We start from the raw sequence: 103,607 nt of genomic DNA on the forward strand, positions 1-103,607 counted from the left end.
GATTTTCAACTTTAGTATTGCTTTTTCGTTTAGATAAACAGGGCACTTTTTGTCAGCAGGGCTATGTTCACCCTCGCAATTGCAACAAAATTTGGGTAGAGAACAGGTTTCGTTATTCCCGTTTTCGTGCGTCTTGGAGCAGTTTAGGCAGATCGGTGATGTATTACAGGATTTTCGCGAGTGGCCGTATTTCGCACAGCCGTAGCACAGCAGGGGTGAGGGATAATACTTTCTAATAGGCAACCGAACAAGCCCGTAAAATATATATGCTGGCAGATTGGGACTGAAAGTTAGAACAACGAGTGGTGTATTTTTAATGGTATCTCCAACGCGTTTGGTTATTCGGCGGGCGTTAATTACCTGCTGATCGGCGAGATTTTCGAGTAGGGTCTTTGTGTCAAGATTGATTGTATCTACATCATATACAACACCTTCGGAGAAATTTAGTGTTGGATGGGGGATTATTTCGATAGGTGTGCCGTCAATGAGATGTGTAATGGTACATAATTTGTTGAATGCACTTTTGGATGTTGTTCGAAGTACGTAGCGTGTCCCACGAGCTTCTTTGGTTGCGGTGACTAGTTTTCGAGCGACGCAGTTCAAAGCCGAATCAATAGATTTGTTTATGAGTTTTCTTAGTTTTCTCTGTTTTCTGACTTTACAGTTTTGATAGTTTTCTCTGTTTTCTGACTTTCCTATTTTCTCTGTTTTCTGACTTTCCTGTTTTCTCAATTTTTTCAGTTTTCTGACTTTCCTGTTTTCTTAGTTTTCTATGTTCTCCGACTTTCCAGTTTTGTCAGTTTTCTCTGTTTTCTGACTTTCATGTTTCTCTGTTTTCTGACTTTCCTGTTTTCTCTGTTTTCTGACATTCCTGTTTTCTCAGTTTTCTGATTTTCCAGTTTTCTCAGTTTTCTCTGTTCTCTGACTTTCCTGTTTTCTCAGTTTTCTCTGTTTTCTGACTTTCCTGATTTCTCAGTTTTCTCTGTTTTCTGACTTTTCTGATTCCTATGTTTTCTGACTTTACTGTTTTATCAGTTTTCTCTGTTTTCTGACTTTCCTATTTTCTCTGTTTTCTGACTTTCATGTTTTCCCAGTTTTCTCTGTTTTCTGACTTTCCAGTTTTGTCAGTTTTCTGACTTTCCTGTTTTCTCTGTTTTCTGACTTTCATGTTTTCTCTGTTTTCTGACTTTCATGTTTTCTCAGTTTTCTCTATTTTCTGACTTTCCTGATTTCTCAGTTTTCTCTGTTTTCTGACTGTTTTCTCAGTTTTCTCTGTTTTGTGACTTTCCTGTTTTCTCAGTTTTTTCTGTTTTCTGACTTTCCTGTTCTCTCAGTTTTCTCTGTTTTCTGACTTTCCTGATTTCTCAGTTTTCTCTGTTTTCTGACTTTACTGTTTTGTCAGTTTTCTCTGTTTTGTGACTTTCCTATTTTCTCTGTTTTCTGACTTTCCTGTTTTCTCAGTTTTCTCTGTTTTCTGACTTTCGTGTTTCCTCAGTTTTCTGTCATTCCTGTTTTCTCAGTATTCCCAGTACTCTGACTTTCCTGTTATTTTAGTTTTCTCTGTTTTAGGACTTTCCAGTTTTGTCAGTTTTTTCTGTTTTCCGACTTTCCTGTTTTCTCTGTTTTCTGACTTTCATGTTTTCTCTGTTTTCTGACTTTCCTGTTTTCTCAGTTTTCTCTGTTTTCTGACTTTCCTGCTTTATCATTTTTTTCTGTTTTCTGACTTTCCTATTTTATCAGTTTTCTCTGTTTTCTGACTTTCCTGCTTTATCAGTTTTTTCTGTTTTCTGACTTTCCTCTTTTCTCAGTTTTCTCTGTTTTCTGATTTTCCTGTTTTATCAGATTTCTCTGTTTTCTGACTTTCCTGTTTTCTCAATTTACTGGCTCTCATGTTTTCTCAGTTTTCTAACTTTCCTGTTTTCACTGTTTTCTGACTTTCCTGTTTTCTCAGTTTTCTCTGTTTTCTGACTTTCCTGTTTTTTCAGTTTGCTGACTTTCCTGTTTTCTCAGTTTTCTCTGTTTTCTGACTTTCTGATTTCATTGTTTTCTGACTTTCATGTTTTCTCAGTTTTCTGACTTTCCTGGTTTCTCTGTTTTCTAACTTTCCTGTTTTCAGACTTTCCTTTTTTCTGACTTTCCTTTTTTCTCTGTTTTCAACTTTCCTGTTTTCTCTGTTTTCTGAATTTCTTGTTTACTCATTTTGGTATGTTTTCTGAGTTTCCTGCTTTTTCCGTATTTTAACTTTCCTGTTTTCTGGCTTCCCTGTTTTGTGACTTTCATGTTTTTTCTGTTTTCTGACTTTCCTGTTTTCTGACTACCTTGTTTTCTTTGTTTTCTGCCTTTCCTGTTTTCTCTTTTTTTTGACTTTCTGTCTTGTAACTTTCCTGTTTTCTGACTTTCCTGTTTTTTTAGTTTACTATGTGTTCTGACGTTCCTATTTTCTCTGTTTTGTGGCTTTCTTGTTTTCTGAATTTTCTCCTTTCCTGTGGTCTCAGTTTTCTGTTTTCTGAGTTTTTTTTTCTGTTTTCTGACTTTTTCGTTTTCTCAGTTCTCTATGTTTTCTGATTTTCGTGTTTTCTAGTTTTCTATGCTCTCTGACTTTTCTGTTTTCTCCATTTGCTGTCTTTTCTGTTTTCTCTGTTTTATGACTTTGCTGTTTTCTCAGTTTTCTCTGTTGCCTGACATTCCTGTTTTCTCTGTTTTCCGACTTTCCTGTTTTCTCAGTTTTCTCTGTTTTCTTACTTTCATGTTTATTCTGTTTTATGACTTTCCTGTTTTTCAGTTTTCAGACTTTCTTGTTTTCTCGTTTTTCTCTGTTTACTTAGTTTTCTAACTTTCCTATTTCTCAGTTTTTCTGTTTTCTGACTTTCCTGTTTTCTAAGCGTGCAGGGCGTTATATCTCTGCAAATTAGCGTTGGTAAGAGGAAATGCTTATCGATTTAGGGACTATATTGGCTCGTTGCATTATCCCTGACTTTTATTTTCAGGTAGGGTTTATTTCTAATTCCCGTCGTAGTAAGTAAAGCCATTCTAATTTTCATCATTTGTTGGATGGATTTAATGAATACTCCAAAAGTTCTTGTGCTGATTTAACTAAAACACACTTACCTTCCGTTCCGCGAACTTTGAAATCACTGAAAAGCGATTATTAAAGCATATTATCTTTATCTCTGCATACTGTCTTTATCTCTAAAATTCGTCGCACCGTTTTAAAATCCGTCCATCAAAATTTTTCATCGTCTGAACTAAAAATCACAACAATGTTTACGAAGCCAACGCGAATGTATTTGTGTAGGACGGCATGACAAATGTTATTCTGCAAAATTTCTGCAGGTCATTTTCTTCTTCGTCTCAAGAAAAAACGTAGGAAATTTGGCTGATATGATTTCTTTAATGATAAAAAGCGTTTAAATAGATCTCAGCTCACTTTGATTGATCGCGTATGATAGACAACTAACTCAAATATTAAGGAATAACTAATATTTTTAATTATTTGTGTTGGATAGGACGGGTATAGGCAATTACGACGAAGCAGCAATATATCCTATAATAAGTTCAAGTTGTCGCGTAGTTTTCGAGCCGTAAATCTCGCATGTGCATAGTATCTTTCGATATTGATTAAATTAGGGTTGTATATGAGCACCATTGGCATTGTATTAAATTTGCTAAAAAGGTATTTTTTATATCTTAATTTTCGTAATTACTACAAGAAAATTTTTGAATATCCAGGTTAGTCTCATATAACTAGTGCTTACATAATTACATTATCCATCTAGCTCCCCCCATCTATTAACAACAATTCCTTTCCCGAAATACTTGTGAAGATGCGGAGGATTCCCTGGTCTTTAGTAGCAACAAGTATTGAACTAACATTCTTGCCCATCCCACCAGGACCCGCATTCGGACGTGGCCGGCATCGTTATTGATCAGCATGCAGGGACCTGACATGGTTGCACAATGAGGAATAGCGTGCTGTCCCAAGTATGCTTTTTCCAGCCATCATTTTGCAATTTTCATCGGTCCTGGTCAATAACGGAGTAGCAGCACACGGGCGGTATCCTATGCTTATGCTTTCTGACTTACCTGTTTTCTCAGTTTTCTGACTTTCCTGTTTTCTCAGTTTTTTGACTTTCATGTTTTCTCAGTTTTCTCTGTGTTTTGACTTTCCTGTTTTCTGTGTTTTCTTTGTTTTCTGACTTTCCTGTTTTCTGGTTTTCCTGTTTTGTGACTTTCCTGTTTTCTCTGTTTTCTGGCTTCTCTGTTTTGTAACTTTCCTGTTTTCTCTGTTTTCTGACTTCCGTGTTTTCTCACTTTCTTGTTTTCTCTATTTTCTGAATGCGTTGTTTTCTGACATTCCTGTTTTCTTTGTTTTCTGACTTTCTGAAGTTGGTTACAGATCGAGTGCCGAACCCTGTATAGATCTGTGTGGTTCAAACTGCGGTCCTTTGAAGTGTTTCATTGAACGGGTTCTTCACCATTAAAAATAAAGCATTTATATAGCGCATTTTTATTTACAAATATAAAGAATTACAGTTGTCAGCTTCAGCTTATAATTTGATTTCGATTGCATACCTATAAATATTAACGTTTGTTTGCACTTTGTAGTGAGGAAAGCAATGCGAATTTACATGTTGTTAGAAATATTCGAAAAAATTTCTGTGAATGCATTTATCGTACCGTACAGTAATCCGTCGTATACCGGTAGCTATTTTTAAGAGTATTGATTGTTTTGATCGATTATTGAGGCTAGTTCAAAAATATTTGTGTGTGCATCGATATTAAAATTGCAGGTGTACGTTTGTTTGCTGCGGCAAATGATTTTGAGGTTGAAAGACATTTGTCAAGGCTTGGGTGGTTTTCATGCACATAGTGACCATTATGAGAGACCGGTACTATGATGTATGGAGTAAAAACTAAACTGATTCCTATAATTTGTGCTGTCGGTTAAAGCATTTCACTAGTATTGCGAATAGTATAAGTGAATATTTCCGGCGATTTTATTGGTAGTAGTCAGCTTTAAAGCTTGCTTTCCGTGCCTTATGCTAAGGTACACTTATGCTTTAAGTATATAGTTCAAACGGTTTAATTGAAACAGGCTCTTCAATCGTATTGATTCGATACAGATATTTGCTTTTAGCGCTTTATCCTGTACGACTTCTGATATTTTTTGTTTTGAGTTTTATTGACAGTCATTCAACAACCGTAAGTCTTCATAGGAAGCTTACCTTTTTTATTAGTAGGTAGAATTTAAGCGTAAAATACTCAGTAACTCTATAGATATTCACTGCACAATACCAGTTTAATGGAGAGTTTAGTTTCTTTCCTAAAAGCATTCTGCACTGTAACTTAAAAATATTTTTGACACTGATAAATCATCAATAGAAAATAATACAATCAATATTCAACGAACCTAAAAGCTACACTTTGTCTGAATTAGCTCGCTCTAAAAAAGACATAAAAAATCTAAAATAAATAATCTACATTTCGAACTGCTTCACTGATAGTTCGAGTATATTTTGGTACCAATTTTGGGAGCTACTATATTTTTACACGAATAATCGCTTTTTCGCGTTCTAATTGAAAAATATTATATCGCTCAACGGTGTCTTAGCTGGCGTTTAGTATCTAAAGTGACCTTTCCTGCCGCGGTAGTTGTGATAAATTCGGAGGGGTTGATAATTTCCGTTGGAAGATTGCAATGGTTGTGTCTGAGGTGCTGTTTGACGGCCATTGGCTTCCGGAGCAGTAATGTTCAGTGCAGACGAGGATGGCACAGTATTGAGTCGGGCGGCACAGCGAGGAGCCAGGACTAGGTGGTACAATAGGAAGTAAACTACTGCTACGACACAGGCAGTGATGGCTAAAGCTTGGAAAGTAACGATCAGACAGTCTAACTTTATCCATGTTCCAATCAGTGCACCAATGAATCGACCTAGACAAAAATGGAAAATAACGGGAAGAGCTTGGCCCGTGGTAATAATACGTCGAGGAATTATGTGACGCATATAAAACACGATCGTGAGCCAGGTCAATCCAAGGGTAACTGCATATAGAAAGTCTATAACCACACGCCACCAAGTGACATCTAGACAAGCAAGTAAAGAAAATCGGAAGATAAAGGTCGTAATAGCGGCGATTAAGATGTTTGAATGGCCACAGTAATCCACGATGTGCTCGGCGTACCACAAAATAGGAATGACCAGGATAGCACCCAAAATAACAAACACACTCCACGTCGTTCCGTAGTATTCTTCAGAGTATGGGAGAACATCAAAGTTTTTCACGAAGACTCCCTCATAGTTATCTAAGACACTCCAAAACGTTCCCAAGATTAGTGTAACAAAGCACAATCCAGCAGCTTCCGGGACGTAGCGTCGGATTGCAGACATAGGAACGGCTACCATTCCGCATTTTGTGTGCCACCACATTTCCGGAGGAGAAAGAGGCATTCCGGAAGAGCATAGTAAAACAATAGCGGCCAAAGCCACCAATGCAATGTAAACGTAGTAGGTTTCAAATACCCAAGAAAGAACAAAATAGAAGAGGGCCCATCCGATGGCACCCCAGACAATCTGCCGGCCAAAGTCACCCCGTCCAGTTGAGGTCTCTCTAGTGGCAATAATCGTTGCAGCATTCAGCAGGACAATAACTGCCAACGGAAAAGCATCCGCAAAGGAGCGAAGTAGTAAATACGACCAAAAGGTGGTTTCCGGGTCTCCAACGATCTGAAATGAAAACAAACTTTAAAAATCCAATTCTAACCTAAAACAGAAGCCAATTACTTTCATGCAAACACTCTCAGCCAGCACACTTTCCTCATTGTCGTACGGGTTATGAACTTCGCACTCGATCTTCGGGGTACAATTGGACGAATTGATTAGCAATTTCATCCAGATGACCTGCTTCTCCGGAATATTACACGAGAAACCGTCTAACGGGTAGCGGCACCATTCGGCACTGTGCGTTTCGTTTTCTTCGTTAACCGCACTCCTTAATACAGTCTCGAATTTCAGTGATTCGGTGGCTTTCGTATAGGCATGGCAGATTTCGTTTTCCGGTCCGCCATGTCGCTCGCAGATATGTGGCACCGGAATGGGAGTGTTGTCCACCTCTGGTCGGGGTATTTCCAGATTGGCCGGCGCAATGTCCGTATCGTCATCTATCAGATCGTATTCGTCGTCCTCGATGGAGCTTTCCGTCGAGGGTGCAATCGTTACACCTTTGGTGTACGGATGGTTTAGGTTCTCGAATTCGACCGGTTTCTGGCAGGTGTATGAGCAGTTTGTGAGCGTTAGGTGACCAATCTGAAATAAATTAAGAAATATTTTTATTAGATAATGGTTTTAGAGAGAAACACTTTGTTTAACTAACCTTCTCACGCTTCCATTGATAGCAGGTTCGTTCTTCAGAGCAGCGCTGCTGGAAGATAATGGCTCCATCCAGATCACATGCGAAGCTAACCTGTGAGCGGCTGGATTCGTGACGTTCAACTGGAGGAACAGCGAAGAACAGGATCGCGTACAGGATAGCGGAGAAGATCATACAGAAGGAAGCCATCAAGCGTAAGCGTTTGCCGTACGATGGACCGTTGGTTCCGGCTAGTCGATCTGCCAGTGGTGCAAATATCAGTGGACCTAGTATGGCAATCAGCGGAGCCACTATAGAAATGATCTGTGACTCTTTGTAGTTGAGCCCGGTTAGGGTCATGTGTTTTTGGAGATACGGATGAAGACATCCTAGACCTGAAAGTAAAACAGTGGATTAGTTGTTTGAAAGTCGATTTGACGGGATACGAAAACAAAGATTATTTGAACATAGAGTATGGTTTGGTGAAAACCGAGTAATCAAAATAAAAACTGGGATTAATCCACCTAGCGGCGTGATGTGGCCCTACTGCAAAAACAATTATTTTTTATATACTCACGAACATACTAGATTCCATGCTGGCCGATCACGCGTAGACCATTCACAACGCTGTGCATTACAATTTACTTCCTCGTGGCACCAACCGGGATACGAGCAACATTGGGGGAGATCGGGTAACCAACCCCGGTGGAAGCCAAGGTCGTATGCTGATAGGGAGTAGGGTATGATTATAGAGAGCATACGACCTTCCCTAGTAACAATATGGGATTTATTACACTCTTATGATGGCATTTAAGACCAAAATTGGACTTGAAGACCACCATAAGAGTACAATAAAACTCACATTATTGCTTGGGTTGGCCTCCACTAAGCTTACGAGCTTCGTTGGCCCTCCGGTGAAACAAGGGGTTGGTGCCGCAGACCTTGCAATCCACCACCACGAAAAACAATTAGACAATGAGCGAGGAACAAAGGAATTCGGACTGGAACAACCGGAATAGATCCACCCGACGAAAAAGGACAATGGATTGGAAACTTGAGCCTTAAAATCTCTCAACTTCCAATGGAGCACTCGAGTGCTCTCCGACGTACTGAAGAGCCGAAAGTTCGACGTGGCTGGCAAAGGGTGAACATGTGCATTCCATGACCTTTGTTCAATAACTTCTATTTCTACTTCCACTTGGTGCCAGAGTAATAAAACCCTAATTGTTACCTGGGTACTGTACCGGAACACAAAGAGTTATTGAAAATGAAAGAAGAAATTTCTCAATTAATGATTATTGGCAACAACCTTTAGCATGAAAACACAGACACGAGTCGGAACATGGAATATAATGACCCAGCAGGGCAAGCTGGCTTAACTTGCAAGGGAAGCTGGCCGCAAGTCTTGCTCTACTCTGGCATACGAGGTGAAAATGCTACTCGAGAAAGAGGAGTTGGATTCCTACTGAGCCCAGGGGCACATGCGGTCCTGATGAAGTGAGAACCAATAAATTAGCGAATAATCGTTGCCAGATTCAGAACACGGGTTAGGAACCTTACAGCAATCTAGTGCTATGCGCCAACAGATGCTGCCGACCTGTAGGAGAAAGAGAGTTTTTACAAGCAGCTAAACCACAGAGAACAGACATTCAAGCGAAAGCTCTCCACTTGGATAAAACTAATGTCAAATTAGTTGGGAAACTATAGTGATGATGTCGCTAAAGGCGCATTCTACACTAAACTCACAACAACTAGCTTCTGGCGCGAGCATAACGCTTATAGTCAATATATACTAGCGCCAGAGGAGCCAAAAGTTGTCAGTGTGCAAATCAAAGGAATCATTTAGTTGGGAAACTATAGTGGTGGTGACGCTAGCATATTAGGTGATTTTAATTTGAAAATTTATCCAAGAATTCCCGAAAAATTCGTTCCTGAATGGATATCTGTTCTCTGTAACTAAACAGCGTGGTTGAGAAAATCCCGAAGGGGGACATCCAAATCCACTTGGGCGACTTCAACGCGAAGACTGGCTCAAACAAGGCGGACCTTGAACGCGTCATGGGACGCCATGGCCTAGGAGAGATGAGCGAAAACTCGGAGCTGTTTACAGAATTTTGCGGTGATAACAACATGGTCATTGGTGATAACAACATGGTCATTGGTGGATCGCTCTTCTCCCATAGACCAGTACATAAAGTCACGTGAATTTCTCGCGACGGCCGAACAGAAAACCAAATCGACCACATCTGCATCAGCCGAAAATGGCGAAGGAGCCTTCTTGATGTACGCAACAAACGCAACGCTGATATCGCATCCGACCATCATCTTGTTATCGCTGAAATACGTTTGCGCGTCGGACGTGTCCAACGACGGGAGGAGAAAGTTGGGTGCCGCTACGATGTCCGCCGATAGAAGAATTCTGAGGTGAAAAGAGCCTTTGTCGAACAACTTGAATCCCGAGTCTCGGAGTTGCCACCTGGTGGATCCGTCGAGGGACGCCTTCATCACGATCAAGGTTAGTCAAGAGAGGTTTTATGATGTTCGAATTTGTTTATCACCCCCGCAAGGTTACCCTTGACGATCACCGAAATTTTCAAAGCGGAAACTATTAAATGTGTATAAACAATGTCGATGGTTGCTAACCAATCGCTCCGCGCACTTTTGTTCTACAAACTGTGAAAATTTAATTTAACTATTTTAACGCACCTTGATCACGACCAGTGATGAAATCCTCGGCAAAGCGCGTAGCAGGCGGAGGGAGTGGATTTTGGATGAAACTTGGAGGAAGATCGACGAGCGGAGAGAGGCGAAAGCCGGCATTAAACGAGCGCGGACCAAATCGGCTAAGACAGCTGCCCGTCAACGATACGCCGAACTGGAGAGGGCTGTTAAACGTGTTTGTAGGCGGGACAAGAGAGCCTGGACTAACTCCTTAGCCGAACAAGGAGAAATCGCCGTCGCCAATGGTGATATCCGTTTGTTGTACGATATTTCTCGCCGCCTTAGTGGTGCCAGGTCGAATACAAAGATGCAGCTAAAAGACAGAGCTCGTCAGCTACTGACTGACCGTACAGAACAGCTTAAGCGAGCATTTTGAACAACTCTTCCGAGTTTCTAATATCAGAGACCATCAAAACCAGCAGCGTATGACGCCTACAGTTTGTCGAATTAATGGCGTCAACTCGGAGGCACCATCACTGGATGAAATTGTAGCAGCCATCAAGAGTATGAAATCTAATAGAGCGCCAGGAATACACTGTATTTCAGCCGAAATGCTCAAAGCTGACCCATCTTTGTCCGCCCAGATAATGCATCAGCTTTTCAGCAATATTTGGGAAACCGGACTTTTCCAGTGGACTGAATGCAGGGCATATTGGTCAAAGTCCCTAAGAAAGAAGACCTAACTAAATGCTGTAACTGGCGTGGCATCACGTTGCTCTGTATTACTCTCAAAGTACTCTGTAAGGTAAGCCTCAACCGGATGCAGGAGAAGATCGACGCTACTCTTCGGCGGTAGTGTAGATCAAATCACAACGCTCCGCATTATATTGAAGCAGATCAACGAACTCCAGGACTCTCTTCTACTGGTGTTCGTTAACTTCGAAAAGGCGTTTGACCGTCTCAACCACGAAAACATCTGGGGCGCACTTAGGCGTAGAGGTGTTCCAGATAAGCTAGTCCATCTCATCGAGACTCAGTACGAAGCGTTCTCGTTCAAGGTTTTGCACGACGGTGTCTTGTCCGACCCCATAAGGGCTACTGCTGGCGTGAGACAGGGCTGCATTTTATCACCGCTTCTGTTTCTCATCGTTATGAATGAGCTATTAGTTGGAGCAATTGACAGTAGACCAAATCGACGATTGTTTTTGAATCCTCTAACGATGGAGCAGCTAAATGACCTCGACCTAGCCGACGACATTGTCTTGTTCGCACAACGCCTAAACGATATGCAGAGCAAGTTAGGTGACCTCTCCGAGAGCTTCCAGGCAGCAGGTTTCACAGTCAATTGAGGAAAAACTAAGTTTATGGTAGTGAACACTGACAATCCCACCAATTTTACAGTAACCGAACAACAAGTTGAGCAGGTAGACGCCTTTCAATATCTTGGTAGCCAGCCAACGCCCAATGGTGGTACCAAGACTGATACAGCCACACGGATCAGGAAGGCCGGGGGATGCCTTTGCAGGTCTGCGAAACATTTGGCACTCAAACTAGATTGCTCTGCATACGAAACTCTAAATTTTCACGACAAATTCGTACTGATGTATGTCTGCGAAACGCGGTGCGTCTCAGCGGAGACAACGGAAAAGTGCAGGTATTTATTAACCAGTGCCTGCGATATATCAATCGTGCCTGGTGGCCTGACAACTGGATATCCAGTGAGGAACTCCATCGTCGATGTCATCAACGGCCGATAGCCACAGAAATTCGTGAACGTAGGTGGAAGTAGATCGGGCATACCTTGAGAAAAGAATCGAACGAGAGCTACAGAGAAGCACTCGACTGGAATCCGCAAGGACAGCGTAGAAGAAGCAGACCCAAAGGCTCATGGCGACGCAGATTAGCCAACGACATCCAGGTTGTACACGAGAACCTGTCCTGGGGACAGGTAGAAGCTATGGCGGGTAACCGTCAACAGTGGAGATCTCTGATTTCATGTCTTTATTCTGCCGGACCGGCGGACGCGGACATATTAGTAGAGTAAAGTACATATTCAAATTTAAAATTTAAATTCATGAACTCCCATTTGGGAAACGCGCTATCTGATAACATTAACTCAAATATATACACTCTAAAAAATCGTCACGTCGCATCCACGTAAACACCCGTACAGCAACTTACATGAACTTCATGTACTAGTTAACCCATTAAGCCTCAAACTTTTCCCAGCAGGGATAGAAAGTTGAAACTTTCAGGAAAATTCTCTTTTAGGTCAACTAAGAAAAAGTCGCTGACATGTATTTTTAATTTTGACCCTTTGTCCCGCAACGCTACGTTGCGAAAACGCAACGCTGGGCGTTAAGGGTATACCGTTTTTGCATACCTTCATTATTATGCATATAAATACTTCATACTTTTTTACCGTTAAATCAAATTTGTGATTTTCTTTTGTGATTTTGAATATTAATAAAGATTCAATGAACGATTTAGAGTATTACATGTTATGTTTTATGATAGATATCGAAACATTTGGGTTGGAGACCATCTTAGCACTAGACGCATAGTATGCAGTTTGAATGCTAAATGCATATCATCGCAGATGATTAAATGCCTACCAACAGGTTCCGGAAAGGTTGTAACATTAAATTGGGGTCCATGAAACTGTCGTTGCCATCACTCAATTCCTCCAGATATTCCGGAGGCAAAGGTAGGTACTTTAACAATTTTATCACGCTCTTATTACAACGGCTTCTCCATCTGCCAACAGTGTTTGAAGCTGCGAATTCTATGTTATGTACACTTTTATAATGTTTCCGGGATATTTTAAATAAGCGAAAGATAAGATTTACATTCATTTGTTAACTAAAAAGCAACGACATCAAATGAAACACCGCAGCGAACGAACGAAAACAAACGTTCCTGTTGCAAATTTTGGATATCGATACTTCCTAGCGTTGCGTTTTCGCAACGCAAAGCTTCAAACCTATCTTAAAATTACAAAAATAATCAAAATTATGAAACAAAGTTTTTTTTGGTAAGCAACCGATTCTTACTAACACTGATTGATAGGTCAGGCGTTAATAGAGGTAAAATCGAGTTTTATGAGCATTTTTCCTTAACTGTCTGAAAAATAGCAAAACCTGTTGTTTTGTCACAGCTGTAACTATGTTACATGTAACATCTAACCTTTGAGCAAAAACAGGTCGATTAGATTTTTTCCAATCTTTCTTTGTTTCTCAGGGTTCAAGTTGATATCTTAAACCGGGCCTTCTCTAGAATCGTATGAAAGTGCGTTGCGTTTTCGCAACGCTGGGAGGAAATGGGTTAATAGGAAAGTTGATATAATTTACCGGGATTGCACGTAAACTGGTTAGTATGAGTGCAAGTTACCAACAATTCATATGAATGTTGCATGAAAAGTGTGATAGATGAGAATTACCCATGTTTTCACGTAAACTTGACGTGCCGATTTTTTTAAGTGTATGCCTTTCATGTATCTCTGTGAATACTAACTTTGCGTAGTCCTTCGCCAAGCCTGGGCAGTCAAACCATGCGCAGTTTTTAAAAAAAAATTAAATTTCAAGGTGTTAAAATGCTTTCAACAATTTTAAATAAAACGTACCATTTGGTGTCAAATACAGAAAACATCACGAAATAGTCACGGAGTGAATAAAAAATTTAACTCACCGGCATAGAACAAGAACAGAACAACCTTGAGCGATATGAGGTTTCGGTTAACTAATGGCTTCTTGACAGGTGGCGCTCCCATCTTGTATTAGTTTACACAGCCGATTACAAGTTGACTCCGGCGATGATGACAGCGCAGTGCAGTGGTTTCGCTTTTACTTTCCACTAAAATTCACACACAATAGCGTGTGTGTGTCCTTTTCAATCACAAATCACAGAACAGCGCGTGGGAAAAATACACACCCTTCGTTTCACTTCAATGGGCGGGTATGGAACTGTGAACACACAAATTGGCAGGTTGCGGTGGACGCCACCTCAAAGCATCACAGGTAGCGGTACTACGGGTTATCACTCCACCGGGGAGTGGCTCAGCAAATGTTTGGACAGCGTTGATCCATTTCTTCTAATTTCTCCAAACGTCCGTGGTGTGATGTCGATGGTGACGGCGATGATGAGGCGAATCGTTGACACCAGGCGATGTTCTGGGCTGGCGACGGTGGGTTCGAGTAACGAGATGGTCTCCGAGGAAATAAAATAATCTAATAGCTTCGGGCCGCGGATAATTTTTCTGTTGCTTCTTTTTCTTCTACACTAACCACGACTAGTGGCGAAGTGTTCCAGCTCAACATAAACTGCTTATAAGTTTCCGCTTCGACGTGGAAAGTGGAAAATCTGAAAAGAAGGAAATAGGAAATAGCAAATCAGTCAGACAGTCTAGAAATGGGGTTTTATGGATAGAACGTACGATGTGCTGGCAAGGTAGAAGCTTGCAGCGAATTGAGGTCAACGGGGTGTCATCAGACCGTGTTTATATTGCACCTCGTCGAACGAATACTTTATTGTCAGGATTAAAATTTTACAGACTTTTTTTAGAATAAAATAAAACAAATGGAGGGAAAATCGAATATCTAATTTCGCATTCCCCGAGTATTCGTTTCGCCTTTCCCTTAGCAAAAGTGCAATACAAGTACAACTTCCCTTAGAAGAGTACAATATTATGGGTTATTCATTATACAATACAATATTATGGGCTGTATTATCTAAAAACTACCTTTAAAAACTTTTTGTTTAGGTCTAGACACACCAGTGCTTCCTACACATAATGTTTTAAAGCTTTGTTAAATTACATACAAAGTTACAAATTTTTATCATTCGAGTCTTGTATAGTGCTACCTCCCAAAAAAAACAGAATCATCGTCCTTGTCACTCTTTAACTAATTCAGAATTTGATGACATCATGCTAACTGTGTCAGTTCATAGCCACCGTCCCTGGCTGAAAAGTATAATCCGATCGAAACAATGGAAATGGGAAGGAGAATTGCATTCACACAGTACTGTCATTAACCAGGTTATGTACTTACCTACTTCAATGAGTAGAAAAAGCTCGAGGCAAAATGCATATGAATTGTTGAGCCCGAACGAATAGGGTAAATAGCAATAATGGTTGTCCAAATGGGAGTACTCTATACACACCTCGCCAGTTTTCTCTAACACAAAACAAAAATAGCGATCGTTACAATGCTCCATAAAAGCTAACCAGCAGGCAACTCCCGGTGCGGTAGCGCTGTGATTGATTTATCGATGTACATTTTAGTGAGTTCTTTTGTTTCACCCGTTTTGAAAGTTTTATTGACATTTTCAATTTTTCAATCATAGGTCGTAGATCTGGATGCAGACCGGCTGCCAGTCTGCTTATTCATTCATGCAAGGCGAGCACCGTTCCATTTCTCAAGTGGATTCGCTGTTGGCGTTAGATGGATGACGGTGCGGTGTGGGAGGATGACAGCAGAAGTTCAGCTCTCGGAAGTGGCAATCAATGGAAACCGTAATTGGATTTTATCGTGCACTTATTCCTCTGTGTATTACCTACTCTTGAACCATACTAAAAATTGGCTTGGTTTTGTTGGTGCTTCGATTCGGCGACAGTAACGACGAAGTCCGAGGGATCATCACATGAATAGATAATGTTTCGCACGTCTGTCGAAGCTACTGCAGCGGTACAAGCTGTGATTGAATAAAACCAGCACCATATGTAACACAATCGACAGTTGGGTGCATAACGATGCACATCGTGCCAAATGGTTTCCTAAAGGCTGTAAAGCTTCCTGTTCGTTTGGCAGTCGTTTCGGTTTTTCGATGTGTCATAAGTTGCTTGCCAAAAGTGTCAGTTGCACATATGATTCATTTGCAAAACACACCTGATGATTTACTAACCCAAAACTAATTACATATCACTAATGCTCAGAACGAAACGGAATGGGAACCTAGTTAGTGCATAATTCAAAGGGCTCGTAGGGTCACACGAGCAATCAATTAAGTAAGAATTATCTCTAGTGCTCTAGCTAGTGCTGGACTTTGAAATCTCTTTGCAGAATCGTTTGCTACGAGTGATTTCCTTTCTTTGATGATGCACAGCTGTGTTCTACATTTTGCTTTACAACGATTGTATCAATCAAATTATAACATGATATAAAAACAAAGCGCAACGTAAAGCGATGCTTGATCATAAAAAGTAACGTACAATAACATGAATCATTAAACGTATAAACACAATAAGTCATTTCCTTAAATAGAACAAAATAATTGGAATATATTCAATAGTAAAATATATGATAATTTGAATATGATAATTTGCTAACATCTTGAAAGTGTGAATAGAATATAAAGTGAGACATACAGAATTTAAAAAGAACGTCTTCGCGTGCCAATTCGTGCTTGAATTATCTCATTGAAGCAGTAGTGGAACAGAGCTGTCGCTAATTTTTGCACGCGAATTGTGCAAATCATTTCTATACATTGCCAACTTTAGTAGTTGCTTTTGTGATATAGTCGTGCATATGTTATTGTTATGAATATACTACAGTATTCAGTAACGGTCATTGACGTTTATGATATTGTGTCTTATTTTGAGATAAGTGGATTCAATTATGCATTCAAGTGCCTGCATTAGTTTCGAAATCAATTTCACCGCCTTCACCCTGGTGACCTAATTTTAACTGCCTAACGAGTTGGAAGGAAAAGTCCTGGTTAAATGTTTCACCAACACTATTCATCTATTTATCCAAATTTAATTGTGAATCATTGGTATTACTTGTTTTTGCTTTATAACAAGTTACGTTCTACTGTTTCTCAAATACAGATATAAATTTCATTTAGCTTTAATTTATTTTAAAAATATGTAATATATGTTAATATAATCAATAGCTTTCAACACACGACCTCGGCCTTGATGGTTCCACCTATGTTGCCTCTAGCCCATACGTGACTGAGCGGTATGAATAAAGCACCGCACTCAAATAAACTGCGGACAATGTGGGTGCTGGGTGGAGTCCGAAATTTTGACTTAGGTTAGTTAAATGACACAAGCACGATCGGGCATGATTTCAACTATTTGAACATTGACAAATCAGACGACATGCCCTTGGTTCATCCATCAGCGTTTCTGTACGCCAAAGCTGACAGCATAAAACAACCACGCGTGAACTGTGCCCAACTTTACAAAAGGTTCGGTACAGTACCTTTACTACCCGTACACCTGTTGTGTCCACCGAAAACGGTATGGATGATTAGCATACGGTAAATTTGAATAAAATTCCAATTAATATTTTTTGCTCAGAAATGGCGATCTCTGTCATTGAGCCGCCTCATATGCTTGATTGAAGTAACTTGTGAGGACATTGGAGAAACATACGGTGCACAGTGGTCCCATTGGTATCAGAACACGCGTTTTTTTAATTGCGCCGAAATGGTTGATTATACTGGTTAAGTATGTTCAGAGAAATTTCTCAGCGTTAAAAGCTCTTTCATATGGCATGAACGATTATTTGATTAATCCCCCTAAAAGTTAGATAAAAAATTTATTTTTTGAACAGTAAGAGATACAGCAAAACAAAGTTCTACAAAATTTTTGAAAAGATTATTGTAAAGAACTTTGCCAAAGAAAGTAACCTTCTAGCTATTATAGTTTTAGAGATAAAGAACAATTTTTATGGAGACTTTACGAAAATCAATTTTTTGATCACAGTTCTTTCTACAGTATTTATACGCATTTGACATGTTCGGCAAAGATTTTCTAACAGTCAAATTACATACTTTTGTAGAATATAGTAACTTGCTATCGTCAATATTTGCGGAGAAAATTAAAGTTTTCGTTTAAAAATTAACCAATTTTCAACAGCAATAACTCCCAAACATGCAAATATATTCAAGCCATTTATTACCCATGTGAAAGTACAAGAAAAATACTACAAAATTCAAAACAAATTAGCTTGACCCTGGCTATCCCTCGACCAAAACACTCGCATTGAAAATTGTTACTCGGTTGAATTTAATATGGCGTAGTGTAAAAACCGTGTTATCCCGATCAAGTAAAGTGTGCAAAATAAATTATGAAAATGGGTAATCCAAGCAGCATGGATTATTAAGATTTTCCAAATTCGTTTTCGGATGAAATTTAATTACTGCAGTTCGAGGTGTACAAATTTCGAAGTGTATTTGAAGATACTTCATCCTCACTATCGCTGTTACTGTGCATATCAGACCTCGTCCAGTATTATCAGCTCGAAAGCTGCATCACTAAACACGTTTTCTGGTGAAGAACTGAAGACAGTAACTTTTTTCGTAAAATACGGTTGCGATGGAAGATGGAACCGCAGATCTTAGCGAGTATTAGCAAACATTCATTGATGATGATGATGGCACGAAGTCCAACTCAAGCCTTTGTGTCACATCAATTGTTCCCATGAAAGCAGTAACAAATGGAAAGAATATATTCCCAAATCCACATCCATCTTCGACCAGATATGTTTCTTTAAATCAGCCTAATTAGATCGTCTTCGACCAGGCATTGCCGGCCGTTGCATCTCCAGTTTGCAAAGGAAACGACTGCACTAACGCTGCAAGAAAAAATTAACATAGACCAGTAAATCGCAAAAATTCATCCTACATCCATTGAATGTGAAGGTAGAACGGTAGTGGTTACGAGCTGATGATGACAATGGTGGACAAGGACATACAACAGTTCCGAACTCATCACACAAGGAAGATCTCCAGAATGGCTACAAATACGGATCTTCTGCCGTCTGAATCTTCTGATCCGGTAATTTCTAGCATGAGGGAACTACCAAATAACAAAAACGCCATGTCCTCTGAAGATGTACCTACTGCAACTGTTGGTCAGTACATATGATATGCACAATAATAGCGATAGTGAGGATGATGGATCTTCAAATACATTTCGAAATTCGTACACCTCGAACTGCAGTAATCAAATTTCATCCGAAAACGAATTTTGAAAATCTTTTTCTCTACAAATAATCCATACTACTTGGATTACACATTTTCATTATTTATTTTGCACACTTACTTGATCGGGATAACACGGTTTTTACACTGCGCCATATTAAATTCAACTGAGTAACAATTTTCAATGCGAGCGTTTTGGTAGAGAGATAGCCAGGGTCAAGCTAATTTGTTTTGCATTTTGTAGTATTTTTCTTGTACTTTCACATGGGTAATAAATGGTTTGAATATATTTGCATGTTTGGGAGTTATTGCTGTTGAAAATTGGTTAATTTTTGAACGAAAACTTTAATTTTCTCCGCAAATATTGACGATAGCAAGTTACTATATTCTACAAAAGTATGTAATTTGACTGTTAGAAAATTTTTACTGAACATGTCAAATGCGTATAAATACTGTAGAAAGAACTGTGGTAAAAAAATTGATTTTCGTAAAGTCTCCATAAAAATTGTTCTTTATCTCTAAAACTATAATAGCTAGAAGGTTACTTTCTTTGGCAAAGTTCTTTACAATAATCTTTTCAAAAATTTTGTAGAACTTTGTTTTGCTGTATCTCTTACTGTTCAAAAAATAAATTTTTTATCTAACTTTTAGGGGGATTAATCAAATAATCGTTCATGCCATATGAAAGAGCTTTTAACGCTGAGAAATTTCTCTGAACATACTTAACCAGTATAATCAACCATTTCGGCGCAATTAAAAAACGTGTGTTCTGATACCAATGGAACCACTGTGCGGTGGTATAATAGTGGACAAAAACTTATTTTGAAAATTCGTTACACGTACCACTGCGTATGGAGCCTTCCAGTTTCGGTTGAATATTTATATATTTGTTAATAAATTAAGGACTCATAAAAACAAAGGTAAAATAGATCATAATATATGATGGCAATATGTTTTTCAGAGGTTTAAACTTATAATAGAAAATTGACTGCTTCATAAGAGTCTGCGACGAACAAGCAGCTGTCATTTCTTTAAATCTATCGAATTATAAAAATAAAATACAGTGGTATTCCGATTATATCTACACCTGGTTTAATCTACACCCGATTTTAGGTACCCCCGATTTTGTCTACCATTTAGACCCGGTTTTATCTACCTTTTTTTTAATTGTCATTTCAACCATGAGGCATGAAAATTTGGAAGATTTCATGAATTTATGAATAGCAGAGAATATTTCTTTGTATTTTATAGTTTACTATATGGCATCTGTGGTATGTAATTATATACAGAATGGGTATAATAATGCTGAAGTCAAATACGCAAAGTAACTTCCATTTATTTTGTAACGCATATTTTTAACATTTCATAATGATCCTTTTTGAGATTTTTCTATACCGTAACGCTAACGGGCACACCCCGTCTCCGCTATGTACTATGGTTGTCACCTTTCTTTCTTTAAAAATTCTAATCAAAAGATTATCTTTCTTTAAAAATTCATAACTTTTGATCCATTGAACCGATTTTAATAATTTTATTACCAAATAAAAGGTATTTTAATAAGTTTTACAAGAAAAAAACAATAAACTGATGTTCAAATTTTTTTATGATTGCAAAAACATTTTTTGCAGGAGCCATAAAATCTCTTAAAACTTTTAATATATTCGTTTTTTATTTTTTCATTATATGTACTTTCAATGGCAAGCTAGTTGTTTACATACGACATACGATAAAAAACAGACCTGTAACATTTTCAGTTTTTGAGATACACTTTTTTTTAAGGAATAAAGATGCGTAAATGCAGTGGACTCGCATGGCGATTTAAAGGAGACACATTTCTTTGTCAAAACCCCCTTTTATTACAAGTAAAAACAAAAACCATGCGTCTCCATTGTATTCTCGACACTTTATGAAAACTTAGAGTTCCTTTGGTCTATACACCATGAAAACATAAAAAGTGAATCTTTTCAATGTTTTTGCATTTTTGCGAAAGTTTGGGCTTCAGTCCAATATTTTTTCCTGAAAAGCTCATTAAAATATTTTCCATTTGGTATTAACATAATTTCAATCGGTTCAATGGATCAAAAGTTATGAATTTTTAAAGAAAGAAAGGTGGAAAAATGGCAACTTTTGGGACCACACTGACTCCGAAAAGAGAATCCTAAGTACCAAATGAAAATACGGATCTAAAATTTACTGTAAAGGAATAAGTACACAAAATTTCAATAAAATCGGAGCAATTTTGAATTTCGATATGTCTTTTTTCATAATATTGCTGAGTTAACATGCGTTATGGCTAATGGTTGATATGAATAAAATGAGCCCTATGCGTAAAATTACGCTGAAATAATACATAATTGAAAAAAATGATTAATAATAACAATATTTTTTGTTTATTTAAATTATTTTGGAGCAATTTATTTTTCCCCAAAATTGTCTACTTTCCAAATATATCTACCAAAAATTTTCGGATGGGTAGATAAAATCGGTAAACCACTGTAATACAAAAATTACAAAATAACTCGTAAAACTCAGCCGGGAATAAGTTTCACCTTACTTTCTTCATTTTCATATGCTTTAAAGACGCTCAACGAAGAAACTTTATCCAATAAGGCTTATACAAATTTGGAAAAAAGTTTATGTCCTGGTCTCGAAATATTGATCAAGGGGGGGGGGGTGTCAAGAAAAAAATAATAACATCAAATCTTCAATAACTAAACAAAGGAGAAGAAACCAGTGTTTATTTTTCCATATTAATACAAATTTAATACAAAAATGTTGTACAGTACTTAAATTTCAGTTCAAACCGAACAAACCATCAACATTTTTCGATTCAAGCACATAAAGTAAGCATTGTGGTTGAGATGAACCAGCTTGATAATAATGGAGTGCCACTGCATCACCTTAAAGAGCCACACGCGCGTAACTTGACCATCATTTGAATTTTGCTTTAAACTTGTGTGTCACTCGGTTAGTTACCTTAGATTTTAGAATAATACAAATCTGTGTCACTTACTAGTCTAGAACTCGGTAACCACGAAATAGTATCGGAATCTAATCATCTTGTAAAAGTGGCAATTTAGTAGTTCTCTACAGCTTTTTTACTTGGAACGCATGTGCTGTGCTGCGAAGTCTATCGATAAAGAAAGGTCAAGTTCTTAAGGACGTTTATACGCATGGCTTTGCTTTTTTTGCAAGTTATGTGCTACCGACATTTTTTAACAAAAATATCTCTAACTATTCAAAAAAAAAATTCCCAGACTTCGGCATAACAGGTGTCCCGAGTTTTTTTAAGCTTTGGATGATAGCAGATCGGACAATTTCCTGTTATAAGACCAGCATAAATGATTAGATCTTTTCTCAAAAGCTCCAGGATTCTGCGAATCATTGAAATGTTTGAAGAGATAAACCGTTTTGACTGCCTAGCAATGAAAATGTTATTCCAATTTAATTCCAGTTACGCACATTTCCATAATCCATACTAAAGCTCCATTTTTAAAGCAGCAGAAGATAAAGCTCAGTAAAAAATCAATATAACTTAACATGACTTGATTTGATGTTATGGCCCCCCATTGAGCCGAATGATAATCACAATATGACAATAGTCAGAAAAGTTTTGAACAATTCAGTGACATCCTTTCTGCATGCATCCAATGCATGGCAAAATATTGCATTTATTAGGTAAAATTGTAAGTTTTACGTCCCTAACATTTTGGATGTTGGCTGATTAGAGTAAGTTCTTGGACATTACGGAATAAAATGACGAATTGGAGCCCCGAAAGCACTGAAAGCTGATATTCCGGAGTGTCTAATTTGTTGTATTTCTATTTCAATCTATCTACTACCTATGACAGCAAAAAATAACCCCACTGCAATTCGGAATACCTCCGTCAAAAGCGGTACCAAATTTCACTAATAAATTGTTTAGTCTATTGATGCCTCTATCTAATTCGGTTCTTTTAAAACAAGTTGAATTAAATGGAATAAAATTTAAAGTAAATGGAGCCAAAAGTCTGATTTCAAGCACCCCAATTTTCGGCGTCGGGACTTAAAGGTTAAGCACAATAGTCGCCTATGACCTGTAGCAGGAATCAGAAAGCTTAGTTGGTGAAGGAAAGTTGGACGAGACTAACCGGATAATTACTTTAACTTTGCACACATATGGGGTATTTTAGAGATTTAAACTCGTTGAACTGTAAAAAATCACTAAAGAATGCAACATAATAATATAGCACTTTATTTTTTTGCCCCTTCAAATTTCGAAAATTTTTGAAGGTGGAGGGGGCGACATAAACTTTTTTTTAAATTTTTATAAGCCTAATAATTACCGATAAGGAGGACAATTCAAACCCAGCAATCATTTTTGATAAATAGTTGCTTATTATTGCGGGTTTTTAAGCATTAAGCATTTTATTATTGCGGGCTATATCTCTGCATATTAGCATTGGTAAGCGGAAATGCTTATCAACTTAGGGACTATATTGGCTCGTTTCATAATGCCTGATATTTATTTACAGGTATAATAAATTCAAGTGTGTCACGTGGTTCCGTAAATCTTGCATGTGCATATTATTTTTCGATATAAATTAACAAATTATGGCTTATGACCATTACCATTATATTCAATTTATAAAAAAGGTACAGTAGGATTTCGAATTTGGCAACAAGTACGTATCGCCTATGTTCGAGACCCTTTTTGTTATGAAAAAATTGAATGTAAATGCGTTAGAAATTGACTAAATGTTATTAATCAACGATTGCAACCCTTTCATGGTCACAAAATTCGCCAAGAGCTATCCGTGCAGTGCAAGTAAGTTGTTGGCGACCTGCGGTAATATTATTGTTCGAAACATTCTATAACCGCAAACTTTTTTTCACGAACACCCTTAGGGCAATTTTTTTCGTCATTTGAAATAAGTATGCGGAAACTAACTGATATTTAAGCATATTTTTGGAAGTAAAATATTTTGTGTTGCCAAACACGGATACTTTTGTTGCCATAATCGAGGCATGCCAAAATCGAACCATGCCAATTTCGAAATCCCACTGTATATTTTATATCTGAATTATGGCTTTACAAAAAAAATTTCGAAAATCCAGATTAGTCTCATATAACTGGTGATTACATACTGAGTGTCGTTTCATATAGCAATTTAGTATCGTTCGCTTTCGTGCCTAGCTCGTTGCATTTTTCCGACAGCGGTTGTCTTTGAAGATCATTGAATTAACTTGGGCATAATAGTAGGATATCGAGTTAATTTTTATGTCTAGTGAGGCAATATTATTTACTATCATATAACATGATTTGGCAATATTTAACATTAATCTGTTTGTGGTTAACCATTGCAACAAATGTCTTGATTAATGGCCGACACTTTTCTGACGTCATAGATATCAGGTTCTTCAGAGGGCCCAATATCGACGTTGATCAGTGATATGTAAGATTCGCGCTAGGTTGTCAAGCGTAACAAGTTCCAGAAGACAGAGAACTATGCGGCTGAACATCCAGCGCCTATTGGCACAGGGCGTGGCCACAGAATATGCCCATGAAGCTTGATGAGAGAATTGAACAACAAATGAGTGAATAGTGGCAACAAGTACCCCGATGGACCCTTCCATTCATTAATGTTATTGTTTTTGTGTAGTTTAAAGATTTGATTTTTTAAGTGATCTTCTTTAATTACTTCTGTCGTTGCACTTATTTATAGTCTTTGGGTTATAGGTCATAGTTATATGATGCACTTCTTTATGATGTTGTTGTGTTATAATTGTGTATTATTGGATCATAATTATGTATTAACTTTAAGATACTTTCTATTTTCATTTTTTTTTTTTGGTATTTGGAGTGGTTTCATCATTCTTTTCAATTTTAGGAAATCCGAAATATGGATATAAGAAAAAAGCTCAACCTATTTGACCTGACCGAAATCGAGCGCGAGCAGTTAAATTAAGCGCGCGGTGTTCCTAGCCAACCAGTTTCGCGATTTCAATGCGATTCCGATTATAATGCGATACGATTTATAACGCTTCAATGTAAGTCACGGTTTATAAACACGTCATTGTTAAGTGAGCTTAAGCGAATTCAAAATGACTTTTACAAACAACCGCTGCCGGAAAAATGCAACGAGCTAGGCACAACAGCAAACGATGCGAAATTGCTATACGCTATTGCTAATTAGGTATTGTTTCTATTTGCACTTGATTTGTTTAAATTTTTTCTGCGGTACATGCTGCGCAGTTGGCCTGGCCGTTGATAAGAAAAAGAATTAATTCAAGTTATCTTTATTTTCCAGGATGGTTTCAAGAATTGGCTGCGTCAGTGTGAGTTTAGGTTAGATTAGATTAGATTAGATTAGATGATTGCAACGCCTCAAAATCTAACAATCTTACGAAAGAGCTGCACCATTTGATAATACCAACATTTCAAGAAATATCCACTGTTGCAAAACATTGAGATACAATTCTCATCGACCTGCAATTTTGAGACTACCCGCATTTTCTGTGTTTTCTTTGAATTATTTTTTCGCTATTAATATTACCCGAAGCTGCTATGATTAAATAGAGTAATATAAAAAACAGAACCGTCATTGACAGCTTACGTAATGTAGCATTGATTGGTGAGGGCATCAAATTCAGAATAGCAAATCGAAAAAAGCCGTAGTTTAATGTTGTCGCTCACAACGACAGGATATTGAATGACCGAAACAAATCAGAAAGAGACCAACCTATCAAAGCAGTAAAATTGGCAAGCAGAATAATAGCAAATATTAGCACAGGAAATCGATGTCTCGCATCCTTGAACACGATTAGGGTTTTTATGCATCAAATGCGCTGACGAATGATGTCATGAATCGCTGTTATCTGTTCAAAAATGTTTATGCACTAGTGAGCAGTTTATATTCTCTACTGCGGTGAAAGGAGCATCAGTAGATCTGATTTCAGTAGCTACTGTTTGGCTGATTGGTTTATTCAATTTTCAACGAATGATTTGTGGAGTATTATCAAATGAATAAATTACTTCACACCCTGTGCCATATGTAATTTAATTTAAGAATTTCATTAAAATAGTAAAGTTATACATTTATTTCTAATGCTGAAATACTATAAATAAAGTGGCCAGGCTATTTTTCATGGCTCATCATACACATGTTACGATATTCAGGGGAATGCCGTCGTGGTTGGGCCACCTTTGGGCATTCGCCTATAACTTCGGTTTCAAAAGAAATTTCGCAAATCTAAACTAGTCGTTGTAAAAATCTAAGAATAAGCTATAGTTCTGGAAAATCTAGAACTGATTGACTGAAGTTTTGTCAAATAAATATAAATACATAGTAGAATTTATTATGAAAAGTTTTCTGTGTTATTTAAAGGGATATAAACGTCAAATTTTTTTGAAAAATCCATTATTTTATATTTCAGATTTTGATTCTGCAGTCTTTTCCGCTTATTTTGATACCAATTTTGTAATGATCCGACTACGGGAAGTGGCCAAAAAACGATCACACACATAAGCATTACAGTGCGGCGTGGAACAACCTCAACGGAATAAGACGCCGCTCCTGAAAAACCACGATTTTCAAACTTTATGTACCCTTTTCTCAGAAACTACACAACGTATTGGAACAAACTTTTTATGTTTTGTTGGTAGGAGCTTGGCAAAGATTTTATAACTTTTCATAACACAGCCAGAAAAAGAAGAAAAAGAAGACAACATTTAATTTTTTCAGCCATCTTTCCTTCTTCTTTTTTGTTTTTCTCTGGCTGCGTTTCGTTTACAAAGTTCAAAAGTTATAAAAGTCTTTACTTAGCTACTACCAACAAAACAAAAAAAGTTTGTTCCAATACGTTGTGTAGTTTTTGAGAAAAAGCTACATAAAGTTTGAAAATCGTGTTTTTACAGGAACGGCGTTTTATTCCGTCGAGGTTGTTCCACGCCGCACGGGAAAGCTTATGTGTATGATCGTTTTTCTGCCACTTCTTGTGGTCGGATCATTACAAAATTAGTATCCAAATAAGCGGAAAAGATTGCAGAATCAAAACCTGAAAAAAAATATCATGATTTTTTCAAAAAATTTAGTCGTTTATGTCCCCTTAATTTCAGGTAGAACTGATTGCTTGAAAAATAATAAAGTTATAGGCATTTAGGTAAAGACAAAAAATGTTGTAAAGTTCATGTTATGCTGTGATAGGCCTCCGCTGAAAACCCAAAAAATACGCATTGAAATTTTATTTACAAATACCCTTTTTTTAATTACATTTTTGCGAAATTTCGGCGAATTTGTAAAATTAACATAACTACGATCGCCTTTTTCGAAGTGTACTACTACAGTAGAAAAACAGCAATAACAAACCACTAACCAGGTTTTAAAAGTATCAATTGTGCTTTATTTATACACATTACACGTGAGTAACGTTATCTAACGAATAATGCGCTTTTGTGTTTCAATTTATGGTGGCTCAACCATGACTACACAAGTGGCCCGAATTTTACAATTATCGCATTTGTAGCTTTTCGCCTTACCCTACCCAAACACCTTAAAGGACGGAACTGTTCTATGGTATTTGTATAAAGTACAACATACTTAATACATTTTCAATATATACCCTGATATGTAGTTTCATTTTATGAATTATTTCTTGGAGGAAAGTTCACTGCGCCTGGAAAACTTTTTTTGTAAGGTTTAGCCACTGAATTCAGAGCCTGTGTTTTGAATAATTCAATCGTTATTACTCACACTATTATGAAAAGTTAGCCAGTCACAGTAAGAAGTTTTACAATGCTTGTACATAGATTGTACGAGTTACTAAAACTGAAAAATCGTGGTGGCCCGACCATAATAGTGGCCCGATGGTTACGACATTACCCTATAATGAAATCGTTATGCATAAGCAATGTGCCTCTGTCAGTATTCTTGCAAAACATACGTTCTCCTGGAGTTACTGTGATCGTGGGTTCGTTCCATAAATTCATTACCTTACCAATTTTTACAACTTTTGTTTCAGTGTGCATTACACAGTGCAACACAAACGAGGTAAAAAAATCGAGATACTAAAAGGTCAATGTGATTGATTCGCTGATGAAACGGCGGTAGTGATGTCAAGAACTGGCTTTAGACTCTCCACAGTCGATTAATCGAAGCGCAAGCTGAATCACACGTCCTGCCGGAATGATTTGCATACTAGTTTATTTTCGTACATCAGTTGGGACCACCTTGCGTAGTCATTACCTGGGCGCGTAATCCATGAGTTGAATCGCTAATGAATGAATCCCTTATACAAGCACGCTTGCTCAGCATAGCTGTCCCTTTTTGCCGCGCTGCTGTTGGCAACATGAGCGTGACACACTTTGAATTTTATGAATGAAAAACGCTGTTGGCACAAGTATTTTACCGCGACAATCGGCTTATGGATTATTATTCACGATGCGCAACCAGTCAGACTCATCTGTTTTTCTGTTTTTCATGCAGTGCCCTTCTCTGTTTGTAATGAGAAACATACAGGCCAAAAGATCATCCGAGATAAGGCTCGGTACGCGCTGCGATCCATCCTGGTTGACAGCTCTCATCAAAACCTTCAGCTTCGCTCCGATAGTCTTTAACGCACCATTTGCGCGATCTGCCCTGTTTGTTGGGTGAGTTCTGTGACTTTAGTCGAAAACTATGGGGAAATAAATCTTTCTGACTCTGGCAGAAATATACGCAGCGTCATTTGGCGGATTAAGAATGGAATCCTCCCTCCGGCTGCTACTCTCGAACCAGCCAGCGAGCGTTTCCCACGACGGAAACGACTTAACGGTGCGGTTGTGAATCAGTGGCCTTTCATCGCCGCGGGTGCCTGCCTGCACGCGCAGGGTGGATCAAAAGTATAGAATTGGTACAAGCACGAAGCAGACGTCACCAAAAACATATTGCTTAATAAAGTTAACCTAAACAAAAATATCAGATTCAGGGTTTTCAGTCAAGTAGAAAACGGCAGAGATACAACCTAATACAATATCTCCCCTTTGGGCTAAGAATAAACTATTACAATCATTTAAACATTAACCGGATCGCTTTGCGAAAGAGTGCTATGACCTTTTCTGGCAGCATTTAGGTTTAGGCAAAAATGCGATCTTTTCATATCCGTGTGATGAGCGGATGACATAAGGCCTTAAAAAACGTGAACCGTTCGGTCGTTGGGAAACAGTTTGAAAGTTGAAACTACACGGACGTACCTCTACGTGCCGATAAGATTGTATGCGCATGTACTGAACACAGTTTCCCTGACAGACACAATCGAAAACGTTGATCGTGCGAAGTGTGGGCGTCATCATGCTGCGCTGGACAATCCAGCAGCAGGCAGCGAGCGAGCGGTCCCAAGCGAAGGCCCAAGGTAAAAATATGTCTTCGTTAATACAGTGAATAGAACGACGGAAGAGTTATTTTCTGTTTGCGTTAATAAATGTCCGTAAAATATGGTTGGAGATTGTGTTCGTATGTTAGATTGAGAAATAAGTGTCCAGATAAAATGGATTGAAGATTTTGTTAGAGTTCAAATAACTTTGTTTGCAGCGGACTGGTTTAAATCTGTGAGCAGCGTAAACGGTGTGACCAAGTTATGAAATTAAGCAATTTGGTTGCTTTCAAAAGATAAAATTCAAACTAAATTAGACAGAAAACGAGTATGATCATAATCGAAAACTAAGTGATAACTTTAACAACAATGATTTTCGTTGAAATTGTGTATCACAGCAATTGCATGAATAGAGAGCGATGGTTTGTAAACTCCTGCCAGCGTTCCAAAAAAGTTTTTTCCTTTTATTTAATATCACACATTCATCACATACACAATTCGTTGGCACACCCTTGGCTACACTCTCTGGAACCATTCGACTGAAGCTCGAGCGAGCATGGAGATCCGCACACTTCTAATGCGTGGGAGCACGCCGAACCACTTGATACTGAAATTTGATAGTTGTCAGTACACAATTCATCAAAGGTTAATTGATGGACGCACGAGCGATACAACATATCCATAGTCTAACAAATAAACGCTAGCTTACAGGCACGCGCTACAAGTTTGATTGACGGCATTTGGACGTAAACTTCCTGTTTCAATTGCAACTACCGCAGCACACGTTATTCTGGTGGTGCCAAATTTTTGAGCGTAACTGTAACGTTTCGAATGCGAAATGCACATAGAATCAGCGTTATACTGCTACCGTATCGTAATTTGCTTGTATGGTAATGGGAGAATGAATGACTGAATGATCCCATTTGGCACGGGTCGTGAGGAGGAATTCAAACGGCTTTTAGCAGTTAATTTAATCAAGATTTTCACACCGCTTTTTTAGATGTAGCTACTAGGTGTAGGTTGGTTGAGTGCTCGCCTATGAGAATTTCCGTACTGAACTAAGCATTCAATGGGAAATCGGTCAAAAACAGTTAGGTTCACAGAGCGCACTCAATATTTGATAATAGTTTGGAATTGTAATATTTCATAAACAATTTGCTGTTGATTTTTTGCTGTTGAAGATTGCATCTTTTCAAGAGAATTATTATCATGAAAAATATACTTGTACATAGGTAATAATAATTCAAAATGGTTACTTTATAAAAAATTTCCATTTCCTACTAGGTGTGTGTGTATAAGCTATCTATCTCCCACTGTCCGGCAGTGATATTATGAAAAAAAGGTAGCTGCAGCTATGGTATATCTCTGCAATTATCTTAGTTTCGGGTTATAGAAGGTGTTAGCTCTACTGACTTTCTAAGAACCCATGAAGAATGACTGAGTAGGGTATTGTCGTTATCGTCGGGCCAGTGTTACGGTCGGGCCATCACGATTTTACAGTTTGAGTAACTCATGATATCTATGATACAATCATTGTAAAACTTCTTACTGTGATAGCTAACTTTTCACAATATTGTGAGTTTCAATCGTATATTCAAACCACCCGTACTGAATTCAGTGACTAAATCTTCCAAAAAAAGTTTTCCACGTTTCTTCAGGAAATGATTCATGAAATGCAATTATTGAGATAAATTTTGAATGAAGTGTGTTGTGCTGCACACGTAGACTATAGAAAAATCCCCTCCAGTAAGGTGTTTGGGAAGGCTAAGGTGATATACTAGAAAAGCGCTATTTGTACAGGTCGGGTCACTTGAGTAGTCATGGTTGGGCCACCATAATTTTAAGCGCAGAAGCGCAACAATCGCTAGAGAATGTCAGTTACGTAAAATGTGATGAAATAAAGCAAAATTAATACGATAAAAACTTAGATTTTTGTTGGTTTTTCATTGTAGTTGTACAATTCGGAAAAGGCGATTGTAGCAATACTGATTTTACAAGATCGCCAAAATTTCGCAAAAATGCAATTAAAAATAGGGTATTTGTACATATATGAGCCGCTGTTCATGGAATTCATTCTTTTCATGCTTCTATATAGAACTTCAATACGTATGTCTTAGATTTTCTGCGGTGGCCCAAGCTGTACAACATGGCCCGACTATGACAACATTTTTTGTCTTCACGTAAATGCCTATAACTTTTTCATTTTTCAAGCAATCAGTTCAAGACTTTCCGGAAATATACCTTATTCTTAGACCTTTGCAACGATTTATTTAGATTTCCAAAATTCCTTTTGAAACGAAAGTTATGGGCGAATTCCAAAGCGTGGCCCAACCACGACGACACTCCCCTACTTGCAGCGCATTCCGGAATCAATTTCTAGTCAGCAAGCCCCGCCCGAAAGTAATAGTAGAATCATATGGATTTTACAATTACTTTTAGACTTTCAATTTCTTTGATATGTTATTTCCATTTTCAAAAAGCTTAAATCGCCCTGAGAAGTTGTACCGTTAATAATTATACTTGATTAGGATAAATACAAGTATTTAGACTTATTTTCGTTTTTTAATCCATTCTTTTCACGTAAAAAATGGGATTTTGGTAAGTAAACCGGTAATTTTTACTTCATTATTCAATACAATCTAGCAAAAAAGGACCGACCTGGACCGATGTGATCTCAATTAGTTTCGGAGGCCAATATATTACTAAACATTTATACAAAATTTGATTTGCTACTTCTGAGCAGTTTTTACGTTATTGATATTTGAAAAAAAAAACCCGATTTAATCCACCTAGTGGTGAAAGGAACCTTTGTTATACGGTCTTACTTGCTATTTGAGATAGAAATCGACACGGCTTCGGAACATAATTCATCTATTGGTTATCGTTACGCAGTGCGTTGGTTTACATAAAATTTTTGAAAATTGAATAAGTTTACAAAATTTGATCAAAATAAGAACACTTTTAAATTTTGATAGATCCTTTTTTCATGAAATTGCTGAGTAAGGATAAGTAAGTTATTATTAATCTGTTGTTATTAATCTGAGTAAGTGCAAATAAAAGTAAGTTGTAAGAGGAAATCTTATTCTTTAACATATACATTGTTTAGTAAAGGTCTAGTTTATAGGTTTTTGAACTATGCATAGTTTCCTGTAATGCTATTCCACAGAGAACAGACATCCATTCACGAACAATTTTTTTGGGAATTGTTGGATAAAATTTCAAATTAAAATCACCTAATATGCTAGCGTCACCACCACTATAGTTTCCCAACTAAATGATTCTTTTGATTTGCACACTGACAACCTTTGGCTCCTCTGGCGCTAGTTTATATGGACTATAAGCGTTATGCTAGCGCCAGAAGCTAGCTGTTGTGAGTTTAGTGTAGAATTTTATGCGCCTTCAGCGACATCATCACTATAGTTTCCCAACTAATTTGACATAAGTTTTATCCAAGTGGGGACCTTTTGCTTGGATGTCTGTTCTCTGTGGCTATTCTATTTGAATAACATCAGTAGTTTTCTTATATAATTTTCATCAATTTTTATTAACCTTCGGTTACTCACGCTGTTGTATTTGATACAACACGTGTAGGTTTTCCAACGCCATATTGTTATAAAGTTACAAAACGTTGTTTAACTAACGTATATTCTTCAACAAACTTATTGTGCGCAAAATGTCATAATTATTCAATGCATTAATAATTTAAACTGTTGGGAAAATGTACGCAGCAAAACTATCAGCAAATGTAAAATGTTTAAAATGTATCCGTCTGCTGGTAGTCGAGTAATTCGGAGTCAAAATTGGGGCATTCTTTATAATCAAAGTTCTACAGTTCCTAAACAAGCAAACATACAGGTATACTATTTTCAGCAAAGTTGTGTATTTTTATTATTTGTACAATTTTGTAGTACATATAAAAGTTATACAACAATTACAAAAAGAGCAAAAATAGAAAAACTGATTTTACAAATTCATATACAATAAATAAGATTTTTCTATCTTCGCTGCAGAGATAGAAGGTTACAGTCTTCAACAAAATTTCTTGTAATAATATGTTCTATAACTTTGCAGAACACATCAATGTGTTATATTGACACTGAAGAAAAATAAATTTTTTATTTCACTTTTAGGGGGATTAATCAAAATTTAAATTCTACCAGACGATAGAGCTTTCAATTTCAAGAAACTCTTACAATGGTTTAATAAACTTAAAACCAAGTTTTCCCAGTCAAAACTCCCTTGCACACGTTTTCTTTGGTTTGGGGCTATTTTGAGCGCGAGTAACTGTGTTACAAAAGTTGGCGCGAGTGTTCGAGGGTTAATATCTTTTGACCGGTAAAACCAATTCTTATGAAATTTTGCATATATATTCGTAGTGTGAAAACCTCTCGTTTGATATTAAAATAATTGAAATTAGGTAAATTTTCTTCGTTAAAATCATTCTAAATTTTTGTTAATTTTGGTGTGGTGTATACGGTTGCTCATAACTTTCAAATTAAACGTCCAATCAAAAAATCATTCAATAGTGATCTATTAGGATATATTATCTTTCAAATGAGACTAATAGCGCATAAATCGGTTTGGCCATCTCTAAGAAACAGGCGATAATTATTACCTTGTCAAAACAGGTTTTTTAAGGCTAACTTCTAAACTACTTGTTTGTTTTCAATAAAAAAATCCTGAACAATTTAGCTTTAATAAGGGCTTTCATTTGATACTAAGATCGTTGAAATCGGTCATGTAGTTCCGGAGAAACCCGTGTCACGTATTTTTCACATTTTTGCTTATAACTTTTAAACGAAACGTCGTATCACGAAACAACTCAATAGTGATCTACTAGACAATAATACCTTTCAAACAAAAGTAATAGCGAACGATTCGGTTCAGCCATCTCTGAGAAACAGGCGATAGAAAAAATCATTACATACATACACACACACACACACACACACACACAGACATTGCTCAAATCGTCGAACCCTATCGATTGGTATATGTGACTTGGCCCTCCGGGCCTCGGATCAATTTCGTGTTTTTCGACCAATTTTTAAACCTTTGTTATAGTATAACAAAGGTAAAAACCCGATTTAATCCACCTAGTGGTGAAAGGAACCTTTGTTATACGGTCTTACTTGCTATTTGAGATAGAAATCGACACGTCTTCGAAACATAATTCATCTATTGGTTATCGTTGCGTAGTGCGTAGGTTTACATAAAATTTTCGAAAATTGAATAAGTTTACAAAATTTGAACAAAATAGGAACACTTTTAAATTTTGATAGATCCTTTTTTCATGAAATTGCCGAGTAAGGATAAGTAAGATGTTATTAATCTGAGTAAGTACAAATAAAAGTAAGTTGTAAGAGGAAATCTTATCCTTTAGCATATACTGTCTAGTAAAGGTCTAGTTTATAGGTTTTTGAACTATGCATAGTTTCCTGTAATGCCATTCTATTTGAATCACATCAATAGAGTTTTCATGAATAATTTTCATCAATTTTTATTAACTCACGCTGTAGTATTTTATACAACACGTGTAGGTTTTTCAACGCCATATTGTTATAAAGTTACCGTTGTTTAACTAATGTATATTCTTCAACAAACTTATTATGAGCAAAATATCATAATTATTCAATGCAATAATAATTTAAATTGGTGGGAAAATTTATGCAGCAAAACTATCAGCAAATGTAAAATGTTTAAAATGTATCCGTCTGCTGGTAGTCGAGTAATTCGGAGTCAAAATTAGGGTATTTTTTAGAATCAAAGTTCTACAGATCCTAAACAAACAAACATAGAGGTATACTATTTCCAACAAAGTTGTGTATTTTTAATATTTGTACTATTTTGTAGTTCATGAAAAAGTCATACAACAATTACAAAAAGAGCAAAAATAGAAAAACTGATTTTACAAATTCATATACAATAAATAAGATATTTCTATCTTCGCTCCAGAGATAGAAGGTTACTGTCTTTAGCAAAATTTCTTGTAATAATATGCTCTATAACTTTGTAGAACACATCAATGTGTTATATTGACACTGAAGAAAAACAATTTTTTTATTTCACTTTTAGGGGGATTAATCAAAATTTAAATTCCACCAGACGATAGAGCTTTCAATTTCAAGAAACTCTTACAAAGGTTCGATGTACCTAAAACCAAGTTTTCCCAGTCAAAACTCTAGTGCACACGTTTTCTATGGTTTGGGGCTATTTTGCGCGCGAGTAACTGTGTTGCAAAAGTTGGCGCGAGTGTTCGAGGGTTAATATCTTTTAACCGGTAAAACCAATTCTTATGCAATTTTGCATATATATTCTTAGTGTCAAAACCTCTCGTTTGATATTAAAATAATTGAAATTAGGTAAATTATCTTGGTTAAAATCATTATAAATTATTGTTAATTTTGGTGTGGTGTATACGGTTGCTCATAACTTTCAAATTAAACGTCCAATCAAAAAACCATTCAATAGTGATCTATTAGGATATATTATCTTCCAAATGAGACTAATAGCGCATAAATCGGTTTGGCCATCTCTAAGAAACAGGCGATAATTATTACCTTGTCAAAACAGGTTTTTTAAGCATAACTTTTAAACTACTTGTTTGTTTTCAATTAAAAATTGCTGAACAATTTAGCTTTAATAAGGGCTTTCATTTGATACTAAGATCGTTGAAATCGGTCATGTAGTTCCGAAGAAACCCGTGTCACGTATTTTTCACATTTTTGCTTATAACTTTTAAACGAAACGTCGTATCACGAAACAACTCAATAGTGATCTACTAGACAATAACACCTTTCAAACAAAAGTAATAGCGAACCATTCGGTTCAGCCATCTCTGAGAAACAGGCGATAGAAAAAATCATTACATACATACACACACACACACACACACACAGACATTGCTCAAATCGTCGAACCCTATCGATTGGTATATGTGACTTGGCCCTCCGGGCCTCGGATCAATTTCATGTTTTTCGACCAATTTTTAAACCTTTGTTATAGTATAACAAAGGTAAAACATATTTTTTAGAAAAAAAGCCTGTAGCTTCGGAACCGAAGGAGATAGCAACTTGATTCCTTCAAACAAAATGTGCGTTTTCCATGCGTGTGAAAGTGCTCAGAAGACATGATTTGTGAGAAATAAACACGGAAGAAGATATAAGGAAAAAACGGATTTTTTAGGTCCACCCCGACCAAAAAACTTTAGATAACTCCAGCCCATCAACCATAAGAGATATCACTTTAATTTCTTTGGCAAAGTTACTTAAAATTTAATGTTCTTTAATTTTGCTGAACATTTTATTCAGCCATAAACAAGTTAATATTTTGCACTCGCTTACTATGATGGTCACCCTAACGTCATATATACCAAAAAATGTGGAAGTTAAAATAACAAATTTACTCCGAACATACTGTATACCTAGGACTAACGGTTTTAGCGTAATTACTTTTGTCCACCTAGATTTGGGTTTCATCCCACGGTGCGACGGTTCAGAGGTCGGGGAGGAAGTGACGGTTATGAGCGAGGAACTCATTGAGATCGCTGAATCCCTAAAGGTGAGCAAGGCACTAGGACCAGACGGAATCCCGAATATGGCCATTAAAGCGGCTATTTTGGAGGCTCCCGAATTATTCGGGGTAGTAATGAGTAGATGCCTGGAAGATGGCCACTTCGCGGACAGATGGATGCGACAGAACCTGGTCCTATTGCCGAAGCCGGAAAAAACATACGGGTGTCCCCTCGTGATATAGGCCGATCTGTCTGCTCGATACTACGGGCAAGGTGCTGGAGAGGGTTATCCTTAACAGACTCGTACAGTACACTGATGGTACAAACGGTCTGTCAAGGAACCAATTCGGCTTCCGTAAAAGCAAATCTACGGTGGATGCCATTTTGTCTGTCACTAGGACAGTCGTGATGACAATTCAGCGTAAGACGACGGGTATACGCTATTGCGCAGTTGTCACGCTCGACGTGAGAAATGCGTTTAATAGCGCTAGCTGGGACTCCATAGCCAACTCGCTTCGGAACGTACAAGTGCCGGTGTCGCTGTACAGGATTCTGGAAAATTATTTCCAGAATCGTGTGCTATACTACAACACGGAGGAGGGTCAGAAGTGTTCCACCGGGGTTCCGCAAGGTTCCATACTGGGCCCGGTATTGTGGAACGTCATGTATGACGAGGCGTTAAAGGTAAAGTTCCTGGTAGGGGTTGTGATTGTCGGCTTTGCGGATGACATCACCTTGGAAGTCGACGGTGAATCTATCGGAGAGATCGAGTTGACGGCTGCCCACTCTATAAGCATTGTTGAAGATTGGATGCGCTCCAAGAAACTGGGACTACCGCATCACAAAAAGGAGGTTATCGTGGTGAACAATCGCAAGTCGGTGCAGCAAGCAAAGATCAGCGTCAGGGACTGCACTATTTTGTCAACGCGGTCCTTAGAACTCCTGGGAGTCATGGTCGACGATAAGCTCAAGTTCGGGAGCCACGTCGATCATGCTTGCAAGGCTTCTACAGCTATTTCGGCATAGTCTCGTATGATGTCTAATAGCTCTGCGGTATATGGCAGCACATGCAGGCTGTTAGCCAATGTGGTCCAGTCCATCCTTAGGTATGGCGGGCCGGTGTGGTCATCGGCGTTAGGAACCAAAAGCTACCTAGGTAAACTTGAAAGTACCTATCGTCTCATGTGCTTGAGAGTGGCGAGTGCGAATTGCACAGTTTCACATGACGCAATCTGCGTCTTAGCGGGTATGATGCCTATTGGCATCAACATCAGCGACGTAGACGACGTAGATCAGGACGTAGAGTGCTTCAACCAATGTAGAACTAGAGGCATACGGAGTACCCATCGGCTTCGATGACCACATGGCAGCGTGCATGGTGTGATTCCACAAAAGGCCGGTGGACATATCGACTTATCCCGGAACTATCCGGGTGAGTCGCCACCCGTCGCCACGGCGACGTCAACTTCCACCTGACACAGATTCTGTCAGGGCATGGTTGTTTTAGACTGTATCTGCACAAGTTTGGGCATGCGGAGTCTCCCGCGTGTCCTGAATGCGTGGATGTAGAGGAAACTGCAGAACATGCCCTCGTTTCGCCCTTCATATGCTCTCGTTTCGCGAGCGCTAGAAGCAACATGATGGTAGTGAGCGGACAGGACACTACTCCAGATAACTTAGTCCAAAGGATGTGTTCTAGCTCAGACGTCTGGGTAGCGGCAATGCGGCAGGTATCCAGATTCTACTTGAGCTACAAAATCGCTGGAGAGCCGATCAACGGCGAATAAACAGCCTAACTACCATAGTCCAGTAGTTATCTAAGAGAGTGCGTTACGCACAATAGCCCCTCCCTGAAGTAAAACCGATAAGGTGGTGCCAGGGGGAATTGAGGCTGGAGACTCGACTAGGGTTTTAGTGGGTCTGGATCCTCACACCCCACATGGGATACCAAACCCCATAAATTTGCTTTATTAACAGTTTCATTATAGTTTCGTAGCAAGCTATAATAGTTTTTGACTCTCATCATGTTGGTATTGCACAGTACGCATTAGATTGCGCAAATCTTTATAAACTTCAAATAAAACCAAGCGGTTTTAGAATTGTTACTTATGTAACGTTTTGTAGCGAGCAAACTGGACTAGGTCGCTATGAACCTAACGGCAGGAGTTAAACCGAATGCCCGTCAATTCGGATTCGGTCAACCGAAGGCTGTTTGCTATATTTGATACTAATTAAACTTAAAAAAGAATTGATTTTTAAATAGAAAAATTCACCAATTTAGACGCATTTTTGTTTGACCTTATTTTGATCGTAGCACCCTTAATGGGGTTTGTTTACCTCGAAGTACGACACTAATATAACCAACCAGTAGTTGCATGTTGAATTCTCGACCGAAAGAGATCTAACAGTCTCGTTAGAATAGGATCGTTGCACTAGTCGACTGTCTGGCGAAGGTTGGCGAACAAATTTATTTTTACAATTCATCTGACTTGTCAGTCTTAATAAACTACGCTATAATTAGCTAGAGCTTGTAATCATTCGCTTAAATTTATGCAAAGATTCAACAAATTCGAAATATTGTTCAACACGACTAAACGTTCTAGTACACGATGCAATCGGTTCATTGCGGCCAAATTCAGTGCGGTAAAAGCGGTTGGTCAGCAGTGATGATGGTCGCAGAGTCCTTGTTGGATGTTCCGACGACGTTCTAAGGTATCTAGACTAAGCAAGCGACAGCGATGCGGATACGGAGGTAGATTTTCCGGGTCCCGCCAAGGCAAACTAAGCAGGGCCAATCTTATAAACCTTCTCTGCACTCGTTCAATCCGAAGGTTCCAATAGAGTTGATGTGGCGTCCAAGTTAGGCACGCATTTTCGAGAAGGGGATGAACTAAGGAGCAATACAGGTCCTTAAGGCAATGCGGATCTTTAAAATCTCTTCCAATTTTTGCAATAAATCCCAACTGGCGAGTCGCTTTTGAGATCATCGTTGTACGGTGACGATTGAAAGTTAGTTTCGGATCGAGAATTACACCAAGGTCATTCACATGCTCAACCCTTTCTAGTGTCTGGTCGTCAATTTTGTAGTTGAAAACTATAGGCGATTTGATTCGGTGAAACGTCATAATCTCGCATTTAGAAACGCTGATGGTCATGTTATTCACTTTGCACCAATTTACTAATGTGCCCAAGAGAAGTTGAAGGCGATAACAATCCTCGATGCAACGAATCGTCAAGTAGATTTTAAAATCATCAGCATAAACCAGTCTACATCCTCTTTCAAGGGCAGAGGTAGCGTCGTTAAAGAATAGAATGAATAAAAGTGGTCCTAAGTTACTGCCTTGTGGGACACCAGATTGATTCGTAAACGGGGACGATACCTTCGAGTCAAGTTTCACTTGTAAAACTCTGTCGCACAAATACGAGCGTAACCATGTAACAATCTGTTGCGAAACACCTAGTCGTAATATTTTATCAAGCAATATGCGATGATTGATGCGATCGAAGGCAGCTTTTAAATCAGTATATATTACGTCTACTTGCACTTTGCGCTCCATTTCAGTTATGCAATTGGAAGTAAAGACAAGTAGGTTCGTCGTCACAGAGCGGGCAGCCACAAATCCATGTTGGTTAGAGGAAATATAATGTTTAGTGCTACGAATTAAAGCATCGCTCACGATTATTTCAAGTTATTTGGACGCGGCGGATAAACTGGTAATACCACGGTAGTTCCTCACGATTTTGCGTGTCATACTTGCACAAATGTACTGAAACCACAAAAACTTCCAGTAAAGTTTGCAAGTGGCGACAATCATCAATTTTTTCAACTGCCTGAAAAACTTTCAGGTCATCAGATTATACAAATCCACAACCAGTCTCCAAGAATAAGGTAACGTCGTTTAAAAACCAGCGAGAAAAGCAGCGGACCCATATTCCTACCTTGCAGAACTCCAGAGCTGTTCGTGAATTGTGAAGAAATACAGGAGCCTAGTATTCTACCGCGCAAGTAAGAGCTTAGGAATTGTAACATCTGTTGAAACGCACCGAGTCAGAGAAGTTTGCGTAATAATATTGCTTGGTCAATTCGATCAAAAGCTGCTTTCAGGTTTGTGTAAAGTACGTCAACTTGCGTCTTGTTCTGCATTTGCGAGATGCATGACGAAGTAATTTCCATCATGTTCGTACAAATGGAATGATCAGGTTCCGTGGATATATAATTCTTTGTGTGGGACAACATCACTCCACTCATAATTTTGACGCAGCAGAAAGGCTGGTAATTCCGCGATAGTTCGTTACGTTTTGACGGTTGCAAGTTCAAGTCGACTAAGACGGACGGAGCATGTGCAGTGGCGGAACATCTGCAACAAGTAAAATAGTTTATCAATGGAGGAGTCAAAGGCAAAAATTTCATCTTTCCCAACAAAGTCTCACTAAGAGCACTTTTAACGTAAAAAGTAAAAACTTTTCTTTGAATAATTTTATTATAGAACATCCAAATTCTGCCTTTTCACGAGGCAGATTTCAAATTTTCCACCCACAAGCATTTGGCATAGAGAGTAGGTATAAGCGACGTCATTTCGATTTTAGTTTACAGTCGATGTTTCGAATAACTTTCTAATAATTAATAATGTAAGGGAAGAGAACAGCTAAAAATCTTGAACATCACAAATCTATCCAAATATATTTTCGTGAAGTAACCTATATTTCTTATTTGCAGTCCATAAATATGTTTCATAGCTACGTTTTCATAACTTAATTTAGACATCCTAAATGGGAACTGAAACTAGACAGAATAACACCCAGTGCGTGGTGAATAACCACATCGACTGTGCAACATTTCTAAACGAAATTTATGAAACCCTCTAACGCGACAGTCATCACATCAATCTTTATTTAAAAAATAATTCTGCAATTGGTAATCTTGTAAAGTAGCGGCGAACGTCACGAAGCGAATCTGCCACTCACTCGCGGTAGGTCACTAATGAGCTGCTTGGTGAGCTGCGATGTGTGCTGATGCTGACAAACTGCTTGTCGATTCCGTGCGTACAAGGAAGTAGATAAATGTTGGCCACAGCTCGTCGCAGTCTGCGGGTGGAGATAGCAGCAGCCGCCGCAGCATAAGAAGCAGAAGGAAAACCCAAAATCAAATGCGCGCAAACAGCAGGGAAAGCTCCAAAATTAATCACATTGCTCGTAACAACTCAACCCGCTGAGATTTGTTGGTGCAGCATTAGAGTGATTGGTTGATTTTTTACGAGCCCATCAAATTGATTGAATTAGAATTTATTCCAGAGAGCTCAAAGTAAAATAATCGAAGAAAGTTAATTGCAATTATATAGAGAATGTTTAAGCAGTGAGGTTCATCAAAGTAGAACCTTTCTACAACTGAAATTAAGCAATGACTTTAACGATGCGTTTGGAATTTTGAACCAGTGTAGTGTCGTTTGCCGGACGCAAGCAGTAGAAAACGGCCGTTTAGATTCCCTAATTGACACAACCGCTGACGCTTTGATAGGTGAGTGAACATTTTTGGAGTTTTCGGAATGTTGAGCTTCCTTGTTCGCAGCCGCTTGGCACTCAATCAGGAGATTAATCACCCAAACAGGGCACACTGCTGGGAGAATATTATACGACGATAGGAAAGTTTTGGAAAGCAATCTTGTTTTTTTTTGTAAGATGCTGGTGGATAATGCGTTCATAGGAATTTGTAGTCATATTATGATTGATTGAATGATTCGTACATATGTCTCATTATGTCGTAAGCTTTAACCCGCCCTGGACTGCCCTGATCTGGCGGAATATTATGGCATTAAATGCTTCAACACCTTTGTTTCATTTCATTCACGCCTCGAATAAAAACCTGAAACTAAGTGAAAAATAAAAATTATTTATCATGATACGTGTATCTCCAAAACGCGTATTAAAGTCCCGTGATCGCTTTTACTTGATTCGTACTGAAGAAATCATGAAACTGAAAACAGTACACAGCTTTCACTTTCCGACATACGACGGCCGGAGGACAACATGTTTTTTGATATATTCTGTCTGGTTTTTTGGTGTCTTGCATTATTCAAGCAACTGAAACTTCTCTCTAAAACAAAAAATTATTGTCCCCGAAACAATCATAAACAGAAGTTGCGTAAGGTTCTTGACTAGCACTACATAAACGCCTGTCTCAGACTGATCCACTGTTATTATCGTCACTCTCAGTCGTACGTAGTAACGTAGGTCATTACTGCCATCAATTACCGGAGACATCTTGCGTGGCTAGTGAGTGCAGAAAATAACGAGATGCATACGTTAGAATTAATTACTCCCGCGCCTCCTACGCGGTCCTAATGGCCTAATGGCAGGTGACGTCACACTGCAAGAAGCTCGGCAATAATTAAACACAATTAAAGTTACACCCTTGTATTCAAGTGAAACAGTACACCTTTGCTAAATGATACATAAGGGGAGCAGCAGCGGACCCGGCTAGTACCAATCCTATGTGAACTCCCCTGCCAAGAAAGCGATCATGTTTTCCAAACTAAACGATCGCGTGTATAGCAACAATCAGGTTTGGATCTTGATATAGGAGTTACCCTAGGTCACGTGTTTTTCTACCTTCTGCACCTCTGTTGTCTCGATAACGAAATGTTAAATTATGCACCGAACATGACTTTGAAAACACACACACACACACTTCACCGGTACCGTTAGTTCAGCTAAGATCAGTTTTCATTTATTTGGTTATGACAAAACATAAATCATTTCATAGAAATGGGCCTGGCCGCGTATCCAATAGCGAAATCGAAATTTAATTTTTTGATATGCATATATTCATATGAGCATGAATGATAATTACTTTTTATTTCGATTTACAGCATTGGCCTGGCAGGTGCGAGTTTTTGGTGAGTGATAAATGATTTTTGTTATAGGGTGATTATATGTTTACAATCTGCTGCTCGTAGTTTGTTTTCATTTTTAGAATTTAGCGTTTTGACGGCAATGGCTGTGGCCAACGGGACGCCCATGAATAATTTTATGATACAATACACAATAGTACAATAACTGGTTGAATAATTATGGTCCGTACATTTCTTGGTTTTAAATTTCGGTTGGAAATTAACAACAATGAAGATCTGTGGACGATTTGAGAAATAACCAATTCATCCAGTTGAAAGTATATAGACTAAGCCGCTGAGCGAAATCAAAATAACACCAGCCAGAGCTTTGCTCGTTAACAGATAAATTTACATTTGCTACGTTCAACCGCATTACTTTGAGTCCTCGAAATCTGAAAAATGGAGCAAACTAAAAGTACCATCACTTATGTTTTCATCCAAAATTAAGCATTATTTCTCAAAATTCATCACGTAAAAGTAGTTAATAATCCCCAAAGTTGCGGCTGCTATTCAAATACTACGAACAGGGGTTATGTCGTCCGCTATTAAGGCTCGAAAAAAGCTGGATTCATCCAGCAACTATTATCCCTACCTCCTCGTAGGGCCTACTTACTTACTTTAGCAGCCGAAAGCCGGGGTGGCTCTTGCCGTTTCAAGAATTCCTCTCCATTGCACTCGGTCTTGGGCTACTCGTCGCCAATTCGTTGCGCGTTTCGAAACACGCTGGTCGGCTTCAACATGGTCGAGCCATCTAGCATGTTGGGCCGCTCTATTCCTGGTGCCGGTGGGGTTCTTGAAGAGAACGGATTTCAATGCACAGTCGTCCGGCATCCTTGTGACCTGGTCGGCCCACCGTAGTCTCCCAGCTTTCGCCAGGTGTACGATGGGAATCTCTCCAAGCAGTGCCTGTAGCTCGTGATTTATACGCCTTCGCCACTCTCCGCTTTCCATTTGCACTCCGCTAAAACTAGTCCGCAACACCTTTCGTTCAAATACGGCTAGTGCACGTATGCCTTTCGTAAGCAAAGTTACTGTCTCAAGTCCGTAGAGGACTACCGGCGTAGGCTCCATTTCCAGCTAGAATGTGTCGTTGGATCTCCTTACTCGTATTGTCAGCGGTGACCAGAGATTCCAAATATACGAACTCATCAACCACTTCCAGTTTATATCGCCGTTAATAGTCATTGTCCGGGGAAGGCAAAAGTTGCTTTCCCTGGAGCCTCTTTCTACCATATATTTGGTTTTCGACTCATCGATTTGTAGCCCTATCCTCCTAGCCTCCGTTTTTAGTCTGGCGTAGATTTCCTCCGCCGTCCCAAGGTTTCTAGTAATGATGCTGAGGTCGTCTGCGAAGGCTAGAAGTTGACTACTCTTGCTGAAGATCGTTCCTCTCGTTTCGAGGCCCGCTTATCGGATCACACCTCCAATAGCGATAATAAATAACATACAGGACAGTCTATCCCCTTGCCGCAAACCTCTGCGCGATTTGAAAGGACTCGAGAGTGTCCCCGAAACACACACATAGCACATCACTTACTATAAAGTAGCTTTGATCAGCCGCATCAGTTTGTCCGGAAAATCGTACTCGTGCATTATCTCCATAGCTGTTCTCGTTCAACTGTATCGTATGCCTCCCTGAAATCTACGAAAACATGATGCGTGGGCACGTTGTAATCTCGACATTTCTGGAGGATTTGTCGGAGAGTAAAAATTTAATCCGTAGTAGCACGGGTCCCCATAAAGCCCGCCTGATACTGCCCTACGAATTCTCTTGCTATTGGGGATAGACGACGTAACAAAATCTGGGAGAACACCTTGTACGCGGCTTTGACCAACGCGATGCCGCGGTAATTACAACAATCTAGCCGTTCCCATTTTGTAGATGGGCCAGACTACACCTTTTATTGACTCCTCCGGTAGTTTCTCCTCCTCCCAAATCCTAGAAATTATCCAAAGAAGTGCCATTGCTAGCAGTTCCTTGCCATTATTGTAGAGCACTGCCGTGAGTGAACCGTTTCCGGCGGCTCTAGTATTCTTCAGTTGACAAATTTTCAAATACTGCTTCCACCTCGCGCTCGTTTGTGATTAGATCACCTCCCTCGTCCCTATACACGTCAGGTTTAAGTGTGTAGCCCTTACGAGTTTGGTTCACTTTCTCGTAAAACTTGCGCGTGTCTCTATCCCGGAAAAGTTGTTCCAGCTCCTCACGATCTCTGTCCTCCTCCTGGCGTTTTTTCCTCCTCAGGATCGTGGTCAACTCATTCCGCGCTCGTCGATACTTGACCAAGTTCTCTCTCGTGGATATGCTTAGATAGTTTTTCCTTGCCCTTGTTTTCCTCTCTACCGCTTGTTGGCATTCCCCGTCAAACCAATCATTTCGTGCACTCGACGGCCGAGCGTATCATACTCCATCCGTTTTCGAGGGTCGAAGCATCTTACTCCACAGAGAAAGGCAGAGCTTCATCAAGTACGCGCGACTAGTTTTCGGCATCTGGTCGTGAGCAACACGCACATCCTTTCATTGATCGCTTTTCCAGTTCATTACGCGTTCTTGTATTTTTCCCATCACTACAAGCCCTTTCCCAGCTCGTTGGTCGCTCCACCAGTCTGAAAAAATTGGGCTTTGCCGCCATGGTTCCTCCACATAATCTCGCCTTTGCGACAGATCTCCTGCAGTGCCACGATGCCAAACTTTCGGGGTTCTAACTGATCAAGCAGCACCCTGTCGCCACCAACGAAATTTAGCGATCTGCAGGTCCAGTTTCCACTCCAAGTCTTTACTTCGGCGCCTTTGTCCATGCCGAATGTTCCAAGTAGAATTTTCGTGACTCTTTTCAGCTTTTGGAGTTTAGATAGGTAGCGTACTAAGACCTACGCTACCGAGTCTCGTGATGAGCCTGCCATCTTAAAGTGTCGAGACACACTGTGCTTCCTTTCCTGTGGGTATACGACCTTAGTTTCCACCGGGGTTGGTTACCCGATCTCCGCTAAGGTTGCTTGTATTCCGGTTGGTACCACATGAAGGTAGGGATAGGAGTTTCTGGATGAGAGGCTAAGGTCCACAATGGGGTCTGTTTTACGCACTATCCAACCATTTACCAACCAAACTCGTAGTACATATCAGCCGGAATACGAGCAAACTTAGAGGAGATTGGGCAACCAACCTCGGTGGAAACTAAGGTACTCATACGAACGTGGAGTGTAACAGCCTTGAGCGTCTGTTGCCAACCAAGTCAAGGGCGGCTCTTAACAACTAATCGACCAAGTGAGCAGTTGTACTCCAGGTTAGGAGCGGTTCAGGACAGCGTTTGATTCGGAACGGGCAACTGAATTAAGAAATTTGCTGTCATCGCGAGACTTATTCGAGGATAACCATGGTAAGACAACCTATCAAAACAAAGCTACTACAAACAAGCCATAAAGTTCGACTCGGAACATTTGGCATGGACAAAGGCGACGAAATAGAGGCATGGATTGGATGCTTGGTGCCTGGAACTGTAGATCACTGAATTTCATACACGGTAACAGTGTGCTACTGGAACAGCTAGAACCCCGAAAGTTTGACATCGTAGCAGGAAATTAGTCAAAAAGGCTAGAAGGTGTGGAGGATCCGTAGCAAACCAAAGCCTTGGGCTTAAACGTCTTTCTAAGACTTGATGCTTCTTTATCGACAGACTTCACAGTCGGCTATTAGAGTACAGCACAGTTACGGGGCTAGTGCAACAATCCTACTGACTCTATCTAGCAGCACCGCTTAGCTGAGATTCAAACATACGACGACTGGCTTGTTAGGCCAGAATCGTAGCTCGAAACCAACTAAGCGGTTAAAGAGCGCTCGTTTTGCTACCAATGGTATTGCAGTGGCGTAAATACTAAAGATAAAGCTTTACTTTCTTCAGCAATATATAGAGTGTAGTAACCAAAAGAGCATAATCGAAGCGAAAAGTGTATGCCAAGCCTGGCCCGTACTACTACGGGTCAGATTTTCACATTCTAACAAATTCTCCAGAAATGTTGGGAGTACAACGTCATATTTTCGTGGATTTTGGGGCAGCATACGATACAGTCGAGCGCGAACATCTATAGCAGATAATGAATGGCTGATCAGACTGATATTCACACTTCCAAACTGCCAATTTATATTTTAAATATTATCTAGAAGTTTGCTTAAGTTGACTATACTTGGAGTCGTAGGTAGTCTAAAATGATGTCTGTTTGAAATGTTCTAATTTGATGGTTGAAATCTGCATATGATTCCCATCCTCATTCTTCAACTAGTTTGAGACTTTCAGATACGTTTGATTGAAATATAAATTGGAGGATGAAATTGGAAACCATGTTGAAACCGCGTGGGATAACTAGCTAAATGATACCGCTAAGTAGTGAACTATGCTAACTAAAAGGTCAATTTTCATTTTGAATCTCAATAAGTTAGAATTTTTGTTTTCATGGTAGAGTCATGTGAATTCAATTCGACGTGTGTAGAACGACAGTTGGTGTATGAATTTACATATAAAACATTCGTTCTGTGTCCTAACAATTAATATAAACTCAACTGATTATAATACTTCTTCTTCTTCTTCTTCTTTAGCAGCATAGAGCCGGGGTGGCTCGTGCTGTTTCAAGCACTCGTCTCCATTCAACTCGGTCTTGGGCCACTCGTCGCCAATTTCCTAGTCGTCTCAGAAGTCGCAAATCGCTTTCGACCTGGTCGAGCCATCGTGCACGTTGGGCCCCCCTGTTCCTGGTGCCGGTGGGGTTGTTGAAGAGGACCGTTTTCGTCGCACTGTCGTCCGGCATCCTTACGACGTGTCCGGCCCACCGTAGCCTGCTAACTTTCGCTAGATGTACGATGGGAATCTCCCCAAGCAGTGCCTGTAGCTCGTGATTCATACGCCTCCGCCACTCTCCGCTTTCAGTTTGTACTCCGCCAAATATCGTCCGCAGCACTTTCCGCTCAAACACGGCAAGGGCGCGTATGTCCTCCGTAAGCAGCGTCACGGCTTCAAGTCCATAAAGAACTACCGGTCTAATAATGGTTTTGTACATTGTTAGCTTCGTGCGGCGGCGTATGCTTCCGGATCGTAGCGTTTTACGAAGGGCAAAGTAGGCCCGATTTCCCGCTTGGATGCGCCGCTGGATCTCCTTACTAGTGTTGTTGTCCGCGGTCACCAGCGATCCCAAATACACGAACTCTTCTACCACTTCTAGTTCGTCGCCGTCAACGGTTACCGTCCGTGGGAGGCGCGCATTTGTTTCCTTTGAGCCTCTTCCTTTCATGTATTTGGTCTTCGACGCATTTATTTTTAGCCCAATTCTCCTAGACTCCGCTTTCAGTCTGGCGTAGATTGCCTCCGCCGTCGCAAAGTTCCTGGCTATGATATCGAAGTCATCTGCAAAGCCTAGAAGTTGGCTACTCTTGGTAAAAATCGTGCCTCTCGTTTCAATGCCCGCTCGTCGGATCACCCCCTCAAGAGCGATGTTGAACAGCATGCAGGATAGACCGTCACCTTGTCTCAACCCTCGTCGCGTCTCGAAGGGACTCGAGAGTGTCCCAGAGATGCGTACGAAACACATCACTCGATCCAATGTAGCTCTGATCAGTCGCGTCAGTTTGTCCGGAAAACCGTATTCGTGCATTATCTGCCATAGCTTGTCTCGATCGACTGTATCGTATGCTGCTTTGAAATCGATAAAGATGTGATGCGTGGGCACGTTGTACTCCCGACATTTCTGCAAGATCTGTCGGATAGTAAACATTTGGTCCGTAGTTGCGCGAGCCCCCATGAAACCCGCCTGATAATTCCCTACGAAACCTTGTGCTATCGGTGACAGCCGGCGTAACAGGATCTGGGAGAGTACCTTGTAGGCGGCGTTTACCAACGTAATACCACGATAGTTGCAGCAGTCTAGCCGATCACCCTTTTTGTAGATGGGACAAACCACTCCTTCCATCCATTCCTCCGGTAGCTTTTCCTCCTCCCAAATCCTCGAAATAACCCAGTGTAGAGCCTTTGCTAGCGTTTCCCCGCCATGTTTATAAAGCTCTGCCGGTAGGCGGTCCTTCCCAGCGGCTTTATTGGTCTTCAGCAACCTGATTTCTCGTTTGACTTCTTGGAGATCAGGTGCTAGGACATCACTATCTTCCATGGGCGCTCCTAGGTTAATTTCCGTTCCGCCTCCTTCTGCGACTTCGCCATTGAGGTGTTCATCGAAGAACTGCTTCCACCTGTCGACCACCTCGCGCTCGTTTGTAATTAGATTCCCTCCCTCGTCCCTACACATGTCAGGTTTCGGTGTGTAGCCCTTCCGAGTTTGGTTCACCTTCTCATAAAACTTGCGCGTGTCATTAGCTTGGAATAGTTGTTCTAATTCTTCACGATCTCTGTCCTCCTTTTGGCGCTTTTTTCTCCTCAGGATCGTGGTCAACTGGTTCCTAGCTCGTCGGTACTTGGCCAGGTTCTCTCTAGTGGCAATACTTAGATAGTTTTTCCAAGCGTTTTTTTTCTCCTCCACCGCTTGTTGGCATTCCCCATCAAACCAATCATTTTGTGTACTCCGAGGCTCAATACCTAGTGCCGCGGTAGCGGCCTCTCCGATGGCCGAGCGTATTCTGCCCCAACCGTCTTCGAGGTTTGAAGCACCTAACTCCTCGGAAGAAGGCAGTGCCTCATTCAGTACTCGCGCGTAGTTCTCGGCAGCTTGTGGGTTATCTAGCTGCCTGATGTTCAGCCGAGGAGGGCGGCTTTGACGTGTCCGGTATACGGTGGACAGCTTTGAGCGCACATGTACTGCTACTAGGTAATGGTCAGAATCAATATCCGCACCCCGACGGGAGCGTACGTTCGTGATGTTAGAGAAGAACCGGCCCTCTATGAGAACGTGGTCAATTTGGTTCATTGTACGTTGGTCAGGTGATCTCCAGGTGGCTTTGTGGATATCCTTGCGCGGGAAAAAGGTACTTCGGATCACCAGGCCTCGGGAAGCTGCGAAGTTTATACATCGTTGGCCGTTATCGTTTGTGTCGGTGTGCAGGCTATGGGGTCCTATCACCGGTCTATACATTTCTTCCCTACCGACCTGGGCGTTCATATCCCCGATGACGATCTTGATGTCCCGTGACGAGCAGCTGTCGTACGTAGCCTCCAGCCTCGCGTAGAACGCTTCTTTCTCATCGTCGGGTCTACCTTCGTGCGGGCAGTGCACGTTAATGATGCTATAATTGAAGAAACGGCCCTTTATCCTCAATACACACATTCTCTCGTTGATCGCCTTCCAATCTATCACGCGATCCTGCATTCCGCCCAGCACTACAAAGCCCGTTCCCAGTTCGTTGGTAGCGCCACCGCTCTGGTAAAACTGGGCCTTTCCGCCACGTATCTTCCATACCTTCTCTCCTTTGCGACAGATTTCCTGCAGAGCTACGATGCCGAGTTTGCGGGGTTCCAGCTGTTCAATCAGCACCCGCTCGCAACCTGCGAAATTTAGCGATCTGCAGTTCCAAGTCCCGAGTCTCCATTCGTCGTCCTTATTTCGTCGCCTAGGTCGATGCCGAATATTCCGCTCCGAAAATGCTTGAATGTTGTTAGTTTGTGTTGTTTAGGTGTGTAGCCGTACTGGGGCAACACAACCGAGTCTCGTGATGGGGCTGCCATCTTATAGTGCCGAGACTCACTACCTCCTTCCCGGTTAGTATACGACCTTAGTTTCCACCGGGGTTGGTTACCCGATCTCCGCTAAGGTTGCTCGTATTCCGGCTGGTACCACGAGGAGGTCGGGATCGGAGTTGCTGGATAAGAGGCTAACGACCACTATGGGGTCTATATTCCGCATTATCTAGCCGTTTACCAACCATAATATAATGATTATAATTATTTTAATTATAATAATTTTCATTAATTTAAAATTATGGCCACATTATCACAACGAAACCATTAACCTTCTTCAATCGATGTGATTTCGAGGTGGAACTCGTAAAAGACAAATTCCTGGAACTTGTTTTACCTCTCCTCTATTTCTTCCCCTTTGGAGTCTACGTTCAAATTTGGAAAACCACCGAAATTGGTGATTCTATGTACATACTCACATACGGTGGTAATCATTTTGTGTTTATTGCAGCATTAACCGCCGTGTAGCGTGCCGCAAGGACGCCGATTTTTATTTTTTATTTTTGCACGCCGATCGTGTCGCAGATAATGAGCTTGGCGGTGTGGTTAGTCAGAGGGTTGTTAAATTATATGCTTTCGGATTTGGTGGGCGACATTTTTCTGTTTTTGGTAGATTGGTCGGCTCTTTTTTGGTTAATGAAAAAGGGGCATAATTAATTGAAGTGTACACTCACCGAATATCACGCGTATGGGGAGTCGATCAGCTCACTGAAAGTAGATTGTAGGAAGAGAATTAATAATAATAAACGTTAATTATAAATAAGTATTGAGATTGGGGCGGTCATTAGCATTAAAACGGAGAGTGTTTTATTTTGTAAAACCATTTGCGAACAGTTGCTGATCGCGACGATAATTCGTTTCTTCTTTACAGTATGATATTCTCCAGATGGGAGATCCTCCCATCGCTCGAGCTTGGCTCTGCGTTTTTCTTCCTACGTGCGTGAATGCTACGAAAAGTGCATTCGACGATTCTGCATTGTAGCTAAGAGTGTGTTTGTTTATGAGCCGGAGTCTGGGTCTGCTTCTCTGTGGGAGATTTCGAACTCAAGGCAAAATGCACCTTCAATGCCAGTTGCAGAGCGTGTTCAAAGAGGGTGTGAAGTGATAAATTAATAAATAAATCGATTTAATAACTTGCTAAATACACTTTGATAGTATAGCTTAAGAAGTCAGGTTTGAGCAGTAATCGTCAGTAGCATATGACGGCGATTGTTTCTTCACTTGATTTCACATGAGTTTTACTCAAGAAAATATAACGATTCGGGGCTGTATAATGCTGTTTATAATAAACAGATTTTTTTTATGACACATCACAAGAGATCAGATATCTTTTGTAATTATTGTTACGGTTATACTGTAAGTAACAGAAGTAGTAACTTTTTGATGTTATTGTGAATCAGTATGTTAGTATTTACAGAAAATATTCAAGAATTGATACTTTTATGGTCTAAAAACCCGTTCCAGAATGATTCTGAAAAAGTGTTCTCCGAGATGAGCCAAAGATTTGTGCTAAATATCACAATAGATACAAATACAAGTGGCCTGAAACCAAATACAATACCTACTAGCTGTATTGACTCGTCTGTACAAGAAAAAATCTTTCTGATCCTAACTTCATACATGCCGCGAGTCAGCCCTACACTGCATCGCAAAACTAAACGCCTCCGGCAAAAAGGGAACCATGTGGTGGAATCTGCTTTTCAACAAACAGTCCAAATTATAGTGCCTTTCCTAGATCACACGCTGGCAGACAAACACAGCTATGGAACAAAGAAAAACTTTGCGCAACCGCGTGCAAAATTCTCCCATTCTCTCATCCGTTTACCTACGTCTGCAGAGCTAGGAAAATTCATTGATGTTTTGCAAGTCGCGTTTTCACATTTGTAGTACTGGCCGAACTAACTTGATACTAACAAGTGGACTAGGTAGTAGCAGTTTTGACACACTCTAAAATTGGCGATACAGTAGAATACCGATTATCGGTACCTCAGTATAATGAAAAATCTCATAACAAAGAAAAGTTACAAAAGCACTTGACGATTGGCATCTGTTTGACAATTTACTCACTAGGACAAAAAAGGCGGTAAGAGGATTCATAAGAAACTTTGAGGAAACTGAGAAACTAACGGGTGGCAACTAAAATTTTTTAGTTTTTTTTTCTCAAGCTGTCAAAAAAAAGACAAAGATTCATGAGGAAGATCTGATTTACCGAAATTAAATATACACTATCCATTGTTGAAAAAAATTTAGTGTACATTTGAAAACGGTCCGTAATCGGCTGTTCGGTGAAGCTTCCGTTTGATGTCCGAACAGGAGCGGTTTACGGCCGTCATGTCAACTTTGCGAATGAATCTCTTGATTCTACTAATCAACTGTTTGCAATTCGTGGCTCTCCAGTTATCTTTGTACACCAAGGAACTCAAAATCCCGAAGAAATCTTCGATTGGGCGCACTGAGACAGATTTTTTGGGTCGTGGTTTTTGGATAAAATGGGTTCGAATGGGTATTCAGGAACGATTGTGTTTTTTTGGCGTAATGCAATGATGCTCCCATCCTTGCTTTTCGGTTAGCATTTTAGCTGCTTCTATGGGTGTTTTCTTAGGAGCTTTGTTATTCAAACTTTTTTTATGACAGCACAGCTGATTCCTGACGTATATCAAAACAAAATCTACTCAGCTTGTCTTGTCATTTCATTTCAGAAACACTTTTTTAGACTAATCTCAAGTTTTTAGTCTTGACCATGAAATGCGATCATACATATATATTAATATTTTTTTGAAACGATGGTTCTACAATCGGTAAAGGAACGGTAGGAGAAAGAAATGAAATTTTTGGTGAAGGAGGGGGAAGAGCGGAAAGGTGGGGAGAGGGGGGGATATTGGTAGCTATGCTTAACAAGTAGTCGTTTTGACTCCTACCTTTTGTCCTGTATGAGAGTCCTTATCCCCCTACCACAGGGGTGAGGGGTCTCAAACCATCATTAAAAAAATTCCTGCCTCCAAAACCCCCCACATGCCAAATATGGTTCCATTTGATTAATTAGTTCTCGAATTATGAGGAAATTTGTATTTCATTTGTATGGGAGCCCCCCCTCCTAAAAAGGTAAGGGGTCCTAGTTCATCATAGAAAAAATTCAAGCCTCCAAAAACACCCACATGCCAAATATGGTTCCATTTGTTAATTAATTCTCGAGTTATGAGGAAATTTGTATTTCATTTGTATAGGAGCCCCCCCTCCTAAAGTAGGGAGAGTTGTCAATTCACCATAGAAAAAATCTTTTCTCCAAAAACACCCACATATCAAATTTTGTTCCATTTGCTTGATTAGTTCTAGAGTTATGAGAAAATTTGTATTTTATTTGTATGGAAGCTCCCCCTCCTGAAGCGGGGAGAGGTTTCAATTCACCATAGAAAACATCCTTGTCTCCAAAACACCCACATGTCATATTTTGTTCCATTTGCTTGATTAGTATGGGAGCCCACCCTCCTAGAAGGGTAACGGGTCCTAGTTCATCATAGAAAAAAATCAAGCCTCCAAAAACACCCACATGCCAAATATGGTTCCATTTGATTAATTAATTCTCGAGTTATGAGGAAATATGTATTTCATTTATATAGGAGCCCCCCCTCCTCCTAAAGTAGGGAGAGGTGTCAATTCACCATACAAAAAAATTTTTTTTCCAAAAACACCCAAATATCAAATTTGGTTTCATTTGCTTGATTAGTTCTCGAGTTATGAGAAAATTTGTATTTTATTTGTATGGGAGCCCCCCTTCTAAAAATGTAAGGGGTCCTAATTCATCATAGAAAAAATTCATGCCTTAAAAAACACCCACATGCCAAATATGGTTCCATTTGATTAATTAGTTCTCGAGTTATGAGGAAATTTGTATTTCATTTGTATAGGAGCCCCCCTTCTAAAGTGGGAAGAGGTTTCAATTCACCATAGAAAAAATTTTTGTCTCCAAAAACACCCACATGTCAAATTTTGTTCCATTTGCTTGATTAGTTCTCAAGTTATGCAGAAATTTGTGTTTCATTTGTATGGAAGCCCCCCCTCTTAGTGGGAGGATGGGTCTCTAACCATCATAAGAACCTTCCCTGGCCCCAAAAACCCCTACACGCAAATTTTCACTCCGATCGGTTTAGTAGTTTTCGATTCTATAAGGAACATAGAGCAGACAGAAATCTATTTTTATAGGCATAGATTTGTATGGAAGCCCCCACTTTTAGTGGGGGAGAGGGGTCTTTTGCCATCGAGAGAACCTTCTCTAGCCCCAAAAACCCTGCATGCAAATTTTCACGCCGATCGGTTCAGTAGTTTTCGATTTTATAAGGAACATAGAGCAGACAGAAATCCATTTTTATAGGCTTAGATTTGTATGGGAGCCCCCCCCCCCTTTATTGAGGGGAGGGGTCTTTTGCCATCGAGAGAACCTTCCCTAGCCCCAAAAACCCCTGCATGCAAATTTTCACGCCGATCGGTTCAGTAGTTTTCGATTCTATAAGGAACATAGGGAAAGACAGACAGACAGACAGAAATCCATTTTTATAGGTATAGCTAAATACATATACATGTAAAAATAATCGGAATTTTCAATCTTGGGTATGACTAACGTATCCTTTATTCACACAATAAACAGTTCGACTTTTAAACTATTCTTTACAACCAAAAAATATGGTTTAAATTGATTTCAAATAGGTGTATCAGTATGCAATACTCGTTGTCTCACTCTTTCTACCTATTGGTTAACAGTGAGACAAAATTACGCGTTTACATTTGTGATTAAAACTAATTTAGCTTATAACCAAAACGACTGAACTTTTTTTTTCAGACACCTTTCAAATAAATTGAAGAGCTCATTGGTAGCTATCATCAAAAAAATTTTAATTTTTTTTGGAAAAAAGTGTCCAATGGTAGACGTCTTTCCCCTACATTCCACATTTCTACACTCAAAAAAATCGGCACGTCAAGTTTACGTGAAAACATAGGTAATTCTCATCCATCACACTTTTCATGTAACATTTACGTGAATTGTAACTCGCACTCATACTAACCAGTTTACGTGCGATTCCGGTAAGTTTTATTAATTTTCCCATGAACTAGTACATGAAATTCACGTAAGTTGCTGTACAGAAGTTTACATGATTTTTCACGTGGATGCGACGTGTCGATTTTTTTGAGTGTACTCGTGTCTATGTTTTCATGCTAAAAATTTTCTCTTTCATTTTCGGAAAAGCTCTATGGAATATATTTGTTGAATAGCAGCTTATCAAGTGCTTGTTCCATTGGTTTTAGCTATATGAGTGTTAAATAAGCTAAGCAAAAATGTTTGTTGTGCTAGAAGTTTCTCTTCTTTTAATCAAGATGTTAATGTACATATGTCTTCATACGGTGGAAGATTTGATGGATTAGTCCATGGAGGGAATCGCGTACCGTCATCCGGGGATACTTGAAACACTTTTGAACTTTGACTTGGTATAACTTTCGAAGTGTACCGTTTAGATCCAAGTGTAAGTAGCCAAAACTTGTATTGTGGTCAGTACTTTTGATTTCTGATTATGAGAAAAAATATCAACTAAATGAGCCTTAGAATGAACCGAAAATAGGGGTGTTGCAAGTTACCCAGTAAATGGGGTTACTTGCAACACTTTTCTGATTTTGCGTTTCTTATGATTTTAAATTTGATTTCAAACCGCGAATGAGTATTTTTAGATATTTTGAGTATATTTCTAGTAAAACAAGTGATACTGGAGGCATGTTTTGTTTCCCAATTTTGTCTATCGCTTTTTTAAAGATATTCGGTGAAAATGCAGCATGTAGGAGAACTTCAAATTGCCGTTTCAAGGCCCGTGGAATTTTTCACAATTTTAATTTTTCTGGAGATGGCAGTAGATGAAACAACATCGTACAGATGCAAACATACTGTTTACATACTGTCTATTACTCTAATTATCTATTTTACAAGTGCTGCAAGCCGCGCCATATTGGAAGTAACAACACGAATTCGTCGTTACTTCCCCAAGTTCAAAATATAAATAAAGCTCAAAGTTGCTATTTGTTAGCTTATATGATGTACGAATTGTGTACAGGAACCAAACGATAAAAAATAATTTTATGTCAATGCACTAACGCAACTTTGCGGATCCACTTTTCCTACTCTGAAAATGAAATTACTTTCCAGTCGTATAAAAACAAGCAAATCAACGATATAATGGATTAAATTAAACTAAACAATAGGTAAACGTCCCTTCTTTAAAACCCCATTGACTACAAATGGTTATGTTAACAAACAAATGCGTTAGAGCTGTCAAAAGTTTGATGCGCAAAAGTGTTGCAAGTAACCCCGGTGTTGCAAGTATCCCCGGATGACGGTACCTAATAAAAATTCGTTGCACTCGTTCTGTTCTTGATATCTAGATTTGTGTATATGGATTCCAAAATATGAACGCTGTGTCAAGAATTGAGTGTATTAGTGAAAAGTAAAAGGAGATCGGACACTGCGGATCACAAAACTCCTTTTTTTGTATGCCAGAAGGGCATTGGGTTCAAAAATGCCACGAAACTCCTTAGCAAAGCGCATATTAAATCCCAAGTTGCGACTAGCTTTTGATAATTATAATGTTGAAATAGTGGTAACGGAAGGTTAGCTCTGGATCATACCACAGTAGATCCAAAGAATGATCGCAGCGGTCGAGATTTTCTGATACTGTATTCAGTTCTACTCCCAAGTCTTTAGCATTGGCAATACGTTCAATAAGTGTTCCTTCGACGAAATATCGAAAGAAATATTGAAACTGTTTTCACATTTAATTTGAACTTTCAAAACAAATACCAAAGCTCCGTTTGAAAGCAGAGACTGATGAAGTTTGCAGGTCGTAGACGAAACGTGTAGCTATCGGAATAAAATCTATAGTGGAATTTAATTGTGAAAGTAGTTTCGACTTTTTTTTCATTCAGATATTATAGTTCTTCACAGTCTTCAATTGATCTTACAATAAAGTATATTTTCAAATCGCCCATACATATTAACTTGCTTCCAGGTGGTATTGCAAAACAAACATCGTGGAAGTATATGAGCAAAACTAATGGGTCGACATTACTTCCCTGTGGAATGCCGGAATTGCTGCAAAAATTACTCGTTTGGGAAGTGCCCAACCGTACCGAGCGGCTACGATTCGACAATGATAGGGCTGCCATCTTATATATAGTGAGCGGGAGCCGCATTTTGTTTTCAACCGCTTAGTCCGAGACAGACGCTGCTTTAGCCACCCCGAACTTCGAAAATAGACATTCGAAGAAAGCTGCACCATACGATGAGCGTAACAGCTCTTTCCTGTTTGCGTACGACAACCACATGTAGGCAAGGATGACAGCTAGTGGACAGAGGTGGTAGATTTACACATGTTGAAATTTTAGTGGAAAGTGGAAGGTTCGTTATGTTCATATTTAGAATGCCTTTCAAAAACACTCTTTACTGGTTTCGAAATGTATGAAATATTTAAAATAGGACTGTTCAACAAGAAAAAAGCTATTAAAAATTCATCAACTGCCAATTCACCGTATGAAGAAACCATCTACTATTGCTGCTTAGCTAAGAAAAGGTTTTGCAGGAAAAATTCAATATACAGTTTGCAGCGTAGGATTGTGATTTTGCAAACAATGTACTTTCTATACGATTTGATTTGATTGTTTACTGACGCCTGTGATACATGACTCATAACGTATACAAACTCAACGTCTTTGTGCTTTGTGAGTAAGACTCACTGTTTTTGTTAAAAACAAGTGAAGTACTTTGTTTTCTGTTTGCATGTCTCATAACATGATCAACTTACTGCATTCGTAATCAATTTGAGATTCGCGTTCTACAACCCAAACATTCGTTTCAGGAAGATTCTAAACGCTCTGCTAGTAGTATTTATCTAGTATTTTCCCCCTCGCGCTAAAAGTTGCGCATTGTTCATCACAAGTTTACTGTCCCTGCTATTTCGGAGAATTAGGTCAGCAAGTGAAAGAAACAGTCCCTCCGACTTGTCTACAAGTTACCCCTCTCGGATGACGCTCAGATGTATTCATAGTCGTGAATCCGGCAGTGGGGTGCTCCGATGCTGGGTGGCAGCGGGCGGAAAATCTAGTGTGGGTCGGTTGGTACACGATTTTGTGTGTCGAATATTTTTTCATCGTCGTCGGCATCAAAACCAGCAGAGATGACAGATCATACTAGACTAGTAGGGAAAGGTCGTGATTCTAAATCGATGCCGACTGGTGTTCCAGATGGAATGATTTTTTTTGGCAGAGAGAAGTGAAAAGAGCGGAAAGCGGTCAAATGGTTTCGCTTACATGTGCGGAGAAAGTGGAAAAGTTTGCGAAAAAAAGACATCTGTTTGTTGTTTTTTTGACTCGGTTTCAGTACAACAACAATCATCCGAACTCGGTGTGACGTCTGAGACGAGATTTAAAAATAATCGATAAACGTTTGAAAAACAACAGAGTGACTCATTTGGTTATCCTTTCGAATCAATCGATAATAAGACATTAGAATGCGGAATCCGTAGCCATTCATTGGTGCACTTACTGATAGGTTGTAGTAGTGTTAGCAGCACGTAGTCATGTAGGGCACAAGCAGCAGTGCAAGAAGCATACTATTTCGAATGTGACAGATAGTATAAATATAGTGACTGATGATGCCATCTTGTGCTCTATTCCTTTCAATAGGCGGTAGCATTTTTTTATGTTTTGCTAACCATGGTGATGTCATTTAGGAACGGTACATCTCACTTCGGCCAAACTATTAGGTCATTCGCATATGAAACATGTAAGCACTATTATTGAATCAAGAGCTTACATCATCGTTCTATCATAGCCCGAATAGCTCAAGTTATACTGATGACCTTTCCGAATTAATGCATGATTGATAAGATAACTATCTGTAAACAAATTTTAACATTGTATGACTATAAATTTTATAGTAACCGAAATAATTCGCCATTTGGTAGCTTCTTCCCTGATTCAGGTCGAATGGACGGAAACCGCCACGCCACCGCACGTGAGTGTGGTTTAATATTCCGTTAACATCGCTGCTGTTCGAAAGCCAACGGCAGCCCTTACAAAAGTCATATCTTGCATTTTATTGGCAGTCTTGACTGTTTCTGACAGACGATCGAGCGCACAAGGAAACCGTACGATGACGCCTCGAAATGCGCTTTCCGATATTTATGGGACGCACAGAGGAACCGCACGCCGCTCACTATGTGCGACGGTTGGATTCCAGGTCGAACTCGTTTTGACCATATTTTGTCGCGGGATCTGGTCGTTTATCGTCGGTCAACTCTCTGAACAATCCGATATTTATAACATCTCTTTTTGTTCGCGTTGTTCCCTGCTGCAGAGGCACGTCGTCAACGTTCAAGTTTGTTCCGGGTAGTTCTTATCTGTTGATTAGAAGGCCTACTCTTCAACCGAAGCCAGCGACTTTAAGTTTCAATGAAACAAAACAACTTACAACCGACCGAGCAGCTTCTGGCCTCCGTGGGGATACTTGTGAAATTGTGATCTTTCTCCTGCTGACCGATCAGTGTATGATTTAATGGCGCCATTATAGAGCCAAATATGGCATTCAGATGTTCCCTGATCGGCATTCGATGCAGTGCCACTGCCACCAAGGGAATTGTCAGCCCTTGACCAGTTTTACGCAGATTCCGGACGTGCTTCGTGTCACCGTCCGGCCAATAATGCTCAGACCGGTGCAGCCGATGATGATCGGCCACGACTCTTAACGAAAAACGACTCTTAGTTATAATTTCGACGAATATATTTCTGAAAATTGCACTTTATTAAGCTGATGACAAAATCGTTTAGCTTTTATTAAAATGAATTATGTCATTCATCTGCTCACGATGCACTGTTGAACGTCTTCTATTAGTCAGTTTTCCTTGTTGGGAAGTCGATGTGGGTGTACGCATATGGAGTTTTGCAGCCGGAAGGTATAAATGAATTATGAATCGCCGTTCCATAGAATTTTGCGGTCTGGGAAGGTGTGCATATGGCACAGCAATAATTCATATGCTTCATACTATGAACGACCGTTTGAGCAGTAAGATAGCTAGACCTCGACACCTATGATTATTTGCACCATATGTTACGCAATTGTATATTTTGTAAGATGAGAAATTGGAAACACACTAAAATAAAGTTAAAGTTGTCGGAAAACGAAATGATCTCCACCAATTCACGTGAAATTTGTAACTTTTCTTTTGTTCAGTCTGAACTTCTCAGGGCGGACATAAGTCAATGCGGAGAACAAGCGAGCACGTGGAAAAGAATATAGCAGGGCTCTATGATCAAATATGATAAAAAGATAATGTAATTCACTAGATACAACGAATTTATTTAAAGATCGTTTGGTGTCAGGATGGGAAAGGGTTTTTGGATGGACGTATACCTTAATGTAGCTGTGTAGTAGCTCACCCAGTCTGCTCAGAGTGGTGAATTTTAGCGGTGGTGCCACCTCGTGGCCGGGTTGTGCCTAGAACCGCCGTCTCGATCAATCTGGTGGGCGGCGGGAATCCAACTCCGCTTGCCGTCTTTAGCCGCCGGTATTACCGTTGAAGGCCTCGTTCACAGGTCGCTGGTTGGTTCGAATCTCGAGGGGTCCCGCAGTCCGCCAGTGAAATACAGCACACAGAAGTATCCGCGTCCGCGATCGTAGCCGGGTGATTTGCACGGGCCAACGGGAACGGGAAGGCACTAGATACGGTCACTCACACACTTGGCTCACTATTTAATTTTTGTCGTCACCTGGCGAGAATTTATATACTTAAATTAAATGACGCGACTTGGTTCGGTCTATGGTTGTTACCAGAAAGAAGGCCGTCCGCAGGGCAGACGGCGTATTTATCCAACTCCGCCCAATTTTGCAAGTCATGCTGACATCTCGCGTAGCTGTCAACGTTGGTCCATTGACAGGCGGGCAGTTGCGTCAATGTATACGGTTTTTGTCGGAGTTGATATGGAGGGGTATTAGGAGCGGGATTGGGATTTTATTTGAATTTAAATTTAAATTAGGTATATTTAACTCAAGAAAGGTAATTAGAGTAGAATTTTAGTTTTAAAGCAAAATATTTATTTTCATTAGATTTTAATTATTTAAATTTGAAAACATATTGGATTAATCAATTAGATGAATTAGATTTAGTTTATAATACAAAATATAAGAATTTAAATGAAAAATTTAGCTCTCGTGCATTGTGACCTACGATTAAGGGGTTACAATCTTCCCCGGGCAGGTAATAAAAAAAATAGGAACATTTTTTTTAATCATCAAAAGGATTTACTTTCGCTCTTACAAGCTTATGGGCCTACTTCTTCCGAAGTTCCGACGGAATATGCGGCAATGATTTTTTCCATTTAAGGAGCTCTTTTCCCGCATATTAGACAGATCTTAAAGAGTGAGACTCGCCATTTCTATTAAGCATTTAGGAATTTATTTTCGCTATTAAAAGCTCATGGGCCTACTTCTTCCGGAGTTCCGACGAAATATATGGTAATGATTTTTCCACTAAAGGAGCTCTTTTCCCATATATTAGACAGATCTTCAGGAGTGAGACTCGCCATTTTTATTAAGTGTTTATGGGCCTACTTCTTCTAGAACTAAGACACAATACAAAGCGATGATTGTTTCCATCAAGGAGCTCTTTCACTTAGTATTAGACATACTTCTAGGAGTGAGACTCGCCATAAGGAGGTATTTTCGCTATCATAAGCTTATGGGCCTGCTTCTTCCGGAGTTCCGACGAAATATATGGCAATGATTTTTCCGTTGAAGGAGCTCTTTTCCCATATATTGGACAGATCTTCAGGAGTGAGACTCGCCATCTCTTGTAATCGGTGGGAATAAAACTTTCCAGGAATTATAGTTCATTTCAATTCGAAATCTGTGAACCGGTCTATCAGGGTTCGTCAGAAAAAATGCCACTCTGCTGCCTCGCTATAACCGATATACTATCAACAATCAATGATTAAAAGGAACCGCCAATGATAAAAATTATCTTAATTAGGTATATGCATTTAGAAGACAGAATTTCATTGTACACTCTTCTTATATAATTTACTATCACGAGGAACGTTGTTGGCTCGGATAACATACTGGTATATTTCCATTCATTCATCCCCTTTCGCTGGTACCAATTCCCATTCAATCTCATTCAAATTTCCTCATTCATTCCCGTGATTATATTCTTAATTTTATCGTGATTCTTGGGCGCCCTAAGCAAAATATATTGTATAAATGTTAGCTTGCTCGAGACTTTTTGAATTTACCGAAAGTGCTATCATCGTGTACGGAGTACGTTCATGAAGCTTGACGATTAAATTTATACTGGCGAAGATTACCCCTGGGGTTTCGTCCAGTTTCTAATAATGTGCATCTACTTTATCGACTGACCGACTGTCAAATCGCAATGCCGAAATGTGGTTTTAATTCCATCATTGAAACGTTGCTAGTATCGGTGGAGGCTGAAAAACGTGGCTGCAGGTAAGTGAAAATTTAATATTATTTAATCCTTACTTTCTTTTTAGGGTATTAGCGATGGCTCATCCAGGTTTTAAAAGATTAGCTGGCCAAATGCCTATATCTTTGCCATCACCTGTTCTTCTTCTGCAGAAAGAACCGTGGGTGAACTGGAAAATCAGGATAAGAATCAATTATGCTACAATCCTGAACGGTGGGTTGAATACGGAATTTCTCCCAGAAATCCATTCCACATAAGCAACTTATGGTTAAATCTTGCACTACTAAAGAGGGAATTATTTTACATACATTATTAAAAGTAAAAGGCAAATCTATTTGTCCCGATATGTGTAATTTTTCACCGCTGGCCGTTCGTAGCACAATCGGGTTTTGGAGAGGCAATAGTTTTCTTTTATTTAATCTGGAGAAAACTGAGGAATTGATTAAAGTTACGTTGCTTCCGCTGTCTAAAAGGGCGCGGATTTTTATTCCGTATAGGTCAACTATAATATAAGGTCTATTATCAGAGTTTGGGTACGAAATAGATAATACAACGGGGTCTTTAGTGTAAATATTTTCAGCTGCTGTTTCGAAGACGGTAAGTATATCTTCTTTTTCAGCACACGCGTTTAATGTGAGAAATTCAGCGGGCGGCGGTTTTCGCTCGCTGCCAGAGAGTTTTTTATACAATATGGGCAGTTATTCGTCGGGTAACCTCGGAAACCGCAGTTTTCGCAGACTACTCCCCTAGGTATTCGGCAATCTTTAAACGAATGTTCGTAATTACCGCAGTTGTAGCACTGATTAGGTGGGGGTGGTCTATGAGAGTTAATAAGCGTTTCTAATGTCATTGTGCGATTTTGATTTACCGCGGAAGTGGTTCGTTGGTGATTCTGATATGGAGTTTTGAAGTGATTCGATGCAGTTTCTGGTAAGTTTAATGAAGTTCTAGGATTTCTTGAAGTGTTAGGTACAGTCGCGGAGGAGGTCTGGCTTGCTTGCGGATTGGACAAACTTTTGGTTTTCTTCGAATTTACTTCAACTAAGTGTACCGATTTCTCATCTTCGAAAATCTTAGAGTAAGCTGGGAATAACAAAGCATCAACTTTTTTCGCTGCCGAGATTAAACTTGGCAAATCTACGATATTTACAAACGCTAAATGTTTCTTATATTCTAATCTCATATTTTGTTCTAAAATTTTTAATTTTTCATATTCGCTTAGCTGTACGCTCATGGTACGAAAAAGCTTTTCCATTTCGTAATAATATTCATGGAAGGATTCTTTATTATTTTGGCTTCTTCGATAAATTTTCTTTTTAATCAATGCATCCAGATCCGGGTGCATGAAATTACGTTTGAGTTCCCAGACTAGATGTTGCCAATTTAGTAAAAGACCGGATGTGCGCATGGTCATATACCATTTTAAAGCCGCACCTGAAAAAAGGTGTATCGCGGATTCAAACAATTCGACCTCACTAGTTTGCTCGGCTAAAGCTAACACCTGAATAATTTCTAGGAACTCATTCAGTTTTAACCCTTGATCTTCACCATTATATTTGGTAATCGACCATTTTGAAACCGGTAGATTTCTGCGTGACTGGTTCATCTGTGGTGTCGACCGTAGCGGGGTGTGAATAAAATTCGGTAAAGGGTCAAAGTTAGCACGTGGAACGGCGCCAAAAGCGCAATAATCGAAATTGCATGAATTTGGTAACACGTTTGTTGTACTAACTTGTGGCACAAAGCTATGGTGTTGAGGACCAATCGGTTGGCGAACATGATGCATGTTTGCTAAATAGCAACTAGAAAAACTATTCGCTAGACTTGTTACTGTAGCTGTTTGCGAAACGGAACAAGGAGTGATGTTAGCTTGGCAATGACTAGTTGAAATAGGCTTATGATGACATTGGACTGCATAAGGGTACGCGATGCTCGTGCTCAAAGAAAGATTAGATCGTTCTTGATTCACGTAAGGTTGAGTGTTAGGGTAACTATTAGAATTGAACACGTCCAACTGTTGGTTCATCGTAGTTTGAGTGAAACTATCTTGACAACTTGCTTTGTTCGTGAGTTGGCGTTCCAGCTCAGTAATTCGTTCTTGCATGGCGTTGATCAATTCTAAAGTTTTTGGATCGGGTTGCAAACTATTGTTCACCATTTGCCTTGAATTTTCCTGCGAGCCACTACTACCTCTATCCGTTTCATCACTATTTGCCCCACCATTACTGTTCGTCCCACTGGATGTAAAATAGAAATATCTTTTTAAGATATCCGTACATTTTGAAAGTAATAAATTTAACTGTCTCGTTTGGTCTGCTTCTCTTGAATTGTTGGCTAACTGATACACTTTATGACCTAAATGTAAGAGTCTCGATTTGCATTTCGCCTTTACAAATTTGTCACCATTTGCCACGTGGTTCAATATTTCAGCCAATTTCTGCTGACTGGTTAAAATTTCTTGATCGAAATCCATTTCGAGCTCAATTGCGAGAAGATTATTATCTTCTCTTTCTAATTTTAAACATTCCCTCAAACTTCGACGCCTTCGGGAGAAAGAAGGATCGTCCTGAATAATGATTTGCCGTATTGAAAGCTCAAACAATAGCTCGTCTTCTAACAAATGGTCCACGTGCATATCATGGTACCACCCTAGAATCACATCTGTAGTTTGGTTATCGTTTCCGGTCACTTCGCTCATTTTAATTTGTCTAATATATCGCTTAATAAAGTATAAAAGAAGAATATTCAACACAACTCTGGATTTTACACTAATTATTGTATCACGTGGTTCGTTATACTAAATCACTGTATCGTTGATAGTTATCGGTATTATAGGGGCAAAGCAAAGTATATCGAAATGATAATTCTCATCATCCGAAATGATAATTTGTTTCACGATTATCAAATATTATTGAACACAATTCACTCTTAAAAATAAAATATATCTGAAATAGGAATTAGGATAGCTAATTACGATTCCTCCCGGAGTTCGGAGAAAAAAGGGTTCCAATTTTTAATTTAAAACTTGGAAACCTTTTTGTTCTCTTTTATTTTGCGTTGGGCGCCAATTGTAACTTTTCTTTTGTTCAGTCTGAACTTCTCAGGGCGGACATAAGTCAATGCGGAGAACAAGCGAGCACGTGGAAAAGAATATAGCAGGGCTCTATGATCAAATATGATAAAAAGATAATGTAATTCACTAGATACAACGAATTTATTTAAAGATCGTTTGGTGTCAGGATGGGAAAGGGTTTTTGGATGGACGTATACCTTAATGTAGCTGTGTAGTAGCTCACCCAGTCTGCTCAGAGTGGTGAATTTTAGCGGTGGTGCCACCTCGTGGCCGGGTTGTGCCTAGAACCGCCGTCTCGATCAATCTGGTGGGCGGCGGGAATCCAACTCCGCTTGCCGTCTTTAGCCGCCGGTATTACCGTTGAAGGCCTCGTTCACAGGTCGCTGGTTGGTTCGAATCTCGAGGGGTCCCGCAGTCCGCCAGTGAAATACAGCACACAGAAGTATCCGCGTCCGCGATCGTAGCCGGGTGATTTGCACGGGCCAACGGGAACGGGAAGGCACTAGATACGGTCACTCACACACTTGGCTCACTATTTAATTTTTGTCGTCACCTGGCGAGAATTTATATACTTAAATTAAATGACGCGACTTGGTTCGGTCTATGGTTGTTACCAGAAAGAAGGCCGTCCGCAGGGCAGACGGCGTATTTATCCAACTCCGCCCAATTTTGCAAGTCATGCTGACATCTCGCGTAGCTGTCAACGTTGGTCCATTGACAGGCGGGCAGTTGCGTCAATGTATACGGTTTTTGTCGGAGTTGATATGGAGGGGTATTAGGAGCGGGATTGGGATTTTATTTGAATTTAAATTTAAATTAGGTATATTTAACTCAAGAAAGGTAATTAGAGTAGAATTTTAGTTTTAAAGCAAAATATTTATTTTCATTAGATTTTAATTATTTAAATTTGAAAACATATTGGATTAATCAATTAGATGAATTAGATTTAGTTTATAATACAAAATATAAGAATTTAAATGAAAAATTTAGCTCTCGTGCATTGTGACCTACGATTAAGGGGTTACAAATTGCTTACTGCTTTCACAAACTTGGGTCGAAGTTTGTGCAAAATTAATAAGTTTGAAAGTGCTGCTCAACGATATTGAACTCTGCGTCATTGTTTACAACTCAGTGATTTCTGGAGATGGCAAATTGTTCAATGCGAAACTTCTTTAAAATTATCAGCATTTTTTGCAACCGTAGCACCAAGTACTTGTTTATTTTACTTTAGTGGTGACGGTTCGTTATCGATCCGGCGCAAAACGAACTATGGTCCTCCAGAACTGTCGGTCCTGGGCTGCAGTTCTACAGTGCCCTCGACACCAGCAATGAAAGATTTGGGAGGAGGAGAAACTGCCGGAAGAGTGGATGGCAGGTGTAGTCTGTCCCATCTACAAAAAAGGCTACCAGCTAAATTGCTGTAATTACCGCGGCATCACGTTGGTCAACGCCACCTATAAGGTGCTCTCGCAGATTTTTTCGCGTAGTCTATCCCCAATAGCAAAAGAATTCGCAGGGCAGTATCAAAAGGGCTTTATGGGGGCCCGCTACTACGGATCAAATTTTTACTTTCCGACAAATCCTTCAGATATGTCGAGAGTAGAACGTGCCCACGCATCATATTTTCTGGATTTCAGAGCCGCATACGATACGTTTGAACGAGAACAGCTATGGCAGATAATGCACGAATACGCTTTTCCGGATATACTGACGCACTGACCAAAGCTATCCTTGAGTAAGTGCTACGTGTGCGTTTCGGAGAACCTCTCGAGTTCTTTTGAATTTCGCAGTGGGTTGCAGCAAGGGGATGGGCTATCCTGTATGTTATTTGTAGGCAAACAATGTTGTTACGTGAGTTCCGCATGATCCCTCGTTTATCCCAACAGTAGAGTCCATGCAAAACAACGTCATGCTCAGAGAAGTGACGTAGATGAAGCATACAAATATATGGCAAGTCGCTATTGAACGTGTGATCGGGTGAGCGGCCATCGAAACGAGTGGAACGATCTTTAGTAAGAGTAGCTAACTGCTAGCCATCGCAGACAACCTCGACATCATTACTAGAAACCTTGGGACGGTGGACCAAATCTACACCAGACTGAAAAATGCAGGCTGGGAGGATAGGGTTACAAATCAACGCATCGAAAACCAAATATATGGTAGGAACAGGCTCCAGAGAAAGCAACATTTGCCTATCACGGACAATGACTGTTGGCGGTGATGAACTGCAAGTGGTTGATGAATTCGTATATATGGAATCTCTGATCACCGCCGACAATAACACGAGTAAGGAGATACAACGACGCATTCAAGCTGGAAATCGAGTCTACTTTTCCCTCCGCAAGACGCTTCGATCAAGGAGCATTCGCCGCCGCACAAAGTTAATCAGACACTAGTCAGACTGGTAGTCCTCTACGGACTTGAGACAGTAACTTTGCTTACAGAAGACATACGTGCACTAGCCGTATTTGAACGAAACGTGTTGCGGACTATTTTTGGCGGAGTACAAATGGATAGCGGAGAGTGGTGTAGGCGTATGAACCACGAGTTGCAGGCAGTACTTGGAGAGACTCCCATCGTATACCTGGCGAAAGTTGCGGGCTACGATGGGTCGGTAACGTTGCAGGGATGCCGGACGACTGTGCACTTCAAGAGAGGGAGAGGGAGAGAGAGAGAGGGGATACTGGAGGAAAAGAGGAGAATTGGTTGGGGATGATCGCAGGATGGAGAGATAAGCAGGGGGCAGTTGATCGATAGTCGTTGTCGAGTACGGAGGGAAAAGTTAAAATTCCGCTCCGTACAGCTCTAAAACCCGCGTGTTTTGCGTCGCCAAGTGATTCCGGACAAAAAGTAAAGTCCGAAGAACCGAAAAATATAGCAGGCTGAGTGGTTAGTGAAGCCGATACGGAGTTCCGGCTTCCGAAAAACCCTGTGATTCCCACTACGATCTGCAACTCCTCGGCAGTCAAGCGTTACGGCAACGAGCGGTGATTCCCCGAGATTCCCGGAGTGAATCATTCCGAAAGCTGCAGAAATTTACCGATCAACGAAGAGGCGCGACGAGCCTATCACGTGGACGGCGCATGTCGCTATAACGGCAGGATTTGTCGTTGTACAACCACACGGTCATCATGGAAAGTCTATCCCGGTAACCCGACGTCTTGGAAATTCCCTGTAAATTAGAACCAGTCAATCAGCACAGTCATCGAAGCATGTTCTTCTCCTCTCTCTCTCTCTTCGTTCTTCATCATCATCAATGGGCTTCAACTTGTGACGTCGAGCGGTAATAAAGTTTTCATGCATGGAATTCTATTCTTTTATATAAGTAAGAATCACTAGTCCTTTCATTTCTTTCTTTGACGCTTCTGGTGGTTCCGCTTCGTTTCGGGTAAGTTTCGGGTTGCACGAATCCTCCGAAGGTCGGTTGCCGACCCTGAGATAAAGTAAAATTGAGCTAGCTGGGTTGAGTGTACGAACCGACACTTATACAATGTGAAAGTGTAATTTTGTATCACTGTTCACCTGTGGTTGGTGAATTCGTATATTTGGGATCTCTGATCACCAATAATACGAATAAGGAGATTTAACGACGCATTCAAGCTGGAAGTCGAGCCTACAGCCTACTGTTCCCTCCGCAAGACGCTTCGATCAAGGGGCATCTGCCACTGCACAAAGCTGACGATGTACAAAACGCTTATCAGACCAGCAGTCCTTTGAGACAGTAACTTTGCTTTCGGAAGACATACGTGCACTTGCCGTATTTGAACGAAAGGTGTTGTGGACTATTTTGGCGGAGTACAAACGGATAGCGGAGAGTGGCATGGACGTATGAACCACTGCCGACAATACTTGGAGAGATTCTCATCGCATACCTGGCAAAAGTCGGGAGACTACGGTGGGTCAGCCACGTCGCAAGGATGCCGGCCGACTGTGCAGTGAAATTCGTTCACTTCAAAAACCCCGCTCAAGGTAGCCCAACCCGAGTACAGTGGAGAAGAATTTGTAGAGATAAGCAAGTACGGGTCCTGATGGCGTAAAATAGCTCGTACTTACAGTGAACTAACTGATATTACCACAGTCAATGATTTGTTAAAAAAAATCTGCATGTTTATAATAAATTTAAAAAACTTGTCGACTTATACTCCAATGAGCCATGTGATGTCGCGGTTCTCGAAGGAACATCGGCCTTAATCCGTAACCAAGTGTTCGAATACAACTATTCAAGTTCGAATACAACTATTCATCGTCGTGTAAGTGCGCAACATGTACATTCTGTGTATTGGTATTGGTGTCAGCTTTAGCCTGATATACCGACGCGCGAGGTGTCGACTTGATGTCATTAGTTATTTGTTTACTGCGCATAGAAGTACCGAAAACTTGTTTGCGAGAGGTGAGCGACCCGGCGACACATTTCGGCGGTTGAAATTCCACCGGGTGAAGCGGAATTTCATCTATAAGACCATTCGTCGGTACAGGGAGACGGGCCCGGTCAAGGACCGTGCTAGATCCGGCCGGCCGCGTTCGGCGAAGACGCCAGCAGTCATCAAGGTGGTGAGGAAGCAGGTTCGTCGAAAACTGAACCGCTCGATCCGGAAGACCGCTGTTGACCTGGTTGTGTCGATCGGGACTGCCCACACCATCATGGCGAAGGACCTAGGATGCAAACCGTACAAGAAACGCAAGGTTCACGGGGTAACGGAGGCTACAACGAAGAAGAGGCTGGACAGAGCAAAACTGATACTTTCGCGGTACGCTGGTCAGGAGTTCGTGTTTTCTGATCAAAAACTCTTTATCTTACAATAGTCGCACAATGTCGAAAATGATCGCCTGTGGGCGCCGACGTTGACCAGCATCCCCCCGTCCCACATAAACATCCCGGTTCCAGAGCGCCGCGTCGGTGATGGTTTCGGGGGCCGTATCCAAGCGTGGGAAGCTTCCACTGGCGTTTATCGAGAAAAACGTGAAAATCAACGCCGCGTACTATAAGACCGAGGTTCTGGAGAAGGTAGAGACCCCGGCACTTCGTGATCTCTACGGGAATGATCATTACGTCTTTCAACAGGACGGCGCACCGGCCCACACGGCAAATAGTGTCCAAGCGTGGTGTCGGGAGAATTTAACTGATTTTCTCGATAAGACTTTGTGGCCTCCCAGCTCCCCGGATTTTAATCTCCTAGACTTTTATAAAGTGAGCACTATGGCCCAATTTAAGAAGCTAAGCTTATTTCCAAGATCTGGAACGAGAAGCCCATGCACATCTCAGGTGCGTGCCGCGTGTGATTCTTTTGAGACGTCTCAAGCTCGTCAGGGGGGGGGGTGTGTTTCCACCAAATATGTCGTAAATGTTTTCAGTAAACACTGCTTCAATAAAAATTGACTCAGAAAAAAATATCTTGTATTTTTATTTTTTAACCGTTATGTGTTCGACAGGGTACCCGGGTACCTTTTCAGTTTTCAAAGTACGAAATTCTAAAGTTTTCTTTGTTCAAGGATACTGAAACTCTGTGACATCTAAGAACTAGTTGAGTTGCAACTTTTCATAAAATAATTTTTCATGTAGCACTTAAGGGGGTGGAATGGGGGGGCTTCGAATTTTTTTACCCCTTAAGTGCTCGACAAGGGTACCCGGGTACCCACAAATTGAAACGCTTGTAACTTTGGTAATTTTTGACCGATTCGGACACTTTTACCACCAAAAGATTCAGGAACTTATCCACTTCCAGTGTGGTTATAACAGAGCCGGAAGTGGTTCATCTGGTTCCCGGAAATCCGGCAGTCCGAGGATGTGTTCCGGAATTAAAGCACTTTTTATATTTTTGGATGTAATTATAGTAATATGGGTGTCCAAAGTTCTTCCAATTACTCCGAAAGGTCATTCTTCATTGTTTTAAAACAATACAATGATATATGCTCGGAATAGCCATTCTGCGACAAGTTCCCGTGGGACCTCCTGTGGCCATAAAACTGTTTGGTTTGCAACACTGGCAATATGGGTGTCTAAATTCATGAAATTACTCCAGAAGGTCATTTTTCATTATTTTGATTCTATCTGATGATTTTGCCACGGCATGGCCATTCCGGAACATATTCCCGTGGGGCTTCACAGTTGTCCAAAACCAAAAATATGTGCGCATTAGAGTTTTGAGTGAGAAAACTTGATTTTAGGTTTACGGAACCTTTCGAAGAGTTTCTTGAAATTAAAAGTTCTATCGTATGGTGAAATTCAAATTTTGAATAATCCCCCTAAAAGTGAAATAAAAAATTTATTTTTCTGCAGCTTCAATATAACACATTGATGAGTTCTGCAAAGTTTTAGAGCATATTATTACAAGAAATTTTGCCGAAGACCGTAACCTTCTATCTCTTCAGCGAAGATAGAAAATTCCTATTTCTTAGATGTGAATCGTCAAAATCAGTTTTTCTATTTTAGCTTTTTTTGTAGTTGTTGTATGACTTTTTCAGGTTTTATAAAGTTGTACAAATAGTAAAAATACACAACTTTGTCGAATGTAGTATACCTCAATCTTTGCTTGTTTAGGAACTGTAAAACTTTTGTTATAATAAATACCCTAATTCTGACCCCGAATTACTCAACTATGCGCAAACAGATACAAATTACATTACATGAATCTGAAACTAAATAAAAAACTACAATAAGTCAGGAAGTTTCATTTGTTCAAGTTCAAGTTGTGTATCATTGCTATTTGTACAACTTTATAAACCCTGAAAAAGTCATACAACAACAACAAAAAAAGCTAAAATAGAAAAACTGATTTTGACGATTCACACCTAAGAAATAGGATTTTTCTATCTTCGCTGAAGAGATAGAAGGTTACGGTCTTCAGCAAAATTTCTTGTAATAATATGCTCTAAAACTTTGCAGAACTCATCAATGTGTTATATGGAAGCTGCAGAAAAATAATTTTTTTATTTCACTTTTAGGGTGATTATTCAAAATTTGAATTTCACCATACGATAGAACTTTTAATTTCAAGAAACTCTCTCAAAGGTTCCATAAACCTAAAATCAAGTTTTCCCACTCAAAACTCTAATGCGCACATATGTTTTGTTTTGGACAACTGTGAAGCCCCACGGGAATATGTTCCGGAATGGCCATGCCGTGGCAAAATCATCAGATAGAATCAAAATAATGAAAAATGACCTTCTGGAGTAATTTCATGAATTTAGACACCCATATTGCCAGTGTTGCAAACCAAACAGTTTTATGGCCACAGGAGGTCCCACGGGAACTTGTCGCAGAATGGCCATTCCGAGGATATATCATTGTATTGTTTTAAAACAATGAAGAATGACCTTTCGGAGTAATTGGAAGAACTTTGGACACCCATATTACTATAATTACATCCAAAAATATAAAAAGTGCTTTAATTCCGGAACACATCCTCGGACTGCCGGATTTCCGGGAACCAGATGAACCACTTCCGGCTCTGTTATAACCACACTGGAAGTGGATAAGTTCCTGAATCTTTTGGTGGTAAAAGTGTCCGAATCGGTCAAAAATTACCAAAGTTACAAGCGTTTCAATTTGTGGGTACCCGGGTACCCTTGTCGAGCACTTAAAGGTGTTTTTTTTTGTCGAACACATAACGGTTAAACACATTTTTAAAGTGTATTCGAACTTATTGAACACCTTGTACTGTCAAGGCTCAGTACTTCAAATTAGCATACAACAATTAAAAGCGTTGCCCAGTTTACTTCAGTCCTGTACCCTAATAACCGCCTGCGAAGTCTGTCGATAAAGAAGGGTCAAGTTCTAAAGGACATTCATACCCATGGCTTTGCTTTGCAAATTCCAATTGAAAGCGTTATAATTCATGATAGTATATTGTTTTAAATTTGAATAACCTTTGAATTAATTGAGAAATTCGCTTAATCATAACATTGAAAAGGCAACATGTCCTGCGTAAATTGATAAAAAAATAAAAATGATTGTGGGTTTTATCCAATAATTTTTCTTAAATTATCCAATATGTGCACTGAGACTGAATGTACTTGAAAGTTGTACAACCGGGTTCTGCGGGCATAGCGTGTAATATATGACGTAGTGATTTCTCACTCTGCGGTGGTTTACGTTACGGTTACGTCCGTAAGCTCATTGCCATCAAACCCCGTCGCGATTGCCCGTTGCTGCAACAGGCAATAATATGCATTCATGTGTATCATCTAGCTGACGACAAAATAATCGAATTCGCTGAGTCAAAGTGCTATTTTTATAATCTTTCGCCATCTGAAACGTGATTGTGAACCACTACCACTGCAATTAAGAACCACTGCTGTGGTGACCACTGTCTGTGTGTCAGCCAGTAAGTAGGAAGTTGACTGATCTAGGTCAACTGTAAATTAAAAATCCCGCCTCACAGAAGAAAGACCAAAGTCATATGACTAATCTACTCCAGTTTTCCTCAATTAGCATCTACATCCTGTAGGCCGCAGGGATTCTCCAAGGTACTTCGTTCGCTGACGTTACACATTTTGCTCCATCACGTAATTCTGCCAGACAGACTGACGCGTGCAACGGTCCTGGAGTGCGGGAAAATGGTTCTCCCTTACTTAATGGAATTGTATTGCATGCATCCGAGTATTTTACGACAAATTTCCATGCAGCACGCTAAGCGCCGCTGGAAGTCTGATGCCGGGTCGTCGAACATCCTGCCACTACGAATGGGAACACCACGACCGAGTGCCTGCCTGGAAATGATTCATTCCTGAACTTTTGTCCTAGCAAGTGAACTGAATACAGCAACGTGAACAAGTAGGTTTAATAAAACGAATGTTTCCGAAATACACAAAACATGTAGTTCTCAGTGTGCGGAACGCATCCTGTAGGTCACACTGGAGCCAAACTGGAGCCAGGACTCCAAGCCAAGGTCGTTACGGTTAGTTTATTCAGTATGAAGCTGCAAATGCTTGTCCTTGCCAATGAAAAGTTAGCCCTTAATATATGTAGAGCAGGCGAACAAAAACTCACTGTTCGTAAAAGTGGTGATGTCACTTTTGTCCTCTCGCACTAGCTTTGACGGTGTGCCAACTGTTTCGCTATTCAATGCGGAATATATTCGCGTGCAAACAGTGTTCTGTTTGATGGTAAAGGAAGTTGAATTTGAAATTTAAAATCCGATTTTTCTCAACTTCAAGTAAACAATTTGAAACGAGATCATGCAGTAACTGCCACGGTTGTGACGCTTGGACCACATGAAATGAAAAGTAAACAATTTCTCATCGGACACATGAAACCGGGCGGAAGTCTGAAAATATTTGTCTCTACGTGCGCCCGAGAGAGTGTGTGTATTCTTGGGATGGCAAAATCCGTCCGAATATTTACCAGCGCGCTAATCATAACACATAAATTACCGACGAATTTAATATTGGAACGTTATGTCATCTGAATGGAAAGTCATCAGTCGCTGTCAACCGGCAAACATTCGGTTAAGTCATCTTGACCAAACGCAGAAAAATTACTGGTTTCAATGTTTTTATGACATCATTGTAGTTAGGTAATTGTAAATAAAGCCAAAATTTGCACACGGTTCGGGTTGGAACAACCCAACAGTAAGAGTCTGCTTAGTTAAAGAACCGCTACCAAAAATGGACTACTGAAATAATCCCTATAATCTTTGTTTATGATTATACCAAACGATAGAAAATTCCTGTACCAGAAATCGAAACATGATGAATTGCCTGCAATTACGCAATATATTCTTCGTTAACCTTAATCTGAACAGTGGGAATAACCGTATTGACTCAATTCCAATAAAATATTAGCACATTAGGAAGCGACAAGACACTAACGCTTCCTTCATATTTCCATTTTTTTCAGTCGACGATGCACCACCCTGTTACTAATGAAACCTATTATTAGTAAAAATTTGCATGGGTATCCGGCTCCACGCCACAGGACCGGAAACCTCGGTTCCCGATCTAGAAACCTCTTTTCCATACACATTTAAAATGAAACTTAAGAAGATTTATCTGCAATAAAATTTCGCCTCGTATGTTCGTACTTTAATTAGCGACATCACCTTTTTATTGGAGTTTGCTTGCATTTAACGGAAATGGTAAAATACAATGTTGAGCTCAACAGCGAGTCGGTTTTGGTAAAACGGAAAAAAGTAGGTATAATCCGATGTGGGCGCTAACCGCTCCCGTTGTTTATTGATGTCGTATTTTATTTTACAGCCTGGCGGTAAATTGCTCAAAAAGTAGCAACAGCCCGATATGGAAGTCTATTATATGAGAACTCATCAATTTCTCGGCAAAAAATGAAAACCCACCGAATATCCCATGCTGCGAAAAGTAGCATAATAATCAATTACTGACCGGTTGGAAATAGATTTGCAGAATCGTTAAACGAGCTCTAAAGGTTTTAGTGCCTGTTACCATGATTATTGTGTTTTTGTTAATTCCTTTATCCCTATGTTGTTTTCGTACTAAATTTCAGTAAACAACAGTGTTCACAGTTAATCTTAGTGGTCATGTGTATCTAGCTAAAGTGTTCTTATACCCAAATAGAGCATAGTTTATAAGTAATTTAACAAACGTTTGTATTTTCACTTTGGAATTTTTGTGCTAGCGTAAGCACTGCTAATATATCCGTATAGACTGGACAATGAGTGTGGTGTCCAGTACAGATAAGCCTTTGTATATGTGAATAAGTGAAGAAGTGTAATTACGCTGCATGAGGCAGGTTGGAAGCAAGGGGCTGGTAAGCAGCCGTGTTTTTGGAGCTAGCATGTCCATCGTAATATAATTTAATTTGTTTATAAAAAAAATCATCGAACAGTGGTCTTAATGATATTAAATATAATATACCTTGTAGTAAATACACACAAAGTACAATTAGAAATACGTCATCTACGAGAGATTCCTCGTTGAAACCTATATTTGTCCACTAGGCGTTGCAGTTCAATGCATTCGGAATCCATTTTAATAACCTGAAAGATTTTTACATCGTTGGCATAAAAAGACTGATAGCCAGGTGGCAGGAGAGCTAATAGTTCATTCATAAAAAGAGAAAAGAGAAGTGGTCAAAGGTTGCTCCTCTGTGGTACGCCAGAGATGTTGCAGAACGAACATTCAGCCTACGGTGTGTTAGATACGAGTGTAGCCACTTGCAGAACGTACTTGCACTTGCAAGGAGGACATCGTGATCCATCCGATCAAATACTGCTGTTAGGTTAGGTACACTGCTTCAATTTCATACGTTCCTTCATTCATGTTACGCAGGCAGAACGAGACGAAATCAACGAGATTCGTGAAGACTCAACGTTTTGGAAAAATCCCGTGCTGGGGTGACATTGCGATTCTCGTTTCGAGAGATTTTGGTTCGTTTCGCCCATTCGTTTAACGTGGTCGAAACGAACCAAAATCACTCGAAACGAGAATCGCACTGTCACCCCTGGTCTGAAATAATTGGCACCAACTTTTCAAAAGGGCCAATCTGCAAAATGTAAACAAACTGAGTGAGGGTTATTTTCTATTGGACTAGCATAGCACAAGCAAGAAACCCTTACTCGGTTTGTTTACGGTTCTGTTATGCATGTTGCGGAGTGGCTTGCATTTGCAGGGTTTTATGCTGAAGGGTTTTTACATTTGTATGGTTTTATACTGAAAACTCGAAGCAACACCCGCGCGCCGCGGTGTGGCCATGTTGCGAAACATGCTTTTCTGAAAAATGAGTGGTTTTTGATTGGACGATGGAATTAACTCGAGTGTCCCGTCTGTTTGTCTGTGATTTTAGTTTTCCGTTAATCTCGACAATCTCCTCAGTTTCAGGTTCAGTGACAGGTTGAGGTTGACGACTTCGCGAGGATTGTTTCTAACAGCAAAGGCAATTTGGAACAGAAGGAAACAGTCCAGAAACAGATCTTTTTCTTCTTCAGCATAGAGCTCGTGCTGTTTCAAGCACTCGTCTCCATTCAACTCGGTCTTGGGCCACTCGTCGCCAATTTCCTAGTCGTCTCAGAAGTCGCAAATCGCTTTCGACCTGGTCGAGCCATCGTGCACGTTGGGCCCCCCTGTTCCTGGTGCCGGTGGGGTTGTCGAAGAGGACTATTTTCGTCGCACTGTCGTCCGGCATCCTTTCGACGTGTCCGGCCCACCGAAGACTGCTAACTTTCGCTAGATGTAGGATGGAAGTCTCCCCAAGCAGTGCCTGTAGCTCGTGATACATACGCCTCCGCCACTCTCCGCTTTCAGGTTGTACTCCGCCAAATATCGTCCGCCTCACTTTCCGCTCGAACACGGCAAGGGCGCGTATGTCCTCCGTGAGAAGCGTCACGGCTTCAAGTCCATAAAGAACTACCAGTCTAATAAGGGTTTTGTACATTGTTAGCTTCCTGCGGCGGCGTATGCTTCCTGATCGTAGCGTTTTACGAAGGACAAAGTAGGCCCGATTTCTCGCTATGATGCGCAGCTGGATCTCCTTACTAGTGTTGTTGTCCGCGGTCACCAGCAATCCCAAATACACGAACTCCTCTACCACTTCTAGTTCGTCGCCGTCAACGGTTACCGTCCGTGGGAGACGCGCGTTTGCCAGAAACAGACCTATAGGCAGGTTATCTTCATTTTTCTTTGAGTTGATAAATGACCAGAACTTCTTCGGATTTTCACTAAGGAACGCATCTCGCAACGGATGGGCGCGTGGGAATATAATTGGCGGTCGAGCTGTTGCGATTGAATTGGTCAACAGCGGTTTCAACATCAGGAAAAAATAACAACGATCGCCTGTCGACTTCTTCAGTTATCGTCGTTGGGCCTTCAAAATCAGTTCTGTGGAAGTCTAAACCGTTACCGCCGATAACATTCTCAAACACGACAGGGTTTGAGCCACCTCGGTAATCGGGCAAAGTTTTATGGCGTCATCACTGGCAAGTATCAGATCTAACAAGCGATTATTGCTGTTTAGCTCTAGTTTAATTTGTGTTAAGCAGAGGAAACAGAAACCGTCTAAACACCTTGACCCTTTAACAATTGCCTATATAGAGGCGTGTCGCTTATCGCTTGTCGCCTTGTCTGCAGACAACTTTAAACATTCTACACATGGAGTGTCAAGCGACGAGCGCATCTTCACTTTGAACCATATTTCTTACGAAGTACACGAAGTTGCAAAACGACGCACACGAATTACCTGTAAACGGGCGTGTCACTCATGTGTAGAGTGCAATATTGATATGGGTGAGATGCAGAAGGTGGTGACTGTTCAACTCCAGAACTTACTATGCCAATCACAAGCACTTCGCTGTACAAATCACAATACGATCTAGTCGGCACCATCTGGTAAACCTGGCGAGCAAATTCTGTAGACGAAAACAGCTTCTAGCCATCCGCGAAGATTAGCACACAGCCGTTTGGAAGGATCAGGGGGACATGATTGAAGAAGAGAGTGAATAGAAGAGCTCCTAAACTAGTTCTTCGAGGAACACTGCACTGCGGAGTAAATGTTGTCGATTCAGCCGTGCTATCTTTGCCTATAGCTGTCGGTTTGTCAAATAAGATTTCAGCCAGTCACAGAACCTATCCAAGAAACCGAGACAACAAAATTTGGCATACAGTATTTCATGATCCACTGGGTCAAAAGCTGCTTTTGTGTCTGTACATTTTGCATCAATTTGCGCACCACTATTCATTTTGCTTATATAGCAGGAAGTAAACTCACACAGGTTCGACTCTACAGAACGCTTGTGGAAGAACCCTTGTTGAGAAAGCGTAATATAGTGTTTGCATGCTTTAAAAATCACGTTATTCAGTATCTCAAAGCATTTCGATCTTACGGACAGCCATGTTAACCCACGATAATTGGCAATATCCGTTCTAACTCCTTTTATGTACACTGGTGTCATACACGAGCTTTTCAGGGCTATGGGGAACGTTTGCAGTGAAAGGTTGAAAATCACTCGCAGAGCCGTCAGGTCCAGCAATAGATGATGACTTCAACTTCGCGAGTGCCATAACAACCACCTTAGTACTGTACTGATACCGAAAACATCCATGTCAACAATGTCGAGGGCAGCATGGCGAATGGCGTTGCTAGTATCTGGGGCCTACCGTCTGAAACGTGGTGCGAAAAGTTCGCACTTTCAACGACAAGTGATCCTTTGAGTGCATGAAAATTAGTTTTACGAAAGTCGAACTAAAATATGACAACAAATTCAACGTCGCCATAATGAAGACCAGGGCAGGGAAGAGACCCTCGACGGTTAACACAACTGCAGGATGATCGGGGCCCCGTCGCACAACAGGTTCGGGAACCTCTGCAGCTGTGCTGATGCCGTGATAGGATCGGAAGTGTAAATCAAGTCAAAAATTCGGTTCCTGGTGTTGTGAACTGCATTGGTTGTCTCAAACCGGCAAAATGACAAGCCATCCAGTAACATGCGACAAGCTGGAGGAAAGTGCGATGCAAGAGGATCAGCGCATAAATAGCCGCATGTAGCTGTACTCCATTCAATGCGAGATTGGTTGAAGTCATTAAAAACGATCTCGTGACGGTCAGAACGATTAGTGATTTCAACAACAGCGTCTAGATGCAATTGAATGAGGTTGCAATCCTTGCTTTTGTCCGGTGGGATATAGACAACGTCAAGGAAAATAACCTTGTCACCAATGGCGATTTTCACCCATAAATTTTCGACGGTGTGTTCGCTAGATAGATGGACAGAAACAGCACAGCAACCCTGCGCTACTCAGGAATACTTCGGAGATCTTGGTTTACAGTCCGCGGACGTTTTGATAGAAGATGCGGAATGACTCACTGGGGGTATTTGGCATCAGTTTCGATTGCTCTAGAACGCAATAAGTGTGTTCATATTCGCCATGGAAGTGTGGTCGGAACATCCCCTCACCAGCCACGACCGTAAGGCCAGGAGGACTGAAATGGCTGAAGACTCGAATGGGTCTGAAGGCTTAGCGATTTCCTGGATCAGGGCGGGAAAGCTAGGAAATGCACAAATACTTGCCTGAGATAGCAAGCTGGAAGACCCCTTTATAATGAGCATTGATCAAATGTTTGATAATGAAAGAATATGAAAATATTACAGACAGGTGGATAAAATTTGAAGTTTGATATGGTTCGACGGATGGTTGTTTTCAAATTATTTTCAAAATATTCACATAACTTACATATATAAATAGGAGGCGCTATTAATCTGGAAACAATTTACAGCACATTTTTTCATTAACTCTGTGTTCCTGCCCACAAGCTATTCACAATTCTAGTCTTAGATGGGGACCTTCTGGATGCCTGACTTACTACCGTATAGTACGAGGAGACCTTTCAAAACTTTCCAGCAATTAAACAGCGGAGAAAGCATTCTATTCACTGATATTGCTCGATTCTGCGACACCACCTTCGCGGTTGGAGTTTCCGCTTAAATAAACATCCCATGATTACACATTTGTGAGCATATATGTGCACGTGTGTGCTCATATTTGTTCTTCCCGGCAAAGCTGCGGGTATGGTTCAAGCTTCGAAGACATAATTGACTAGGTTAGGTTAGTCTTCCAGTCAGCCAGTGAGGAGTGGCAGTAAGAGACAAACAAGCAGAAAAACGGTACTAGCAGCAGCTGCCAGCGGCAGAGGGTATAAATCTATAAAATTGAAGTGAAAAACGCTTGAATCAATTACGACGCCAATTAACGACCATCGATTGGCGTATTAGTCGCTGATTTTGAACTCCACCGCTGAGCATTCTTAACCTCTTTCTGGCCGCGCGGCAAAAATTCGTCGTCAGTTGGTGAGGAAACTTCCAATATGTAATAGACTAATCTCAAGATTTTAGTCTTGACCTTGGAATGAGGTCATACATATATTAATATTTTTTGAAACGATGGTTCTACAATTGATGAAGGGACGGTAGGGGAAAGAAATGAAAATTTTCCCCTACCGTCCCTTCATCAATTGTAGAACCATCGTTTCAAAAAAAAAAAATATTAATATATGTATGACCTCATTCCAAGGTCAAGACTAAAATCTTGAGATTAGTCTATTACATAGGAACGGGGCCTTCCCTCGAAAACCCGCGCCGAGAAACGCGGCTAACATACGCTGACGGACGAACAGCGTCACGTGCAGTACCTTGCAAGTCGTAAGGGCCGGCACAGTGTCGTCGTCCTGAAAGTAAATAGTAGTTAGATTAAGACTTCTCGCTCGGTGGTAATCTGCAATTGATGCAGGAAGCGGCATAATATGTGTCGATAACACAACCAACACGCGTAGCTATCCTTGAGAAGTGGATTTTGCGGTCTCCTTTTGTCCAGCGCCTCTATGGTTCAAAGGTACAAGTACCAGCGAACCACATGCCCTGGAGGGTGTTGTGGGTTCGAATCCGGTTATAATCTCAGATTACAGCTTGGTTCGACTCATGCACCTTCCAGTATTGGACAAAAGGTAGGAGTCAAAATGACTACTTGTCAAGCATAGCTACCAATACCCCCCCCCCTTCCTTTCCTCTCTTTCCCCTCCTTCACCAAAATTTTCATTTCTTTCCCCTACCGTCCCTTCATCAATTGTAGAACCATCGTTTCAAAAAAAAAATATTCCAATATGTGTTAGACCGCCGTGGAATAAGTGTCAGAATTTGAATTATGCTATTATTTTAATAGTTATATGTTATCTATAACTGTCATTATTGTAATTCTTTTTCATTTTTTTCTACCTTCAACATATTCTTTGTATTTGATGAGCAGGTATGATTTCCAGGAGAAAAAACGATGTAGGTTAATAATTTAAAAATATTAAAAAGTATTTTATTCATCAAAATATTCACTTCAATTTTTGTATTATTTCCGCCTACCAAGAGATGCAGGTCGTATATTAACGGTGCAACCCAAGTTTTAACCGATCAAAATTATTCAGTTATTCAGTACCTAGTGATAAAGTCAGTCAATCGCGCTGGAATCGGCTTAGTTTTTGCTGAGTAATTCGACTAAACTTAAAAGTGGGACAAGTATGACGTGATACATGCCCTCTTTTGCTTTTTAATGTATAATGTCTGCCCTTACTACACACCCAAATTGAGAGGTTATTTTTTAAAGCAGTGTATTAAAGTTCCCAAAAGAGGAAACGCATAAAAACGGAACTAATTATTTTATAACGAGAAGACGAATCTTTACCTTGAGATCGGAATCGTCTAACCGTTTTTCAATTAACATATAATGAAACGGGTGCCACTGACACACCGGCTTCTAGGTTGTTTTCGTCAGGGATGAGTACCCTATCATGCCACCAGCAGCGCGGTGCACATTTTTTCCGCCAAGGGTGAAACAGGTCCGCCAACTTTACCGAGCTTCAGATCATATATTCTCGATGGCATTGAACGAGTTTCGGAGAAACAACCCGGTTTTTATGCACAGTTCAATTCGCCACCAAGTCGCCAACAGCCAGTCTACCAAATCTCCCGCGTACTAATTCATACGATATTCTTCTCGTGTAGACTTCATTTCGGCTGTTAAACGGCTGTGATGTCATTCCGATGCGGTGAAATATGGTCAACCAGCAGCGTTGGGAATAAGTGTGTGAGCGGGTGGCGGCGCGATCGTTTGTATCGCTGTTGAATTTTATGGCATCTCCTCCTAGTGATAGGATATAATGGGACCAGCTTTGCAAGCGAGCGCCTTGAACTTAGGCCGCGGTAGCCCATGAAAAAGTCATAAAACAGCATTTTGTTCACTTGCGTTCTTAACCTCCGTAGCATGTGGTGCTAAATGAGGCCAAACCATAGTTTTAGGTGGTAGGTATAGATGACTGATCGTATACTAGTTTGTGAGCGAACGACAAATACATTTTTACCCAAACTGAGAGTTTGTAAACAATGGGCGATTCAATTGAATTCGACTATGCGTGTGGATAGTCAAATGTGTTCTCGATGCCAGTCGCTGACTTTTTATTATTTACTAGTATTTATTGAAACAGAATGTTACGAAACAAGGGGTATAGATCTATTTATATGAATGATCATAGCAAGTAAACATTCGACGTGTACCAAAACAATGTTTATTATGACAAGCGTTTGGACATTGCTAATGTGGAACACAACTTGTTCGTTTTCATTTGATGGCATACTAGGGGCAACAAATTATTTCGGACACAGCGTTACTCTTTTTTTAATTTGGACACTGTCGGTATCCAAAATTATTGTACTACTGGCGTTCAAAATAAACTGGTTATCTTAAGCAATGTTCATTTCATTAACTGCACACTTGTTTTTCAATGGTCCAAAGTTTATTCTTAACGGAAGATTATGAAAACCATTTTAGTGTGTATATAAAATGCTTATTTTTGCAACACAACTGATAAATGTCAAAATAAGTGCAAATTTCTAAAGTATGGGTCGGATTAGCATGTCGACAGGCTAATTAATTTTTCTTACATAATGCTCTGAGAAGCTATCATTGCGCGAATTAGCGAAAATCGCGAAGTCTGCGGTAGCCAGCGGTGTTCACAATCGTTAAGAAGTATGGAGAAACTTGTACTGTAGAGGATTTACCGAAAACCCGACGCAGAAAGGGACCAGTGGACCGGAATAAGCAGCGATTTCTCACAAAATAAGCGGCGATTTTTCTCAAATATCTGTAAAACACAGAATAATCTGCGCATGTGGCAACCCTGCCTCCGAATGATGCCTAAATACCGTTTTCTCTTATAACCACTCTTGTTGCGGAAAGGGAGCACAACTACAAGCAGAGCTAATATTTTCTTCGCATCCTAACATCCGATAGCGAGAGAGCAATTCGATTCACCTTCTGCGCTTTGCCAGTAAAACAACGAGAATTGAGCAAAATTTCAGAGCACGGCAGAAGCCTGGCCATAATACAGAATTCAGCATGAAGGTAGGGTGATGAGGGGCCTGAGAATAAACGCAGGCTAAAGTCACTTTGACATCGAATGGTCTGATTCTACTAAGATACGAACCCATGATCATTCGCTTGTCAAAGCAGACTCGGTAAACATACGGCTACAGAGCCCCCTTTCTTCGTATTTTATAATAGCCAGGATCAATGGCAGGGACTACAGGAAGTAGGGTATTAAAAATCAATTCTGCCTATCTACCGAAAGCACATAACTCCTCTATTATTTTGGCCGGATATAGCATCTGCTAACTATGCTGCTGCGACTTTGACACTGCTCAGAACTGAAAAAGTTAATTTTGTTCAAAAATGTCAAAATCCACCAAACTGCACAGAACTGCGGGCCATCGAAAAATACTGGGCTAAAACGAAAAGGTATCTCAAAGAAAAGAAGCTAACTTCGTTGAAAGTTTCAAAAAGATGTGGTCTGCAGCAGTGCAAAAATTTTAGTAAACGTTATGCAAAAGCTCAGGAAAAGTTAGAGCATTGTTCAGAAATTCAGCAGTAAATCTTATACCTGTTTCACTTTATTCTATCGTCACGTACAATCATTTTCATATATATAACCCAAACTTATGAATTTGTTCCAAAAAAAAAACAGTCGTACCAGAAATAGGTGACCACTTTATAAAATGAACTGTCCTAAAAACCACAATAGAGTAATTTCTCTTGATAACGAGAAGATCGAATGAAAATACCTTTGAAACCTTTGAAGGTAAAAATAAAAAATTCCATCGTGTGTTTTAGATCGGGGAACAATTTTCCCCATCTGTAGGGCACTAAACCACTGCGTATTTCGAACTATCGTGGGGACTAATTAGGGTCTCGAGCGACTAATGATCATAGTTTGCGAACGCATCGATATGGTTTAATTGGCACATTTTAAATGCTGTTTGATAAGCATAACCATACATCATATTCGAGTGCATGACATACTTTTTAAGATTTATTTTAAAGCCCTTTGCGATTGATTGATCTAGTTTAGTTTCTTGACAATCAAATATCTACACCCAAATGATGTTCGCAGCATCACGATGTCATTATAAGTACATACCAGCTAGTTGATAAACTGGAGTAAGCCGATTGTACAATAAAGATCGCTTTCACCAGCAATTGAATTGACGTTATGGTAGCCCATATGATTGTTTTCATTGCGAAAGTAGGTTTTAGAAGAAAAGAAAGGTGTTAATAGATATCACGATAATCATAAAGTATAGAAGCACCAACTATAGAAACTATAGAATAAGACAGAATACAAAATCTTTTATAAGATGCTATATTCATATGTACATTTTGGCGTTAGTAAGATCAACGGTATTGTTAATGAGTTAATATGCAGTCAATAGAAAGCGATCGATGTTTGTATCACTGTGGCCTAGAGAAACTGTAATGGGAGAATGGCCAAAAACAACTCAACTTTATCGGTCATCATTAAATCATATCTGCTCCTCGATAATAATTGTGCGTGGCTCTGTTTGATGTTGCTCGAAAAGCTGAAAAGTTATGAAAGTCTTCTCCAGACTTCTACCAACAAAACAAAAAAGAAAAGTTTGTTCAGGTACCTTGATTAGTTTCTTAGAAAAGGTACCATCGATTCCACAATGGTCGGAAAATTGCGATTTTTGGTCAAAATTATTTTTTAGTTTCAAATTGATTCTAGATTATATTTGTTACAAAAGAAATGATTTATACTTATAAGAACTCAGTGTTTAGGGTGATTTGGGAAAAAATGATCAAATGTTTCCGATATAAATATTTGCTTGACAAAAAAAAATTCTTTCTCGCGGGGATTCTCCCATTTTCTCATTGAAAGTCTCTTCAGGTAATTCAAATTTTGATAAAGTACAGAAAAACTGGAAATTGGAAATGATTCTGCGTTTGGATGTAACTTTTTTGCCATCGAAATTAAGCTTTTTGAGTGGTTTAATTCTAAAATGTTACCCATAACATGAAGTATTTCGATTTAATAACTTTTCAAGTAACGTCTGCATCGAAAAAATAGGTAATTTTATTTACATATAAAAAATTGTGAACGCTTTAAAAATATGTATAATGATGGGGTGAAATGGACAGCTGCTAGTGTGGGTAAGATGGTCAGTGAACTATTATAATAAAATTGTTGATTTTGCTTCTTAGTATAATCTTATGCATAAAAATGAAAATTTAACCGGCAAATGTGGACTTCAAACAAATTAGCAGCAGCCAGGCATGAAATAGACTTTAGAATGCTTGTTCATATTGCCGCTGCCATACAATTTTCGATTGGCTGCCACTGGTGGGAGGGGGTGGACTGCCCCTTCACTTTTTGCACGCTACACCACCATATTTTACGTATTTAATTTGTTAAGGGTCAAAAATAATAATATGCTCACTGTTGGCGCGATTTACAATACCTGTCCATCTTACCCCCACACATTGTCCATTTCACCCGCAGCACTAAAAAAGTTCACTTTTCCGGACCATTTTTAAAACTCAAAATACACATTGAAAAACATTTTTTGTTAAATATTTCACTAGCTGCTTTTGAAAACAATATATTGAAATGAAGTAAACTGTATTTAGGTTTTGTAAATCATAAGTTCCCTGTATTGTATTAGATGTTCTTCTTAGCCTGTTCGTCTTACCCACAGTTCCCCTACTAAATAAATTTAGTAACAAGGACAATCAAATTTGTTGAAAAAGTACTTAAAATTTTAAAGACTTGCTAAAAATATGACAATTTTAAAATTTTTTTCTTCGAAAAACGTCAAATTATAGCAAACTTTTAATTCATGTTTTGATACAACAAACTTCGAGCTTTCAGACGCACTGTAAGAAAATGCAGCGACAAGAGTTGTTTTTTTGATTAAATTTTATGAGAATTTCATTTTTATTATAAGTAGCCTATGGCGCCTCTCATTGAGTTTTGTTTTCATTTAGTTTTTTAATAACCTAAGATATCAGTTTTAAAATGATATAGAACAATAATTTTTACATCCGCGATGTCCTACCTTGTGAGTCCTACCTTTTGTCAAATGCTGGATTATAACTTGGTTCGACCCACGCACCTTCCAGCATTGGTCAAAAGGTAGGAGTCAAAACGACAACTTGTTAAGCGTAGCTACCAATAACCCCCCTCCCCCACCTCACCTGTATACTGTTTCTCCTCCAGTCAAAAAATACTTCTTCGTTACTTTCCCTTACCGTCCCTTCATCAATTCTAGAACCATCGTTTTAAAAAATATTAATATATGCTTGACCGCATTTCAAGGTCATGACTAAAATCACGAAATTTGGTCTACCCTATCCCAAATCATGTGGTGAGACGTAGTCCTACGTCAAAAGTTAAACCCTTTACAAGATCAATTATTGAAATACAAGTGGCTCTACTCTTCTACTTAATTTTTATATGACTGTGTGCAAATTTAGTTTTACGAATCATTATATACGTAGAATAAAGCGTTCCATGCGCAAGACGCTTTGATCAAGAAGGCGGAGTACAACCGGAAAGCGAAGAGTGGCGGAGGCTGCATGCGCTACTCGCCGTGTGGTTTCCGGCTACCTAATCATGCAGTTCGGCGCCGGTTTTTCGGAGGGCGTGGCTGCGGGGTGTGAGCACACCGGGAGAGAGTTATTTTCTCAGCTGGCTTAGCACAGAGAGAGAGACTCTCAATAGGTCTGTTTTACACAATCTGCAGTTATGTCCTTTGGCGGTTGGTGCCGAATTGTACGTTTGGGCAAAAATTGAGCCACGGGACCTGATCCTGCCGTGAGGGTCGGCAAATCAGGAGCTTCTAAGTCAAGGTCTAACTCCGTGCCGATGACTGAATGACTGGAGGGGTGAAAACATGCCAGTCGCGAACGGAGTGCTTTGGGCATCTTGGAGGCCACTCGTTATCATAATGTGCCTTCAATAATTATAAAGTGGATAAAACAAATGCTTAGTAACCGATTGCTTTCGTCCTTACGGTAAGCAAGCATTTGGAAGCAAATAGTTTGTGGATGTCCACAAGGTGGCGTTCTCTCGTCTCTTTTATGGAACCTTGTGGCGGATGGCCTACTAAGAAAACTCAATGGTCTAGGCTATCCGTCATATGGTTTTGCACATGACTATCTCATCCTAGTAATTGGAAAGTGCATAAGCACATTATTTGACTTAATGCAGCAGGCACTACGCGTCGTGGAAACGTGGTGCCGAGCAACTGCACTTTCGGTAAATCCGAGTAAAACATCTATCGTCTTATTTTCAAGACGTAGAAATACCAATGAAACCATTTGATTTCCGAACTAAAAAAGCGTGCATGGCCTTTGGGCAATGTAGACGAGCAATTGGCAACTCTTAGGGGCTTAAACCCAAATACATACACTGGTTATACACGGTCGTTGTCAGACCAATACTGGCGTATGGTTGTTTTGAATGGTGGCAGAGAGGGGAAGTTGTGACTGTCCAGACAAAGCTAAACCATCTTCAAAGGATGTGTTTAATGGCAATGTCTGGTGCATTTACTACAACTCCTACTGCCGCCCTAGAAGCTATTTTCAATATTAAATCTCTACAGTTCCACCTGAAGCAAGAGGCACTAATATGTGCTTATCGACTGGCCTTTGGCAGTCTGTGGACGGTTCCACTGGTCATACTCGATTGTGGTCGCAAATCGTTGCTGAGAACAAGTTTGCACTTGCTACTAGCGATGTAACGCTCATGCGTACTTTCCCGTATAGGACTTTCTCAAGTGACTTTCCTCCTAGAGAGGAGTGGATGTAAGGCTACATGGAAAAGAAAATTTCCGACTATGTGGTCTGTTATACCGATGGTTCCTTGTACGAAGGTCGCGCGGGTGTTGGTGTTTACTGCCGCAAGCTAGAATTGGAGGAATCCTATTCGTTGGGTAGTTACTGCACCGTTTTTCAAGTTGAAATCTTTGCAATTATGTGCGGAGCTCAGTTTGCACTTCAGAAAGAACTTATAGGCAAGATTATCTACTTCTGTTCTGACAGTCAAGCCGCTATAAAAGCCCTTTGTGCGGCTGATTCTAAATCTAAAACAGTCATCGCCTGCCAAACCCAATTAGAAGAACTAAGCATCTAAATGCCGTTCATCTGGTTTGGGTTCCATTCTGGTATAACCGGAAATAAATCGGCTGATGAACTAGCAAGATCTGGAGTAGAAAAGTCGGTTTTTGGACCGGAACCTGCTTTACCAATTGCGGCATGTTGGATAAAACAAAAGATTCGATCTTGGTTTTCATCTGAACATGTACGTTATTGGGAAAATCTTGAAACTTGTCGTCAAACGAAAAGTTTCATTGTTAAGCCTTGTGAAAAGGTTGCGAAATGCAACACTCAAAAGTAAATTGCAGTATTCTTGTCAGATCACTGATTGGTCACTGCAGACTAAATTATCATATGGCTACGATTCAGCGAGCTGAATCCTGCAGGTAAATCAGGTAAATTATGACACGGGCAAAATAGGCAAGGCACAAATCTTCCACATGATTGTGAGGAACGTGCTGCTCGAGCCAAAGATGCTGAAGTTCATATATTTAGGATTTCTGGTCACCGCCGACAATAATAGTAGATAGGAGATTCAACGACGGATTCAAGTTCCCTCCGCAATACGCTTCGATCAAGTAGGCGGAGTACAAACGGAAAGCGGAGAGTGGTGGAGGCTGCAGGCGCTACTTGGACAGATTCCCATCGTGCACCTGGCAAAAGTCGAGAGGCTACGGCAGACCGGCCACGTCATAAGGATGCTGGAAGACCTGGCAGTAAATTCTGTTTTTTTAAGAAGCCCGCAGGCACCTGGAATAGCCTAGAGTCCCAATGTACTAGATGGCTCGACCAGTTTGAAGCCGACGTGCGTATATCGAGACGCCCAATAAATTGGTGACGAGTAGTCCGGATTTATGGTACTAGAAGCAAGAAGTAAGCATTTTCGCTTATCAAAAAAATGAACGTAAAGTTTAATCCACATCATAAAGTTTTATTTCGAATTTCAAATTCTTATAAAGATTTCGCGTGGATTAGGTTCATTGACATTATCAAATCTGCTCAGCCCAGCTTCCTGTGCTAAAGCAAGTAAAAGTAAGTTAAATAGTTTTATGCATGTTTTTAAAGAAAAGTAAATTGTAATGAAAAGTTAAATACAATTACTACCGTAAGGAAAAAAAACCTCGTAAAACGCTACGGCGAAACCTCAATTGGGTTCACTTATTTTTACGAATTGCAAATTAGTCATCAATATACAATTGCATCGCCAGTGCGCCTAATTGCGCCTGCTATTTACATTCGTAACCCCGGAATACACCGTCCATCTGACTTCAGGGAAGCGGCAAAAAGGTGTTGATTTTCGATAAGATTACCGTGGTCAGCTTCACTGGCAAGAAAACATGCATTTTCTCTCGACTGAACATGACTGGAGCGAATCGTGACTTGCCGCCGCCGCCGCTTCCATGATATGCTAAATGGATCGTTCTCCGTGTGTGGATCAGCGGGCGACCGACCGCCGGTTGTAAATGTGCCCTTTGTTTGATGACAACTTTTATTTCTGATCAGCTGAGAAAATAGGCGGCTTGATAATAAACATTACTTTTAACTGAGACCGCGTGATTGTCACCGAAAACGTGAGTACACCATTACACCCGGATGGCTCCTTCGGTGAGGTGATGCAACCGGGAAGTGATGTAGAATGATGGTGAATGGTGGTTTTATGTATGCATTTACCGAACTGCTAGAAGTTCAGTGTATGTAGTTACTTTCCAACGGTTTTTATTTTTTTAAACGAAAATTCAAATTTGTATAATGCTAATAGAACTTACCAACCAAATGTTGTTGTTTTTACGACGATAGCCTTTGATCCTGCAGATGATTCAGTAGTGAATCACTTCGCTGTACACCGACCTTTGAGATAACTTCTATTCGACTTGCTACGTACGGGTTTATTTTCCGGTGTTTTAAATTCGAACCTTTACAACCACTTTTCAACCGTGTCGCTGTAATCCTGACATAATCGTAGAAATATGTTCACATTTGACCACTCTCTGCGTAAAATAACTGAACCAAACCGTGCTTCGGCGTGTTCGTTGGCCGTTCCGTTCACAGACAAGCTCGTCTGCAGCACACACTGATCCACTGGCAACTGACTGCATAAATTAATTCTGCCGAAAATTTAGCGTTCACTTTAGTCCGTATACCAGCAGCTCCGGGAAGATCCGCACCTGTTGAATGGTTTTCAGCTGTGATGATGGTGGTTGTAATAGTGACAGCACGCTACACTAAGCCAACACCCGCTATATTTAACTCCGGGGCTCCACAAACGGGTTCGATCAATTAAAATTCGAGCACCAATGTCATCACTTTTACGCACAGCGAGGTTTGTTGGAATCTGGTTCGTTGAATATTAATGACATTTTTTATATGTTTTATTTTTTGAATTTTTATTACATATTCAAAACATTACGAACTATGACAAAGAAATTATTGCAAACTTTCAACAAAACTCGTTGCAATGTTTACTTATGAAAAGTAACTTTTTTGTACAGTTAGCTTGCAAAATTCTCATCATTGACTTAAATTCCTAGCAAGTAAATAAATATCACTCTAAAAGAGATTAAAAAGTCAAGAAAAAACTTTTTTTTCTCTTAAAAAAAATTATCGATTATTTTTCATACAAAACAAAATCACGCGGAACAGAATTCTTTTCGTTCCGAAAATAAGAATTTAAAATACATTTGTCAAAACAACAGAATCAACCGCGCGGTTAATCACAGCAGAAACCACGTCATGATATGTCCTCCCCTGAGCAACTGCAATTGCAAAGAACGGTCGTACGGTGGTGATGCGTAAATCCACCCACCCACTTGGTAGCTTCCCGTCTCTTTTTGGTCTCGGTACACACGCGTTTCAGCACCGATGCGTGCTGAATTTTTGCTTTTATTCGCTTTTTCCGCAGTTTATTGAACGGATACCGATCGGATGAATCGGTCACCAATTCAAAAATATTTCTCGCCAGAATGTGTGCCGCACGGAAATAGCCCAAGCTGAGATGACACAATGACACAAGAGCACTTCGAATTTTGAAAATAACACCTCGCCGTGTTCGACAGGCGCCGGTTCTCGAAATAGGCAAAGTTTCAATGTCACCAAAAACCGAGTGTGGAGATGCGCCCCGGTTTGTGCGTTTCCTTTTATTTTTTATTACAGATACTGATTTTAGTAAACACCCGTTGACATCACACTACCTCTACTATTTACGCATACGTTCGATCGACTAAACTACTAGAGAAACTAACACATCCGCTCGCGGTTACAGTTCGAATGCTACTGGTTGAATTCATAAAAGAAAAAGGACGCCAAAGCGTGATCGACCAAAAACAATACCTTCGCGAGCTCTTGGACAAGGTAGCCTCTCTCTTGCTGTCTGTTCGCAGTTTGACGCCGATCCGGTCCAACGTAGAGCAGTTTCTCAACACTGCCAGTGACTATGTTGAATATTCTAAGTTCGCATAAATCGCGAGTGGTGAGTTTATGCTACGCAAACCATGGTACGGGTTCAGTTTTCCCGCGCGCATAAGAGAGAATACGGATGACTGCTGCTCACATGTGGGCCGGTCGGTGATGAGACTCTATACTCTCTTCGTTATGCTTTTTTGTCTTTCGGCTCTTGGAAGCGCACGCGAAAACATTAGGATGCGGTCAGCACGTGGTTATTGAGAAACGTAAGTCCCTAAAGAGCTATGGGAATGTTCCTCGTTTGAAAAGAAGCATAAACTGTCGATTTGGAACTGACATTATGCATTATGAATTTTCATTACAATAAGTGGCAATAGGTAATTGGACAAGACGATGTAAAATGGAAGTTCAAAAGTTAAACGAGAAAGGAATTCCAACGAAATGTGATGATTATAGGGTAAGCTTACCAGTAGTGGAGCATTTAGTGGTAAAATTTTGAATTTTTGGTTAAAATACAGTGATATAAGAACAAATATACATGCACACGCGCACGATATGATTGAAACATTCTTAATCTTACTAAAAATGACGGTTGCAATCTTTAAAAATTCGAACTTTGTTAAAGAGAAAGATTTTTTCTTCCATCATTGGCTTGCCTATAGTGGTGGTATGGTTCCTGCCGAGGTCCCTAGATTGGAAGCATCGTGAGCCCATAATGGAGGCAACACATTAAACATTCAATAACTGCAATAAAAATTTATACAAACTGGATCTGCTTGTTTGCATGAGATTACGTACTCACTTTATATGCTCGACAGATTTAAATTTCTTAAATTCACAAATGAATAATATCAGAAAAATAAATAAATAAAATTCTAAACCTATTTTGGCAGCTATGCAAAATTGAATTTTTATCAGAAAATCTTAACAAACCAGCCGAATATTTCTGCAAATTTAATTTTATCACTAAGAGAAGAGACGATTATTTCAAATAAACCTGTATAACCCAGGTGCAGATTATCTATACGTTATTTAGAAGAATAATTGCGTTTTATCTCATAAAGGGCGTATTTTATTCAAGTACCACCATTATTGGTACTACCTCCACTAAGGGTACGCCTACCCTATGTGTTTACCGAATAGACGGTTAAAATATGTTTAAAAAATTTAAATCTCTGTTATATTTTTGCTTTTAATACCCTAAAAGTTTATAAGTTTTCGATTGTAAGATAGCTCGCCAACCGAACATAGACATCCAAGCAAATGGTTTACACGATTTGGATAAAATGTACGTCAAACTAGTTGGGAGATGCTGCCGTTAAAATCGCATAAAATTCTGCAGTAAGTTCGCAACAACTTGCTTCTGACTCCAATATAATCTTAATCTATATATAAAAGTGAGCGTGAGTTCGTATGTTTGTATGTTCCACCATAACGCCAGAACACCTTGACCGATCTTCATCAAACTTGGCACACATATTGTTTGATATAAGGAAATCAGCACTGGGGGGTTGATAAGAGGAAGGGGGGAGGTGTTTGTAACAGGTGGCGGGGGGGGGGGGGGTTTCCATGTGTGGACTCATTACTGCGACCAGTATAGTTGATCTATTGTAATATCGCCCGGGTGTTTGCTGTATGACCTGCACTGCATTTCTTTTTGCTATAATCGCTATTGAGTGAGCGATATGCTTATTTTAAATTGTATGCGTGCTTGCGTGTATTGGGGTTTACCCTTCCTTCAAAGCTTGATCTACTTTACCCACTTATTCCTCGCTGTCAGCACTATCCCATATTATAGCCGTCCCTGGCGAGGACTCATTCGTACCTGTGACCAGTACACTTAACTATAGGAGGGACATTTGCACTGTCAAGAGGCCTCAGAGGGTAAATATAGAATTCAGCACGAAGGAAGGGTAAATGGAGGGGCCTGAGAATAAACCCATGCTAAAGTCACTTAACATCGAATGGCTTGATTCTACTAAGATTCGAACTCACGACCACTCGCTTGTCAAAGCAGACTCGGTAACCTTGCGGCTACGGAGCCCCCCGGGGGGGGGGGGGGGTAGTACTAGCTCCGAAATAGCTGGACGGTTCTTCACCAAACTTGGCATACTTGAACATAAGGGACTCAGCACTCGGATGTTGCCAAAAGAGGGGCCCTAACAAGGGACTAAGTAAAAGGGGATGCGTTTTTCTTCCATTTAAACCGATTGCAGTTGTGCAAATAACTTTGAGAAAAGAGGGGGTTCCACCGAAGAAGAATATATGGTAAAAAAATACCTTTATTTAGTTTCCATTGTAGTGATTTTCATTATATTGTCATGTCATACATACTAGTGCATACTAGGGAACCAGCAGAGTAGCGAAATTTAAATATATGTTTGTATTAGTTAATAGTTGATAGTTTGGGCATGCGTTTCATTATTTGTTTATTATTGTAAATTTGTTGAAATCTAAAATAAATATTGTTCAAAATAGTCAGAGCATAAAACCAATTAAAATAAATATAAATATAGGGACTTTGCACATCAAGTAACGCAATTGGTTTTAAATAAGAATTGATAACAGATTTAAAACAAAGCTAATTGCTGACCTTTCGTTTTCGCATACTCATTTAAACCCAATTTCCGACTGAAAATGCGCAAGAAACGAGCTAAAATGTAACATGTTTGTGAAATATTTCAAAGTAACGCCTATGCGTTGCATGGCTGTTGTACTACCAACAGAAAAGCGCAAATAACTGTTGAAGGGATTTTTTTCTGACATTTCCCTGAAGTGTATGTATGTATGTATGTATGTATTTACAAGCAAAATAATGTCAGACATTTTTCGCAAGATAAAATGGCTAAAGTATATTTCGGTAATTCATCAAGCACTCAAAGCAACATTGTAGCCTTCACATAATCCAAACTAAAGTGCGATTTTAAATTTATCGTTAACTTTGCCATTCTACTTCCGAAAAATTGATGCGCTTAAGATTTCCTTTATAAGCAAAAGTTGAGTGGAATCGAAATAAATATCATTTTGTGACAATCTCACAAAACATGCTAATCTCTTTAAAAACTTGTGGGATATTTCATATTAATTATGTTATATGTCCCTTTTATACATAAAATCATTCTATGACACAAAAATATTGATCAATTTCATTATATTTTGGCGCATTCATCGGTCATGTTTATACAAGATTGGGTACAAATGAGCACACCGATAGCCGAAAAATTCGAAACCAATGAAAAGTTGTACTGTATGAACTTTGTTTTGCGTTAATTTACAACTTACTTACTTACTTACTTACTTACTTATGTGTCCATGTCCGCCGGTCCGGCAGAACAAAGGGATGAAATCAGAGATCTCCACTACTCATGGTAACCCGCCATGGCTTTTACCTGTCGCCAGGACAGGTTCTCGTCTACAGCCCGGATGTCGTTGGCTAAACTCCGTCGCCATGAGCCTCTGGGTTTGCCTCTTCTACGCTGTCCTTGTGGATTCCAGTCGAGCGCTTCTCTGCAAACCTCGTTCGCTCCTTTTCTCAAGGTGTGTCCGATCCACTTCCACCTACGTTCACGAATTTCTGTGGCTATCGGCCGTTGATGACACCGACGATGGAGTTCCTCTTTGGATATCCAATTATCAGGCCACCAGGCACAAATGATGTATCGCAGGCACCGGTTAATGAATACCTGCAGTTTTTGCGCTATCTCCGCTGAGACGCACCACGTTTCGCAGGCATACAGCAGTACGGATTTAACGTTTGAATTAAAGATTCGGGTTTTCGTACGTAGAGTGATCTGGTTTGAGCGCCAAATGTTTCGCAGACCTGCAAATGCACCCCTGGCCTTCCTGATCCGTGTGGCTATATCAGTCTTGGTATCACCATCGGGCGTTGTTAACTTACAACTGATTCACAGTTAATTTTTTTTGTGAAAGAACTTAAATAGCGCTCAAAAAATACTCGGAAAACTCATAAATTGGAGCATTTAAGCTCAATAAAATATTGCAATCTTGCGAAAATGTGTCAAAATCATTGGTCTGCGCTGTACTCATCGTCATCACTTCGCCCGCTGTTCAATGCTGACAATTCGCAACTACGATGTTGCTGATATTTGTTTGATTTTTGTGTGACACAAAAAGAGAAGGAAGTATTATTGCTTTTATTTTCACGCAAGTTTTGACAATTCGACATGGGTTTTCGTGTGAGTGCGAACAGGCTTAAAAATCTCTTTTACTTTCGTAGTCGCGAATATTCAGTTGTAAATGATCGATAAAAGCTTAGCTGTACAACCGAAATATAACTTTAACCTGTCATTCTGGCTGAAAACATCGGCGTTTGAAATAAAACATTTTTATAACATCTTGTTATAAAACTCATTAATAACTTAAACTTATTAATGATTTAAATGCAACTGTTTTCTGAATATTTTTCAAAAAAACATGTTGCAAGTGTTACTTAAGAGTACCGCACGAAAGCCGCTGCACAATGCACGGCTGCAAGGTGAAGGAGGAAATGGTTTTTGGGTGTTGAGAAGCTGAGGATCCGGTTCAAGTCTCCTTGATCTAAACGTCGACGTGTGAAGACACAAAATCGCGTAGCTAAAAGTAAAAAATTAGCACCTAAAAGTTACATAAGAAAAGTTAAAAGTTGGCAGTGAAACTTGATTAGGCTAAGAGCCAAAACTCTTCCTGCTAAGTGCTTATACAAGTGAACCAGACTAGAAGAACGAGTCAGGTACCAAAATTACATCACCAAACATCATTGGACATATTGGAGTATAAACCTAACCTCAAGCTTCTCTCCCCAAAAATACTTCAGGACCCGTTAATATTTGGCTGAATTTCCGTCGAGTGCTTGAGCAACAACCATCCCAACCGCATCAACGGTTGCATCGCAGCCTTCGAGGTCGTAGGCGTCCAGCAGGAGCTACGACGGGCTGCGATTACGAGCGACACGGGGTCGCATTCATGCAGCAGAGCAGTTGTACCGCCAGCAGTTGCAGGCGACCACGTGGATTGGATTTTGTGTTCCGGAATTGTGCACAGAGTGAGTGTGTTTAATAAATACCCACTAAAGAGTTATTCCGTTGTTTGCTTGATTCCGAAATATGCTCTGAGGACTTTCGAGTCGCTCACGGCCGACTGGGAGACATGAGAGGTCTTGGAAACCCAACCCCAACTGTATCCAGTGGTTCGACCAGGGACTAGAGGCTTTAGCAAAAGCCCTTCAGGCTGAGCAGCAACATTAGCTACGTGACAGAAGAGGGAGCTGACTGGGAAAAAATCGACAAGTAGAGGGACGAAGAACGTGAGTATGAATGTATGTTTCGCCATAGCTCCGGGACTTCTGGACTGTTCTTTATTAAACGTCGTTTATCAAACACATGTATTTTGGCATTAAATAATCAGCGCAGGGGGGTTGACAAAAGAGGGAGATGGTCTCTTACAAGGGGAAAGAAAGGTTCAAATGGGTAAAAGGGTGCGTTTCTCTTGTAATTGGAACGATAGCAGTTATACAAGTTGCTGGATTTCTGAAAGCGGGGATAGGGTAGCCATTAACAAAGAGAAGGTTCAAAAACGGTTTTTTGTCGATTTATAGAGATTACCGGGAAGATGTCAGATTTACAAGTGGCTCGGTGACAACATGATGGAAACTGACAAAGAGAGTAGAAACATTGAAATGAAATAAGGGTTTGGTTTTTTGCACTATGAGAAATTTCGTTACAGTAACAGATGTACAAGTGACTGAAAGGCAAAGGGGCCCCGAAAAAGATCGGGTAATCAGTTAGTAGTTCATGTATACTAACGCTGTTGGATAAATTTTAACGAATAATCGAATAAACGTTTTTCGAAAATTGGAAAAAATGGCGTCCCCCGAAAAGCAACGTTGCAAATTGATTTTGCGCAAGCACCTGGAAAATCCTCATCTATCGGGACATCGGAAAACAACTCGGAATCGTGCACTCAACTGTGAGTCGTGTGAGAAAACGTTACTACGAACCTCTGAGCATCAAAGGCAAGTAGAAATGCGGTCAGAATGGATGTTCTATTAGCGATTAAGACCATAAGCGTGTCGTGGAAGCGTTTAAGGAGAATCCCAATGCTTCGGTCAGGGATGTGGCCAAAAAGTTGAATCTGTCCAAGTCTTTCGTTCAGAGAGCCAAGGAACGGGAGGGCCTGCATAAGTACAAAGTGCAGAAAACTCGAAATCGTGACGAACGGCAAAATACGGTGGGAAAGTGATCATGGATGATGAGACTTACGTCAAGGCGGGCTTCCGACAGCTTCACCACCCAGCATGAGTTTGATGTTTCGGGGGAAAAAAAGAAGTAGAAATTTTCAAAGTTTGCCAAGGAATACATGATTTGGCAAGCGATCTGCTCATGTGGCAAACGGAGTGTGCCGTTCGTGACTATACCGGGACTGTAAACTGGCAAAAACGGGAGTGTCTACAGAAGCATCTGCTTCCTCTGTTAAAGCAATACGAGGGCCTCACGATCTGTTGACCGGATCTAGCTTCGTGACACTATTCAAAGACACTATTTCCTGGAGTGGGTCGCTCCAACGTACGCTCCCTACGGTGTGCGGATATCGACTCGGACGATTACCATAGTAGTAGTACATTTTCGCTCAAAACTACCGACGGTTTATATCTCGCGAGTCGCGACAAAGCCGCCCTCCTCGGTTAAACATTCGGCAATTAGACAACCCGCGAGTTACCGAAAAATTCGCGCACGTACTGCATGAAGCTCTACTTTCCTCTGTGGAACTGTCGACCCTCGAAAACGGATGAAGTGTGATACGCTCGGCCGTCAACGGGGCCTCAACCGCAGTGCTAGGTGAGGAAACCTCGAACGCACGAAATGATTGGTTTGACGAAATGCCGACAAGCGATAGAGAGGAAAAAAGAGCTTGTAAAAATTATTTAAGCATATCCACGAGGGAGAATTTGGCCAAGTTTCGAGGAGCGTGGAATGAATTAACCGCGATCCTGAGGAGAAAAAAGCACCAGAAGAAGGACAGCGATCGTGAGGAGCTGGAACAACTATTCCGGGCTAACGACACGCGCAAGTTTCACGAGAAGGTGAACCGAACTCGTAAGGGCTACACACCTAAACCTGACATGTGCAGAGACGACGAGCGCGGTGTTCGACAGGTGAAAGCAGTTTTTCGATGAACATCTCAATGGCGATATAACATAAGGAGACCCAACGGAAGTTAATCTAGGGGTGCCTACAAACGACAACAGCGTGCCAGCTACCGATCTCGAAGAGATCCGACGAGAAATCGGTCAGCTTAAATTAATAGAGCCGTCGGAAAGGACCGACTCCCGGCAGAATTCTACAAAAATGGCCAAGAACCGCTAGCAACGGCAAATTATATTGAAAGGTGAAGTCTGTCTAATCTACGAAACTGGCGATCGGCTGGATTGCTGTAACTACCGCGGCATTACGCTGCTCACACAAGCTGCTCTCCCAGATTTTGTTGCGTCTCCTATTCCCAGTAGCAAGAGAATTCGTAGGACAGTATAAAGCGGGTTTTATGCTGGCCGTGCTAATACGGATCAAATTTTTACTCTCCGACAAATCCTACAAAAATGTCGGGAGTGCAACGTGCACACGCATCATTTTTTCGTGGATTTCAGAGCATCATACGATGTAGTTGAACGCGAATAGCTATAGCAGATAATGTACAAGTACGGGTTTCCAGGCAAACTAACGCGGCTGATCAAAGCTACCCTGGAGCGTGTGATGTGCGGAAGCTGAAAACGGCAGCTAGAAGGATAGGGTTACTGTTCAATGCGTCAAAAACCAAATATATGGTTGGAAGAGGATAATAATACGAGTATGGAGATTTAACGACGTGTCCAAGCTGGAAATCGATCCTGCTTTTCTCTCCGCAAGACCCTTCGATCAAGAAGCATACGCCTCCGCACAAGGCTGCCGATGTATAAAACGCTAATCAAACAGTGACAGTAACGTTGCTTACGGAAGACATTCGTGCACTAGCCGTATTTGAACGAAAGGTGCTGTGGACTATTTTTGGTGGAGTATAAATGGATAGCGAAGAGTGGCGTAGGTGTATGAACTACGAATTGCAGGCACTTCTAGGTACAGATTCACATCGTATACCTCGTGAAAGTTGCGAGACTACGGTGGGCCGGCCACGTTGCAAGGATGCCGGACGACTGTGCATCCGTTGAAATCCGTTCTCTTCAAGAATCCTATCGGCATCAGGAATAGAGGGTCCCAATGTACCAGATGACTCGACCAGGTAGAAGCCGACTTGCGTGTGTCGAGACGCGCAACGAATTGGCGATGAGTAGCCCAGGACCGAGTACAATGGAGAGGCAAGAGCCACCCCAGCTCTCGGCTGGCAAATCATCACATCATCATCATCATGTTTTCTCAGCTTTGCCTTCTTCAAAACCCAAAAAGCTTCGATAGGACGAATCTCGGGACAGTTTAGTGAGTTTATGTCCTTCGGTACATATGTAACATTGTTGGCTTCATACCACTATAGCGCTTTCTTAAAGTAATAGCAGGAAGCGGGATCAGGTCCAAAGATTGCAGGATCGTTATGCTGTATGATCGACTCTTAGAAATAAAAAGGAGAGATTGGGTGTGTATTTTAGCATTTTAGTATTACGGGAGAAAGTGTGTAGGAAAATACATAATAAAACTATATTATTTTTAATTATCCTAATTGAAAATTCAGTCAGTCTCACGAAATGAATGTATCATGTCACATAATTCATATGGAATTTCGAATATGCACCGTAAATAATCTGCCTGTAACACATCGAGCACCCTTTTGTACCTTTCCTTTACAGTCAGGAAAATCGTTGGGGTGCATATAATTTAAAGCATTCTTCCTTCCATTTAAACACCGTTAACTGGCTGTGTGCAGCTCGATTGCACGATTTACCTACATGGTTGACATATTTCACTATCCTTTCGCATCGTCATGCAAGAGTGCGGGCTACCATCGCTAGGAATAGAACGTTAATTTCATTGCTTTTTATGATATGAGTAGCCTTTTCTACGATGCAACCAGGTGGCAAACGCTCCAAAGCGCTACGTATGTTGAGGATAATATAAAATTCAATGAATAATTGCAATGTTACGCTCTAACGTGGTGCGTATCTCAAGGGGTGGTCACTGTAGTCCGAGCATGATTTTCTGATCTAATCAACGTCATGACCGATTGTTACAAAGCATTTGCGATATTGGTATTGCTACTATATAACTAATATGTAATTGAATTTACAATCCTCTTGGTTTACACCTGAAAGTTGACACTAGACTATAGTCATAAATCTGGTCAACGATGTTTTTACGTGAAATTTCAAGTGGAATTGATTTTTTTAATAAGAGGCATCGGAACGTCTGCAGAAAAAAA

At 40.2% G+C, this 103,607-nt stretch overlaps 1 protein-coding gene across 4 annotated transcripts; it reads right to left on the reverse strand.

The window, feature by feature from the left end:
• Window positions 1-4,538: 4,538 nt before the first annotated feature.
• Window positions 4,539-94,057, reverse strand: LOC128737603 (uncharacterized). Of its 4 annotated transcripts, none has more exons than XM_053832276.1 (7): window positions 94,001-94,057; window positions 92,579-92,977; window positions 52,010-52,043; window positions 13,696-14,367; window positions 7,372-7,742; window positions 6,783-7,304; window positions 4,539-6,725 (listed from the first exon to the last, which is right to left on the reverse strand). In XM_053832276.1, exons 4-7 carry the CDS (start codon window positions 13,775-13,777, stop codon window positions 5,619-5,621), a joined length of 2,082 nt encoding a protein of 693 aa, XP_053688251.1. In that variant the 5' UTR covers window positions 13,778-14,367; window positions 52,010-52,043; window positions 92,579-92,977; window positions 94,001-94,057; the 3' UTR covers window positions 4,539-5,618. The 4 variants fall into 4 exon arrangements, with proteins under 4 accessions (XP_053688251.1, XP_053688253.1, XP_053688250.1 ...); XM_053832278.1 differs by having other exon boundaries at window positions 92,579-92,917; window positions 94,001-94,029; XM_053832275.1 differs by having other exon boundaries at window positions 92,579-93,144; window positions 94,001-94,026.
• Between the last annotated feature and the right edge of the window lie 9,550 nt (window positions 94,058-103,607).

This window comes from Sabethes cyaneus, chromosome 2 (genome assembly GCF_943734655.1).
Source record: "Sabethes cyaneus chromosome 2, idSabCyanKW18_F2, whole genome shotgun sequence".
NCBI classification, from domain to species: domain Eukaryota; kingdom Metazoa; phylum Arthropoda; class Insecta; order Diptera; family Culicidae; genus Sabethes; species Sabethes cyaneus.

Coding starts and splice junctions, on each gene's coding strand:
- LOC128737603 (XM_053832276.1), bottom strand. CDS start 13,777: ATGGGAGCGCCACCTGTCAAGAAGCCATTAGTTAACCGAAACCTCATA. Junction 7,305..7,371: donor ATCAATGGAAGCGTGAGAAG/GTTAGTTAAACA, acceptor AATTTATTTCAG/ATTGGTCACCTAACGCTCAC. Junction 6,726..6,782: donor CTGAGAGTGTTTGCATGAAA/GTAATTGGCTTC, acceptor TTTTCATTTCAG/ATCGTTGGAGACCCGGAAAC.